Source organism: Marmota flaviventris, chromosome 14 (assembly GCF_047511675.1).
Source record: "Marmota flaviventris isolate mMarFla1 chromosome 14, mMarFla1.hap1, whole genome shotgun sequence".
NCBI lineage: Eukaryota > Metazoa > Chordata > Mammalia > Rodentia > Sciuridae > Marmota > Marmota flaviventris.
The window spans coordinates 89,594,737-89,738,915 of record NC_092511.1 but is presented as its reverse complement, the minus strand read 5'-3'; the positions used below and the strand labels follow the sequence as shown (position 1 = coordinate 89,738,915).

At 42.6% G+C, this 144,179-nt stretch overlaps 2 protein-coding genes and 2 long non-coding RNA genes across 8 annotated transcripts; 2 read left to right on the top strand and 2 right to left on the bottom strand.

Annotated features, from left to right (window-relative positions):
* The first annotated feature begins 22,711 nt into the window (after window positions 1–22,711).
* Window positions 22,712–43,079, top strand: LOC139701836 (uncharacterized). The gene is made up of 3 exons (XR_011704435.1): window positions 22,712–23,269; window positions 38,177–38,273; window positions 42,357–43,079. It is a non-coding gene; the product is annotated as an uncharacterized lncRNA (long non-coding RNA).
* A 15,212-nt stretch (window positions 43,080–58,291) lies between these two features.
* On the top strand, window positions 58,292–64,498 carry LOC139701754 (uncharacterized). The gene is made up of 3 exons (XR_011704266.1): window positions 58,292–58,361; window positions 62,432–62,569; window positions 64,125–64,498. It is a non-coding gene; the product is annotated as an uncharacterized lncRNA (long non-coding RNA).
* An 11,112-nt stretch (window positions 64,499–75,610) lies between these two features.
* LOC114083077 (uncharacterized) lies at window positions 75,611–108,062 on the bottom strand. Of its 5 annotated transcripts, XM_071601902.1 has the most exons (12): window positions 107,991–108,062; window positions 106,171–106,357; window positions 95,167–95,298; window positions 87,574–87,761; window positions 85,879–86,090; window positions 85,437–85,642; window positions 84,225–84,339; window positions 82,685–82,800; window positions 82,288–82,518; window positions 79,015–79,131; window positions 77,907–78,021; window positions 75,611–75,983 (listed from the first exon to the last, which is right to left on the bottom strand). In XM_071601902.1, exons 3-12 carry the CDS (start codon window positions 95,215–95,217, stop codon window positions 75,778–75,780), a joined length of 1,557 nt encoding a protein of 518 aa, XP_071458003.1. In that variant the 5' UTR covers window positions 95,218–95,298; window positions 106,171–106,357; window positions 107,991–108,062; the 3' UTR covers window positions 75,611–75,777. The 5 variants fall into 5 exon arrangements, with proteins under 5 accessions (XP_071458003.1, XP_071458002.1, XP_071458001.1 ...); XM_071601901.1 differs by lacking the exon at window positions 107,991–108,062 and having other exon boundaries at window positions 106,171–107,760; XM_071601900.1 differs by lacking the exons at window positions 106,171–106,357; window positions 107,991–108,062 and adding an exon at window positions 95,741–95,808.
* Window positions 108,063–112,372: 4,310 nt separating this feature from the next.
* Mrps5 (mitochondrial ribosomal protein S5) lies at window positions 112,373–134,574 on the bottom strand. Its single transcript, XM_027919803.2, has 12 exons — window positions 134,378–134,574; window positions 130,552–130,632; window positions 126,256–126,393; window positions 125,507–125,632; window positions 123,495–123,728; window positions 121,893–121,927; window positions 120,020–120,110; window positions 117,760–117,806; window positions 117,456–117,513; window positions 117,134–117,196; window positions 115,256–115,392; window positions 112,373–112,761 (listed from the first exon to the last, which is right to left on the bottom strand). Exons 1-12 carry the CDS (start codon window positions 134,433–134,435, stop codon window positions 112,537–112,539), a joined length of 1,293 nt encoding a protein of 430 aa, XP_027775604.2. The 5' UTR covers window positions 134,436–134,574; the 3' UTR covers window positions 112,373–112,536.
* Window positions 134,575–144,179: the final 9,605 nt, after the last annotated feature.

The following is a 144,179-nucleotide window of genomic DNA, read 5'->3' as shown; positions in this document are numbered from 1 at the left end:
CTCAGAACCCAGTGTTCAGGATTCCATGGGAGATCCACTATGTATGTGTGGTTGATTGAATCATTGGCCCCTGGTGATTAACTCAATCTTGAGTCCCTCACCCCTTCTCAGAGGTTCTTCATTGGGGATGAAAGTTCCAGTCATCTAATCTAATGGTTTGTCTTTCTGATTACCAGTCACACACTAAAGTATTTGGGGTCCCATCAAGACTTACCTTATTAGCACAAAATGTGCCCCTGATTCCTCTGTCACTCAGGAAGTTCCAAGTCCATCAGGAGCTCTCTGCCAGAAATTGGGGACAAAGTCCAGATACTTATTTTTTTCTTCATATATTTTATTGTTGCATTAGAGTTGTGCATTAGTGTTGGGCATAATGGTGGGATTTGCTGTTAGATATTTGTACATGCAAAATTCTCACAATATAATTTGGCCAATATCTCTCCCCAGCACTTCCCTCTCCCTTCTTTATCCCTCTCCTTGGTCCTTCATCTACTCCCTTTGATTTTCATGCGATCCCCCACCTTTATTTTTTGTTTTCATCCCTGTGTTATTGGTTCTTTTTAGTTATACATGACAGAATCCATTTTTATATAAATGTACAAGCATGGAATATATCTTATTCTAATTCAGAACTCAGTACTTCTCCTCCCCTGCCTCATCTCCTGCTCCCTTCCATCTATTGATCTTTATGCCTACCCATACTGACTTTTTAAAATTAACTTCTTGTGAACATGAATGATGGTGAGATTCACTGTGGTGTATTCACATATGTACACATAAAGAAAGTTGTGTGAGATTCATTCACTGTCTCCACTTCCTATCTTTATCCCTTCCCTTAGTTCCCCTTTGTTTAATCCACAGAACTTCTACTCCACCACCCCCCTTATTGGGGGTAGTTTGCACATATCAGAGAAAATATTTGACCTTTGGTTTTTGGGGGGAGGGGGATTGGCTTGTTTCACTTAGCATGATAGTCTCAAGATTCATCCATTTATGGCAAATATAATAAAGTCATTCTTTATAGTTAATACACCAAACTGTATATATACCACATTTACTTTTTAAATTTGTATTTTAGTTATACATGACAGTAGAATCTATTTTGGTATATTTATATGAATGTGGAGTATACTATTCTAATTAGGATATTACATGAATGTACACAATATTGAGATTCAGAGTGGTGTATTCATTTATGTACATAAGAAAGTTATATCAGATTTATTCCACTGTCTTTCCTATTACTATTCCCCCTCCCTTCCTTTCATCCCCTTTGTCTAATCTACTGAAATTCTACTTTCCCCTAACCCCACCTTGTTCTATGTTAGCATCCACATAACGGCAAAACCATTCCACCTTTGATTTTTAGGGAAAGGCTTATTTTGCTTAGCATGATACTCTTAAGATCCACCCATTTACCAGCAAATGTCATAAAGTCATTCTTCTTTATGTCTGACTAATATTCCATTGTGTATATAAACCATTTTCTTTATACATTCATCTGTTGATGGGCATCTATATCTTAGCTCTTGTGAATTATGCTGCTATAAATATTGATATATCTGCATCACTGTAGTATGATGATTTTAACTCCTTAGGATATACACTGAGGAGTGGAATAACAGGGTCAAGTGGTGGTCCATTCATAGATTTATGAGGTCTCTCCCTACCACTTTCTAAGGGGTTGTACCCTTGCAGTCCCACCAACAATGTATGACTGTACCCTTTCCCCCCACATTCTCACCAATATTTGTTGTTTCTTGTGTTCTTTATAATTGCTGGAGTGAGATGAAATCTAGGTAAAATTTTAATTTGCATTTCTCTAATTGCTAGAGATATTGAACATTTTTCATATATTTGTAATTGTTCATGTTTCTTCTTTTTTTAATATTTATTTTTAAGTTTTACGTGGACAGAATATCTTATTTTACATTTATGTGATGCTGAGGATCAAACCCAGTGCCTCGTGCATGCTAGGCGAACACTCTACCACTGAGTCAAAACCCCAGCCCTCATATTTCTTCTTTTGAGAACTGTCTGTTTAGTTTCTTTTCTAGTTTATTGATTGAGTTATTTATTGTTTTTTTATCTTAAGTTTTTTGAGTTCTTTATATAGTCTGAAAATTAACATCTGAGGAGCAAGTGGTAAAGATTGTTCTCCCATTCTGTAAACTCTCTCTCTGCATGCTCTTATTTCCTTTACTGTGGAGAAGAAGTCTTGGTAAGAAAGTCAGTTCTTGAGCTGATATGTTGGAGTGTTGGGCCTACATTTTCTTCTAATAAATTCACAGTTTCTGGTCTAATTCATAGGTCTTTGATCCACTTTGAGTTGTTTTGCAGGGGGAGAGGGTTAAATTTCATTCTAAGTTCAACTGAGATGAGCTTCTATTTGAAATTGATCTTCTCTGTCACATAGATGAAATGCAGTCATTTCCTAAACTCAAAGCAAAACATACTCTTATCTTTCTTCCAAATCTCTGATTTTCTCTCATAATCATTCAACAAGCTAGGGACAAAAACAACCTGAAATCTGGTTTAAAGCCAAAACAGTCTTTCACTGTTTACTCTATCTTGATATTTAAGATAAGCATGACATAGTTCTACTACATATGGACTTCTAGTTTTTACAGAACCATTTGCTGAATAAGCTATCTTTTCTTCAGTGTCTGTTTGGGACATCATTATCTAGTATGAGATTACTGTATTTATGTGGGTTTGTCTCTGTGCTTTCTATTCTATTGCATTTGTCTTCTTGCCTGTTTTGGTGCCAATACCATGCTCTTTTTGTTACTTTATCTCTGTAGTATAATTTAATGTCTGGCATTATGATGCATTCCTCTTTTATTTCTTTGCTAAGGATTGCTTTGGCTATTCTGGGCCTCTTATCTTTCCAAATGAATTTGTGACTGTTTTTTTCCACTTCTATAAATAATGTCATTGGAATTCTGATTGGAATTGCATTGAATCTGTATAGTACTTTTGGTTGTATGGCCATTTTGACAATATTAATTCTGCCTATATAAGAATATGGGAGGTCTTTCCATCTTCTATGTTCTTCTTCAATGTCTTTATTTAGTGTTCTGTAGTTTTCATTGTTAGTTGTTCTTCACCTCATTTGTTAGATTGGTTCCCAAGTATTTCACTTTTGGAGACTACTGTAAATGAGATAATATTCCTAATTTCTCTTTCAGTTGATTCATCACTGGGAGTATAGGAACACAATTTATTTATGAGTGTTAATTTTGTATACTCTCACTTTGCTAAATTTGATCATGAGTTCTAGAAGGTTTCTGGGTCTTCTAAATAGAGGATCATGTCATTGGCAAACAGAGGTAGTTTAAGTTCTTCTTTTTTTTCTATTTGTATCCCTTAATTTCTTTATTTTTCAGAATTTCTTTGGAGGATGTCAAGGACTGTGTTGGGTAGAAGTGGTGAAAATCAGTATTCTTATCTTGTTCCTGTTGGCCTTGGGTTTGTCATATATAGCTTTTACAATGTTGAGGTATGTTCCTTCCATTCCTAGTTTTTATAGTGTTTTAAACATGAATAAATGCTGTATTTTGTCAAATGCTTTTTGGCATCTATTGAGATATCATGTGATTCTTGTCTTTAAGTCTATTTATATGATGAATTATATTTTCAATTTCCATATATTGAACTGGCCTCACATCCCTTAGATAAAACCCACTTGATCATGAGGCACTATCTTTTGTAAATGTGTTTACATGATTTGCCAGTATTGTATTACGAATTTTTATATCTATGTTCATCAGGGACATTGGTCTAAAGTTTTATTTCCCTGATGTGTCTTTGTGTGGTTTTGATATCAGGGAGAACTGGCTTCATAGAATGATGTTGGAAGACTTTCCTCTACTTCTTTTTCACAGAATAATTTGAGGAGAATTGGTATTAGTTTTCTTTAAAGGTCTAGGAGGACTTTCTTAAAATCCATCTGGTCATGGGCTTTTCTTTGCTTGTAGGCGCTTGGTGGCTTCTTCAATTTCATTACCTAAAATTTATCTGTCATATGTCTCTAGGAATTTGTTGATGTCTTCAAGATTTTCTAGCTCATTTAACTATAAATTTTCAAAGTATTTTCTGATAATCCTCTGTATTTATGTAGTGTCTGTGTTGATATTTCCTTTTCCATCACAGAGTTTAATTACAAGTTTTTCCCTCTTTCTTTTGGTTTGTTTGGCTAAGGATTTATCAATTTTTTTTCTTTCCAAAACAACTTTTTTCTATTGATTTTTTTAATTCTTTTTAATCTCAATTTTGTTGACTTTTATTCTGCTTTTAATTATTTCCTTTTTCTACTACTTTTAGTATTAATTTGCTCTTCTTTTTCTAAGTCCTTAAAATGTAATATTAGATTATTTATTTGGTGATTTTTTATTCTTTTAATGAATGGGCTCAATGCTGAAAACTTTCCTCTGAGAAATGCCTTTATTGTATCCCAGAGATTTTGATATGTTGTATAACTATTCTCATTTACCTCTAAGTATTTTCTTATTTTTCACCCTTATTTCTTGCTCTCCATTCATCATTCAGAAGTGTGTTATTTAGTCTCCATATGTTAGAGTAGTTTCTATTTTTATCTTATCATTAATTTCTAATTTCATTTCATTTGGTCTGATAGAATCTATTTTTGTCTGCTAAGATTTGCTTTATGGCCTAAAATATCATCTATTTTAGAAAATGTTTCATATGCTGCTGAAAAAAAATTATATTTAGTCTTTGAGGGATGAAATATTCTATATATGTCTGTTAAGTCTTAATTATTAATTGCACTGTTTGTACTGTACCTTCTTTATTTGTTTTTGTTTGGATGACCTATCCAGTGATGAGAGAAGCATGTTAAAGTCACCCAGTATTATTCTTGAAATTGAGAAGATCTTGTTTGATGTACATAGATGCTCCATTTTGGGGGGTGTGCTGTTGCTGCAACTACTGGCTTGGCTCCATAGTTTTCTTTTTTTTTTTTTTTTCATTTAATGTATCCAGATTTCTAAATCTCTTGGATACTCTAACTGACAAATTTTGAGTTTCAGTGAAATTCCTAATTCATCCACCTTACAGAGAAGAGGTATTCCCACTGCTGAAATCCCAAGTCATAGAGCAATAAAAAATACAACTTTTCTCTCAATTCCCATCTTATTCTCCCCTTATTTCTTATTTCATTACAATATAAAACCCAGAGAGCAATCCCAAACCTCTGAAAGACTCTAATGAAAAACAATTCACATTCTTAATAAATTGAGATTGTGTCTCTTGCTTTTGAAAAAAAAAAAAAAAACCTCTTAAATAAAATATTGAGGACAACGTACAGAAAGTGGCTTTTACTTGAGTTTTCTATAGGATTGAAATTTTCACAACTTTAATAATGAATATTATAGAAATAATGCCTATGTCAATTAACTAAGCCTAGAAAGTCATCTTATTCATTGAGAATGGATGTCTAAAATTCAGAAGACAGCACCAATGCAATAACAGGAGAAAAAATAGGAGTCTCAAAAGGTGTTCCTGAATCTCTAGGACATTGAGAACAGTGCTAAGAGAAAAGTTTATTGCATGGAGTTCATTCATTAAAAGAAAGAAAAGTCAGGTGCAGGAGGTCAAGCCCAGCAGCCCAGATACACTCACCTCAGCCTCTGTGGGGCTCAGGTGCACAGTGAGTTGGGTCCACCCCTTTTCAGATGGGGCAGACACTCACCAGAGCCTAGCCTCTGGTGCAGGGCTATGTCCTCTGACCAGCAGACTACCATGGGATGTCAACCCCAGTGGCCCAGATCTACCCACTTCAACTTACACAGGTCCCAGATCCAGAATGCAGTAGCACCCATTGAGGGTCACCAGCAGGGTCTGAAAGCCCAACATCAAGGTGAGGTAAAAACAATCTGAGAGAGTACTACAAGAATATAGGTAAGAAACTGTAAGATCTCAGATCCACACGGCAAGACAGAAAGACACATAGATAACATGAAAACACAAGGGAGGAAAATGCCCCAAACAAACCAGAACACTGTAATAACAGAACCTATGGACAGCAAAGTTGATGAAATGTCAGAGAAGGAGTTCAGGAGTTTCATAAATAAAATGATCTGTGAATTTAAAAATGACCTAAACGAGCACATACAGGTTGCAAAAGATTACTTCAAGAGAGAAATAGAGACCCTGAAAAAAAACAGTCAGAAATCCTTGAAATGAAGGATACAATAAATCAAATAAAAAAACTTAATAGAAAGCATAACCAACAGACTAGATCACTTGGAAGAAAGAATATCGGATAATGAAGACAAAGTTTACAATCTAGAAAATAAATTTGACTACACAGAGAAGAGAGTTAGAAACCATGAACAGAACATACAAGAATTATGGGACAGCATCAAAAGACCAAATCTAAGAGTTATTGGGATAGAGGAAGGCACAGAATTTTATACCTAAGGAATGCACAATCTCCTCAATGAAATAATATCAGAAAATTTCGCAAGCATGAAGAATGAATTGGAAAACAAAATACAAGAGGCTTACAGGAAACCAAATGTACAAAATTACAACAGATCTACACCAAGGCACGTTATAATCAAAATGTGTAGAATACAGAATAAGGACAGAATCTTAAAACCTGCAAAATAGAGGAATCAGATCACATATAGAGGGAGACCAATTTGTGTCTCAGCAGATTTTTCAACCCAGACCCTCAAAGCCAGGAGATCGTGGAACAATATACCAAGCTCTGAAAAAAAAAGGATGCCAACCCAGAATCTTATATCCAGCAAAACTAAGTTTTAGACTTGATGATGAAATAAAAACCTTCCATGATAAACCAAAGTTAAAAGAATTTACATCTAGAAAGCCTGCACTACAGAACATCCTCAGCAAAGTATTCTAAGAAGAGGAAATGAAAAACAATGATGAAAATCAGCAGAGGGAGGGATTACACCTAAGGAAAATCTAAGCAGAAGAGAAACCAAGTCACATTAAATACCAATAATAAACAAAAATGGCTGGGAATACAAATCATGTCTCAATAATAACCCTGAATGTTAATGGCCTAAACTCACCAATCAAAAGACATAGACTAGCAGACTGGATCAAAAAAAATACCCAACAATATGCTGCTTCCAAGAGACTCATCTCATAGAAAAAGACATTCACAGACTGAAGATGAAGGGTTGGGTAAAATCATACCTCTCACATTGTTTGCAGAAACAAGCAGGGGTTTCCATCCTCATATCAAAGAAAGTAGAATTCAAACTAAAAGCCAATCAAAAAGGATAAAGAAGGACACTACATACTTCTCAAGGGAACCATACACCAACAAGTCTTAACAATTATAAATATATATGCCCCAAACAATGGAACAGCTATGTTCATCAAACAAACTCTTCTCAAGTTCAAGAGTCAAAATAGACCACAACACAATAATTTTGGGTGACTTTAACATTCCTCTTTCATCACTAGATACATCTTCCAAACAAAAGCTGAACAAAGAAACTATAGAACTCAATAATACAATCAATAACTTAGACTTAACTGACATCTATAAAATATTCCAGCCTTCAATGAGAGAATATACTTTCTTCTCAGCAACACATGGATTCTTCTCTAAAATAGACCATATACTATGCCACAAAGCAACTCTAAGCAATTATAAAAGTAGAGATTTTACCCTGCATTTTCTCAGACCATAATAGAATGAAATTAGAAATCAATGATAAAAGAAGAAATAAAATCCACTCCAATACATGGAGACTAAATAATATGCTACTGAATGAACAATGGGTTACAGAAAACATCAAGGAGGAGATAAAAAAAGTCTTTAGAGGTGAATGAGAACACAGATACAACATATTGAAATTTCTGGGACACTATGAAAGCAATTCTAAGAGGAAAGTTCATTGCATGGAGTTCATTCCTTAAAAGAAGAAAAAGTCAAAAAATAAGTGACTTAACACTACATCTCAAAGACCTAGAAAAACAAAAACAAATCAACACCAAAAGCAGCAGAAGACAGAAAATAATTAAAATCAGAGCTGAAATCAATGAAATTGAAACAAAAGAAACAATTGAAAAAAAAATGACAGAACAAAAAGTTGGTTCTTTGAAAAAATAAATAAAACTGACAGACCCATAGCCATGCCAACGAAGAGAAGGAGAGAAAAAAATCACTAAAATACATATAAAAAAGGAAATATCACAACAGACACTACAGAAATACAGAAGATAATTAGAAATTATGTTGAAAACCTTTACTCCACTAAAATAGAAAATATTAAAGGCATCGACAAATTTCTAGAGTCATAAAATTTGCCCAAATTGAATCAGGATAATATGCAAAATTTAAACAGATCAATTTCAAATGATGAAATAGCAGATGCCATCAAAAGTTTACCAATCAAGAAAAGGCCAGGACTGGACAGATACATTGGCGTGTTCTACAAGACCTTTAAAAAAGAACTAATACCAACTGCCACAGTCTGGCTGGGCACAAAATAACCGAGCCGCCAAGAGGCACTTGTAGGTTCAAACAGGAACTACTTTATTGCCCGAACCCTCACCCGCACTCCACCCGTGCTTCACCAGGGCTCCGGCTCCTCGGAACTCATGGGGACCCCCTGCGAGAACTCAACGGGAACTCCCAAGTAGCAGGCGCCTGAGGCAGCAGGAGCCTCCCTATTGCCAGAGCCGCCCTATTGCTGGACAGCAGGGGTCTATATACAACTCAATACACAGTCTGTTTCAATCCAGCATCATCCAGTCACAGCAATTATCTTAATGGCTGTCACCTCTCAACCACTCCTTCTGGCAATGCTGACTTGGCTGTGGCTCTCAACAACCAACACTCTCCAATTTGTTTTAGGATATACAAAAAGAGGCAGCACTTCCAAACTCATTCTATGAGGACAGTATCACTCTGATTCCAAAACCAGGCAAAGATACATCAAAAAAAGTAAAACTTTAGACCAATATGTCTAATGAATATAGATGCAAAAATTCTCAATAAAATTCTGGCAAATAAAATAAGAAAACATACCAAAAAGATCTTGCACCATGATCAAGTAGGTTTCATCCCAGGGATGCAAGGTTGGTTCAACATACAGAAATCAATAAATGTAACTCATCTCATAAATAGACTCAAAGATAAGAATCATATAATCATCTCAATAGATGCAAAAAAAAAAAAGCATTTGACAAAATACAGCAGCCCTTCATGTTCAAAACACTAGAAAAACTAGGGATAGCAGGAACATATCATCATCATAATGGCTATCTATGCTAAGCCCAAATCCAACATTCTAAATTAAAAAAAAAAAAAAGTTGAAAGCATTTCCTCTAAAAATTGGAATAAGATAGGGATGTCCTCTTTCACCCCTTGTATTTAACATAGTTCTTGAAACACTGGCCAGAGCAATTAGACAGATGAAATAGATTAAAGGGAGAAATATAGGAAAAGAATAACTAAAATTGGCACTATTTGCTGATGATATGATTCTATACCTGGAAGACCCTAAAAGTTCCACCAGAAAACTTCTAGAACTAATATATGAATTCAGAAATGTAGCAGGTTATAAAATCAACATCCATAAAAATCCTCAGAAAGGGAAATGAGGAATCAACTTAACAAAAGAGGTGAAAGACCTCTACAATAAAACTACAGAACATTAAAGAAAGAAATTGAAGAAGACCTTAGAAGATGGAAATATCTCTTTGTTCTTGGATATACAAAATTAATATTGTCAAAATGGCCATGTTACCCAAAGCACTATACAGATTCAATGTGATTCCAATTAAAATCCTAATGTCATTCCTTATAGAAAAAGAAAAAAAAAAAAACAAATGGTGCTGGAAGAACTGGAAATCCATGTGCAGCAAAATAAAATAAACCCCTCTCACCATGCACAAAACTCAAAGTGGATCAAGGATGTAGGAATTAAACCAGAGACCCTGCATCTAACAGAGGGAAAAAGTAGACCCAATTCTTCATCATGTCAGATTTAGGCCCTGACTTCCTTAACAAGATTCCTGTAGTACAAGAAATAAAATCAAGAATGAATAAATTGGATGGACTCAAACTAAAAACTTCTTCTCAGCAAAAGAAACAATCAATGATATGATCATAGAGCCTACATTTGGGGAGAAAATTTTTGCCACACACACGTCAGATAGAGCACTAATCTCCAGGATATATGAAGAACTCAAAAAAACAAACAACCCAATCAATAAATGGGCTAAGGAGCTGAATAAACACTTCTCAGAAAAAGGTATACATTTGAATATATATGAAATATATTTTAAAATGTTCAAAATCTCTAGCAACTAGAGAAATGCAAATCAAAACTACTCTAAGATTTCATCTCACACCAGTCAAAATGGCAGTTATCAAGAATACAGATTACAGTAAATGTTGGCGGGGATGTGGGAGGAAAGGTACACTCATACATTGCTGGTGGGACTACAAATTGGTGCAACCAATCTAGAAAGCAGTATGGAGATTCCTTAGAAAACTTGGAATGGTACCACCATTTCACCCAGTTATTCTACTCCTTCATCTATACTCAAAGGACTTAAAATCAGCATACTATAGTAATGCAGCCACACATCAATGTTCATAGCAGTTCAATTCACAATAGCTAACTGTGGAAGCAACCTAGATGCCCTTCAATAGACCAATGGATAAAGAAACTGTGGTATATATACACAGTGGAATATTATTCAGCATTAAAAGAGAATAAAATAATGGCATTTGCAGGCAAATGGATGAAGTTGGAGAATATTATGCTAAGTGAAGTAAGCCAGTCCCCCCAAAAAACAAAAGGCCATATGTACTCTCTGATAAAAGGACACTGATCCATTATGGGGAGGAGGGAAGCATGGGAAAAATGGAGAAACTTTGACTTGACAAAAGGGAGGGAGGGTGAATGGGGGCAGTAAAGATGGTAGAATGAGACAGATATCATTACTCTGGATAGGTGTGCATAGAAATGTAAAGTTGTAAAATGTAAATGTAAAGTTGTGTTGCAGTTGTGAACAATGAATCAAATTGCATTCTGCTGTCATATATACCTATTTATAATCAATTGATTAATTATTTTTTAAAAAAGATAAAATCAAACAAAAAATAAGGTGTTCCTAAGCTGTGCATCTGTTGTTAAGATAACTTCAAACTCATCAATGAATTCTCCCTCCTCAATGGTCAACTTTGGATGGAAAAGCCCCCTCCTCATGGAGATGTACCATGGTCCTGGATTAATGACATCATTACAAAGCACTGGGTTCCATCATTGACAAGAATGTCCATGGTGCTGCCATGTAGTACCTGTAGGAAAATGAGATGGAGTGTGATGGACAACATGGAGGTTGAGTGAGTGCCAAAGAGGGAAAACAGAAAAGAGTTTGACAAGTAACAAGGAGCTCCCTTCTTTGTTGAAGCCTTTCCCCTTTACTCAGCAATGTCTGCACACACATCCTCTTTAACTACCTCAATTGTGTATTTTAAAATACTTTTCAAGCTGCACCAAATATTGACAACTGCAAGTGACAAACCTAAAGTTTATTCATTTGTCTCTGAGTGCTCTTGCACTCGCCTGTGTGCCCTCTTGTTCTTGTTCTCTCTCTCTCTCTCTCTCTCTCTCTCTCTCTCTCTCTCTCTCTCCCTCCCTCCCTCCCTCCCTCTCTTTCTCTCTCTCTCTGTCAGACTTGGCCAAGATGCAAACATCATTATTCAGGGTTCCAACAAGTGCTATTTTATTGATAATAATCAAGTGATGTGCTCTGGTATTAAAAACCTATGTGTGACACTGAGACATCCAATACACCATCAAGCATGACATGACATCTTTGTCTGCTGCTGTTGCTATAACTGAATACTACAGACTGGGTAATTCCACTCACAGATTTGAAGGTTCACATTTGAGGGACCACATCTGGCAATGGCCTTCTCATGGATGTGGATTCTGTAGAGTCCTGAATTAATGCAGAGCATTAGATAGTGAGTTAGAATATATATGCCGGTTCAGGTCTCTCTTCTTCTTTAATAAAGCCTCTATATTGATCCTTAGTGTCCCACCTTTATGATCTCTTTTGTTCCTAATTATTTCCCAAAAGACTCACTTCCAAATACCACTAAGATATTACTTTGGTGATTACATTTCCAATATATTAAATTTGGGGCACATTCAAATTATGATTTCCCCAATTTCGGATGCTACTGCACTCCCAGATCAACAGTCTCTCCACAACTCCTGAGGGTCTGTGTTGAGACAAAAAAAAAACTTTCTAGTTTTTTTGTTACATCACAATCAACACAGAAGGTTTCTGTGACTAAATGATTCACATTTGTCCAGATTTTCTCCCACCAGCAAGTAATTCTGCAGTAGTGGACACTAGCAGGTGTTCTCTGATTTGATTCTACTTAGAGAGTGTGTCCAATCTCCTTGGTGGGTGTTCAGTCACCAAGCCTGCCCACTCAACTTTAGTACAGACCCCAGTTGCTTCTGAACAACTGGTAATAAATCAAAGTTCCTATAACCCCTTCCTGGGGTTTAGTTAATTTGCTTAAGCATCTCACATTCATAATAAAACACAGTTACTTGTTTATTATGTAAGATATTACAGAGGATCCAGGAAAAGAAATGCATAAGATGAGTCCAGTAAGAAGGGATATAGAGCTCCTATACTCTCTCCAGTGTGCTACTCTTCCCGCACATGCCCATCTATCCAGAGGCTTTCTGGAATCCTGAACTTTTCTGATTTATGCATGCGTCACTGCATATACATGACTGATTTAATCCTTGGTCATTGGTGTTAAACTTACATTTCAGCCCCTCTTCACTTCCCAGAGGCTGGGAAGTCAGGCTAAAAATCTCAACCCCCTAATTCTAATTCTACCTTGGTCATTCTGATGACCAGTCCCCATCCAGAAACTATGTAGGAGCCCCAGCCACCAGTCAACTTATTAGCATATGATAGTGCCGCAGTCCAGCTGCAGCAAAATAAACGGGGGGGGGGGGGGGGGGGGGTGGCGAGGAACTTGCATAGATTGATACAGCAGGAGTGGGAGCCGTTTATTGTAGGACAGGAGGGGTATATATACATTCCACACAGCTTATCTTAATTAACGTAAACTAGATACAGCAGTCAACCAATAAGGAATCTCCACACTTAATGGCTCGCTGGCGTTACTTCACAAACCACTCCCTCTGGCAAAATGCCAGGCACCATCTTGACTTGTTTACAGACTCTAACATGATAGGATACTATAACTTTGAAGAATTTAAGGATTTTAGAAGTACTATGCCAAGAAAGACAAACAAAGACCAAATACATATCTTACAATGCCACAATGGCCAATTGGAGATGCATCTGAAGCCTCTGATCTACACACCCAACTGCAGGTAGGGTTCACAATCTGACCACTTCCTTCTTCACAGACTAAGGATTGCTCACAGAGGCCATATCTTTCAAGAAAGTGAAGACTCACCCTCCTTATAACAACTAAAGGAAAAAGGTCAGTGGTTGTAATGGGATGGGGACAGATAGATAAGGAATGTCTTCTTAACAAGTACAGGGGGTCTCCTTTTGGAAGTGATGAAAATGTTTTATACTGAGGTAGAACTGATGGTTGTATAACAGTATTACTCTGAAAATAATAATCCTCCAATTATTTTTTCCTTCCCCATTTCTTGATAACCTGTAGTTTTTCTACTCCAGCTTCTTTATCTGAGAATGGATATTGAGAAGCTGCCCCCCTGGGCTTGGGTTGACATCCAATAAAATGGTAACTATAACATATCTCAGTCTCGCACAGCCTAGCCAAATCTGCATATGTTTATTTCTTGGCTTTTGTTCCAATAAATTATAACATTTCTGTAGCTATCTTCCCAGTTTTGGTCAAATTGTGATTAAATTTGGGTTTTCTCTCTCCATCACTTGTTCTTATTTCTAATGCAGGCACGTGACTGAATCCAGTTAGTAAAGATCCCACCAACATCTGACTTGGGCCCCATCAACATTACTGTGGATAGACTAAATGCCACTGAGTGTTTACTTTTAAATGATTAGTTTTGTGTTATGTGAATTTCAGCTCAATAAAAAATGAGTTAAAATACAAGGGAACCATTTTATTTCATTACTAGGATTGACTCTTACAAAGTGATGGCTTTTTTCACCTATGTGGGGAAATCCCTGGGGAGCAACAAGGTTTTCTTTAAGTATGAGAAGTTGCACCACAGGCCTGGTCTTTGGCTCTGTCACCTTGAAAATTGAGATTCCCCTTCACTAGGGATGACTGAATTAATTAGGGTACTTAGTGTGCTATATCTTTTCTGTTCACTTGTAGTCCCAGCTACTGGGACAGCATATAATATTAAACTTTATGCTTCAAAAAAAATTCAACCTAAAAAGGATTTCTCTTAAAATTAAAAAAAAAAAAAAAAAACTTCTTCAAATCTCCCTATTTGTAGATTCTTACTCCTTAGAGGAATCTCACAGCCAGAAGGGACTGGTATGCAAAGTAGAGGGCAGGAGGGAGGCATTGCAGGTATTTCTGTATTGGAGTGAAAGGAAATTATTATGATATGGCAAATGAATGACTCATTCCAGAAAAGCAGAGTGGGAAAAAGAGGTCTGCCACTTATCTGAGTTTCCTCAGTCTTCTGAAAGCACTCACCAGACTCCAGCAATTTTAGACTGACTTCTTTGACAATTAGTTACTAAGAAAAAGTAGGACATTTTTAAAGCATTTTATAAAAAAACATGCAATATTCTGTTGTGGGCTTATGGAGGAACTAAGAAGAACATGTCTGCCAGTGTTTCAGTTGTCACTGTGTAGTATAAATCCTAATAAATGCTACAAAATGTGTAGATGTGCTTAGTGCAAAGCCAAAATATTTCACTTTTAAGAAATTTAGGGTCAAGAGATTAAGGGCATTACCCAAGATTATACATATATCCTGATAACATTGGCCTTCCTTGCTAAATCCCATGTCACAAATTACAAAGATATCTTCAAATTTCACATTTTGGATTTATACAGAGGGGTTTCATCATTTTTCACCACACTTTCTACTTTAGACCATTTTTTCTTTGGACTTTTGGCTTTCCTTACTTGAATGCTATTGATTTTATGCAGGTTTTAACATAAATGATTAGAGTATTTGTTGATGATTTTATAAGTATGTAAGAATTAAATAAATATATTTACTGATTTATGCATGCACTATATATTATGGTACATTGTGTAGATATTTTAACATGTGTTATACCACAAACATATTTAATAGTTGGCTTTTTAAACATAAACTATATTCAGAATATCTCCACCACAGCACATACAGATTAACTTCAATTTGTATAACAAATGTATGTTCCATAGTGTACTTAACTGTTTAATTATACTGTGGAAGATATTTAAGTCCAACTGTTGCAGCACTAAATATGCAAGAGAGCCTTTACATACATTAGAGAATGTGATTGTAAATAAAATATCTAGAAGTAAAATCACTTGATCAAATTGCACACGCATTTTGAATGATAACAATTACTGCCCAAATCCTGTTACAAAACCTTCAACAGTTTATACTCAAAATAGTTAATGAGTATTGAAATATTTGCTACTCATTTGAGGGAATATTTTCAGGTCACATTAATTATTAAATGGCTTGTTAATTATGTAGACAGCTTGTAATTTTCCTTCACACTATAATTGACTTTCTCTGTAATCACCTGGCCAAAATCATCTTAGAGAGCCTCCTGGTAACCAAATCAGGAACCACCCATCCACTTTCAAGTTTCCAAGAAGTCACTGCTGCCAGTTGGGGTGGCATATGCCTGTAATCCCAACAGCTCAGGAAGCTGAGGCAGGAGGATTGTGAGTTCAAAACCAGGCTCAGCAAAAGCAAGGCAGTAAGCAACTTGGTGAGACACTGTCTCTAAATAAAATACAAAATAAGGCTGGGATGTGGCTCAGTGGTAGAGTGTCTCTGATTACAATCCCCAGTACAAAAATAAAAGTCTGGGTTAAAGATGGCGGGCCAGAGGGAGGCAGCATTCTGTGTCACTCTGTCTGTGATCCATATCTCACCTAGTCAGAACACTGCATCTCTGAGAGTGTTAGAAGACCCCTATATAGCTGCTCTCTGCAGAAATCACCAGCACTGTGACCCCACGCAGGGCTCTGGGCCTCAGAGTTTGAGCAGGACGCCAAGAATTCAAGCAGGACCCCTGCCTCCAACACCCAAAGTCCAAAGATCTAGCCACACAGGGCTTGCAAGCACCTTAGCAGAATCACCTATCATCACACCTGCAGATCTCCAAGACTTTGTTTTGCACCCATGCAGGTCACTCAGCTGCTACCAACCCACAGCACAATACCATCACCTGGCTCCCCTCACCCCACCAGACACCCCAGTGCTGAAAGCAGACTGCCTCCATCTTGGCTGAACATTCTCACCATATTAGGTGGGGGCAGCTCCCAGATCAGATCTCCAGTGGCCATGTACCAGGTTTGCAATCTCCCCCTCTCCCCAGTGGCGGTAACCCAACACAATAGCTGCCTAACACAGGTGCACAATGTGACCAGGGCACCACCCACCGGAGAGCCCCAGTGTAAGAGGACCAGATGTATACACAGCCAAGTTCTACAAGACCTTTAAAGAAAAACTAATACCAATACTCTTCAACTTATTCAGAAAATAGAAAAAGAGGGAGCACTTCAAAGCTCATTCTATGAGGTCAATATCACCCTGATTCCAAAACCAGGCAAAGACACATAAAAGAAAGAAAACTTTAGACCAATGTCTCTAATGAACATAGATGCAAAAATTTTCAATAAAATCCTGGAAAATTGAATAAAAAAATAATCAAAAAGATTGTGCACCATGATCAAGTGGGATTCATTTCAGAAATGCAAGGTTGGTTCAACATACAGAAATCAATAAATGTAATTCATCTCATAAATAGACTCAAAGATAAGAATCATATAATCATCTCAATAGATGCAAAAAAAAAGCATTTGACAAAATACAGCAGCCTTTCATGTTCAAAACACTAGAAAAACTAGGGATAACAAGAACATATCAACATCATAAAGGCTATCTATGCTAAGCCCAAGGTTAACAACATTCTAAATTTTAAAAAAGTTGAAAGCATTCCCTCTAAAAACTGGAATAAGACAGGGATGTCCTCTTTCACCACTTTTATTTAACACAGTTCTTGAAACACTGGCCAGAGCAATTAGACCAAAGACATTAAAGAGATGCATATAGGAAAAGAAGAACTTAAATTAGTACTATTTGCTGATGATATGATTCTATACTTATAAGACCCAAAAAGCTCCACCAGAACACTGCTAGAACTAGTAAATGAATTCAGCAAAGTAGAAGGATATAAAATCAACACCCATAAATCAAGGGCATTTCTGTATATCAGTGACAAATCCTCTGAAAGGGAAATGAGGGAAACTACCCCATTTACAATAGCATCCAAAAAAATAAAATACTTGGGAATCAACTTAATGAAAGAAGTAAAAGATCTATACAATAAAAATTACAGAACCCTAAATAAATAAATCAAAGAAGACCTTAGAAGATGGAAAGATCTACCTTGCTCTTGGATAGGCAGAATTAATATTATCAAAATGACCATACTACCAAAGGCACTATACAGATTTAATGCAATTCCAATCAAAATCCCAATGGCATTCCTCATAGAAATAGAAAAAGCAGTCATTAAATTCATCTGGAAAAATAAGAGACCCAGAATAGCTAAAGCAACACTTAGCAAGAAGAATGAAGCAGATGGCATCACTATACCAGACCTCAAACTATTCTACAGCACAATAGTAACAAAAATGACATGGTATTGGCACCAAAACAGACTGGTAGACCAATGGTACACAATAGAGGACACAGAGACTAACCCACAAAACCACAACTATCTGATATTAGACAAAGGTGCCAAGAACATGTATTGGAGAAAAGACAGTCAACAAATGGTGCTGGGAAAACTGGAAATCCATATGCAACAAAATGAAATTAAAACCCTATCTCTCACCATGCACAGAACTCAACTCAAAATGGATCAAGGACTTAGGAATAAAATCAGAGACCCTGTGACCAAGAGAAGAAAAAGTGGGCCCTAATCTCCATCATGTGGGATTAGGCCCCAATTTCCTTAATAAGATTCCTGTGGCACAAGAATTAAAATCAAGAATCAATAAAAGGGATGGACTCAAACTAAAAAGTTTCTTTTCAGCAAAAGAAACAAAAGAACAAATAACCCAATCAATAAATGGGCCAAGAACCTGAAGAGACACTTCACAGAAGATGATTTGCAATCAATCAACAAACACATGAAAAAATGTTCATCATCACTATCAATTAGAGAAATGCAAATCAAAACCACTCTAAGATTTTTATCTCACTCCAGTCAGAATGGCAGGTATTATGAAGACAAACAACAATAAGTATTGGTGAGGATGTGGGGAAAATAGTACACTCATACACTGCTGGTGGGACTGAATTGGTGCAGTCAATATGGAAAGCAGTATGGAGATTCCTTGGAAAATTGGGAATAGAACCACCATTTGACCCAGCTGTTCCTCTCCTTGGTCTGTGCCCAAAAGACTTAAAAACAGCATACTATAGAGACACAGTCACATCAATGTTTATAGCAGCAAAATTCACAATAGCTAAACTGTGGAACCAACCTAGATGCCCTTCAATAGATGAATGCATAAAAAAAATGTGGTATATATACACAATGGAATATGACTCAGCAATAAAAGAGAATAAAATCATGGCATTTGCAGGTAAATGGATGGAGTTAGAGAAGATAATGCTACACGGAGTTAGCCAATCCCCAAAAAACAAATTCTGAATGTTTGATGAAAGGTTGATTCATAGTGGGATACCGAGCAGGATCATGGGAGGAATCTATGAACTCTAGATATGGCAGAGGGGTTGAAGGGAAAGAGAGGGGGCATGGGGTTATTAATGATGGTGGAATGTGATGATCATTATTATCCAAAGTACAGGTATGAAGACACAAATTGGTGTGAATATAGTGTGCATACAACCAGAGATATGAAAAATTGTGCTCTATATGTTTAATAAGAATTGTAATACATCCTGCCATCATACATAAATAAAAAATAAATAAATAATTTTTAAAAAGATAAAATTAGCAGTGAACCTAGAAAAGAAAAAAAAAAGAATTTCTTGGGTTGGAACAATTCTTTGGGTTTAATGTTAGGGTAGTCAAGGAAACTGGGGACAACAACAGAATGAATAGGCATCCAGGCATGAGTGGGATCTTTCACTGAGGAAGTGCCCCCTCCCCAGCCCCCCCCCCAAAAAAAACAAACAAGTTTTAGCCTAGAATTTAAATCTTGGATGTTGAGGCCCCATTCTCCTCCCTATAGACAATCTATCTCCTGCCTTGACGGCAATGCTTCAGTGCAAAGGGCCACTTTCAGGTGAGAAAAGTGTCCCCTCCACCACTTTGTCCTTCTATAAAACATTTACAAAGACCCATTGAATAGCAGGAAATCAAGATGAAAGAATAAAACTGAAAACCGACGATGAAACACTGGCACTTGGTGTCCCTGAAAATGCAAAACTGAACACCAAAGACCAACTGTCCTGATCTGTTGAGTACACCCCTTCCTGACAAAGAGCTGGGCCTGTGCCTGAGGATGGTTCTCTACTTGGTCCTAAGAAAAGACAAATTATTGGTAAACGCCCATTTCAAAACTGGCCCTGAGAGAACCACATGGAAGTAGACATGTCTAAAAGAGAAGCAGCCTTCTTATTCATGCTGGTAGGGCACACCAAGCCTTGTTTACAATACTCAGCATGATTCTACCAACCATAGGAGGTCTGCTTCCACCTGACCTGCTGGACCTACTTCTATCACCCTATTCCCCTATAACACAACCCTTACAAACCACTAACAGACAATTATCTGTTTACCACCTCTATAGTTTTGCCTTTTTTAAGATGACTATGGTATCTTCAGACTGGCTTCTTTCACTTGAAATTCATCTATGTCTTTGGATGTCTTGAAAGTTTGTTCCTATTGAGTAGCAGTATTACATCATGTAGATGTACCCCAGATTGGTTATTCATTTCACCTATTCAAGTATGTCCTGATTGCTTAAGGAATCTGAGTGTTATGAATAGAGCTACTATACATATTACTGTGTTTTGTTTGAATACAAGTTTCAAAGCAGTCTAACTACCTAAGGTCACCATTGTTGAATTATACAGTAAGACTATGTTTATGTTTTGTTCATTTCCTTGGCTCATTTATTGATTGGGTTATTTGTGGGGTTGGTTTTTTGTTGTTGTTGTTGTTTTGGTTTGTTTTTTGGTGTTAAGTTTTTTGAAACTTACTCATTCTAACAGGTAAGTGGTGCTATCTGTATTACACAGGCTTCTCCAAAGAAATAGAACCAATAGGATATATAATACATCACTTCCTGCAAAAAGTCACATGAAAGTAATGCACAAACATGGGTAAAACTGGTATGATATTGTGTAACTATCCCCTGACTCCACCTCTGGTACAGTTCTTAGCAACCATCCCTCTGTAAATATTAACACCCCATACCATGGGATTGCTGTTACTCCCTCTGAAGATAGTTTGCATTCTCTCTTCAATGTGTATTCTTTGCTTTCCCCCAAAGCTTCTCACTCAAGATGTTTGGCATTCTCCCTTGTACTAAAGATGGCCAGCATTTTCCCTTGAATGTGTATTTCTTACTTTACTCCAAAAAAGTATCTTCCCTGAGATGGCCCACATTCTCCCTTATGTATATCTGCTTTTTGAAATAAATCTACCAGTGTCTCAAATGGCATATGCTGAAATTATTTTCATCCACACATGCCAAAGATCCCATTTATTCTTAGTCCAATTCCTCCTCTTCAAGAGTTCCTTGAACCTCCAGACACAAATTGAATAATGTGTTTATGGAGACTGAGAGTCCTACCATCTGCCATCTGCAAGCTGGAGAACCAGAAAACACCAATGGTGTAACTCAGTCCATGTGTAAAGGCTTGAGTGGAGCAGGGGAAGTGTTGGGTGAGGTGAACCAAGAACCAAGAGGGCAGAAGCAAATGGAAGTCCCAAATCTAGACAAGAAAGATAATTCACTCTATTGCCATCTTTTTGTTCCATCTGAACACTCAGAGTGGATGATAAGCATGTCCATTGGTGAGGGCTATTTTCTTTATCAGTCTTTTGATTCAAATGCTAATCTATTCCCAAAACACTCTCACAAACACACCTGGAATTAATGTTTTAACAACTCTCCCTCTCTGAATTGTCTCCTAAATTAATCACCACAGGACTCTCACTATTGTTTTAATTTACAATTCCCTAATGACATGCTGTTGAGCTTTCTTTTTTGTTGTTGTTGTTACACTTATTTGCCATTGTATATATTCTACAGTGAAGTGTCTGCAGATTGTTAATTGTTTATGTCAGACTGTTTATTCTTTTTGAGTTTTAGAAATCTTTGTGTATTTTTGATAAGTCATTGTTCAGATATGTTTTACAAATATTTCTCCCAATCTGTGGCTGCTTTTCATTCTGTTAACAGGATCTTTTACAGAGCAAACATTTTCAATTTTAATAAAATCTACAAATTGAATTATTTTTCTTTCATTAACTGCCTCTTGGTGTTGAATTCAAAACATCATCACCCTTCATAATATCGGGGAAAATTTTTGTCTGTGTTTTCATTTAGGATTTTTACAGTTTTTTATGTTAAATTTGAGGTGATGCACAAGTTTGAACTTATTTTTGTGTAAATTGTGAAGCTCATTTCTCCATTCATTTTATTCTACACAGTCATCTAGTGATTTCATCACTATTTGTGGAATCTTTAAACAGCTCTTACTCCTTGGACAAAGCCAGTTGAGTATATCTACGTTGATGTATTCAGGGGCTCTCTGTTCTGTGGAGTTTATCAATGTGCCCATTTCTTCACTAATATTACACTCTCCATTGTTGTAGATTTATAAATCTTGGAATCTAGATGTGTAAGTTCTTCAACTTTGTTTCTCTTCAGTCTTCTGTCATCTACTCTAGGTTCTAAAACACTTTGTTGATCTCCTTTCCCGGGATTTTTTTTAAGATTGTGCTGAATCTGTAGATTCATTCTGGTGGAACTACCATCTTAATATTGAGTCAACCAATCCTGAAAACCAGTATCTCTCCAATTATTCTAGTTTTTCTTTATTTCATTTAACTGTGTTTCAAGGTTTCAGCAATAATGATGTCTATTTTATTCTGTGTTTCAGGGTTTTCTGGATGCATATTTATACATCTTTTCTTAGGTTTATACCTAAAGACTTGAAGTTGGGATATTTCGTCATAATTTTTTTTTTTAATTTCAAATTCCAATTGTAAAATTAGGAAATCAATTGAATTGTATTATTGGTCTTTTACTTTGCTTCTGGTTATCTCCGTTCATTTCAGATCAAGGTAAGAGATAGGTCCATTTCAATTTGAATTTCAAAAATCGTGGCATTGTATAATTTTTACCCAACATTTCAGTGATGTGGTGGGACTCTTGTGAAGCCATGAACTCAGTGCGTGAGGCACTGAGCCCTGGGACCGGCAGGGGGCGCCAGAGCCCGCTTTTCTGACCTGTGTATTGCGCGTGCGTATTTCGCTTACGGAAGTCCCCTTGGTCAGACTCAGTCCTCGCCTCACTTGGGCCGCGTCCGCCGGGAAGGAGAGGTTCGCTTCCCTCGTGTCCTTTGCAGATGGCTGAAGGGGGGTTCTTTGCCGCACTTCTCCCGGAAGTTTTTCTGAAATAGGAAGTAGGGAAGTTCTCGTTTGCTGGCGTGTTCTCGTGAGGTTTGTTCTTTACTGTTAAGAGAACACTTTTTAAACATGTTATTAAAAGCGTCCTCTCGTTGAGGCTTTGCCTGGGGTTTTACAAGTTTGGGTTCGTTATTTCGGAGAGTTCCCCAGGCGGGGCCGACGGGGCGACGAGGGAGCGGCGGCGGGGGCGGCGCCCTCTGCCCTCCTGGGTGGCGGGTGGCGGCCCGGCTTCCCGCGGCGTCCCAAGCGCAAGACTTAGAAAAGAGCGACATTCCTTCAACTGTTACTACGAAATGTGCGACACTCCTTCAACTGTTACTACGAAACCGAAACTTAACATTTCACTTTCCTGGCTTAATGGAAGCGAATACATCAAGAATATTTGTTTTCGTTGAAGAAAGTCCCAGTTTGACGTATAACAATGAAGTAACAGGTATTTTTTTTTACAAGGATTAGCATCTTAGGTGAAATAGGTTCACCATATTAACTTTTCATATTAAACCACAAAATGAAGAGAGGTTTGGTTGTTTGGTTTTGGTTTTGTTCCTAGACTTTGGTCATTTATAATAAATTCAGAATTAACTAAAGGTCAATTAACCCTGAGTTCTTCTTCTTCTTTTTTTTTTTTTAAGTATTGCCCATCTTTATTTTTTTTATTTGTTTTAATTAGTTACGCATGACAGTACAATGATCTTGACATATCATATGTTTGAATCAGATGGGATATAATTTCTCATTTTTCTGAGTGTACAGGTTGCAGAATCACATTGGTCATGCAGTCACGAATATACCCACAGCGATAATAATGTCTATTTTATTCTGCTGTCCTTCCATTCCCCTCTTTCCCTCCCCTCCCCTCACTTCTCTCTACACAATCTAATGTGACACACTTCTTTTTTTTTTCCCCTCACATCGTCATACATGTATTCTGTATAACCATGAGAGTCTCCTTCCATCTTCCATGCAATTCCCCTTCTCCCTCCCTTTCTCTCCCACCTCTCTTCCTTATCTAGAGGTAATCATCTTCTCATGCTCTTCCTCCCTAACCCTGAGTTCTTAATGCTACTTTTTGTTTGCATTATTTATGTTTTCCTTACTTCAGGGTCCATTTTGCTGGTTTACATTTTCTAGGAAATTACATAATTTCTGTAGGTTTACAGTTTTATTGTACGTTTATTGGAAATGTTCGTCTCTCCTATATTTGTACTTTTATACAAAAATAATTTTCTTTTTCCTACTGGGATTGAACTCACTGGTGCTTTATCCCTGAGCCACATCCCCAGCCTTTTTATGTTTTATTTTGAGAATGGGTCTAGCTAAATTGATGAGGCTGGCTTTGAACTTGCCTCAGCCTCCAGAGTTGCTGGGATTACAGATGTGTGCCAGCAAACCTGGCTTTTATACAGTATTCTTAATCTTATCTATGTTTTTCTTTTCTCTCTTTTCTATTTTTAGTCAACTGTAGTGTTAAAATATGCATATTACACTGTTTCAAATGACATAATTGCTATTTGGCAATTCTTATGATCCACTCATTGATATTGTTTCTTATCAGTTACTGATGTGTGTGTGTGTGTGTGTGTGTGTGATTACTAACACAATAACAGTATTTTTATCAGTTATCATACTAGTACAATCAGTACCAATAACTGATTTTATTTTTATTTATATATAATGGAATTTCTATTATCAATAAATAAGTTCGTGTATTTATATGTAAATATACAAACTACTACACACACGTGTGTGTATGTGTGTATTACAATGTGTACATATACATATATATTATGTATATATAGTATACACACATACATATACAATATATGCAATATTGGTAGCTAGCTATATCATTTACAGGCATTGTAACCATTAACTATTATAAGCAAGAATTCATCATTTTGAGGAAGGGAATCTAAAGGCTTTCTATACCTGCCATATTTGTGCATTGTCATATCGCTAGTGAGAAGCATTATTAGGTCATTATGATGTTTCTAACTTGTTGATAATATCCCGAGCTAGACCGTGTCCATTTCTTCTTTCATTTGAATAAAGTCAATAAAGCTTCTTCTATTTTATGACAGTGTAGTTAATGTGAACATACTTTGTGATATTATACATTTGCCAACAATGGGCAATGGCTGTTGTAGAAATTTAAAGGTAAAGAAAACTGTGTTATTTCTGGTTTTGATAATTGTATTTCAGGTTTAACATGATTTCCTAGGAGCATTATAAATTTCTTTTGGATTTTATTATACAAATAAGTCACATATCCCTTTTTTATCATTAGCTATATGGCTAGCTAAATCAATATTATTCATTCAATTAAAATTAGAAGCATTCTATTGTTTGTGCCTCCAAAATAATAACTCAAAGAGGTAATATTTTCCCCACAGAATAAAACGTCTAAAACCATTCAAAATATCCTTCCATTTTTTTCTCTGATTACTTTCTGTAGAGCGTCATCAAGTAAATTATCAATCTGAGTGCCTTTGGAATGCTTCTGTTTTAGCAAACATTTCAGTGAAACATCATATCATCATGTCATGAATTCTGTTCATATTCTCCTAATCTTTGAATGTTTTTTCCCAGTGGCAAATATTTGCATTACAACAACTAACATGGAAACACAATAAAGAATGTTTTGGAATAAGTGATCCAGTCACAATGAAGCAATTCACCATTGGAGCTTTTTTTAATAAAGCCAGTATTTTGAAAATGTTCAGCCATGAAGTAATGTAGATTATCTAAAGGCTACACCTTTTCCTGGTGAAATGTCACTTACTTTTTAGAATATGAGCCCAGGACACAGCAACACATCAATAAAAAGTAACAATAATATAATGAATAATTATACACCTAAGCCATAAAATAAGTGATACCTGAAATTCTACAAAGATAGGCTATATTCTTTATTTTTCAGTGTGCTCTTTTTTAAAAAAGTACAGCCAGTTATCATTGTCAGTTATTAATAACTAACACTAAACGTACACACATTTGAAAACAAAATGTTTTAATAAATTTTTATTTCAGAACAATGTAAGATTTACACAAAATTTGAAGAGAATAGTATAGAGACTTCCCAGAGCCCCCTCTTATTAACATCTTAAATCAGTGTGGTACATTTGTCACAATTAGTGAACAAATATTAATTATTACCACCTGAAGTTCATATTTTATTTAGATTTACCAATTTCCCTGTTCCAGATTCCCAACCAGGACACCAGCTTACATTTACTAGTGATATGTTTCAGCTCTTCTGGCTATCACAGATTTTTAGGCTTTCATATTTTTGATGATCTTAATAATGTTTATACTGGTCAAGTTGGATAAAGTTCCCCATTTGAGATTTCCTTGATGTTTTCCTCATAATTTAGTTGGGCTTATTGGTTCTGGAAAAGATTAGAGGTAGGGTGCTGTTCTCACACTCGATATCATACATATGTGCTCTATAGATGGTTTTTCCCTGTTAATGTTAACTATGACCACTTGGATAAGGTTGTTTGTCAGGTTTCTCCTCCAGGAATTTGCATTTTGCCCCATCTATGCTTGATGTAGTCTTTAGGAGGAAATCCCTATGCACACCCCACATCTAAGAAGTTGGCAGTTAGCTTCATCTCGATGACTGTCTGCATTATTTGGGGAGAATTCCTCTAAATAGGAGCTTTCTATTTACTCCAACTCGTTCATCCAGTATGGACACCTGGATAGTTATCTTAAGCTTTTGGTTATAATTCAGTACTATGTTATTTATTTCTATTGTTCCTGCTTTAGCCATTGGGGAATCTTGCCAGTAGCTTTCTTTTCTTTGACAAAATCCCATCTTGGTGGGTTTTATTTTGTTGGACACTTTCTTTCTTTCTGGCACTTTAATTTTATCTAGTTCTGTATTTTGATGCCCCAGTTCTAGTGTCATCCATTTCTCTGAGGACCTCTGCCTTCTTTTATTGGAAAATGGTATTAAAAACCTAAATTTGAAACTCCTCTTAGATCCATAGAGAAGTAAGGTTATAAGGACAAACCTCAGCCCCTAAAGTTGAAGACATCCACAGTTAAATAGAGAAAAACACAACTTACTAAGCAGAAATCCACCAACAGAACCTCCATGGTAATCAGTGCTAAGAAACCCAAGCAGTAATTGATGAATTGCTAGAGGCTTAGTTTGGACAAGTATGAGAGAGAAAGTCTCCAGGAGGGAGCTTCACTTTCCATGAGTTTACCTCCCAAAGCTCTACCAGGTTCTTATAAATGAATATTAGTGAAAAATACCCTTGTGCTTCCCACAAAAGAAAAGGACCATTTTAAAATATGCCAGACTGTTCTACTCTTAACAAGATTTGTCCTCAAAAAAAACTTTTTACCATCTTTATTGAGATGTAATTGACAGATGAAAATTGTGTACATAAAGTGTACTATGTAATGATTTGATATACATAGACTTTGTGAAATGATCACTGTAATCAAGCTAGTTAGTACATCTATTACCTTTGTGTAAGGATGAGGTAAGAACACTTAATATATATTCTCTTAGTAAATTTGAGTATACAGTATGGTGTTAACTACAGTCACTATGCTATATATTAAATACCCAGAACTTGTCTTATAACTGGAAGTTTATCTCCTTATGGCCAATATCCCCCCATTTTCCCCATTCAGTCTTTCTAGGACCTCCATCAAAGGGTTGTAATCTAATCCCTATTCATGACTCATTTTCATTATTTTTCCAGGCACTGCCTCTAATTATTAGCATCATCTTATAAAGTATTTTACTGTTGGAAAATGCTTTCATGCATAAATTATCATGTTGATATGTTCCTGCTCAAGAAGGTTAGGAGATGACAGTAAATGTCACATGGGCCCAGTGGGTAAGTCTCAACACTGATGTACTTATCCAAATGTCCAGAACAGCACCACACAACACTCCACTCTCCACTCTCATCCATGATCCTTCAGAGCACTTACAGCTACTTAAAGATTTTTTTCCTTGTTTACTTATATCTAGTGTGTCACTCACTAGAATACAGTGTTCCTGATCACAATTTCATGTCTTCCTTACTACTTGAGCTTCAACAGGGAGAACACTGAGTGCTGGAGACTTGGTGACTATTTTTTGAATGAATACATTTGTGGATTAAATTTTTACTAACTGGCAATTCTGTTCTAAGCACTAGGCTAGGGTTTGAGTAGTAAAAACAGGCATTTTGTTTTTCATTTGTTTGTTTTTTGTTTTTCCCAGAATAAAAGCTTGTTTGTTCCGATTAAGCTTATGTTTATTAGATTAATTATGAGAATAAAGTACAAGATACTGTGGAAACATTTCGTATTTCACTGAGCACTCACATTTATTTTCACAAAAGAAATAATAGGAAAAAAATTACACGAATGGCATACTAAAATCACAGTCATTTTTTAAAAATTAAACAACATGGAAGAACTCACCATTATAAATGTAATAAATATGTAAAAAGCCTTCAGTCATAGTTTTAAACTTCATGAACACTAGAGAACTCACATGGAGGAGAAATTCTATATATTTTATGAGTGTGGAGATGCCTTCATTCCTAATGTATCCTTTCAACAATAGAAGTCAACTAAACTAGGGAGAAACCCTGGATCTATGGTCACCATGGACAAGTATTGTGTAAAAATCCAGCCTTGACATCCACAAATAAACTCAGAGGAGGGGCAGCCCTGAAAGAGGAAACTCTGAATCATGAAAAGAGAGCTTCCTGAATGTTATGTGGAAATAATGGGAAATGTGTTGTAATTATCTGCAATCAAAGCATATGTATAGATGAAAATCTAATAAAAATAATTACTTTCTATTAGTATGTGCTAATATTTTTAAAGAATATATCTGGTATTTGTTTCTGGTTCCTGCAGAGTTTCAAATCTTTTGGAATTTCCTGAGTGACAGGAGTATATTTATTGTACTAATGAGGTGAGTGTCATGGCCCTTACGCAGCGCCAGGAAGGGAGCTGCTCACCAAAAAGATCAACCATGTGATTACAGTGTTAATATTTTGAGCCAGCCCAACCTGGGAAGGGAATGGGAAGCAGAAGATTGAGTTAAATTATGTGGCTAATGATTTGATCAAGCATTATATACCTATATAATAAAACCTCTAAACAGTGGGGCTCAAGGGTCCTTCATGATTGCTAAATAATTTCATGTTCAGGAGGGTAACAATCCAGGACTCCACAGGGAGAGGGCTGTGGATCCCTACTTACCTCTCCTTATGTATTTCTTCACTTAGCTGTTATAAAGTTGTATATTTTATAATAAAACTCTAATCATAGTATGGCTCATACTTAAGCTGTATGAGTCTTTTTGGTGAATTATTGAATCTGATAAAATCATGGAAACTTCAAAATTTACAGCCAGTTTATCAAAGTACAAGTGGTTTGGGGTCCCCCAAAATGTGCCTGGCATATGAAGTAAGGGTAATCTTGGAGACTGAGCCTTTAAAAATGTGGAATTCTGGTGCTAACTCTGAGCAGATGGTGTCAGAATTGGATTGCAGTACACCTTTGGTGTAGTTGAAATGAAATAGGGAAATAACATAATTCATACTGGAGGAGGGATTCAATAAAATGAACATGAAAAAAGCCTCTTACGCAAAAAAAAAAAAAAAAATTTCATAGAACACACCAAGATTTATGTTATATAAAATAATTTTATTGAAACAAGTGAAAGAAAGTGTGTAGAAATCACTCATTCCCTAGTCAATGTTATAGTTCTCATAATTGAGAAACACTAATTCTAAGGTCAAAGTAGAAAAACCTTCAACTGAAATTATCATCATCAACTTCAAACCATGATGGGAAAGGAGGGGGAAGTGCTAGGGAGTGATATTACTCAAATAATATTGTGCATGTACAAATGTGTAACAACAAATCCCATCATTATGTAAAACTATAATGCACCAATTTTAAAATGTGGGGGAAAAAACCCAAACCATAAAAAAACATAATCAAGTACAGTTTAACCCACAATTCATCCTAAAATTCAGAATTTCTCCAACTGAACTATTTTTTTCAGAAGGATAAAACAGAATAATGATATGATTTGGGATGTTACATGCAGATTTTGTTATAATAAATAAGTAAATTTATTACCCTTATTAACCTTACATACCTTTCAATAGATTAGTAGAGATTCTCTTTCACATACAGTTGAATTATATCCTGATAAATACATTGTAAACTGAAATTATAAGCTTAAGATGCATTCAATACATCTAATTTAATGCATAGCATAGCTTGATGCAGTAGAGTATTGACTGCTCACCATATCTTGTAGCTAACTGGGACTCAGGGATTACTGTCACTGCCTGGTATCATAAGAGACTATAATATCACAAAACACTAGCCCAGGCAGAGATCAAAATTTAAAGTACAGTAATGTTGAAAAATCATCAGTCAAACCAGTTGGGACAATCTGTACTTATAAATGCACATGCAGTAAAAGTTAATTGTTAAATACAATATTTGGCCACTTTCTAGTTTGCTACGCAGTTCTAAATATAATTATAGAAATCTAGGACCATCAGAAAATTACTTTGAGTATGAGTCAAAAAATATAAGACAAAATTTTTGTGTCATAAACATTACATCAATATTAACATGTATATGTACATGGCAAATAATACAAATAATACAGAATTTATGACAGAAGTAGAATGTTAATATAATTGCCCTTTTACAGTGTCCAACCTGACCATATTTTTACACGTATACTGCCATGAGTCTATCTCACCTTGGGCAATAAAAAAGGAGAAGTGGGGACAGAAAGGATGCCAGAGGAGACCAGGACCAAGTTGGAGGGGTAAGAAGCAGGCAGAGGGAGACATAAGCATGACTCATGTGGAATGAGTGTCTCAGAGATGTTCTGGGGCAGGGATGATTATGGTAGAGGGAATGGAGGTGGAAGAAGGAAAACAGGAGCAGAAAGAGAAAGAGGAATGAGAGGACAAGGCATTGAATGGGGCTAATTAAGCCTGTAAAGTTTAGTATCTAGAGGATCACAACCAAAACCAGGAAGAAATGCAACGAAGATATAGGTTTGTTGTCCTAAGAAGCTCCTCAAATGCCAAAATTACAACAGACTTAGTTGTAGATCTAATTGGATTTTATTCACAATTTATAAATCAGAGAATCCTCCACTTTACAAAATAAGGTTAGAGCTTCCACTGGAAAATAGCAGAAGAGTGCATTTTGTAAGGTGGAAACGAAGAAATAGAACAATAAATAGACTGTTGGCTAACATCAGGTTAGTTCAGGTTACTTTCATATATGGGTTAAAGCAGAGGAAACTTCCTCATGATTCTAACTCAGGTCAACTGTGTGAAAGTTGTCAGAATCAAAACGGAGTCCCTCAAGACTACCCTAACAAAAAAGGAATAAGTCTTGGAGTTTATGAAGGAAGGGTAATTGTGCATATTTGACTGTCAGACCATAACCTTACAAAAAGGCCACCACAACAAGTACTTATATAACAACTACTTCTGCAAGGAAATCTACCCAGCTGCTCTCTGTTCAACCTCAAATTCCCACGATCCTTGCTATTAATCTTCATATCCAAGGATTATTGTTACAAAATATCTTGTGTAATCATCCTAAATTTGCCTTTAAAAACTTCCTCTTGCCTCAACTTCTTTGAGCATGTTGATAAATTATGAATAACATTCCCATTGCAATGCTATTCTCTTCAAATAAATATCATTTTCCATCGGATAATCTCTCTCTGGTTGTTATTAAGGTTGGCATATCTGGTCTTGTCTGAAGCAAGACCACCTTCAGAGGAAATTGTAGCCTCCTAGAACTGAGTATGGTTCTGACACTGAGCCCTTTGTGTTCTTCATCTCCATGGCTTCCCTTTTCTGCTCTGGCGAGTCCATCTTTTTTTAGTAGAAATTCCCTAGAGACTTTATTTGGGATCTGATTTGGATAAGGCCACCTTAAGAAAGGATGTTGCATCCTTTTGAAGACTAAAAAGATTTTTTTTTCTAGTGAGCCCTTTCTATATAACAATATCCTTCTGATTTGAGTACTCTGGTTTCTACAGAATTTAAGTTGCTTATGAAGATTTCATCTTCTGGTGAGTTCTCTTTGGTTCTGCACACATAGTTATGTATTTTGTTTTATCTGCATCCTAAATTTAAAATTTCTCGTGAATATATTTTGTTTTGTTTCATTTTTATTTGGCTATAAATCTTTAATGATATGGATTTATGACACTTTTTTCTCCCCATTTTGTTTCAAAAATCTTCTCAGACCAAAATTAAACATTCTAAATGGTAGAGATGGGACGACCAATTAAAATTTGCAAGTCTAGCTGCCACCATCTAACAGATTTTCATCTCTGAGAATAGTCTCCATGTGAAGATTGGCTAGTCATAGACAGGAACGATTACCACTAGGAAGGAGACTACCAGGCACATGACAATATCCGTTCGACTAGGGAAACCTTGGTCACAGGTCAGACAAACTAGGATAAAGGCTGTTCACAAAGTGAAAAAAAGAAAAAGGAAAAACAATCCTGTGCCACATACACGTGTCAAACCAAAATACTTTACCCACACTCTTAATATTCCCTGACATGGCTGATTGGATTTTCTTTGCTCTCATGCAATTAATAAGAAACAAATGGTATCCCAAAATTCTAAAGTGCAACAAAAGATGTCCCTATTCATATACTACAACCTGGAATACAATATAGTCCATTCTCAAGCATGTTCTTACCTCTCCTTCCTCTGTCTTCTTTTTCTCTTTTAATCTCTCTGTGTACCTTTTTTCCCCCTATTTTAAATCTGGCTTTTTTGCTTATATTAAGATAAAGACAAATTGAAATGAAAACAAGATAAAGCCTGATTAAAAGTTTTTCTTTGGGCATTTGAGCCAAATTTCTAAATAAGAAAAAAAAAAAGCCTTTTGCTGAGAAAAAGCTTTTTAGTTTGAAACCATCCCATTTATTGATTCTTGATATTAATTCTTGTGCTATAGAAGTCTTATTGAGGAAGATGGGGCTTAATCTCACATGATGGAGATTTGGGCCTACTTTTTCTTCTAATAGATACAGTGTCTCTGGTTTAAGTCCTAGGTTCTTGATCCACTTTGAATTGAATTTTGTGCATGGTGAGAGACAGGGATTCAATTTCATTTTGTTGCATATGGATTTCCAATATGCCCAGCACCATTTGTTGAAGAGGCTCTTTTCTCCAATGCATGTTATTGGTGCATTTGACAAATATAAGATAATTGTAACTATGTGGGTTAGTCTCTGTGTCCTCTATTCTGTACCATTGGTCTACACATCTATTTTGTTGCCAAACCATGCTGTTTTGTTACTAGTGCTCTGTAGTATAGTTTGAGGTCTGGTATAGTGATCCCACCTTCTTCACTCTTCTTGCTAAGTGTTTCTTTAGCTATTCCGGGTCTCTTATTTTTCCAGATGAATTTCATGATTGCTTTTTCTATTTCTATGAGAAATGCCATTGGGATTTTGATTGGAATTGCATTACATCTATATAGTGCTTTAGATAGTATGGTCATTTTGATAATATTAATTCTGCCTATCCAAGAACAATGTAGATCTTTCCATCTTCTAAGGTCTTCTTTAATTTCCTATTTTAGTGTTCTGTAGTTTTCATTGTATAGATTTTATTTTTACTTCTTTCATTAAGTTGATTCCCAAGTATTTTATTTTTATTTTATTTTATTTTTTTTTTTGAGGCTATTGTAAATGAGGTAGTTTTTCCCGTTTCCCTTTCAGAGGATTTGTCACTGATATACAGAAATGCCTTTGATTTGTGGATGTTGATTTTATATCCTGCTACTTTGCTGAATTCATTTACTAGTTCCAGAATTGTTCTGGTGGAGCTTTTTTGGGTCTTATAGGTATAGAATCATATCGTCAGCAAATGGTGCTAATTTGAGTTCTTCTTTTCCTATGCATATCCCTTTAATTTCTTTCATCTCTCTAATTGCTCTGGCCAGTGTTCAAGAACTATGTTAAATAGAAGTGGTGAAAGAGGGAACTCCCCCTGTCTTGTTCCAGTTTTTAGAGGGAATGCTTTCAATTTTTCTCCATTTAGAATGATGTTGGCCTGAGGCTTAGCATAGATAGCTTTTACAATGTTGAGATATGTTCCTGTTATCCCTAATTTTTCTAGTGTTTTGAACATGAAGGGATGCTGTATTTTGTCAAATGCTTTTTCTACATCTATTGAGATGATCATATGATTCTCATATTTGAGTCTATTGATGTGATGAATTACATTTATTGATTTCTGTGTGTTGAACCAACCTTGCATCCCTGGAAAGAACCCAACTTGATCATGATGTGTTATTTTTTGGATATGTTTTTGTATTCTATTTTCCAGAACTTTATTGAGAATTTTTGCATCTATGTTCATTAGAAATATTTGTCTGAAGTTTTCTTTTTTTGTGATGTGTCTTTGCCTGGTTTTGGAATCAGGGTGATATTGGCCTCATAGAATGAGTTTGGAGGTGCTCCCTCTTTTTCTTTTCTGAAATAAATTGAAGAGTATTGGTATTAGTTCTTCTTTAAGGTCTTATAGAACTCTACTGTGTATTCATCTGGTCCTGGGCTTTTCTTGGCTGGTAGGCTTCTGATGGCCTCTTCTATTTCTTCACTTGAAATTGATCTGTTTAAATTGTGTATATCATCCTGATTCAATTTGGGCAAATTATATGACTCTAGAAATTTGCCAATGCCTTCAATATTGTCTATTTTATTGGAGTACAAGTTTTCAAGATAATTTCTAATTATCTTTTGTATTTCTGTAGTGTCTGTTGCAAAATTTCCTTAAGCTTCTTGTCAGCAAAAGAAACAATCAGTGAGGTGAATAGAGAGCCTACTAATTGGAAACAAATTCTTACCACACACACGTCAGATAGAGCACTAATCTTTAGGATATATAAAGAACTCAAAAATCTTAACACCAAAAAATCAAATAACCCAATAAATAAATAGGCCAAGGACCTGAACAGACACTTCTTAGAAGAGGATATACAATCAATCAACAAATATATGAAAAAAATATTCAACATCTCTAGCAATTATAGAAATGTAAATAAAAACTACTCTAAGATTTCATCTCACTCCAGTCAGAATGGCAGCTATTAAGAACACAAACAACAATAAGTGTTGGCAAGGATGTGGGGAGAAAGGCAAATTCATACATTGCTGGTAGGATGCAGATTGGTGCAGCCAATATGGAAAGCAGTATGGAGATTCCTTGGAAAACTGGGAATGAAACCACCATTTGTTCCAGCTATCCCTCTCCTCGGTCTATACCCAAAGGACTTCAAAACGGCATACTACAGGGACCCAGCCACATCAATGTTTATAGCAACACAATTCACAATATCTTAAACTGTGGAACCAACCTAGATGCCCTTCAGTAGATGAATGGATAAAGAAAGTGTGATATATATACACAATGGAATATTATTCCACATTAAAAGAGATTGGCATTTTCAGGTAAATGGATGAAGCTGGAGAATATAATGCCAATCCCCCAAAAACCAAATGCCAGATGATTTCTCTGATCCATAATATACTGGGGGAGGGGGAGATTAAATGAAGTCTAGATAGGGCAAAGGGGAAAAGGAGAGAGAGAGAAAGGGAGGGGACATGGGGGGAGAAAGATAGTGGAATGCAATGGTCATCATTACCCTATACATGTAAGAAGACATGAAGGATAAGACTCTACTTTGTGTACAACCAGATATATGAAAAATTGTGCCCTATATGTGTAATATGAATTGTAATACATTCTGTTGTCCTATATAATAAATCAAAAATTAAAAAAAGATGTCAAGACTGCCCAAAGTAACCTACACATTCAATGTAATCTCTTTCAAAATCCCAATGATTATTTTTAGATATACAAAAAGAAAATCCTAACATTCATACAGAATCTTAAAACACCATGAATAGCCAAAACAATCTTGAAAAAGAATAAAACTAAAATAAAATAAAGAAAAGAAAAAAAAACTTTCAAATTAATGGTTTTGCAATTTGGAGCAACTCTATGGTAAACTAGACACCTAAGAATCATCCGTTTCCAATGAAAATTTGTTTGTTGGCCAACAAAAAATTAGGGTGACAAAACAGTTCTGCTTTTTTTTTTTAAACTAACCTTATACCTTCATCAACATCTTGATCCCAGAACAATAACAAGCTAGACTGGGGGTGTATCTCAGTGTTAGTGTTTGCCTAGGATGCATGAAGCCCTAGATTTGATAACTAGTATGACACAACAAACAAGCAAACAAAGGATCTCTATGTCCCACATAAAAATTGTTATGCCAGTCATGTGGAACAGAAATCAAAAATTAAAAAAGAATGCGAATAATTTTTTAAATTATTTCTAAAAATGTTTCCCAAGTGAATTAATTAATCAACCAAACCAGACTGGCAAACAAAAAAAGTTTTTCTAAATTCAAGATCGTTGGAAGGTTTGTTGTTCCAGTCAGTACTAGCTAAATTGTAAATATCTAACAAGTACTCCTAAATATAGTTATGTGGTAACTTTAAGATCAATTAACTAAAATAAAATTTCCAGAACTCAAATAAAGAAATTGATAGGTTCAAAAAACTGCTAGGGAAGATCAAAGAGAACAAGAATTTATTACATGAGAACAAAGAAACTAATAAAATGTATGGGTTTTGTGACTTTTATTTAAAACATTGTTGATTCTTTACATAACATTTTTGTTGACTAGATTTAAGGAAAAAAAACCTTTTCTTTGCGTGATCTATATTTTGCATCAATTTGGTAAGTTATATTTTTATTTTTTTTTGAGAGAGAGAAAGAGAGATTTTTTGATATTTATTTTTCAGTTTTCAGTGGACACAACATCTTTATTTTTTTATTTTATGTGGTGCTGAGGATCGAACCCAGCGCCCTGCGCATGCCAGGCAAGCTGGTTACCGCTTGAGCCACATCCCCAGCCCTAAGTTATATTTTTCTAAACAAAGGTGGAAATATTTACTTCTTTTCTTCCCTATTTGATTCTTCCCAAATTCAGAAGCTGTGTTTATTTTTTATAGAAATAAGTCAATTTTTATAAGTTCAATAAGAATCTGTTCTCTTTATAACAAAATATATATGGAAACATTGGAATGTTCAAAACTATACACAGAATGCCTGACTTCAGAGGTTCCTAAACCTATGGGTGAATAAAACTGTCACTTTCTAGTAGACTCAGGAACCTCATGAGGTTAGGTACTTCAGGTGAAATCTAAAACCTTGGTTTGGCATTCTAGACTTGAGAGGTTTCTAAATCTGAGATTAATACATAGTAGGTAAATTTCATGCTGTTTTTATATTATTGAAACCATATCTGATAAAACTAAATTTGTTTAATAAACACATTGGTTTTTCTTTGATTATCTTTGGTGAAAAATGGTATGACTACAGAAAGAAAAATATGTTTCTACAGAAAAATTATAGCACACATGTTTTATATTGTAGCTCTCTTTGGTTTGGGGTTTTTATTTTCTTTTTTTTTTTTAATCTACCTACAGATTGAACTAGATCCTAAATTCATCTAGTTTTCTCCAATCAAATTTTCTCCCATGAAATTACTAATAGAAATTGCTTTTTTCTAGATCCCTACAAACTGAAGCTGGAAATTTGAATATAAATTTCAAGAGACAAACCTCATGACTGATGTGTGGACTGCATAGAAATTTCACCAAACTTCTCAGTGCCATAACCAGAAATATTCAAACCACACACAGGCTGAGAAAATAATGTCAGAATAAGATTCTATATACTAATGAGACTCTTACCCTATTGATTGTCCCTCATTTATGCCTACCTTTCACTTGGCAGAACAATCATGTAGTTAAGATTTTACAATTAATATCTATTGTGACTAGCTATTGACAGATTCTAATCTAAGAAATCTTTTGGTACACATGGTAACTTTGTCAGAATCCCTAATTTGATCAAATTATACTAATGGTCCCTTTTTTGCAAAATTATTTAAATAATGCAATCATGGAATATCAAATTGCAGCATTACTCTAGATGGTTTATTGGTTAAATAAGAAAAAATTTCTGTTATTGCTAATACTGTTTCTGAGGTTACTGGACCCAATTGCTTGCAGTAAGAGAACAGGCTCAATTACTGCAAAATGTCTCACCCAGCTCCATTTGGTCATTTGATTATTCAGTTGCTTACTGTTGAGACTAGATTCTTGGTTCAAAATTGTTATGCAAATGAAATTTGTTATGCTCTTGTTGGCTTGCCTTTTTATTTTCCTTTTTCATTTTTATACTTGTTTCCTGCCACTTTTTTGCAGAAATATAATTCCTTAAAAAACAATGTGTACCTGGTGCTTCAAGATGATAGACATTATCTACAGAACAGATACAAATGAACTTAACAATGGACTCCAGGTAAACTTAGTCTGAGAACCACTTCTTCCAAACCACCTTGTAGCTCAAATGTGGCTAAAAGGGTTTACCACTGAATACTAGTCATTAATCATGTCTTCCAATGTGAGATGAGACCATACCAACAACCAGGACAGGTCTATCCTGCCAACAAGGGATAATCAAAATCTAACTACAGGCTGATTTATCAATAGGGTTACAGGAAAAAGATCTTGATTGAAAAGGGAAAATGCAAAAGTTGTCATAATCAAAATGGAATTGCTTGTTCAATCTTAACAAAAAATAAAAATGATAAGTTATGAAGGAACAGTTCTACACATGATTGATCACACTAAATAATAATTGTAATTATTTCTAATCTTGCACCCATTAGGGTTGTTCTTAAAAGATGGTTTTGATGATCTACTTATTATTCAACTTATCATTTTTTTGTATAAAACATTTTAATGACTTTTCAGGACAGTATAGATGTCATTTACCATCACTGGAACAAGTTCTTCACATATACTTTATAACTCTATGCCAGCCTTCTTTGTTTCAGCTAATGCTAATGACACACATTCCCAGATGATGCTACATATGCCAGCAGAGTGTCAGCTTCTCTCAGAGATTTAGTCAGTTGCTCCAAACATTACGCACTCTGCTTCCACTCTTGAAAGAAGTTCATCTTGGTGTTAATTCCAAAATTGGATTTTGATAATTTTTTATACCTTTATTTTATTTATTTTTATATGGAGCTGAGGATTGAACCTAGGGCCTCACATGTGCTAGGCGAGCGCTCTAACACTGAGCCACAACCCAAGCCATGGATTTTAATAATTTTTTGGAACAAATCATCTGAGTTTTCCCATATATAGAAGTCATAATGCAACTAATAGACCTAAGAATAAATTTAAAAGATTTCATAAATACCAAATATTGTAAAGCTATTTCAAGCAACATGTGGTTTCTTCTCCATTTGATTATATACTTTATTAAATTTTAAATTGGACTTTTAATTAGAGAATATAAGATTCAAATCAAGTTTCATTGTCTGTTGTACAGAAAATTGCAAAGACATGCAACTTGACTGCATAATCTAACATGAATTCTCCATTAACAGAATTCATCCTGTATCATTTTTACATTTCAAAAATAAAATATCATTTTACTTTCCATGGAATGATAGAATGTAACTAGTTTATTGAAATTTTATTGGTTCATATTTATTTGGCTCATAAATATTATTTTGTCTCACAAATCCTCTTAAAGAAATGTAAATGTTGAAAAGTTTAAAATTCTATTAGCACAATTTTTTTGCAATCTTTTTCAACTTAAATTTAAATGGAATTTGAGAACTTGTAGATAGAACTTTAACTAGAAACACAAAACCATAGTATTCTACCTTGATTTTGAACAAGTAGGTAAAGAATGCCAAAATAAAAATTAGCTTACCTTAAGTAGTAAATTCAGATTACTACTAAACCAAAACCTTAGTGTACAAAGATTATTAATGACCTTTAAGGTGGAATAGTGCTTGAGTATCAGAAATATTTAAGGGAATTTTTTAGATTCACTGATTTTAATCATTTTCAAAGGAAAATTAACTTTATACCTTAAAGTGAATTTAGATTACATACAGTTATATTACAATCATAAATGCCTATTTTCTAAAGTTTAGACTAATCATGTGATAAAATATTCATTTTGTATCTAGTAGATCCACTTAACTGCTGAAACTTCTAACAATTATTTTTTCAATAAATTTCCAGCAATATTATTGTGAAGATTATCATACTTTATATATTATATTTGTGTTGAAAGAAAATAAGGCTAAAAAATGTGTATAGCTGAATTATTTATGCTATGTTGCTAAGAATTTATATCTTTTGTTTTATACAATAGAAAAATAAGTATAGAAAATATTCATAGAAACATGGTGAACATAACCAAGATTTTATAAGTACTTTGTCATGTCTAGAAATTGAAATAATTCTTTATAATTTTGGATGGGCACATTTCTGAACATTTGCCAAATATAATATAGCCATCTAGAACAGTGATTTGATTTAGTATATTCTTAAATTCTTCTGCATGTCTAACTGAAAATTTGGGGGAAAATAATTTTTCATTTGTTTAAACTTTTTATTGATTTATTTTGAATTTAATAGAATATACTTAGTTGATAATGTTTAATGTAAGCGTCAGAATATGATATGCTTATTACTCAACTATTAAAGCCATGACGGTTTTTTTTCCTGTTTTATTTGTAGAAAAAAAAAGTCTCTCAATTTGTCTATTTTTTTAAATTTGTTCTTTTTAGACATACATGACAATAGAGTGTATTTTGGAATATTATACATACATGGAGTATAACTTCCCATTCTTGTGGTGGTACATGATGTTGAGTTACACTGATTGTGTATTCATATATAAACACAGTAAAGTTATGTCCAATTGAAGCTATGAATTTTTCTCAATACTCTGCCTATTTTCAGGCATTCCCTTACTTTTTTTTTAATTAATAGAATTTATTTTCAGAGCAATCTGTAGATCAAAAAGCAAGAAATACACTTTTCATATATTTTTTTTCCTCTTCTCCCCTCACCTCCCCCCTCCAATTTGTCTTATTAATTTCTAACATTAATGTAAGACACATTGTAATGATACATTTGTTGCAGTTGATTAGCCACATACTGATACATTATATTAACTAAATCCATTAACTCTAGTCCATAAATCAGAGTTCTCTATGTTTTATAGTTCTAGGGTTTTGACAAATTCATAATAACACATATTCATAATCATCATCACAACACATACAAAATAATTTTACTGTCCTACAAATCCTGTGCTCCCAAATAGCTCCTCTTTCCCTCCCAATCACTAATCATTTTATGGTATCTATAATTTTGTCTTTTCCAGAATGTCATCTAATTGGAATCATATAGTGTGTAGCCTTTTCAGACAGTCTTCCTTCACTTTGCATTATATATTTAAGATTCTTTCCTATCTTTTTATGTTTTGATAGCTCATTTGTTTTTATTGCTGAGTAATAATCTATTCTATGAATATACTAGAGTTTGTCCATTCTCCTATTTAAAAATACCTTGATTGTTTCCAGCTTTTAGAAATTATGAACAACTGCTCTAAGCATTCATGTACATATTTTTCTAGGAATATAACTTTTCAACTCTTTTGAAGTAAATACCAAGGAGCTCATCACTAAATCAGACGGTATTAATATGTTCAGTTTTGTGAAAAACTGCCAAACTGTCTTCTAAAGTGGCTCTTGAAATGAATGAGAGTTCCTATTACTCCACAACCTCACAAGAATTTGGGGTTGTCCGTGTTCTGGATTTTAGCTATTCTGATAGGAATGTAGTGGTATGTATGTGTTTTAATTTGCAATTCTCTGATGACACATAATGTCATTTAGGGATATAACCCATTTTGAGTGAATTTTTGTGAAAAGTATAAAATCTCAATCTAGATTTTTACTTGATATCCAGTTGTTCCAGTACCAATTATTTAGCATCTTTTCATATGTTTATTTGCTATCTATACATCTTTTTCAGGGAAGCATCTATTCAGATCTTTAGTCCACTTTTTAATTTAGTTGCTTATTCACTTTTAAGAATTCATTGTGTGCTGGGATTGTGGCTCAGCGGTAGAACGCTCGCCTAGCACAAGTGGGACCGGGTTCGATCCTCAGCACCACATAAAAATAAAGGCATTGTGTTGTGTCCATCTACACCTAAAAATAAATATTTTTAAAAAATAAAATAAATCTGTGTGTATATTGAATAAGAGTCTTTTTAAATCAGATATGCCGTTGCAAATATTTTCTACTAGTCTGTAGCTAGAATTTAATTTTCTATTATTCACAAACAAAAAAAAATTGATTTTTTAATTTATTTTTTAAATACACAACAACAGTGGAATGCATTACAATCCTTATTACACATATAGAGCACAATTTTTCGTATCTCTGTATATAAAGTATGTTCATGCCAATTTATGCCATTATACATGTACTCTTTTTTGCATTAAAATTCTTAATACACATATACACCACAATTTTTCATATCTCTGTTTGTATATAAGGTATGTTTTCACCAAATTCAAATCTTCAATGAAAACTACAGAACCCTACAGAGAGAAATCAAAGAAGACCTTAGAAGATGGAAAGATCTACCTTGCTCATGGATAAAAAATTAATTTTAATGATGTCAAATATCATTTTTATTTCATGGATATTGTTTTTCATAAATAAATATTGTTTTTCAACACCTAAATACTCAAAATCAAACTCAAGGTTACCAAATTTTTATTTTGTTACCTTACAGGATTTTTATAGTTTTGCATTTTACAGTTAGGCATATAATCCATTTTGAGTGAATTTTTGAGAAAAGTATAAAAACCTCAGTCTAAATTTTTTAGTTGATATCCAGTTGTTCCAGTACCAATTGTTTAAAACAATATTCTTACTCTGTTAAATTGCCTTTGCTCCTTCGCAAATGTCAGTTGACTATATTTGTTTCTATTTCTGATTCTCAATTTGATTTCATTGACCTATTTGTTTATTCTTTTGCTAATACCACACTATTCAATTATTACCTTTATAGTAAGTCTTGAAGTCAGATAGTATCAGTCCTCTGGCTTTGCCTTTAATAAATACTTGTTGGCTATTCTGGGTCTTTGCCAGTATCTATATAAACTGAACAATCAATTTGTAAATATCTGCAAAACAATTTCCTGGGATTTTAATTAGTATTATCTTGGATCTATAAATTAAGTTGGGTGAACTAACATATTAACAATATTAAATCTCCCTATTCATAAATATAAAAATCTGTATTCAAATATTTGTAGTTTTTCTCATACACATTTTGTAAATGTTTTGTTAGATTTATTTAGAAGTACTTTTGTTGCATTGTATTTTAAATTTCAAATTCCAATTGTTCATTACTGACATGTAGAAAACAACTGACTTTTATACATTAATCTTCTGTCCTACATTCTAGCTCTAATCACTTAACAATTCCAGAATTACTTTTCTTAATGCTCTGGGATTTTCTAAAAAGACAATTATGTCCTCAATGAAGATATTTGTGTTTTCTGCTGTTGTTCTGGTTCCTTCTCAATCAATAACCTATATTTTATCTTTTATTTTTTCCCCCAGGGATTGAATCCAGGGGTGCTTAACCACTGAGCCACATCCCCAGCCCTTATTTTATTTTTATTTTGAGGCAGGGTCTTGCTAATTTGCTTAGCCCTCACTAAGTTGTTGAGGTTGGCTCAAACTTACAATCCTCCTGCCTCAGCCTCCCAAGCTGCTGGGATTACAGACATGCACCACCATGCCCGGCTAGGGGTGTGTGTCTGTGTGTGTGTGGGGGGGGTGTCTGGGTGAGAATATTATGCTTTGTTATATTATATATAATATGGATATATATTATGCTTTTTATCAAGTTAAGCAAGCTCCCTTCTATTCCTAGTTTTTATCATAAAAATGCATTGGATTTTGTCAAGTACTTCCATGTTTACTGATGATGAACATGTGTTTTTTTTCTTTTTTTCATCTGGTGACATTCTGGATTACCTTAATTGATTTTCAAATTTTGATCTAGACTTGAATACCTGGGATAAATCTCACTTGGTCATCATATATACCTTTTTAATTTTCACTTTGTTGGTTCAAGTTACTAATATTTTGTTGAGGACTTTGCATCCATATCCATGAGACATATTGGTCTATGGTTTTCTTGTAATGTGTTCGTTTTCAACATTTGTGTAATTTTGCCCCCCCCCCAAATAAGTTAGGAAGTGTTTCCTCTGCTTCTATTTTCTGGAAGACATTGTGGAAAACTGGTAGAATTTCTTAAATGATTGGTTGAAGTTGCCCATGAAACAATCTGTACTTCCTGCTTTCATTTCTGGAAAGTTTCTAATTAGTGATTTGTCATTTTAAATAGAAATGGCCCTTTTCAAGTTCTCTCTTTAATCTTAGATGAGTTTTTTGTAGATTGTGTCCTTCATAAAATTGACTCATTTAATCTAGATCATCAAATTTATAAGCAACAAATTGTTCAGAATATTCCATTACTATCCTTTAGATTTCACTTAAATGTCTGGCTCCACTTCCATTTATGATATTAGTCATTTGTATCTTTATTCTTTTTCTTGGTTAGTCAGAACTAAAGATTTAACAGCTTGGGTTTGGGGTGTAACCCAGTGGCAGAGTACTTGCCTACCATGCAGGATGCTCTGAGTTCAGTACTACAAAAAAAAAAATCAATTTTATTGGGTTTTATACAGACTTTATGTACCTTGTGTGGTTTCCATTCTATTTGTTATTTTGTATTTGTTGAGACTTGTTTTATGGTATAAAATGTTATTTACTTTGATGAATATTCCATGTGAACTTGAGAAGAATATGTAATCTCCTATTGATGGATACTCTGTAGATATCAGATTCATTAGATTGATGGTGCTGTCAAGATTTATTATATCTTTACTGGTTTAATGCTGCTGAATCTTTCCATTTCTGGTGGAGGGGTGTTAAATTCTTCAACTACTATAGTAGATTCTTACTATAATAGTGATATTTCTACTGAAATGGTGATTCCAACTATTATAGTGATATCAGTTTTTGTTACATGTTTGTAAGCTTTGTTGCGATTCACATTCATTCACATTAAAGATTGTTATGTCTTTTTGGTGGGTTGACCATTTATTATATAGTAGCCCGCTTTAGCAATGATAACTTTCCTTCTTCTGAAATCTCTTTATTCAGGTGGTATCATTATCCACATTTTGCAGATGAGGAAAAAAAAAAAGCCTCAAAAAGGTGCAGGTATCTGTTCAAGGCTTATTCATCCCTGCTTATTCTCCTTTTAAAGGACTAAATGGGGTGCCAAGTGTGAGCACTTTATAAGCTCTGAGAGTCGAAGATGCCATCACTGGCTGGGTTTCTGTTCTCACGATTAAAAGGCTCAGGGGTCACTCCAGTTGAACTGGGCTAACTGGGCTGCACAAAATAACCACATAAGAGACACAAATACCTTTTTCTTTGGGGTCGCTGTGATGGCTCCTCTGACCTTAAGGGTCTGCAGAAAAAGAGAGAGCGAGAGCACTGCTGACCCCTTTTATTGAGGGAAGCTATTCAAATGAGGCAACGGGTGAGGTTTCAGGGGCTGAGTATCTTCATGATGTCCCCTGTCAGCAGGTTGACTGACTCCTGGGTAGGCCACACCCAAGGGCACAGTAAGAGAAGGGGACACACACAAAGTACTTCCATGGAAGATTCTATCCTAAACAGGGCAAGGGGTTATATTACAAAGGAACAGGTGAGCGTAGCTTCACCCATGGGGCTGTAGCAAGACACACCCATGCACGAGACACAGACCACATTTCTGTGACTGAGCGCCTCAGCACCCAGCCGGGGAGTGTGACCCAGTCATGTGTAAGGTTGGTCTCCCACAATCACTGCTGGTATTCTGCTGTAACCCATGTCTCTCTTCCTCAGCTGGTGCAAAGTAAGGCCGAGTTCTTTCACTCATCCAACAGTCAGACAGGGATCTCAGGTTTCACTAGGCCCCTTCTCAGGCTCTTTCTACAGCTCCATTTTCTCTCTTCCTGCTTCGAGATCTGAACCTCAACTGATCTGGGTCCCTCCTTCACCCTGTGTCATTCCACAGTGCATTTCTTCAGGCTGCCCGCCCTTCGTATTACGTATATGTGCCTTAAGTTTGAACATAATCCTTTCCAACTTCTCAAATCAGATCCAGGGCCAAATAGCCTGAAGTTGGGGGCTGAGGATCACTTGCTCCACAGCAGCTTGTCCTCAGGCAAGGGCCGGCTGACTGCTCTACCTTCCACCAGGCTGGGTTCCCTCAGAGTACAGAAGCCCTCCAGTCCCTGAACCCCAGAATAGGTCCTGTTTGGTCTCCCAGCATATTTGAAAGCAGGATGCCCATGTCCTTCAGAGGAGACCTGGGCCCCACCAACAGGTGTAGCCACAGGCAGGGTCCCATAGTGAGCAACACATGTCCCAAGGTCAGTTATTTCTTCTTAGCACTTCATATTTAGGAAGAAAATTTACTTTTTTTAAGGACACATTCTGGTTAAAAAGATACCTAATTCACATAGCTAAATTTACCACCTCTGTCTGTAGCAACTGCATTTACATTTATGATGACTTATGTTTCCTCCAAAAGCAGTAGATGGGTGATCTGTAATCTCTTCCCCCCTTTTTCTTGGCAAGATTAGGGATTCTCCCAAAACAAAGTCTGTGGCAAAGTGGTCAATGTCTCTATGTCCAAAATATGATCACTGCCAGCTACAGGGAAATGCCAATTCCCTACCAAAAGCAGACTGTCTCAGGTAGCTCCTCACAGGTGTCAATGAGGGAGCACACCAGATGTTGCTCAGATGTTGCCTCTGGCTACACACGACTACTTGATAGGTAGCCTTGGGGACACAGCGAACACTTCTTGTTAATGCAGAAGATGACTGTCCTAACATCAAAGCCAGAAGATGAGACCCAGGAGCAGCAGACTGCCCCCTTGGTGGCCTGTACCTAACCACACCTGTGTAGGGCTCAGTGCAGCCCCTCTCTCTGGAGTCACCTGGTACTCTCCCAAGTGCCCTCAAGGCCCATGGGTCCCTGAGACTGAAATTCCCATTCCCACATCAGGAAACAAGACTCTACAAGAGCCTTGAATAGGTTATTTTTATTTGTTGCTTTCTATATTTGTCTGTGAAACAGCTCTAAACTTCCTGCTAGGAGAAAAAATGGAAAGTGCCGAGGCCCAGTGTTGAGATCTGCTGAGCAGCAGGTTCCCTGTGGCTGGCACTCACATCATGCCATCCTGTCCCTATGGCACCAGAGCCCTAATGCGTCTGCTCTCCCCACTTCCACCAAAGGATCTAATAGCCCATTAGGGTCTGGACGATTCACTGTCCAGAGCCTTCTGATGTCTCCTGCCCTCTGTGTCAGATGCCAACTTCTGGCATTGGCTTCCAAGGTCCCTGTCCCTTTCATCTGCCCTCACAAACCCCTCGGTGTCTTGTTCCTTCCTCTCTGCCTCTGGCTACCCACATTTACTTACTTCATGGCAGATCCCTAAGTGGTCTTCTCCTTTATTTCTCATCTCCTCCCCAAGATGTTTTCCTGTGTGTGAACCTAGCAGATGGTCCATAATTAAACTGTCTGGACTCACCCCTCCCGGCTAACTACATCTCAAGACACATCCTTCAAAAACTTTATCTAATCTCAGTTTTCGCACCTATAAAATGGGGGTGATATGTAATAGTGGCGTTATGTGTCAAGTTAACAGGGTGTCAGGCCTAGAGTACATTTAATTCTTATTAATGAACTTTGGCCGCTGGTACAGCCCTGGAGCCCTATATTCCTTTCTCTATATCCATGCCCTTCCAGTCTGTAAATTTGTATAATTTCTGTTCTTAAAATGTGAGAAATGCATTTAAAGCAATGACATTTTCATGAGTCAGGTTGAGTTATTTATCCATGCACTAGTAAGAAACATTTCTGAAGCCCCACAATGGGCTACTATGTGCAGTCACAGACAGTCTGATATTGGCAGTTGTGGACAAGGCCCTGTAGGGGTCCAAATAGAGAAGTCAGTCCTGTTGGGGACCCAGATTTCATAAAAGGCTTCTTAAGATTCTTGAGCTGAATCTTTAAGGGGTTTGAATTGGCAGATAGGAGTTAGGAAATAAGAAACATGTTTGAGCCTTCCCTTGAAAGGGTCAGAGTGGATTGGAGATGTAGCTCAGGGGTAGAGTGCTTGCCTAACATGTGCAGATCCCTGGACTTGATCCTGAGGATTGAAACAAAATAGTCACGAGTTGATGGAACCCAGCCTACAAGTATGGAGGGATTAATTCATTGATTTTTATCATTGTGCCTAAAGTAGGCAATAAAATGCAGTGAACACAACAAACAACAAATTTATTACTTTTATCACAATTCCAACACAAGAAAATTAAATTAAATTGAAAATAGGTGAATGAAACAGGCATGGGCTTGTGATATCAGCAGCTCAGGAGGCTGAGAAGAGAAGGATTTCAAGTTCAAAGCTAGCCTCAGCAACTTAGCAATGCCTTGTCTTAAAATAAAATACAAAAAAATAAAAATAAAAAATAAAGTGGTGTGGATGTGGTTCAGTGGGTGAGCACCACCAGTACCAAAAAAAGAAAAAAAGTGAAAGGTGAATGAGGAAAACAAGATAAGAAAAAAGAACAAGAAAAGATACACCAGAAGTAAAACTGGTTCCCAAAATGCCTGCTGGATGTCCTATACACTCGCCAGAGCCCACAAACTGAACTGTGAGCTTTCCAGCAGCCAATTTAAAGATTAGACATCAAGCTGGGAACTCATGGTATCCATACATAAACTCAAAAGAGTGCTCAGAAAATTTGCAATTCCTGGCACTAAGAACAGTAACTTCTTCTTGAAGATACTCAGGAAGAAAAATTACAGAATGAGGTGTGTTTTGTTTAGCTGTTTATCATATAATCAAAATACCTGAGATGAACAACTTAAAGAAGAAAAGTTTATTTTCATTGTTTCAAAGGTTTTATTTCATGACTGGCTGATTCCACTACTAGGGCCTGGGGTGAGGCAGAACTTCGTGGCAGAAGGGCTTGATGGAAGAGGTCAGGGAAAAGATAAAGTACCCAAGAGCATGCCCACAGTGGGACCTACTTTCTTCAACCATGCCCCACCTGCCTACAGTTTCCACCATCTTCTAGTGGACCATTCAAATTTTAATCTATCAAATGGACCAGTCCACTGCTGAGCGTAGATCCTTCATGAGCAACACATGAGATTTGGGGAGGGGGACATTCCAGATCTAAACCATAACAAGTTGATTGAGATCCTACACTTAGTCCCTACTGAAAATATCACAGCTTTTCATAGAGTTCCAGGCGTGGCAGAAAAACTATAGAAAATACCAGCCCACAGATGGAAAAATCCTCTTATCTCCAAATGAAAGTTAATGGCACAACACTGAAGTGCAATTTAGATAAAGTAATTACTGAGGGTGGGCAGGGGACCAAACACAAATCATACCCAAGGATAGTGATTTCTTCCCTGTCTAGAACCTGCCAAGGCCAGGCACTTGTACCCTCTCTTTGTCCCTACCAACATTTTCTAGCATATAGACTCTTAAGCCTGTGGAGTAGAAGTAGAGCTCCCAGGTATCCTGCAGTGTCCTTGAACGAGAGAAGTCCCTGGGCCCAGAATATCTTTCTGAAGAATGAATGTCTTCATCAGCTTTGTGTTGCAACAACAGAATACCTAACACTGGGTAATTTATAAAGAATAGAAGTTTATTTGTCTCATAGTTCTAGAGGCTGGGAAGCCCTAAAGTATAGTGCAGAATCTGATGAAGGTCTTCTTACTGCATCATCACATGGCAAAGGGCATCAAATGTTGAAAACAAGGAAATGTGCCTGCTCATGTTTTGTTATGCCAGATTTGTGAACCCCAATAGACCTCCAGGAGCCGAATCCGATGCAAGCACACAAGAGTCTTTATTGCAAGCTCGAGCCTGGACTCACAACTTTTCCCGATGCAGCGGTCCCAGAGAATGAGTCCTGGTCCTTTGTTCAGTGAGATTTTATAGGTTTTTTTGGGGGGGTACTCTATGTGTCACAACATCACACAGCAAATCATTCCATACCACGGGAGAGTCAAACAACAACTCTTAACATTGATTAGCACATTCACTGGCGGGAACAAGTTGGGAAGGGGTGATTGGTTAGTACAAGAGGGGGATTCCTTTGAACTGATTGGTTTAAGCCACGAGGGGTGTACGTGCTGAACTACATGGTTTCCCAACATGTTATCAACCACCATAAACTACTGGGGGGTCATCTGGCATTCCAGGTATCTTCCCTGTCTCATGCTGATTGGTGGTTGCTAGGGGGGTTGCTATGGGTCCTCACCTAGCCTGACTGAGTCAGGGACACCTGGCGCCCCAGACCTCTCCTGTTATTTACAGACAAACAACTCAGCAGGGTGGGTATGTGCTGAGTGAGCCCAACCAGTTGCTTGCCACATATCTCACCGGGCATGGGAGCTGCCAGCCCCCCGGCCCTTCTCTGGCTATAACTAGGATGGGAATTTCTCTCTATGGAATCTGGAACATCCTTTATGAATGCAAAATTGCTTTGCCCAAGTTAAGTGAGGCCCCTGGCAGACACCTTCTTCAATGTGACACTAGAGAAACCCACAGCCCTCACTGAGTCCACCTGGAAATGAGCTGGGAACACAATATCAAGGAGTGAGGCCCAGTGTGACTAGGCTGCTCCACATACTTCTGTGGCCCAGCTGGAGACAGGGTGGTTTAGTCTGGCTGACAAGGTGAATCCACTTTCTAATGCAAGGCTGTGGCAGACACTTCCAGGACTCATCCCATTGGTCCTGACAATACCCTATGAGGGTGGTCCTCTAAACTCCTCAGTTTTCACACAGCAAATTGGGACTTAGAAAGTTACAGGCCATTCTCAAGTTCAGCTAGGTGGTGGTATCTTTGGGTTAGAAGGTTGGGAGCTTAGCTTGGGAGCTCCGCAGGCGCAGCACCTGCTGAGTAGTGATGAACCTTGAGTAGTTGCACACAAAGGTGGTACCGAAGTCTGGGTTCCTGCATACAAGACAGGCATGAACGGCTTCACGAGCTCTTCCTCCCTATTTGACTCAATGGTCTCTACAGATACTATCCATGTTCTGAGTGGGCTGATTTTCACACTGGGGTGGGACCAAGAATGGTGGGTTTAAAGATGGAAATAGCAGCAAACAGAAAAATGACTCCTTCCCATAAAGTGAAGTAAAACCATTGCAGAACAGTTGTCCTCAGTGTACACACACACACACACACACACACACACACACACACACACACAGGGTGGGGAGGAGAGAGTTGGAATTCTGGGCCACGAATGAGTGATCAGACATGAAGGCCTGCCTCAGCTAACCTTCCCTTTGCTACTCAGTGTTAGTCTTGGGCTTCTCTGGAAAAATCGCCAGAGGCTCTGGCAATAGGGCAAAGGCCCACCCAGTGTTCCTACACTTGAGCAATGGGGCACCCCCGAGATTTCCTGAGGCCTGAGCCTCAGCATGCTGTGGAACAGAACATCCCTCTTACTCCAGCCTCCCCAAGCAAGAGAGCTGGGACAGCTTTCTGAGGAAAGTGGGTACCTTTTTAATTTTTTAACCAGGGTTTCATGTTCTGTTTGAACCATCAACCAAGTGAAAGCACTTTCTGTAGTCCCTGTACCTGAGCCTTTTATTCACACAAGACCACTCCAGAGTCCCATGGACTGCTGACTGTCCCCCCCACCCACCCACATCAAGTACACAACTGAACAGACTTTCACTAACAACCCCCATCATCCCTTGCCCAGCTTGGCTTTGAGGATTCAAAAACTGGATTCATAACCAGTCCCCCCTCACCAGCTTTGTGATGCTAGACCTACCTTTGTGCCTCTCATGGGTGCTCCAGTGTCCCCAGCTCTTCCCTGGGAATTAACTGTCACACCACTTCCTAGGATGTCATTGGGCATATATGCCCATGAATGCCTGTATTGTCTGTGAAACCCATAGACAGGATTCACAATTACAAGAAGGAGAGAAAGAATGAAACCTAACTCATTCAGGCCTGTGTCCCACACAGGGACCTGGGCAATGCCACTTTCCCTCTTGTTGGCAGTTCCCACTCTGATCTATAGCAAGTTTGAAGCTATTGGGATTCAGAGACTGTCACCCTCTAGCATAGAACTTCCCAAGACTTCTTGTGAGATTTCACATTGGCCCAAGTGCCTCTTCTCAGTCTAGGAGATAAGTAACCCACAGAGACCATAGCTTCCTGGTTCCCAAAGGCAGTACACCCCTCACGTGGAGGTGGATCAGACTCTTCCCTCTTGTGTCTAAGGAATAGAATTGGGCAAAAGTGATGGGATGTCACCTCCAAGATTGAGTTATGGGAAGTCTGACTTCTGTCTGGCTCCCTCTCCAGCATTTTCCCCAACTCTGTCTCCCTTTCAATCTTGATCCAAGGAATGAAATGATATGCAGTCTTTGTGTACAACTTTGTGATAAAGACCAGTCCTCCCATCAGAAAAGTGTTGAGTCTCAGCCAAACTGGTTTTTTACCAGGATCACAGGCGTGAGCTCAGAGGCAGATTCTCCCAACTAAGCCTCAGTGGGGTCTGCAGTCAAAGCCTCCAGGGACATGGAGACAGAGGCATCCAGCTGAGCCACCTTGGACCCAGTTGCACATAAACTTGACCTTATAAATGCCCATGGCTTTCAGTTGTGAGTTAGGGGGTGGTGATCCACAACTCTGGACATTGAGTGCAGTCTCCAGGCTGTGTGGTGTGCCCTAACCTATCCCTATCTGCCCAGGCCCTCCAACCATATTGGTCTTTTATCCATCCTCCTCTTGTGGCCACATTGAATCAGGACTTCCAATTTCTATGTGGCCATGCCTTCCCCAACACACTGTTCCCAAAATGAGCAGGACTGGCTTCCTTTTGTCATTCTAGTTCCTGCAGCAATGCCACATCACTGAGATGGTTCTCAATCCCTACCTAGTGACTCCAGCTTTCCTTCACACTGGGCCCTATTTTGGTCTGGCTCTTGTTCTTTTCTTTCACTTGCATCTGCTTTGTGATTTTGTGCACCTCCACCTGCATATGTGCAGCTACCAGACGGTAGGGCTCATGGTGGTGATTTTCAGAGCCTGTGAAGGCCCAACATGACCCTTAGGTAGGGTGAGTGCTGGAATACAGGGATGAGTGAAGAAATGAATTCAGAAACCCCCTGCCTCTTAGTTGCTCCTACTATGCACAGGAATGCTAATGATGGGAGGTCCCATGGCATGGGACACTTTGGACATACCATGACTATGGGCCCTCTGAGCATGGACAATACTGCAATCCCTGGTGGCCAGCATCAGCACTATGCCCCAGGGAGGAAACCCCAAATCAAAACCTTGACCTGGTGTGGGTATTCCCAAGGCAATGAGGTCTCAGGATCCCTGGCACAAAGTAGTAAATCCTCTAAATTCCAGGGAAATCAGAGTCTCCCTTGTTTCTTTTTTCCCTCTGCAGGACCCAGAGTGTTGTCCTCATTCAGGCAGGGCTATGACCCTGGCCCCATACCCAAATGAGGATCATTAGATTTCAAAAGGACAGTCCTTTCATTGGACCCAGTGTTATGGGCCAGGCTATATGGGCAATGACCAAACAGATCCCATTGTACCTTGAGACTCCATATCATGTAACAAACGCTTCTCCCATGGGAAAGCCCCGCCTCTGTACATATTAATAGTTATCTAGCATAACATACTTGGCAACACAATAGCAATTCTTATACAATGTAAAATTGTTCTTTTTGGTTTCCATTTTTCTTGGGCAATGTACCTTCTCAGAGACCGATTGTCTAGACTTAGTAACTATTTTCTAACTTGTACTGAACTAGGGTCATTTTGACCCACTTCCCTTCTTGCTTGCTGCTATGCCAACCTGGAAAGTCCCATGGGAAATACCAAGGTAGCCATTGCATTGTCTTGCTAACTGCCTAATTCAGTTTCTGTACCTGCTTGCTTGCAGCTACATCACCCCAGATGTGGTTTTTTGCCTTTAAATATTCTAAAATGTTCAGGCTCGGGGCTGTTCCTTACAGAGACAGTTATGGGAGTGCGGGGAGCAGTCACTGGCTGTCTGGCTAAATAAAGACTCTTCAATTCAGACAAAACTGGGACGTGGTGTGTTTTCTGAGTGACCTGCCCCATGATACCAGGAGGAGTGGTCTAGTCTAACAACCCTCTGCACAATCCAGGTCCCTATTCCCCCAAACCCCAAGCTTCTTGCTCTTGAGAAAACCCGGGAAAGGAAGATAATTTTCCAAGGATCATGATAGGCAAGTGATTCATGGATGGTGAACTGTCACCATCAGAAACTACTGCGAGCATATATGGACCTTGCATCCCTGGCTCATGCACCTGGATTTTTTTTTCCACATTGATTTTTTAAAGGAAGTGAGGCTTTCTCATGTGGCACCCCCACACTAAGGTGTCTCATACTTACTTCTTCCATGGGAACAAGTGGTGGGCAATGGACCTCATACTATGTCTTTCAAGAGCATGCTGGGGCATCCCCAGCCCATCCTGACCCTAGGGAACCTTGGGGACATCCCACAAACAGCATAGCATTTCTCCACTTCACATGCAAAGATCCCAGGTGAGAGCCCTACATTCCACTCTGGACTCTGCCCCTGTCATGTGCCTTGAACAGTCCTACCTCTTTCCTGTCACAGTTCTTGATTGTCCTTCTATGGTTAGTTCATGGAACCCAGGGGGCTTGTGGCCCACCCTACCCTGCTGGGATCAACTGTTGAGATTCTATAGAGAAAGTTGTGACACTGTGGAATATGTCTGGGAACCTTTGTATGATGGAAAGTCCTACCCTCCAGGTTTTCATCTTCAAGGTAATGTGTAGAAAGGGAGCCAGAAAGGTTCTGCCAGATAGAGACAGGTGTGAGAACTGACTGAGCCTCAAAAGGTGCCCAGATCTCTGGGTGCAGAGTTAGTTTTATGTGGAATTGCTGGGGACCCTGAAGAAAACCTATTTACCTTTATGCAAAGAGACAGTGGACTCCCTCAGTCTGGTCATGCTGTTGTGCTTCTCAGATCCCTGGGACATCCTAGGTGTGTGGAGGTGGGGAGTCCACATAACATCCCAGGCTGCACCTGGGCACCTCTATCTGGATTTGAAGCATGTGTATATGCCTCAGGGATCATCAGAACAATGTAACCCCCTCTGAAAGTGGGCTTAAAGACAATCAGGTCTGAATTAGTCCTGCCCTCTGGACTCCCTAGTCCCTGTTCTTTAGGGACTAGGGAGTCCAGTTCTTAGCCCACAGACTGGGCCCATTCAGATCCCAGGAGAATCCAGGTAGTGTTTCTACCTCTAGCCTTCATGACCCACAAGACAGTGTATGGATGGACAAAATCAGATTCCTCTGCACCATGGGGTTGGCCCCAGCCCACTTCTTAGCATGCTCACGGTCTGTACATTGGCCTGTAGAGACCTGGAGAAGGAGGGAACCCACAGGCTGGGACCCAAGACCCTAGATCCTATGATCAGAGCAGTCCACTGACATGAACAAACAGGTCATAGCACATAGTCATCACTCCCTGTTACTGAGAATTCAATTGAGACACCTGCAGAGTTGAAATTGATCTGGTATTCTCAGTAGTGGGGGTAAACTGCAATTACAATGATGGTTTTCACAAAAACATAATTTTTTTAGAATTTCACTTACCTCACATTCCCAGTAATCAGGTTCATAAAAATATAAAGTAGAATTTCTTTTCTGGGGCCTGGGGAGGGCACTAGAATTCAGTATTGACAGCAAGATGAGAGTCCTGGGGATGGATGGTGGTGATGGCTGTGCAGCAACATGAATGTACTTAATGCCATTGAACTGTGCACGTAAAAATGGCCAAAATTACAAAATGGATGTTTCGTGTATTTTACACAATTACAAAATTAGAGAAATTGTTGATTTACTCCTTGGGGTTGTTTGTGTTGTGATGGCAGAGACTGTGAATTTATAGAAGAGATTTTATTTCTCAAAGTTCTGGAGGTTGGAAATCCAATATCAGGTGCCACATTCTGAGAACATTCTTGCTGTGACCTCCTGTGTCAGAAGGTAAAAAGGGTGGGACAAGGGCTGCTTTGAGAAGCCTCCTTTGGAAGGACCTTAATGCCATTCTCAAGGAAGGAGTCTCCATGGCCTAAAGACCTCTTAATGACCCACCTGTTAACACATCATATTCAGGAGACACACATTGAAAGTATAAAACCACTAAGCAGAGACAAACACAATGATATAGCATGGTCCTGCTGTGCCTTCCCAGGGCCCCTGTCCTCCTGTGCAGCAGTCCCCTCACCCTGACCAGCTGTTTCAGACCGGAAAGCCCAGCATCCGGGCGAGTCCACACGGTCCCACGGCCACGAGGGGGCAGCCGCAGGCCTCACACTAGGGAGTTTGTATCTAGGTGAGGATCTTGTGGCAACCTACGTCACCAGCTGAGGTGACAGGCCAGCAGGCGGAGCGCGCGGAGGGCACCGCCCCCAGCAGGCCAACCCTAAGGGGAAGCGGAGCCTATGCCAGGGCTGACTTCATGAGCCCTAAACCATGTGCCAGCAACTTTTTTAATCTGTTCACACATTTTCCCTGTCTTCCCAATCCCTACACGGAGTAGATTTTATTATTACATTCTTTGTTACCATGGTGGAGGGAGGCACACAAATTGAGCAAGGGACATAAGGTTTTTTCACCCAAAATGCCTGGCACCAAAGTCTGGCTTTTCCCCTCTTTTTACCTTGTTGTGTATAACCATTTTTCATGTTGTTTTTTCAGCCACATTGAAATACAACTCACATACCATAAAGTTCAACCATTTGAAATGCACAATTCACTGGGTTTTGAATATTTTCACAAACCTGTGCACTCACCATTGTAAACTAATTAGAACAATTTCATCACTCCAAAAAGGCAGCTTTTTAGCTATTGCCCCCAGCTGCCCAGTGACCCCCAGCTTCCCAAGTGGCACCCAGGCCCAAGTCACCACTGATCACTTTTCTACCTCTTACCTTTAGGTCATTAGAGCACTTTGAGTTAAGTTGTGCCTAGAGTGTGAGGTGGGGCTCCAACTTCATTCTCCTGTGGGTTTGAACCCTGTTGTTCCAACACCATTTATTGAATCCATTTTTCCCCCATTGAGTGGTCATGGCCCCTTTGCCAAAAGCCAGTTTCCCGAAAGTGCTGTCCCGGCCTGTTCTGGAGGACGACGCTGTGTGAAGTTTGCACAGGGCAGTGCAGTCAGAGCCTGGTGCGTGGGGGCTCCAGAGGGCAGAGGGTCAGGGAGGTTTTGTAAGAGCTGCTGTGCTGCAAACCAGGAGGACCTGGTGGAGACACAAAAGTGTATCAGAGTGAGCTCAAGACTAACTGCAGGTCTGGATGGCTGTGGGGAGGGTGGGGCAAGGGCAGCAGGAAGCTGGTGTGGAAGGCTGGGGCCACGTGGCAGTCCTGCAGGCTGTGCCCAGAATTCCTAACTGGCAGCAGGGATCCAGGAAAGGACATGTCAGGGCTGTGAAGTGACAAAGCTACCTAGTGTAGAAAGGTGGTAATTTCCAGGGGAGAGGTGAGAGACCCACTAGGAGACCCTTACCCTATGGCCCAGGGATGCAGAGGCCTGAACAAAGAAGTGGCAGCAGGATGAGAGCAGAAGTGTGGCCGCCAGGCAGAAGAATTTTTAAGGGGACAGCCAGGCATGGTGCCTGGTTGGATGGGAGGGTGAAGAGAAGGTGAAGCCTTGGGGCAGCTGCTTGGCCAGTGGCCACCGAGCCTGGAAATCACTCGTCCACATCTCTCAGGTCTTTAATTCTGTGGACAGTATAATCTGTGGGTGTTTATTGTTTTATTAATTTTAGGGGGTACTGGGGAATTGCACCCAGGGGTGCTTCACCACAGAGCCACATTCCCAGGCCTTTTATCTTTGAGACCTGAACTTGGGTTCCCCCTGCCTAAGCCTCCTGGGTATCTGGGCTTGTGGGTGTGTGCCACAATAGCTGGCTCAGGTTATTATTTCAATGTTCCTCTTCATGTGGGAATGCATCTTTAAAAATGTTGTTTTTCCTGGGGGCCTGGGGATGTAGCTCAGTGGAAGAGCACCTGCCTAGCATGCCTGAGGCTCTGAGTTCTGTCGCAGCACCAGAAAACAAAACCACTTTTGCTGAGGGCAGTAGTCCTTGCCTATAATCCCAGCAAATTGGGAGGCTGAGGCAGGAGAATTAGAAGTTGGAGACCCTAAGTGGGGGGGGGGGGAATGTGGCTCAGTGTGGAAGCACCGGGACTCCAGTTTCAAGGCCCTGGGTTCAACCCCAGCACTGGAACAAAAGAATATTTATTTATTTATTTATTTACTTTTAATTGACAGGTCGTTTCTGGTGCAGGCAGCTCTCCTGAACACCTTTCCACAGTTTCTGTTTGGGCGCTCAGCATTGGTGAGATTCATTTGGCAACTCCCTTTTCCCATAGATTTAATAATAGTTTCTGTAGATTTCAAAATGTAAATGGACAAGGCATATCCTTGATGATGGTAATACAGTCTTGAGTGTTTTTCAAGTTTCTCATGAGTTCAGATGTTGTAATTCATGGCTTTCAAACATAATGGTCTCCATGGTTGGGCAGGTGCTGGGCACTGGGCTTGAACATGTCACCTCGTTCAACCCTCACACTGGCTTTCATGAGATTATTCCCATTTAGAGATGATAAGGTGAGTCTCTGAGGGGCCAAGTGACTTGTTCAAGGTCATACAGCCAGGCCAGGCGCAGGGGTGCACACTTGTAATCCCAGCGACTCAGGAGGCTGAGTCAGGAGGATCGCAAGTTCAAGAATCGCCTCAGCAACTTAGCAAGACCCTGTCTTAAAATAAAAAATATAAAGAAGTAAGGATGTGGCTCTGTGGTTAAGCACCTCTGAATTTAATCCCCGGTACCAAAAAAAAAAAAAAAAAATCCCACAGCCAGTGATGGCAGGGCTGGTCAAGGAGCTGTCTGGCTGCTGTGATGTCCCCTCCTGTGGACACAGACTTCCCTTGACATAGTGCAGGGCCTCTCTTCTGCCACCTCTGGGGAATGGAGGCCAGGCCAGCCTTGCTGTACAGGGAAGCCTGGCCCTTTCACCTGGGCTGTGTAGGGCAGAGCTGAAGTCCTGCTGTGTCCTGAGCTTCTGGGACTCCTGAGTGCTAGGCTTCCCTGTGGGTCTCCTGCCTTTTCCTCTTGGAGACTGGCCTGTGAGATGCCTTGGAGATCCTGGGAGAAGTCCAGCTGACAGAGCTTTCTGCATAGTGGCAGATTTCCTACGACCTGTCACACCCACTATGAATCAACCAGTTTGATTTGTGGCTTGGTTGATTCACTCACTGATGTATAAACAACTCATTTGCCCCTTAACATGTGCCAGGCACTGCCCTGACCTGAGCTGGCAGGGGCCTGGGAAAGGCTTCTGGGAGGAAGACCAGCGAAGACCACTCTTGGCTGAGGGGTGGCCCAGGATGGGCTTTGGGAAGGAGCACTGATTTGGAGCGACACTTCCCACCTCTGCTTCCAGGTGCACGTTGACACCTGGGTTTCCTCCTCTGTAAATAGGGATAGCTGTCCCCACTGCAGGTTACTGTGCTATTCCTTAAAATATTAACTTCCAGGCAGAGGGTGCGGCTCAGAGGTTGAGCCTTGCTTAGGGTGCCCAAGGCCCGCAGTTCAATCCCCAGCACCCACACCAGAAGTTTAAAAAAAAAAAAATGAGCTTCCATAAAGTAGTGAAAGACTCAGAGCTTTCACTCCTAGTCCTTTCCTGCTCCTTCCCATCATCTAGGGACACTTTCAATTCTTTCACCTTCCTCTGGTTATATTTCTAAATCCGTTGTGTCTGCTGTTCTTTAATCAACATTGTTATGCTACTTGGAGATGTAACAGTCTATCCTTACCCTTACTTTCTTCCAATATCGGTAGAAGCACAGTTTGGACTGTATCTCTGGGCATTGTTTGTTATTAAATTATGTGCACATTCAGAGCTGAGCTAGGGTAGTATTCTACTGTTACAGTTTCTTTTTCCTGGAATTAATAATTGCCTGACTTTTAAGAAGTCGATTGCTTTCCTTAGTACCTGTCACTGTATTTTTCTAAATGCTGCAACAGATCAGTTAGAAACATAGTAATCTAAAATCTCTCACCAACCAGTTTGGTTTCATAGAAGAGACCCAAGTGAGAAGGAAGGAGTTCTTGGTGTGGAAAGTGATGTGTGCTGAGGTAGAACCCTGGGGGCCCTCGTGTCCCCACCTGAGGGGCTTCCGACTTGGGGATGCAAGGTGTTGCTTCTTGAGTCTCGGGTCTCATGGCCTGAAATGAATAAGAACTCAAAGAATCAGAGCAGAGTCGATAAGTGAGATGATGGTAACCTGTCACTGAGCTTCAGAACGTGACTCAGGGTGACCTTTGGGGATTTCTTCTTTAAAATCTTATGATACAGGGCAGGAGCTGGGGATCAGCGGTAGGGCGCTCACCTAGCATGTGTGAGGCCCTGGGTTCAATCTTCAGCACTACATAAAATAAATAAATAAAATAAAGGTATTGTGTCCAACTACAATTGAAAAATAAATATTTAAAAAAATATTATGATACAATGTTAGCACAGTCAGTTGTAGACTGCTGTTTTTGGTGGTATTGAGGATTGAATCCAGGGGCACCCTATCAATGAGGCCGTTCACTGGCCCTTCTTATGTTTTATTTTGAAACAGGGTCTCTCTCTAACTGCTTCAAACTTGTGATCCCCCTGCCTCAGCCTCTTGAGTCACTGGGATTACAGCCTTGCGCCATCGCACCCAGCAAACATGACTGTTTCTAATGTACACAAGGCCCTGGGTTCAATTCCCAGTTCTTCCCTTCCCCCCATTAAAAAATAGTGGCTATTTCTAAATTCTGAAGTTGATTTCTTTCTATGTTTGACAGTTGAACTCTTTTAGGCTGGATACATTATTAGCTATGAATGATATTTCTGTCTTTCAAAAATAATCTGGGGAAGGGAGGGGGCATGGGGTAATTAATGATAGTGGAATGTGATGATCATTACTATCCAAAGTACATGTACAAAGACACGAATTGGTGTGAATATACTATGTATACAACCAGAGATATGGAAAATTGTGCTCTGTATGTGTAATAAGAATCGTAATGCATTCTGCCATCATATAAATTTAAAAAATTTACGTAAAAAATAAACTCAGACACATTCTCAGTGTGAAAAAAAATCTGATAGTGATTTTTACTCTTCTTGAAATATATCAGAGGTCATAATGGTGCACAGGGCAAGATGAAATGTTATTATTAATTAAGATATCGTGTTGAAGATGAAGGGGTTCACAAGAATGGCTAAAATGTGTACAGCAGAATGAGATTTGGGATGACAAAGTTCTGAAGTCTCATAGGCCTACATTTCTTATCTTATGAAACAAAAAGGTTGTTATTATATTCTCTCTGGTGATTAAAGATGATCCCTGTGTTTCATTGTCTGTATTCAGAGGAGATATTGTGACGGCTTCCTACCACCCTTAGATGTTGCTCTCCCTGTCCTTACCTGCCTTCTTTCTCTGGCCCTGTGAGCCATGGTTGGTGCTGCTGATGAAGCTGCAGTTACTGTCCTCTGCATGGCTTCACTCAGACTTGAAAACAGCTGTTGTCAGGTTTTTGTTTTCTGTTTATCAATCCAATGCCCTTAAGGCCACTTTCCCTCCAGGGCTGTTTTAATCCTGTCACTTCTCTAGTGAAGCACAGAGCTCTAGAATCTGTGCATACACTGATCCTGCCAGCACTGTCCCACTCCTTCATAGCCACCTGTTCCTGTCACCTCTGCCTTCTTCCTCACCTGACACCGCCATCCCTGGGACTGGTCAGATGGCTTCCTCTCAGACATGGCTGTTCTAAAACCATTTCTCAAGTAATAGATGCATGTGGTTAAAAAAAAAAAAAAAATCCCTCAAAATACGAAAACGCAGGTCTTTCACATCCAGCCTTAAATGCCCCTGTTTTCTTCCACAGAGGCAGCCGCTCTTCAGTTTTTTGCATGATCTTCTGGTGTTGTCTACAACATGCATTCCCTGCCTCCCTGTGTTTTGAACATAAAGGGCAGGGTACCCTCTACACATTGCATCTTGTTCTTCTGAACAGTTTCACTTGAAGGTCTTTCCTCATCTGCCCACTGCCCAGCTGCATACAGCAGAGGGCGCCATTTGCCCAGAGCAGCCCAGGAGCTCAGACTGGATAATGCAGGGCAGAAACCCTGGCTGCACAGAGCTTTCTTGAGACTGTGACATCCACTGAGTGAAGCAACTGTAACCTCTCTTAATGAGGATGGGCATTTAGCTGGCTATCAGCCAAAAATTTGGTTTAAAGAACAATTGTCCTCAAATATGATTCTCAAAAGATTAGAATTTTTAGTGACTTTAGTGACAGTTATTTGGTGCTGACAACGCCACAGCCAGGGATGTCTAACTTGGTTTTGTTTCATCTCTCTGTAGGCCCTTTGTCACTGTGGGGAGCCAGAGACAGCCGACACTTCACGAGCTTGAGCCATGCGCTGCAGACACAGTGCTGTATCTCTCCTCCCATCAGCTGGTCAGGCCAGCAGTACAGACCCTACAGCTTCTTCACTAAATGTACGTAGACTGGCACACACTTCCACCTCCTGCAACAGGAAAGTAGGGGTGCTTTCCTTTATTGATTTTTAAAGAATTAACATTTTAGTGATTATTAAACTAAAAATGCATGTTCTTGTTCAAGTAGCTCCTAGAATTATCTCATGTGCCACAGCTGTATTTGGAGAGCGCTAGTTTACTTGGAGCCCCTTATTTGGGGCACCTGAGGCTTAAAGGTATTGAATTGTGCCCCAGATACCCTGCTGATTTAGAGTCACACCAAGAAGGCACACACTGTTTTTAGCTGGGCCTTAGCTGAGGAGATAGGACATCGCATCTTGAAAAGTTCAAGACACATCACTACTCACGCTTCCTATTTGTGATAGTGTTTGAAAGTGTGATCTGGACTAAATTAGCTTGTCAGGCAATCATTGAAGATGGAGTTCACAGTTTAGCAGTAGGTTAAATTTTGGATAACCAAGGCATTTCATGATCATTCTAGAATGTCCAGCAGATATAGAAAAATCAGAAGGGATTAGCTGGCCAGTGATCTGCTGCTCCAACAATGGACTGCCGCTCTTTTCACACAGCACCATGTCGTGTGCTTCCCCGGGTTGTGTGGTGACCGTGGAATTTTCCACTGTGAAGATGCGGATCATTTTAGTGTGGAAGTCTCGTGGTACCTGGATTAGTGGTGTAGTGACACAGAAACGAGGGTCAGGTCATGGGGCTGGAGTACCACAGGCTTGGTTGTACCTGTGGATTTAGGTTCAAGGAGAAGAGAGGTGGCTAGAGCTGGGCCCACTGGTCTCTCCCCCTCATGCCCACAGCCTCATTTTTTTCTGAGTTGACTCTTACCCTTAGAGGAGTATTTTAGACCCAGAGGCCTTGGGAATTTTATTTCTGATCATCTTTTCCCTGCTTGAAAAAGGCTCTTCTCCAACTCTTCTTGTTCGAGCGTGCCCCTCATCCTCACACACCTGCACTGTTGGCCCACATTTGCCTCTGACTCTCCAACAGCCCTCCTTGTCCTCAGTTATGTGGACTTATGAGGTCACTGCTCCTGAGTCCTGCTGAGCTGGGCTGCAGTGGGAGACCTCTGTGGAAGCCAGCATGCTTTGCTATTTCAGGAGTGTGAGGATGGCCTTAGGCCTGAGCCTAAGCGACTCCATTTTAAAAACTTCAGTTTGAAACCTGCAGTCTCACCTGGCATGCCTAAGGGAGCCCTCAGACACAAACAAGTCACTTCTCCCCATCCTGAAAAACAGAGTGAAGCCTCTGTCAGGCTGTTCTCCCCTGAAAAGAGGGAAAGGCGAGAAAATAAGGGAGGGACCACCAGACCAGATGTTTTAACCCCAGGGTGAATGTTGTCACTAAGAAATCTGGTGGTAACTGATAAGGATTGAAAGGGGGGTCAAAAGCCCCAAAATTTAGTATAAATAATAGAGTAAAGGAACAGACATTCAGCCAGCCAAAACAAGGATGCACCCAAGCTGGAGAGTCTGATGAGGATCTGGACTGACATCTCATCACTTGTCATCTTGTGCCTGATCCTTACCGCTCTCCAACTCTACAGCCACATCTTGACCCTGGTGAGAGCCGCAACTTCTTCCTGTTTCACCCTCTTCTCAGCCGGCCGTCAGCTCCATTCCAAGAGAAGCCTGCCTTGGTTCCTGACCTGATCACCACTGTCTGAGTGAGTGTGTATCTGCTGGACATAAAGCCTAAGGCTTCAGACTTTTGAACTTAGCATGCAGAGGGAATGTCTGTCATTAGCCTGTCATGATTAAGTGTGTTTTCAGTGCTTAGAATTAATCTAGAATCGTTTGCTGTGAATTGATTATGTATTGCAGTGCCTAGCATGAACGATTATCGTCTTCTTGATTAAGAACCTATAGAGTGAAATTTTATTGAGTGATTCTAGTGAATAAAGCATTGAAAAGGGCAGAAGTGCAGGGACATTCTTTATTTCTCCCCCTCGACTGCATATGTTGCAACTTTGCCCCTCGAGACAAGGAGGAAATGGCTTTTGAAATTCTAGATCTCCAAGACACAAAAACTCATGGGTTTTCCAAACTTACTGAAGAGGATGTAACCTTGTACTTTTTGAAACTGTCCCCTGTTGTAGAGTCCTCACTTAAATTCCATGGGTCCCATTTAGTAAGTGGTGTTACTTGCATGATTAAGAAAGAACTTGGGTTGGGGCTATGGCTTAGTGGTAGAGCATTGGTCCAGCTTGCACAAGGCCTTGAGTTCAATCCCCAGCACTGCAAAAAGTAAAAAGAGATCAGTCTATCAACGTTGATGCTACAATGGATTGTGCATGCGGTGTGTGTGCACATGCACACATGTGTTTCAAACATGAACTTCACTCACATAAGTGTAAGTTAACAGGTGTATAAGTTAACCTCATTGTCCCTCCAGAAAGTGTCAGAAAGAGTTGAAATAATAGTAAATCTAAATAGCCTTTGAAGTTCAACAGTCTTATACTTGATATTAAAATAGTAAAATTCATGTTAATAAAGAACTTAATTCAACGGGTGGGCATTAAAAAAATCATAGTTGTGAATAATATTTATGAATGTGGGAAAATATTCACAGTGTAACAGTCAAATAAAATTGTGCCTATGCAGGACCTATATAAAGGAAACAAAAGCAATACAATAAAAAAATTTCTGATAAACATAAAAATTAAAATAACAAAAATATTACCACTTAAATTGATAAATTGAATAATAATAAAATGAATAATAATACAAAATTTTAGTTTTATCTAGTGAATCATAAGTTTCATAGAATTTATTTTTTTGTTTTTTTTTTATTTTTATTTTTTATTAGTTGCTCGAGACAATACAATGATCTTGACATATCATACATTTGATTCAAATGGGGTATTCTCATTTTTCCACGTGTACAGATTGCAGGATCACATTGGTTATACAGCCACGTATATACATACAATAATACTAGTGTCTGTTGTATTTTGCTGCCCTCCCTATCCCCCCTCCCTTCCCCTCCCCCATATCACCTCTCTCTACTCAATCTACTTTGACACATTTCTCTCTCTCACTCTTTTTTCTTTCCACCTCACACCAACATATATGTATTTTGTATAACGATAAGGGTCTCCTTCCATCTTCTGTGCAGGGTAATTGCACAGGAGTTCTATAGAATTTCAATGCCACTTTTTAATTTAAATGAATGATTAAAACTGTTACCTTGTGGGGTGCAGTGGCACACGCCTGTAATCCCAGCGGGTCGGGACCTGAGTCAGGAGGATTTTGAGTTCAAAGCCAGCCTCAGCAAAAGTGAGGCTCTAAGCAACTCAGTGAGGCTCTAAGCAACTCAGTGCTGTCAGATAGGCTGCTGACCTAACGTGAGACAGCAACTAACTAGCCTCCTCACCTGTCCCCAATTTCCTAGATGTGAGGCCTGTGGCTGCCTCTCTAGGCGTGGGACCCAGTGGACACGGCCCTGGATGCTGGGCTTTCCAATGGGAAATGGCTCCTCAGCCAGGGGGATGGGACTGCTGCCCAGAAGGACAGAGCCCCTGAAAAGGTGCCTGCCACTCCCCTTGCTTGCAAGGGGACACTGTGACATAGGCCAGGCAGGGAGAGTGGTGGCCCAGAGCAAGGCCCAGACAGAGCGCTGGATGGGCATTGCTTGTAAAATGACTGCTGTGGGTCAGGACACCAACAACCAATTGCCATCTGCCTTAATAGTCATTAGGAAAATATCGCTCACAACCATTTTTCTACCTCTATTATGTGACTGTATTCCATTCCCCATGCTTAAGGTCACAGGCATGTGTCGTTCTGTCTTGCTTCTGTCTCTTATCCCAGAGGCCCCTGGTACTCTTTGGGCTCCAGGACTGGAAGCTCTCTTACCATAGGGGTTTTCTGTAAATTGATTTTTTAAATTCAGTATATGTGACAGCAGAATGCATTTTGATTCATTGTACACTACTGCAAGAAAACTTTTCATTTCCCTAATTGGACACCATGGAGCATTGCACCCTATGTTACTCATCCATGTACCTGGGGGAATAATGTCCATCTCATTCCACCATCTATCCTGCCCCATACGTCCTCCCCTCCCCTCCCTCCCATTTGGTCAAAATTTCTCCATTTCTCACATTCCTCCCATTTGGGATCAGCATCCAGTTCTTAGAGAGAACATTCAGCCTCTGGGTTTATGGGATTGGCTTACTTCACTTAGCATGATAGTCTCCAACTCCATCCATTTACCTGCAAATGCTATCATTATATTTTCTTTGAATGCTGAGTATTAGTCCATTTTGTTTATATAGGACAATTTTTTTGTATCCACAGTAGAACATCTAGATTGCTTCCACAGTTTAGCTATTGTGAATTGAGTCGCTATAAACATTGGGGTGGCTGCATTGCTACAGTATGCTGTTATTAAGTCCTTTGGGTATAGACCCAGGAGTGGAGTAGCTGGGCCCAATGGTGGTTCCATTCCAAGTTTTCTAAGGAACAATAGAGTTTTGAACTGGCTGTTGGTCACCTGATGGTACTCCATGGGTTCCTCCAAGCCTGGCTTGCATCTGCCTCCCCTCATCCTCTGGGATGACCCAGAGGCTCAGTTGTGTCATCTGCAGTAAAGATGGCTTTCCTATGTCCTGTCCCTCATCAGCTTGCAGTGCTGGGTCTTCCCCCAAGATGGAACTGAGCAGTGGATGCACAGGCATTGCTCCAATGTCCTGCTACCTCCTGACATGGAAGGAACATCTCTGAGGTTTGTTGTATATCCAACCCCACCCCTGCTTTTTTTTAAATAACTTTATTTATTTATTTATGTGGTCTGAGGATCCAACCCAGGGCCTTGCACATGTGAGGCGAGTGCTCTAACTCTGAGCCATAACCCCAGCCCCCCCACCCCTGCTTTTGCTGTCTCTCCTTGAAGTCTTAAGTGACCTCATTCCACTTATTCTAACAAGACTTTAGACATTCCGCTTCTTCAAAACAATGGCTTTTCTCCTCTGATGGATACCCCTCATTCAACACCTACATTTGCAAGTTGCTGAAAAGATAAAAAAATTAGGTGCTATACTAAAATTCTCAGAACCGATGCTCTAGCATTGAAAATGCTGCAGACACACTTGGCTCCACCACGAACAAGCTCTGCCATTGACTTCAGGTCCTTCCCTGCTAGGAAAGGAGGCCAAGTGCTATCCAGATGCAGCTAATAGAATTATCTCTGTTCTCTGGCTTTGATTCTTCAGAATCAAACACACACACACACACACACACACACACACACACACACTCTCTCTCTCTCTCTCTCTCTTTCTCTCTCTCTCTCTCTCTCTCTCTCTCTCTCTCAAAGAAATAAAATTTGGACATCGGCACACATATCAATATGGTAAATACTAATTATTTACAGAAGAAGGTTCTAGACCACGTGTTTGCTTGACGTTACTGTTTTTATTATTTTCTCAAGAGGCTAGGAGCAAAGAGGATCCTGTGGCTGTCCTCCTTAAAGTCTTCCATGGCTCTTCCTTTCTGGCAAGTCTCATGGGTTGTACAGCCAGGAAGGGGAATGAATTTGGAGGCCAGAGCTAAGGACAGCCCAGCCTGTGAAATTAGATTTGGTGTTTTCTGGCACAGTTTGGAACACTGACCATCTGAGCCCAAAGATCTGTCCAGAGAGTCAATTTTGAAAACACTTGTCTTTACACATGAAAGGCACATCTTCAGGAAAAGATTAAAGGAAGGAAATGTAACTTATAATTACTGCTAAGCATGTGTGAGCAGTTGTGTATACTAACATGGCCCATTAAGAAGGCCAAATTTATGCCCTGTTTCCAAACCACACACACACACAAATTCTAACAATTAAAACATCCATGACACCTATCAAATAATTGCCCAAAAGGGGTAAAATTATATGTATAGCAAAGGAATTTCAGAATACGCTGCTGAATTTGTAAAATGAATCAATTTTTAAAACCCGTCAATATGATGTCTGTGGGTAAGGTACATCAAATATATGTTTATTCAGTGCAAAGTGTTTGTTTCTTTCAAGAAAATGTTTCATGACACAAATAGGCCAGGAGCCAAAACCTGGAGGCTTTCTCAGTTGAGAGAAGCCAGGAACTTTGTGTTTCATTGGAGAATTTCTGCCTAAATCTCAAAAGCAGTACCTCAATGACATGACCAGATAGAGGGTTTATTGGAGAATGTCCCCCATTCCTAAAATGATAGTATGGACCATAGCCCGCTAGGCCAAAGGTAGCTTTGGCTTCTGACTTCTATTTGATGCCATTTTCCCCTCTCTGCTTCCCCCTCCCCACCAGCTCACTCTTTTTTTTTTTTTTTTTTTTGGTGGTTTAACTTTTTTATTCATTGTATAAAATACATATAACACAATTTACCAATTTTACCATTTTAAAACCTTTAGCGGCATTTACTATATCCACAATGTTGTTGGAACCATTCCCTCTATCTAGTTCCAGAACATTTTTATTACCCCAAAAAGAAAATCCCGCACTCATTAACAGTCACTCCATTCCTCCCAGCCCAGCCCCTGGCAGCCACTAACCTACTTTCTGTCTCTATGGATGAGCTTATTCTGGTTATTTCATAGGAATGGAATCATGTCCTCTGTGGCCTTTTGGTGACTGGCTTCTCTCAGGCCAGCATTTTCAAGCTCCATCCATAATACAGTATGTGTCAGTACTTCAGCCTTCTCACACAGTTTCATCTTATGGATGTACCACATTTTGTGTGTCCATCATGGGGTAACATAAAGATCCCTTACCCTGTGCCAACATAGTCCTCAAACTTAACTATAGACGACAAAGCTCTCAACATTAAAAAAAAAAATGGAGTTTTTGTTTTTCACAAGGAAAAAGATGTGTTCAAAATTCTATCTCACAAGATCCTATGACTGCAGCCTTCTGTCTTCCAGAACATAATAGGAGCCTGTGTGCAGGTCAGATAACTCATGTTGAATTCTGCTTCTGCCACCAGGCAAATCAAGGGGCCTCTTGTTGTTTTTTGTTGTTGTTGTTGTTTGTTTTTTGTTTTGGTACTAGGAATGAAACACAGGCTCTGCCACTGAACTACACCCCTATACACCCCAAGCCCCAGGGAACTTCTTTGAGGCTCAGTTAGCTCATCTGCAAAATGAAGGAGATAATAATACCTGCTCTTTTTTCTACAGTGGGGTAGTGTTCAGATTATGGAAGATTGAATTATTTAATAATGTAAGGTATTGGGTCTTTTTTTTTTTTTTAAACCTCAATATTCTATCTCTATATTATTTCTTTTTTTTCTTGAAAGGCATTCTGTTCTGCCAGCCATAGTGACATCTGCTGGCTGACATGGGAAGTCACCAATCTGTGGGGACCCTCTCAACCAAACCTTGTTAATTCTGCCATTTATCACAGGGGCAGGGGTGCGGGCTCTGGAGGGCTGGGCGTCATGTCATTTCTCCCATATCCTCTCCCAAGAGAGCAACCGTGTCTCAAGCAGCCAGTTCCCACCTTCCATTCGCAGAACTGAAAGGCAGGCAGATGCAAACCCCAATGTTAGCGTGGGCCCTGGAAAAGAAGCCACCATTCCAGGTGACAATAGACTTGACTGGATGCTTGGGGACTGAAGTAAGGTAGTTCTCACCCACCTCTGCACCCTCCTCATTTTCAGCAGGCCTCTGCCTGCGGCTAGGAGAGGAGTGGAGCTTTGTCCCCCACCTGGTCCCGCTGTCTCAGCGCTGCTTTAAGGGCAAACTTGCAACTAGATGAGTCCAAAGAGGATTATTCAAACTCAGAGTTTCTTTTCTTCTGAACTAATGCAGGAGATGTCCACTTTGCGTTTCTGAGAAGTTCATGGTGTCCTAAGAACTCCACGTCACTTTGGCTACTCCAAGTGTGGTCGATTGGTCAGCAGCACCAGCATCCCTGCTCAGAGCTTGTTAGAAACGCTGCCACTCACAGGTGCTGGAGTTTTGCACTGACAGAAGCCACCTTTGAAACAAGCCCCGAGGCCATACCTGCACACACCCAAGTTCATGTGCTTGTACTCCACACTGGGTTCCTCACCTTGGCGCCCTTGGCCCATCAGGCCAGATCCTTCTTAGTCTGCAGAGGTCTTCCCCGTGCAGTGTAGACATTCAGCAGCACCCATGGCCTCTACCTGAGTTTTGCACCAGCACCCTTTACTTGTGATAACACAAAAGATCTCCAGGCATTGTCAAATGACCCCAGGGGAGGGGGAAAGTCACCTGTGTTGAGACCCAGCACCTTCAGGGTCACCTGGGACCTTGTTACAAACACACATTCTCAGACCCCACCCCAGATTGGCAAAACCAGGAACTCTAGTGTGGCCTGGGAAACTGGTTAACTCTCTGCGAGACACAGGCACTCTGAGGTAGAAGAGGACTTGGGAAAGGCCCTGCAGTGAACCACTATTTGGTGACGGCCAGCGCATTCCACGGGTATTGATGAAGGTCTGCTGTGCGCCTGGCACTATGCTGAGAAGTAGACGCTACATTGAGCACAGTCTCTGACCTTGCCCTGCTAAAGATCCCAGGGATTCAAAGCTGGATGACATTGTCCAGCACTATGCCATTTCTTCACATCCCAGCTGACCTCCAGCCCCCAGCACCATGGCCCATTTGCCTACAGTGCAGGCCAGCAGCAGCTTCCTGCCATGGCTGGAAGGAGTGGGTGGAGAACACCCCAGCTCTCTCACCCTGTAAGAGGACTTCTATTAGTAGCATGATCTACATGGACCTCCAGCATTCCTTATCAGGACTGTGCTTAGTCACTCAGTGACAACAACTGGCTGGTACACCCTGTCTTCCAGTTCCTAATCACTTCCTGTTCCCACCTGGAGTTTTCTAGCATCGCCTCCCAAGAACACTACTTGCTAACAAATCTGGATCGCAGGGTCCCCACACTTTACCTCAGGGAAGCCAGAGCATGCAAGAAGGTTCTAGAAAGGTGTACAGTGACCCCAGTCTATCTGGCCATTTTATGCCTGAATTGATAGTACTCCTTGGCTGCTCTGACTGCCCTGATAGGTTTAGGAGAAAAGACAAGCCATATTTTGGCATGTAAAATGCATTCAGGCCGAGTCTCTTTCACACAAGCTACCAAGTAGGGGCAGAATCTCATGAAATTTTAAGTACAACAGAATGCCAAATGACTACTCATTCCATGAAGACATGCTGCAAATAAGACTTAGAAGACGTGCTGCAAACAAGACTTCGAAAAGTGTCCTCAGAGAAGATTCTATCATTCTGCATTTGCTTCTGAAAGTTGAAGCACACAGTTCTGATGAGCCCAGGAAGACAAGGTTGATACCCAGTTGAGTTGGCATATGATGTGCCAGAGCTCAGGACTTTAAGGCAGCTGTCAGGTGGTTCCCGGGCTCTTCTGGTCCTCAATTTCACTCAATGTCTTTTTGTTGGTGATGTAGTTCAGCAATGGATTACTGGGCCAGAGACTTGTTCAGTATTGCTCAGCAGTAGCAAAACACTGTCACCAGTTGTAGGTAGCCAACTCCAGGTGAGAAACATGATAGATGTTAACTCTCACGGCTTCACACCCGCAACCTGCCCCTCAGTGATCATGCTCTCTAAAATATACACCATGCTTAATTGTGTGGAAGAATTCTACATCTAGCCAAACCACACGAGCTTTCAAAAGCCAGCCCAATAACATTTAGAGGATTCGCTCTCCAAAGCAAGCTTGCCAATGCCCGAGTGCCCCCACACTCTATTGGCGCCAACCTCACCTCCTTTTAGAATGCACACATCCACCAAGATATCACTGCCTGTGGTGGTTGAGCGGCCTTTCCGATGGACGAGGTGGATGTGAATGTAACACGTGAATGAATTAGCATTTACCAACAACTGGAAGAAAAAAATTCACTCTCTATGATATGATGACGGAGCTGCTCTGTGATCTAGACCATCCCCCTCTCCTACATCCGCTGTGTTTTCCTCTGCCTGGATGGACCTCCATCTCAGCCCAGAAGGATGTGTCATTTCTAGTCAGAAGCCCTGTCATTGCTTCCAATTCCAGGCCCTGATTCCTGGTTAACGCAGCCAGATCTCGCTTTCAAGGTAGTCTCTTCAGATCCCTTCCCTACCCTAACCACAGTGTGGGCTCTGGCCCCACCCTTACTCTCTACACCACTATTCCACATTATGGTCTTCCTGTCCCTCTCTGTGACCCAGGACTGCCCATGACCGACCCCACCCAACAACAAGCTGTTGAACCAGGTGCCATCAGAGGGTAGAAATGACCAGAGATTGCTAACTTGAAGATTTCACAGATAGTTAATGAGACAAGGAATATCCTGAACCAGTCAAATGACATAAGAGGAAGTCAATGAGTTCTAACCTCAAGGGGAAAATCCTACGGTACACTGGCTCTCAAATTCAGCTGCACACTGGAACCACCTGGGAACTGTACATAATACTGACCCCTGGACCACCCACTGGCCCTGGGCTGATGGAATATCTCTGGGCTAAGATGGGACACTGGGGTTTGTAAATTACCAGTTGAGTATAATATAAAGCAAACTTTGGAAACATTCCTTTTTTTCCCCCACATGAAGAACTGTGTGCATACAGATACAGAAGTACACAACTCTGCAGCATAAGGCTCCTTGAGGTCCATAGATTAAATGCACTGCAGTGACCAGCACCCTGGCTAGGAACACCACCAGCCCCCTGGAAGCCTCCTATTTCCACCTTCCAGGTGATCACAGCCCTGCCATCCAAGCATGGAGGAGTCCTCCCTGCTGAGAGACATCCATGTGGAGAATGGAGAGCCCCTCTCTCCTCGGAGTCCCTGCTTTGACAACAAGTGCACTGGAGAAGTTTAAATCAAGTGGGAGGCACATGGGCAGGCTTCCTGGATGAGGCCCTGTTGAAAGGAGGATGGGATCTGAGGAATGGACCAGAGAGAGGAAAGATGGGAAGTACAGCAAGTACATTCAGAGCCGAGGTCACGCCCAAAATACAATATTGGCTGACAAGAGAGTCCTTGCACCAGGATCACCAATTTTGAGAAGGCAGTGAGGACTGCTGAAAAGATCAATTCCACAAAATTCCATGGAAACCACTCATCAGACCTTTCTGAAAACACTGGAAATGCAGGTTTCATGCAAGGAACTCTGGGTGACAGATGGCAAAGTTTGCCAAATGCAAACATGCCTACCAGCTCTGAGAAGCCATTCTCATTCACACTGCTTCAACCCGGGAAAAATCCCCATGTGCTCACTGAGAACAAGTTAGCTTGTGCCACTTGAAGCTGCTTCCACAAACAGCTTCACTTCTGCACTTCTAAGCTGTTCTCCTCAAGAACTTTCAGAGCACAGTTCAGGCATGAAACACGAAGGGTGCCAGAAAGAGATCTCTTGAATCTAGCATCACCAACTTGCAGGGGAAAAGAGGACCAGCTGAGAAGATCAGTTCTCCAAAGTCTCATTGAGAGCCATTTGTCACACTTGTTTACAACATTCACTTGAAGTACAGGTGCCACATGAGTGAACTGTTTTTGATCAATGGCACAGAGGCTTCAATGTGAAAGCATGCCTGTCACCTGTAAGAAGCAGTTTTGATTTCTTCTAGGTCACACAGAAAAAAATAGCATGTGCCCACTTACAACAAAGTTAATCAACAAAGCAAATTGAAACTGCTTGCAGCAAACAGCTTCCATTCTCCCACTCCCCAGCTATTTTCAGCAATCACATCCAGAGTCCAATTCCAGCCCAATATAAAATGTGTGCTCCCAAGGAAGCCTTATAATTGACATCACCCAACTTGGGGAGGCAAGGGGAATGCTGAGAAGATCAGTTCTCCAAAACTCCTACTTTTTCAGAAAACTCATTGAATGGCAGGGCCCCACTTGCAGCCATCAGTGGTTGACAGATGGCACAGAGGCTTCAATGTGAAACCATGAATGCCAATCATTACAAGTGCTTCTGACACACTCTAGTTCAACCAGGGACAACCCAAAGTGCTCAAGGAGAACACACTTTGTTCCTGCAAGTGGAAGCAGCTTGCACGAACTGCTTCAGTTAGAAAATTCCAAGCTCTTCTCAGCAAGCACATTCAGAGCACAGTTCTGGCCCAATAGAAAAAGGGTCCTAGCAAGAGTGTCCCACACCTACGATCACCTTCATAAGGTAGCTTCCCATCTTCTGTGTGGAAATGGGTTTCTCCTTGGCCCTTATGCTGTGGAGGAGACCACTAGGAGCTCAGCTTCATGTAGGACCATCTGACCATTTTGCAAGCCCTATAAAGCCCTCACACATGCTCAAATGCTACAGGACTTTGCAGACCAGTCCAGGCAACAGTAGACATGCATTCATTGTCTAGAGTCTACAGATTCCTAGATGCATGGCATTCATTATCATCAAATGCACAATTTTGATCAAAAACCATATATCAATCATTGCGATCTGAATCAAGAAAATCAGAAATATCCCCAAATCCAAAGAGTGGATCCCCATTGTGATGCTACCAGTGGAAAATTCTACAGCTGACCTCATGGGATGGTTCACAGTCAAAACACAGCTGCAAGAAAAATATTACATGACATGACCTTCTGGTTATGTGAAAAGTGGCATGTGAAGTACACATGCATGTCTTCTTCAGACATGGGATTCATTTGCAGGACACCTTATGCAATTGAAAATACTCTAAAATGGGAGAAATCAGAACCACGTCTCCAAAGTATTTCAGGAGAGACCAACTCCATCTGTCTATCTATCTCTCAGTGAGTGTGTGTGCTCTAGTGTGTGTGTGTGTGTGTGTGTGCTCTAGTGTGTGTGTGTATGCTCTAGTGTGTGTGTGTGTGTGTGTGTGCTCTAGTGTGTGTTTGTGTGTCTTTGTTTGTTTTTGTATCATGATAGCCAATACTTCATTGCCCCCATTGGAAAACTGACTCAGATAATGCCATCTGCCATACTCCTAAAAACTAAAGTTCTTGCTGATAGAATGAAACATTCCTTCCTGTTGGTTTGGATGTGTCCTTTAGGAATCACTGCTACATTAATATACTCAAATCATCAGAGTAGATCAGGTAACAAAAAATATATATATTTTAAAATAATAATATATTAATGGAAACAGCAAATACAGGATAGAGTAACAACTGTCTTACTAAACAAGGTCAAGGACAATGGCAAACTATAGGTTCAAACTTTGAAGCAAATAGTAATCAATGTAAATATTCCTGGGCTGCCTCAGCCCCGCCCAGGCACACAGCAGTAGAATGGTTTTGCAAGCATCCTCAGGAGGGCTGGAGCCTTCTTTGCAGGACGAGAGGGAGGTTGAGGCTGGATCCATTCATCATTCTTTTGGGAGAGGCTCCTTTTCCTCAGCACAAAGTTGGGTTTTGTGTGAGGGTTCTTTGCATAAAATACATTGGCCTGCGCTGGAATCCTCAGCTCTGGGGAGAGAGGGGTGTACAAAAAGAAGGTGGCACTCAGGAGGTGCTCCCTAGGACACCCCAACCTCTGAGAGCCTGTGCCAGAAATGGCCTGAGCCACACACTTGAGAGCTCTCCAATTCAGCACCAATACCAACAAAGACAGCCTCCACAGTCCTCCCTGAGGAAAAACTAGGCAGAGCACTTCAACAGACCTAATGTCTGTTCCTACCAAAGGCTTTGGACTCCAGAACATCCCAGGTCCTCTTGCATCTGCCAAAGCACACCACTAGGGTTTGCATCTGAAATCTCCCACAAAAGGCTCCTGTGCCAAAGATTCAGACCCCACATGGGCCATCTTCATAGGTGGCTTTGGAGGGAAGCATTCGATGGTGAGTGCTCTGATGTCATCATGAAATTCTCATTCAAGATGAACATACTACTGGGAGGTAGGAGGGACTGGAAGAAAGGTTGGGTAAGGTTGGAGGAAGACCTCAACAGGGTTGCGCCCTGGGCAATAGTACCTTGGCCCTGTTGGCTCCACTGAATCCTCATCCTCCAAGTAGAGGTCCTCCTTCTCCTCTCTGTCTTTCCCTCTTCTCCCTCTCTCCCAGCCTCATTCTCTCTCCCATTCTATGCCTGTTTGGCAAGGGCTGAGGAGCTCTCCACTGCCACACACTAGAGCGTTATGGAGACCCTCAGGGCACAACCGAAGAGAAAGCTATGAAACCCGGAGAAACGGCCTTGGATTCCTCCTCTGAGTTATTTTCCTCAAGTATGGCCACAGTGAGGACAGGCTGACCAGCACAGATACCACATTAGAGCCATGCTTCTGTGTTGGTGGAGCCCGCCTCCATGTGGACCAGCCTCCGAGAATGGAGGCCACATCCCAAATGCTGCCCTACTAAGAACAATGGTTCCAAAGACCAGCAAAGGGAATGCTTCCCTCCAACATGGTGTATGGTCCAGTGGTGCCATGACCCCGAGTGGGGGAATACAACAGCCAGCTTCTCCTTCCTCTGACACCTGTTTCGTGCCACCCTCCTCTAACCTACAGCCTGTTCTCCATCCCTTCTGGGTTGGATGCGGGGATCTCTGCTATGAATTTCTTAGGCTACCAAGGCCTCAGACAGACTTCCTCTTCCAAAGGCTCTACTGACCTAACAGTACGTTAAGATAGGAGAAAATTGATCCTAGAACTCATAGGGATGGTGGTCTTCAGCGTACATAGGCTGGGATCATGGCTGCTGTGGTGTTTGGCTCACAAAAACCAACCAACCAACCAACCAAAAAGCTCTGGCATTATTATCAGATGAGCTTTGTGGCCGACGTGCTCAGGAAGCCCTCATGTGACTTTAGTTAGGGTTCTTAACCTGGTATGGTGATCACTCCTTGGCAAGTGGAGTCAGGTGCAGAAGACCATGGAATTTATCCAAAAACAGATGATTCAGGCTGTCTCCCAGCCTGTATTTTCTTTCCAATTTCATCCAGTTACTGCTTGCTAGAATCCTGGCACTACTCTGCCCAGGCAGTGGTTTTCTGGTCACAAAGAAGGCTTTCAATAGTACTGCTTCAGTCCACAAAAGTGCCAGTTCCATCTTTAGCCCATGCATTCCCATGTCCCCCTGAAACCACTCCTATCCCAGACCACGGAGCCATACGGCTCCTGGGAAGAGGCTTTCCTCCTCACTCCTCAATGATGTCAGCTTTGGATGCCTGTTCATGTCCAGGGGAGGGCACCTGGTGGGGGGCCGCAATAGCCACTGGGGTATACCATAGAACCTCGAGACCTTACACCAGCAGAAGTGCAGTTGGCTTTGTGCACGAGCCCCGACACACCGTGTTGGAGTGTTCTTGGGGGTCAGAGACTACTCTTTGGTGCAAAGAGTTGACCTGAGTCCACATCCTGACCCTTGCTCCCTGCCATCTGATTGTCCCACTTACTCTGACGGCGAGAGATGATTTGGCCCAGCTCATATTCCTCCGGCTTCTCCTGAGTAAGCAAGTGTAGCTCGAGGGCCCTGCGGATGACGACAGGAGCCCTATCCTGGCAGGTCACCTGGAGCAGCAAGGGAGACAGGCCTTCAGGAAATGGGCCTTGAAGTGACTACTCAAGAACAGTGGGCAGAGGCATTATGGAGGCACCTCAACTCTAAATACAAAGGCAACATCCATGACCCTACTACCTGAGGCTGGCCTCCTGCTCATCGCGTGGGCTCTTCCCATAAGCTACTGGCCAATCCTTGTACATAGGACTGCCTGGACCTGCCATTGCTCTTTGTGGAGCCACACTCCACTCGAGGTGAAAGGACCCCACTACCTGTATACACATGGAATCTCATCCCACAAGTTGGGAGGAATGGGACAGTGGCCTCCAAGATCCCAGGTCTGCCTGAGGATGCAGGCGGCATTTGGGGTAGCCCCGGCACAAAACCTAGAGGCTTTGGTCTGGATTGCCAGGGCCCAAAATAGACCCAGGAACATGACCACACACAGGAGTGCTGAAAGATAGCCACGAGAGCTCCTGGCCTCCAGAGGCTCAGTGCTGGCTGGGGTGTAGGAGGACACCTCATCCGGCAAGGGTGGTCATTGGAAATGGCTCCTGTCCTGCAGGTTACCTGGACATTTAGTGTGCTTGCTCCACATCCATATCGACTCTGCAGACAGACCCTCTCAGCTCCTTGTTCAAGGAACATGCAGAACCTCATACTGCTGTCCTCCTCCATGGACGCCAGCATCCCATACAGGGGAACCTGCAACCTAGGTCCTGTCCTATTCTCATCTGTCACCCATACCTGCCCCTGCCCTTCCAGACTGCATGCTTCCACCAGACACACAGACTCCCTCAGACATGGCGGTGGACAAGCTGCTGCTCTCCCTCATCTCAGCTCCGGCCCTTCACACTGACCTCTCCCTTCTTGATTCCCATCTATCCTCCTGATCATCCAGAAGCTCCAAATTCAAGAGGGCATGAGTAGTCCATGGTCTTGGGCCAGTGTCTGTTCCCCACCCAGGTGTAAGCACCAGGGGACACCCCTGCTCCCAGGCTTACCAGGACCGTCTTGGCCATCTTTGGACTTTGTGTTTCTAAGTGGACACGAATTAAGCAGGTGTCTCCCACCAGCTTGTGGGAAAGCGGCCTGGAGGACTTGCAGGTTGATTCTGAGAACTGTGGGGGATGGAACATCAGCTAAGCCCAGAAACAGAAAGCCACCCAGCCCGTCAGTTGGCTCTATGGGCTTCTTGCACATATGTCTAGGTGATGAAGCTTCTTATTTCCCCAGGTGGAAGTGGAATGGCAGCACAAGTACAGCTTGAATAAGGTAGGAGTTTACCTCCTTTCCCTTGACCTGGGGGCGTTTCCTCACCATGAAATGATATTTTATTCATGGATTCATGGACAAATACATGAGTGAGTGGTCAGGGACCTTGATTTCTGCAGAGAGAAGTGGAGAGAATTGTTAGGTGGCACTCAAGGATTATACCACAAAACACCACCAACCCCTGAGAGTCTCCACCAGGGTGGGCCTGCACCAGAATTGAGAGCCCTCCAATCCAGCTACAGTGCCACCAAAGACTCCCTCAATGATTCTTCCCTGGAGAAGATGATGTACAGGATTCTAAACCAAAAGAGCACCTGACAATGGAAACAGCACCTTGGGCCCCGGAACTTTTCAGTGCAGGTCAGATCTGCCAAAGAGACACTGCTAGGCTTTGCATCGGGATTGGCAAAGGCTCCTGTGCTTAAGCCTTTCTCCACAGTGCAGCCATGCTCAGACATGGGCATTCAGGGAATCCTTGGATGAATCCACTTATGGATGAATACGCGGAGGGGAGGTGGTATCCATCAGAGGTGTGTTGGGCATGGACATGGGAGGACTTCAGCAGGGTGATCCCTGGAGAACTCTATAGTTTTCTAGGTTCGCTCTCCTTCCCATTGTTTCTCATCATGAGCTGTCTGCTCGGTGCTTGTATTCTGGTTCTTGTTCTACTTCTGGCTCTTCTTTCTGTCCTGCATCTTCTTGTAGTTCTTTCTGGGTCTTTTTCTTGTTCTTACATGATTCCTTCTTGTTCTTTTTCTTGTGTATCTCCCTCCACCCTTCCTTCTGTTTCACCTCCTTCCTTTTTTTCTTCTTCCTCCTGCTCTTCAATGTGTGATCTTCTCCCCATTCAGGAATGTCCTCTTTCTCCTCCTCCTCCTCCTCCTCCTCCTCCTCCTCCTCCTCCTCCTTCTTCTTTCTCTGGCAATGGTTGGGCGTCCTCTGAGGAGTTCAAATCTATCACATTCTTCTGCCCAGATGCAGCCTCGGTTCAGAACCCCAAGATGAAATCAGTTCTCAATCAATGGTCGGGAGTGAAACCAAGACCAAAGAAAAGTGACTTCCTTTCTTTGTCATTGTCACAGTCAGGAAAGACTGAATAACAGACACCGCATTCTGGATAGGCTTCTACCTGTGGTAGTCAACACCTCATCTGGACCAGGATTGCTAAAATAGATTCCCCCTCCAAAAAGCTTCCCCAATGAAAACAAGGTTTTCAAGATCTAGGAGAGGGCCAGCATCACTGCCACCCTCCTGCCATAAGGCATAGATGCCATCACACCTAGTGGGTTCCAGGCCCCCGGTAGTCCTCACTTTTGATGTCTGTTACACACAAACCTCCCCTGGTCTGGAGCTGCTCTCAACTGATGCTTGGGTTGAAAGTGTGTTTCTGAAATCACCTTCGTAGAATCTCAGTTTGGTAATTCCTTATTGACTGGCTTATTTTTGTACCAGGGATAAAACCAGAGGCACTTAAGCACTGAGACCATTCCCAGGCCTTTTGACTTGGGTACAGGGTCTCCCTAAGTTTCTGAGGCTGTTAGGAAATCCCCATCCTCCTGTGCAGCCTCCCAAGTCCCTGAGATTCACAGACACTGCCCCCTTGCTAGCTCCTTGCACCTCAGTCTTCCTCATGTGTAAGACAGAGCCAACCCAAATGAGGTGGTGTTTGAAAATGGGAAAACTCACTTACATGCCTGACAGATGGTGGGTTCTATTGTGGACAGGCTGGGATGGTGGAGGCTAGGGGTGTCTGGCTCACAAGAAAGGAAAGAGCACTGCATTGTGGACAGCTCAGCATTGTGGCCTATGTTTTTCAGATGCCCTTCTTAGTTGCTGGAAGGAATAATAACCTGGCCATTCTGATATCTTCAGGAGATGGTAACCCAGGCACAGAGGACTTGGAATTGTTCCAAAAAGAACCCAAACAGGTGTCCCCTGGCCTTGACTTCCTCTTCACTGAGTTCTGTTCCCAGTTGCTGCAATCCTGACATTCTTGTGAGTAGGCAGGACTTCTCATATCCTGGCTATGGATTGGGACCTGTGCTGCTTCCGTCCATCCAATGCGATCCAATCAGGACCCATGTTCTCCTCCTCTTCATTTGAAGGCATCCTTATCAGTGAGCCATAAACCAAACTGATGATCAATTGAGCCTCTCTCTTCCTTGCCCCTCATCGATATTAGCTTTGCATTGCCAGACCAGGTCCAGGGGAGAACACATTTAGGGAGGTCCAGCAGCCCCCTGGGGCCTCATTGAGCACCTCCACATTGGACACGCCCATCATTGCAGTTGGTTTCCTGCACCAGGCCCACCACACTCTGGCTATTTTGGGGCCAAGGCCCACTTTCTCTTGGCTGTGAGTTATCCTGAGCCCACTGTGGATCATTTCTCCCCACTGTCTGATTGTCCTACTTATTCTCATGCAGAGACATCATTCTCAGCAGCTCAAAGTTGTCCACATCCTCATGCTGCAACAAATTTTGGTCCAAGGCCCTGCGGATGAGGCTCGTCACCCTCTCCTGACAGGTCACCTGGATCAGGGTGGGACGAATGTCATCAGAGAATGGGTTTTAGAGGAGCTACCCATAAGATTCTGGTCAAACATTCAGGAGAAATCTCAGCTATATATACAAGGGCACAATCTTGTTATCCTGCTACCTGAGTGTGGCCTCCATATACCCCCTGGGTTCTTGCAACATGCTACTAGAACAATCTTGGTACAAATGTCCGCCTGTACCTGCCATCTCCCCTCCCCCTGGGGAGTCACATTCCACTCAGGTCAAAGGACCAAACTGCCTATGCACAGACACACTCTCATCTCACTGAGATGAGAGCAATGGGCCAGGGACCTGCGTGCCAAGTGTGCTCTGGGATGCAGGCTGCCTTTGTGGGTGCAAGAGGGAGATACACTGAAAATTTTGGTCCTGACTGCCCCGGGGTTGGCTGTGTCTCCTGCCTTCCACTGTGTGGACACCCAGGAGGCAGCTCTGCTGTCGGGCTTACCAGGATGCGCTTTGTCTCCCTCGGGCTCTGTCCCTCTTGGAGGACGTGAACCAAGCGGCTGTCTTCCACCTGCTCGCTGGAGTGAAGCAGTGAGGAGCTGCTACTGGTGACTTTTCTCATGCAGCGCTCATTGCTTTGGGTGGCCTGGGGCAATGGTCCTGCAGCCACTGCAGAGCTGCTGCTCACAGCTGCTGGGATCCTGGATGCCACTGCCATAGAAGGCTCCAAGAACTGTGGGGGATGACAACATCAGCAAAGCCCAGCACCTGCACCCCACCCAGCCTGGCAGTTGGCTCTATGGGCGTTCTACAACATCCATCCAGAACCTGAGGTTCTTGTCACCTTGGAGGATGTGGAGTGGCACCAGGAGTAAAGACTGAAGAAGGTGGCTGTTTACCTCCTTTGGCTTGACCTTGATCCACTTGCTGGCAGCTGTTTCCCGAAGAAGAAAGTTATAATCCACTCTGCCATCCAGGGCGTAATATACGTTCCCATCAGCAGGGATCCTCAGCTCTGGAGAGGCAGGGGCAGAGGCATGGTAGGTGACACTCAAGGAAGACACTATCCAACATCCCCCACAACTGAGAGCCTCTGCCAGCTCAGGTCTCACACACAGACCTGAGAGCCCGCAAATCCAGCTACTGTTCCACCAAAGACTCCCCACTGATTCCTCCCTGAGGACCCTCTGTGCACAGGAGGTCCACTACAGGAACACCTTTCAAGGAAATAGCCCCTTGCACCCCAGAACCTCTCAGTTCACATTAACCTGCCAAAGAGAAACAGCTAGACTTTGCATCTGGATTGGCCCCCAAAGACTCATGTGTTGAAGGTTTTCTCCCCACTGCAGCAATGATCACAGGTGGGTTTGGGGAAAAGCACTTGAGGGTGGGTGCCTCCACCTTGCCAGTGGATTCATCCACTCATACAGGGCTATGCTAATTTGAGGGGTATGGATTGGAGGTGTGTTAGGCGTGGGTGGAGGATGTCCACAGCAGGGCTGTGCCATACAGAGAAATATGTTTCTCTTGAGTTCCCCACTTCTGCATTTCCTCATCAGTATAATTCTTATTCACAGTTTTAATCAATTTATTGTTATATTAGTTGTTTGGCTTGTGTTTCTCCTTCTTGTTCTTGTCCTTCTTCATTTTCTCCTCATGCTTCTTCTTATAGTCATCTTGACCTTCTTGTTCATTGTCTCCTCCTTCAACTCATTTTCATTTCATTTTTCTATTCCTCCTTCTCCTCCTCCTCTTCCTCCTCCTCCTCCTCTGCCATCTTCTTCTTCTTCTCCTTCTCCTCCTCCTCTTAGTCCTCCTCCTCCTCCTCCTCCTCCTCCTCCTCCTCCTCCTCCTCCTCCTTCTTCTTCTTCTTCTTCTTCTTCTCCTTTCTCTCTCTCTCTCTCTCTCTCTCTCTCTCTCTCTCTCTCTCTCTCTCTCTCTCTCTCTCTCTCTTTCCAAGAAGAGTTTACAAGCTGTGAAGGGTTCTATTCTACCACACACTTCTCTCTAGAAATGGCCTCTGGTCCTAAGTGGACTCAGTTTGCAATGAATAGAAAGATTGGAAGCCAGAAATGATTCTTCATTGAACTCCTTTTCTCATGTACTCATCTCAGTCAGGAAAGGCTGCCAAAGTAGGCACCCTGTGGTTGTCTGTCTTCTTTGACACAAGACAAAGGAGCCTCTCTTCTTGGCCCCTCATGGATAATAGCTTTGCAATGCCTCCTCAGACCAAGGAAAGAACACATGGTAGGCAGGTCCACAGCCCCTGGGGAACATGAAGAACCTGCAGATTTATGCCCCATCATTACACTTTGTTTCGCGCACAAGTCCCACCATACTCTTCCTGGGCATTGGGCCAACGCACACTGTGTTTTGGCTCCCAGTTATCCTGAGCCCACTGTGACTCACTGCTCCCTACCCTCTGATTGTTCCACTTACTCTGATGGTTCGAGACAATTTGCAGAAGCTCAAAGTTTTCTGGATCCTCCTGCTGGAGCAAGTGTGCATCTAGGGCCCTGCGGATAATGACTGGAACACTGTCCTGGCAGGTCACCTGAGCAGGGTTGGAGAAAGATCATCAGAGAGGGAATTGGGGAGTAGCTACCCAGAGGACAGTGCTCAAGGACAATCAGAGACAACTGGGCTCTCAACACAAGGGCACCATCTTGTTACCCTGCTACCTGAGGCCTTCATGTGATCATGTGGGGTCTTCCTATGTGCTTCTAGCCCAATCTTGGTACAAGAGTTTGCTTGAACCTGCTATGCCCTACAGGGAGAAGGGAACAACGACCAAACAGGCTTTGCACAGACACACTCTAGTCCCATCAAGATGGGAGGTATGGTCCAGTGAGCTTCCATATCCCTGCTCTGGTCTGGGATGCGGCAGCATTTGTGTGCAGATCAGGAACAATCCCTAGGTGCTTTGGTCCTGACAGCCAGGGCACAACACACACTCGGGACTCTTTAATGATAGGCATGGAAGCTGCTGGCCTCAAGAGTGTCAATGCTTGCTGGGGTGTCAGGAGGTATGGACCCAGCAGGTGAGGTGGTTCAACATGGCTCCCCTGCAGCTGGACACCAGAGTCTCATGATGGATACTCCACACCCAGGAAAATTCTGCAGAGAGAGCCGCTAACTCTCTATTCACATACATGCAAACTAGGACACTAATGGACCCCTCCAAGGCCCCCAGTTGTCTGTGACCCACACCTACCCACCCTAATCATCCCACAATGGCTCCCTTCCCTTCAACCAGCAACATATCCCCTCCCACACACAAGAAAATGACTGCCAACTCCTCTGCTTCAACCTCCACTGTTCAATATACTCCTCCTCAATACCAAGGTCAGTAGAGGACGGCCTGTACCCTCGATAGTTCTCTGACCTCTGAACCCAGCACTCGCTCCTGCACTTCTGGCCTGCACACCCCAAAACACGCAGGCCCACTCCCACCCAGACCTGGCATGCTGCTGCTCCCCGCCTCTCAGGTCAAGCTCTTAACACCGAACTCTCTCTTCCTCATTTTCTGCTCTCCTTCCTGACCTTTCAGAAGCTCCAATTCAAGAAGACAGGCCTAGTCCAAGGTGTTTGCTGTGGACTCGGTCTTCCCCAGTGTGGGCTCCCAGGAGACTCCCCTGCTCGAAGACTCACCAGGATGCTCTTATACTTTGTTGTCCTTTCGTTTTCCAGGTAGACGTGAATGAGGCAGCTGCCACCCACCCGCTTGTTGTACTGGGGCTGTGAGGAGTTCCTAGTGGAGACCCCTGATGTCCTGGACTCTGGCTCTGCCCCTTCCCAGGGAGAAGGCTCTGGCTCTGGGGTTGGCTTAGGAGCCGTGACAGGAACTGAGCTTGTAGCTAGAGGAGAAAAGATGCCAACATGACTGCCTTGCCCTGACCTTCGCACAGACAGACAATACCCCTGCTGCCAGGAAGAACTCAGGCCCTTAGCCCACACAGGACCTCTTTGCAGACTGGGGTCACTTCCTGAGTGGACAAAGGCTTATCCTAATTTCCATCCCAACACCAGGCATACAGACTCCCCGCAGTGGGACAACAGTCGGACCTTTCCTCATAAACCCTTAGGTGCTCACCCCAGTCCGCCTGGCTCTCAGGCTCTGCCTGGCTTGATTTGCCATCGTCAGTCTGGGCCGGCAGGTGGTGGGCTTGGTGCTCCAGGTTCAAGCCACCCAGAAGGAGCCACATGGATAGCAGCAGCAGCAGCTGCAGACTCAGAGAGCCCGGAGGCTGATGGGAAGCCTCGGTGTAGAAGTCCACCCAGGTCCCCGGGAAGGAAGGTGAGGCACTGTGGGGAGGCAGGAGTGGAGTCAGCAAAACCCTGGCCTTGCCTTCGCCACGGCCTCCAGAGCAAACCTCTGACGCTATACTCCTGAACCTTCCCTGGCTCTGCACACACCAGTCCACCTCAGACAAGTCACAGTGGCTGTACAGGCAGGGACAGGACAGGTCGCGAGGCAAAGAACCTTCAATGAAGGAGCATTAGATCCATGGTATGACCAGCTCTCCCCTCCTCTGGGCAGGCCTGACACTCTTCTTCCTCTTGGCTACGTGCTCTCCAACCTGGATCGCACCTTCCAGGAGTGTCTGTCCTCCTGCCCACTCTTCTCAGGGCTCCAGAGACACCTCCCCCCTGGCATGGGCTGCAATGCTACCTCATTCTCTGTGAGCTCTCACTGAGTCCCCCTGAGCAGCAACGGACCTCTCTTTTCCCATGAGTGCAGAGCACATCTCTGTGGCCCTGGGGGAGGACTGGGAGGTGTAGTGTGGGGGGATCCATTGTCCCAGGGCCTTCCCCAGAGGACCATGACTACCTACAACTCCCTGCCTTACCCCTCCTACTGTTGAAGCCCCGGAGCTTACACTGCATGCAGGAAACAGAATTGGGGAGAACAGTCTTTCCTCAGCCTTCCCAAGTCAAATCACCTTGCAAGTCCCTATTCTGGAAACAGGGGCCCACCCTCTTGACCCCAAGCCCATTCCATGTTGAAGTTGGTCCAGGGTCCACCATGTTCACCGAAGAGGACAACGTGCAGTTATGCCTCATGGAGTCAGGGATGCTGTCACATGTAGGATATGTACTCATGGCACCTGCGGTTTCAGGCTGACCCCCATGAAAAGGGACACAATGGCAGTCATTTGCACCCCATCTTTCACTGAATTATGAAACGTGACTGGAAACGTGTCTTCACACAGTGGGTGCTTTCTCCTTGTTCATCAGTGAATGAGCCCAAATTGCTGATTCCCACATATCTCTCTGGTTGTGGGAGCTGCCATCTCCAAAGCCCCCATGCAGCTATGTCCCAGCTAGGAAGCTCTGGCCCACTATGGAAACTAACATGTCTTTATTAACCCAAAAGTGCTTTGCCCAAGGCCCGAGTTTTGAGACGCCTCTGGCACAGATCTACTTTCTTCACGAAGCCAACATCACACCAGAAAGACCACCTGGCCTCACTGAGTCCACCTGGGAATGAGCTCAGTGCATACCTTTGAGCTGTGGTGCCCAGTGTGTGGGGACTGCTCCACGGACGTCTGTGGATCAGCTGGAGTCAGGATGGTTTCTCTGCCTGAGAGGGGGGAGTTCACTCCCCTTTCAAGGCTGTGGCAGGCACCTCCAGGACTCGTCCCACTCGGGGCTGACATTCCACTATGAGCGTGGTCCTCTATCTCACTAGGTATCACAAACCTTTGGGTCCCTGAGAGGTACATGGCAGCCCCAAGACCCAGGCATGAGGCGGCTACACACTTGGGCTTCGTGGTCTGGTGCTTACCTTGGGAACAAGAGATCCAGCACCTGCTGGGTGGGGATGAAATCCCAGGAGATTAACCCCATGTTGCTGCTGAAATGTAGGTTCCTCCCACACATGTCAGGCAGGAGCTCATTCCTAAGCTGGTCCTGCCTGTAAGGTACAAGGCTCTGTACCCTGAAGGGCTCCTCCGTGTTCTGATCATTTTCACCCTGGGTTGGGACCAAGAATGGTGGGTTCAAAATGGAAATGGTGACAAACAGAAAAATGCCTTGTGCCAATACACTAGAGTCAAAGCACAATGGGACAGTTCCCATCAGTACAAACACACACACACACACACACACACACACGCAGTCAGAATAGGAGTCCTGGGCCATTCATCAGGGATCAGACTAGAGGGCCTGCTGGGCTCCCCTGCCCTGTGCTACTCACTGTTACTCCTGAGCTCCTCTGCGACAATTGCCAGAGGCTCTGGCGTCTAAGATGAAGCCTCACCCAGTGTATCCACAAAAGGGCTAGTGGGCCCCCCTGAGATTCCTGGGAGCCTGAGGCTCGGCATTGTTTGCAACCACAGGAGAACATCCTTCTCACTCCCGTGTCTCCAACCAAATGAGCTCGGATGGCTTGGTCAGTGAAGTGGGTGCCTGGATACCAGGGTTCCATGTTCTGTTTGATCCATTGTCAAGGCGATGATGTCATTTCCTGTGCCCATACCTGAGCCTCTTTTCACATAAGACCACTTTCAAAAGCCCTATGGGCTGCTGATTTCTCCTCCATGCCTACCCATATAAGGTGCGCATGTGTTCACCAACAACTACCCAAATACCCCCACCAGCGTCTGCCCTGCTTGGTGCCAGTAGAGTTCCAGCTTGGAGCCTTCAAAAATGCATTCACAACCAGTCCTTCCCTCTCAGCAGCTTTTGGACCCTGGTCCCATCATTGTGCAACTCATGGTGTGCCCAGTCTTTTCTGGAAAGTAGGGTAGCATCTAATCTCTAGGGTTATTGTGTCTATTGGCCCATAACACCCTCTATTCTCTCTGAAACCAGAGATGGGACTCACAGGTGGCTAAAGCACAAATGTAGAGATGGGACAATCACAAGAAGGGGAGAGACAAAGAATGCACCCCAACTCAATCAGGCCTGTGTCCCACACAGGGACGTGGCCAATGTCCGTCCCATCCTGGCTGCAGTTCCCACTCTGCACCATGGCAAGTTGGAGGCGACTGAGATGCAGAGGCTGCTCCCCTCTGCCTTACAACTTCCCAAGGCTTCTCCTAAGAATTCCAAAGGGCCCAAGTGCATCGAGTGTTGGGGTCTCACAGAGACTCCGAGGTACCACAGCATCCTGCTGCCCAGAACCAGTTCACCCCTCACCTCAAGGGGGCTCAGCCTCTGGATTCATGGGAATTGAAGTGGGTATAGGTGATGGGATATCATCTCCAAGACTGAGTTATGCCAAGTCCATGACCCCTGTCTGCATCCCTGTCTCCAGCACCACTTCCCTCTCTCTCTTTCCTCCTCAGAGCAAACAAATCCATTTAGCAAGTGTGTCCTGTGATAAAGACATGACAGTCACCCATCCTCTCATTACAAAAACACTGAGGCTCAGCCAACATGGATCCTACCAGGAACAACAGGCATGAACTCAGACTCTGATCCTCCCAGCCGAGCCTCAGTGGAGGCTGGACTCCCAGCCTCCTGAGTCAAGGAAACAGAGGTGCCTAGCCGAGCCACCTTGGATGCAGCCGCACACAAACTGAACTTATCAATGCCTCTTGCTCTCAGTTGTGAGTAAGAGGGGAGGTGGTGTCTCACAACCCTGGACATCAAGTGCAGTCTCCAGGCTTTGGGGTGTGCCCTGGCCTCTCTCTATCTGCCCAGGCCCTCCAACCCACACTGGCCTTTTACCCAACCTCCTCCTAGGGCCAAACTCAATCCTGCCTCTCAATTTCTGCTGCCTTCCCCAACACACTGCTCCCCAAAATGAGCGGGGCTGGCTCTCTGTTATCATGCTGGTGCCAGCAGCAATGCCACCCCACTGACATAATTCTGAGTCCCAACCTAGGCACTCCAGCTGTCCTTGCCACACCTGGCCTGTTTGGGCTCTGGCTCTTGCTCTTTTCATTCATGTGCATGTGTTTTGAGGTTTTGTTTCTCCCACTGCAGAACTGCAGCTGGAGCAGGGTAGAGCTCATGAGGGTGACATTCTGAGCCACATCCAATCCCATCAGGACTGTTAACTGGGGTGACTGCTGGAACACGGTGATGAGTGAACACATGGGAGGTGGTTGGGCCCACCTTGCCTCTGAGGGGCTTCCTTTCAGGACAGGAGTGCTAGGGATGGGAGCCCCTGGCGTGGGACGCTTTGGACAAGGCGTGACCATGGGCTCTCCTCCCTGGCAAAAATGGCTCCACTGAGCATGGAGAGCACTGTCATTCCTGGTGGCTAACAACAGCCCTGGACCCCAGTAAGGACCCCACACTCAAGACCTACTCCTGAGTGTGCGTGTCCTCAAGGAAATGAGGTCTCCTGATCCCAGGTGCAAAGGGGTAAGTCCTCTAACTCCAGGGGCCATGAAGGGACTTCTGAGTTTCCCTTGTCCTTCTTTCCCTCTGCTGAACCCACGGTTTCCTCACACTGACCACAGTTAGGACCCTGGCCTCATTCCCCAATGAGGATCATTAGGCTCCATAGAGGACAGTCTCTAAGATGCTCAGTGGACCAACACCCTCTGCACAATGCATAACCCTATTCACTCAAGATGCAAGAGGATTTCTATTCAGGAAAACCAGGAAAGGGAGAGCCTTTCTCAAGGACACAAGGACATTAGTGAGTGAGGGAGTGATTAATGGAGAACTATTTCCACCACCAACTTCCAGGAGCATATATGGCCCTTTGGGCACAGGTCCATACCCTTTTTTTCCAATCAAGTTTTTCAGAGAAGTGAGACTGCCTTCTAGATGGCACCTCCACACTAAGGGGGTCTCCTACTTCTTCCACAGGTACGTAGTGGGCAATGGGCCTCCCACTATGTGCATCCGAGAACACTCTGTGGGCATCTGTAGCCTTTCAAGACCCTGGAAACCATGCGGGCAGCCCAGCACCAGCAGAGCATTTGTGCACATCACAACAATCACCACGGGTGAGAACTCTCCATTCCACTCTGTACTATGCCCTGCCATCTGTACACATCAGTCCAACCCCTCTCCTTCCTGTTTCTTGATTATACTACCATGGTTCCCACACATGGATGCCAGGGTGCTTGTGGCCCACTCCAGCCAGGAAGAAATGACACAGTGGAATGTGTTTGGGAACTTCTGGATGATGGGAAGTCCCACCCTCCAGGTTTTCATCTTCAATGTAATGAGTGCAGAGGGAGCCAGGAGGGCTCTGTCAGGTAGAGAGAGGTGGGAGCTGATGGAGCCTCAACTAAGTGCCCAGGACTCTGGGTTCAGAGCTGGTGTTATGTGGAATTGTTGAGAGACGTGAAGAAAACCCAGCTCACTGTATGCAGAGACAGCAGATGCCCTCACGTGGTCAGGCTGCTGTGCTTCTCAGAGCCCCGAGATGTTCCACGGGTGTGGAGGTGGGGAACCCACGTGCCAGCCCAGGCTGCTCCTGAGCACCTCTACCTGGATTCGAAGCACGTGACTCTGCATCAGGGTCATCACATCAATGTATCCCGGCCCCCCACCCCAAAAGTTCTCTCAGAGACACTGAGGTTCCACTGGCTCTGGACTTGCCCTTTCCTCTGGGATTCTGGGGGCCCATTAATTAGGAGGTCACAACAATTCTCAGCACGCAGGCTGAGCCCACTGAGATCCCAGGAGCATCCAGGCATTGCTTCTATTTATAGTCCAGCATGACCCAGGACACTGTGGACACGTATTGCACTCACCTAAGGAAACCACCAGGCCCAGGGCCTTCGCGCCACTGGCCTGCAGAGACCTGGAGGAGGAGGCAACCTATAGGCTGCGGGGAACCCAAGACCCTAGATCCTGGGATCTGAGCTGGACAGACAGCTCATGTGCACACAGTCACCACTGTCACTGAGAGTGCATTTGAAACACCCACAGAGTTGGCAGAGGACCTGGTATGCCCACGAGTGGGGGCGAACTGCATCCCTTGAAAATGATCGTGTCCAGAGAAAGGCAAATTTTGTAGGATTTCACTTATCTCAGATTCTCAATTATCAGGTTCATAAAAAGATAAAGTACAATGTTCTTTTCCTGGGCCTCAAGGGCACTAGAATTCAGCACTGATGGCAAGAGTATGTCCACGTGAGTTCTGGAGATGCAGGGTGGCGACACCTATACACCAACATGAACATGCTTAATGCCACTCAACTGTGTACTCCAAAATGGTTTAATTACAAAAAGGATGTTTGGTGTCAATTACCACAATGTAAACACTTGGGAGACTGCTGATTGACTCATCTTAGCATAGTTTGTGTTGTGATGGCAGAATACAAGACACTGGGTAATTCATAGCACAGATTTTGTTTCTCAAATTTGGGAGGCTGGAAGACCTAGATGTTTGAAAACCTCTCATTTGCTGATAAATATTACTGCCTATGTCAGGCATGGCGAAGTGAAAAGTGGGACTTTGGATACTCAAAGAACACAATGTGTGGGATTGGTGTCCCTGATCCATACATAGCCTATGCTTTCTATGAAAGCCAGTGAGGGAGCAGGAGTAAGGAAGCTGAACAGATGACCTGAGGGGATACTGGCAGATAGGCCAAACTGGAGAACATGTTCCAGCTAACATTGGTATTTGGGCTCCTGAGCCCAGACTGGTTGTTAAAAAAAGTGCAGACAGGCAGTGTTCATGTACAAACTGTCTACATTTAAAGGTGGGTAATTTAAATGGCATCTAGTTACACATCTGAAAAAATGGTCTGCCAACATATGAATTTCATTTTAACAACAACAACAAAAAAAACAACAGACAATTGTGGGAGGCCATCCTCACACGTGATTTGACTTACCTCCCTGGCTGGGTGAGAGGTGCTCAAACACAGTTGTGTCAGAGCCATTCCCCACCCTTTCCCAGGTCCGAGGGCTTGTCCGTGCAGAGGCGTGCCTGGCCACTGACCTGAAGACCCGATCGTTATCCTTGACCTTGGGATGCTGCCCCCCTTAACCTTCACTGGATGGGATTTTCCCTTGAATTTTTTATTCCCCAATAAAAGCTCACTCCCTGGCGTGCTCTCCCTCTCTCCCTAGTCTCTTGTGTAAACCTCGCCACCACATTAGGTGGCTGGAAGCGGGAGCTAGGAGAAGCCATCTCGGAGCTGTGTGAAAGGTAATGAGAGTCTTGTCTCTCTAACTGAAAACTCACTAGCAATTTCTTATGAACTGAACCTTCTTTCATGAAGCTCGCGCTGGTCGCAAGGCAGAGACAATGAGACATATAAAGATAAAACCTTGTCTTCACTAGGACACCTAGAAATAGGTTTTATTTGGCTCATGCAAATATCTTTCAATAGAACTTCTGATTTCTGAATGAACCCATTCAATTTTATAATGCACAGATCACAAGGTTTTCTTTACAGAATATTCTCTTCTTCTTCTTAAAGCCTCACATAGAAAATGTCTCACATGACATAGGAGGGGAATGACCCAAAGGATGAGAGAATGGCTGGAACCGTTCTCAAATGTGCCCATATAGCCTAAAGTTTGAAGGCATCTAATTGTACTCTAAAACAATTATGAACCTATTTGATCCATTATTAATAAATATCACCCCTTTACCACTTGATCCAAATCATAGAAAATTGGAAACAGATGATCATTGGCTTTGATACCTATACTTCCATTTCATTACCCAGAGACGATCAAATCTATACTTCAAGTGATGCAGATTTATTACAGAATGCTAAGATCCTAAGGATATATTTTGGCTCAGCCCATGGTATTGCTTCATTATTTTATTATTTTGTAAGTAATAAAATGTAACTTCATGTTGGATGATATATTCAAGCCATGAAAATATCATCCAACATCGTGCTTCCCAAAACCTTAGCCCAATTTCTGCGCATGCTCACTTACTGTTTAGGGATTTTACTAATTGTTTAAAGGTTCTAGAAGACCTGTTAGACTCGTAATGGACAAACAATGCCATAAGAAGAAAATAAGGTCAGCCTAGAGCAATGGGCAGCTGCCTGCCCTCGGCTGGGAGGAGCACTGGCCATGGCACGAGGGCTGCTGGGCACCAGAAGCCTCCACAGCCCTGCAGGGAGCCTGGAGCACTGCATAACCATGCTCAGCCCTGGACAGATGCACATGAGTTCCCATCACAGGCTAGAGTGTGACAGTCCCAGGTGCATGCCTGTCATGCCAGCCACCAGGGAGGCTGAGGCAAGAGGAACGTGTGAGGTCAGCCTTGGCAATTAGACCTTGTGACCAAGGGGGAAAAAATTACAAGGGTCTCTGAGGGTGTAGCTCAGGTAGGTCACTTGCCTAACAGGCTCAAGGCCCTGGGTTCAATCCCCAGAACCAACATACACACAAAAAGTGAACTTGGAATATCGTTTAAAATGATGGGTCAGGTACACAGAAGGACTTCAATATGACCTCCCAGAGGAGCTCAACTTGAGATCAAAAGGCAACAAAAGACCACCCAGACTATTGACTCCGTGTCTGAAACCCTCTGTGTGCATGGGAAGCACTGCTGGCAAGTCACCAGAGGGCCAGAGCACTTGTGCCCCCTGCAGGGGTGTCTCTTGGCTAACACTGAAGACTGTTCCCCTCTGGGGCAGCTGAGAGCAAGCTGGGCCTTGGAGCAAGGACTAGTGCTTTAGATATAGACTATGCAGGCAAGGGACAATGTCTTTAATAAAACTAAAATTAAAAAGTCACATCGAAAAAAATTTAAAAAAGAAGAAGAAAATAAGGTCAAGTAGAGGAACGGGTAGAGGCATCCAGAGGAAGCCCATTTTCACAGGAGAAAATCCCCCAGTGAAAAGCATCAGAATAGATACCAAGAAAAATACCAACAAAAACAGTGTGCTCCCACTATGTATCTACTCCACATGCAAAAGTTAGAAAGCTAGATAATACAATCCTGGCCACAGGTAGAGCTATTCAGAAGAGCCACCTGGCAGTGCTTAGTCAAAGAAGGAAACATGCACACTTTGACCTAGAAATTCCACCTGTGTGTACATTACCCACGTAGTGCCTAAGCAGTTTCACAAGGGGACATGCACAGGGAAATTTATCCTCAGGTTCCTTATAGAGTTGTCTGTGCTTACAGGAGGTTGAGGGCTGTCAGGGTGCCCACAGCTGGGAAAGTCAAAAGCTAAAAAGGTAATGGATGCCAACCTGCATATATTAATAGAAATCAATGAAAAACAATAGATTGACATGACAGTAAAATCCCTGAATTCAAGTTCTTGCTAGCCTACCTACCAACAATCATGCTTGGTCAAGACACAGACATACTTCAAGGCAAAAAAAGGGAGAACATATAATGTCATTATTAGTTTTCTTAAATGCAAAAAAGGAAATGGTAATATTTACCCAGCCATGACCTGTTATGCATAATATGTGAGATTATTGTGGACATGTTGGTAAATGATTATCTACTCAGACATGTTCTGTGACTCACCAAATGCAAAGGTCCATGAAGAATTACCGTCTCCATACATGAATTCATCATCAAAAGACTTGAGTCAACAGGGGATTCACAAAATGGCTTCTTGGCCAACTTGATGAGTGCGTCCTCGGACAATGCTTCCACCTGAAAGATGTCACCAACTTGTTCTCATTCACATTTCTACAGTGCCACAAAAAAGAAACAAAGTCTGATACTCTATCGAGTGAATCCTCAAGTGGACCAAACACCATACTTCCTTCCATATTTTAAAATTAACAAATGCAACTTCAACTCAATAACTTGTATTAGGCAACATGCAACCGTAACCTCTTACATGTACTCTTTTACAGACTCACATGTCCTAGGTGATGATCTACCTGTCCATTGAGCAGAAAGAACACGTGCTACTTCACATTCCTTACAGGCGACCAACCCATTCTGTGCCAAGCTGAATACAAATCCCTGGTCATAGGAGAATGGAAGCATATCTCCCACAACAACATGCATCAGGAAACATTGGGGTTTTCAAGAAAAAAATCCGGTGGCACCCTTTTGAAAATCACTGAACCCCTGAAAAGGCGCCTACCATTCTCCTTGCTGTGGGGGTCGGCGTATTTGAGTCGATTTTTAAACACCTTTTCACAGTTGAGAACATCACTGCACACACACAAAATAACAACAATAATAATTATTATTTTAATATTATTATTATTATTAAAAAATCACTGCAGAAGGGCGTGGAGTAGGGAAGCAGCTCATGACAGGACACCTGGGAAGCTGAGAGAGTGCTCCCCTCACCAGGACAGAGTAGCAACCCCAGGGGCCATCCCTAGAGACCCACCACCTCCAGCCACACCCTACTGCCTACAGTTACCACCCAGTTAGTCCCCACCAGGGGTTCGATGCACTAAGTAGGTTAAGGCTCTCCTAACTTGCACTGTATCACACCGGAACTTTTGAGGGACAATAACAAACCATCACATCTGTGAGCTGCAAACATCTGTACCCTCACCCTTTCTCATAGGACCTTTTCCCCAGCCGTCAGCCCTCAGGCCTTCTGTAGTTTCATGGATTGGAAATCTCACTTTTAAATGGTGCATCCAACTGAACACACTGCTCTACAGGGAGTCAGGTATTTCTGGTCCTATATACACTGGACAGAGAGATGTTGAGGTCCTACTAGGTGTCAGGTACTGTTCAATATTCCGGGATACAGCACAGACCTGGCCTTGGCCTCCCAGAGTCTGTCATTTAGCTACTTGTTTATGTGTAGCCTGAGAATAAGGAAGCTTTGAGTGGGGAAGGTAGGGGTGTGTGTGTGTGTGTGTGTGTGTGTGTGTGTGTGTGTGTGTGAAGATTGTCACCATTCACAGATTACATTTAACTAATTAGTGTTGGGAGCATCAAAGGCAAATGAAACAAAATCTCTTCCCCAGGGCAAAAGAGGGGAGATAGGGTGCACACTCAAATTTTAGTAATTTTATAGGTTACTTCCGATACACTGTTATAATTTTCCTCGGGTCTCTATGGTTCTACCCCTCATAAAAGAAGTCTGTATTTGTTGTAGAGGGATTTTTAAATAATATATTATGGAAAACATCAAAACATAATGCCTTGCTTAAGAAAACAGCAGGCATACTTAATGACTATTATGAAACATTGGGGATTTTTAAGGTCAGCATCCTGTTTTATACACAGCCTACTGCTAAGAATTATGCTTCACACCTGGTGTGGTGGTGCAAAAAATATGTGGTTGGCCATTATTTTTCACATCCAATGGACTGTCTGTTTACTGTATTGATGTTATCTTTTTATGAACAAAACTTCAGTTTTCATGAAGTCCAATATATCTATTTTTTTTTCTAGTTGCCTGTGCTTCTTATAAAAAAAATTACTGTCAACTCCAGTGTCCAGAATCTGTTGCCCTATGTTTTCTTTTGTAGGTGTGTATTAGGTAAGAGTTCAACTTCATTCTTTTGCATGTGTATGTCCAGTTTTCCCCAATATGATTTGCTGAAAAGACTGTTCTTTTCCTCACTGAAAGGTCTTGTGTCCCTTATCCAGAGTCATTTGATCAAATACACAAGGGCTTACTTCTGGGCATTCTATTCTGTCCCATTGATCTCTGTTTGGCATTCTGTCAACACCACACTGTTTTGATTGTGGTAGCTCTGTAGTAGGTTTTTGAAATCAGGGAGTTTGAGTCCTTCTAATTGTTTCTCGTTTTCATAATTGGATTGGCTACTTGGATTCCCTTGATATTCCATAAGAATTTTAGGATGGGTTTTTTTTTTTCTGCAAAAATTGTCATTGGGTGCTGGGGTTGTAGCTCAGTGGTAGAGTGATTACCTAGCATGTGTGAGGCACTGGGTTGTTTTTTTGGGTTTTTTTCCTCAGCATCACATATAAATAAATAAATGTCCATTGACAACTTAAAAAATATTTTTAAAAATTGTCATTGGTGGGCTGGGGTTGTGGCTCAGTGGTAGAACACTTGCCTAGCATGTGTGAGGCACTGGGTTCAGCACCACATATAAATAAATGAATAAAATAAAGTTCCATCAACATCTAAAAAATTTTTTTAAACTGTCATTGGTATATTTTTAGGGATCGCATTGTAGATTTGGGGTGGTATTGACATCATAATATTAAGTCTTCCAATTCATGAAAATGGGATGCTTCCACAAATTTATATCTTCTTTAATTTCTTTCAACAATGCTTTATCATTATCATTACACTATCATCTTCCACTTCCTTGGTTAATTTGAAAGTGCTATTTTATTCTTTGTTGATGTTATTGCAAATGGTATTATTTTTATAGTTTTCTTTTCAGATTAATTATTAGTACATAGAAATGCAGTGAATTTATTATGGTTTGGATACGTGGCATCCCCCAAAAGCTCACATGTGAGATAATGTAGGGGTAAGGTGATTAGATTATGAGAGTTGTAACCTAATCAGTGGATTAATACACTGAAGTGGATTAACTGGGTGGTAACTGAAGGCAGGTGTGGTGTGGCTGGAGGAAGTAGGACTTGGGGTCATGACTTTCAGCTTTATGTTTTGTCCCTGGTTATCGTAGTTCTCTTTGCTTATTGTTGGCCATGCCTCAGCTGCTCTCCACCTCCACACCCTTCTGCCATGATGTTCTGCCTCGCCCCCAACCCAGAGCTATGCAGTCGGCCAACCTGGACTGAACCTCTGAAATCCTCAGCCAAAATAAACTTTTCCTCCTCTAAATCGGTCTTGTCAGGTATTTTGGTCACAGTAAGGAAAAGCTAACTAAAACAATTTTGGTGTGTTCACTTGGAATCCTACGACTTTGCCAACTTCCTTTATTAGTTCTCATAAAACCAACCATGTGTTTGTGTGTAGTCTTTAGAGTTTTAGATGACATGTGATCCTATCATCTTAAAAACCATTTGATTTGTTCTATCCAATTTATGTGCTTTTGGTTTTTTAAATTTTTTTTTAGTTCTTGATAGACCTTTATTTGATTTATTTATTTTTATATGGTACTGAGAATCCAACACAGTGCCTCACGCATGCCAGGCAAGTGCGCTACTGCTGAGCCCCAGCCCCAGCACCGTGCCTTTGACTTTTCCCCTTGCCTAATGACTCCATCAGGGACTCCCAGGGCTCTGGGGATAACAAGTGGCCATCCTCATCCTACTCCTCATCTCAGAGGAAAAGCTGTCTGTCTTCAGGGGTGGCTCACACCAAGGCCTCTCCCCTTGGCTCATCAATGGCCGCCTTCCTGCCACCTGTTCACAGGGTCACACACTCTGCTCACACACTCCTGGTGTCTCTTATGTGACCAAATTCCTTCTTCTTATAAAGACTCTAGGCATCGTGGACGAGGGTGGCTCCCCAGTGACCCCACTTTGATGTAGAAGCTTTATGTCCAGATAGCTCCCATTCTGAGGCTCTGGGCTCAGGACTTCAACCTGTGAATCTGGGAGAACAGAACTCAGCCCGTGAGAGCAGATGCAGGAAAGGGGTGGGGTGAGGGCTTGCCCAAAGTTCCAAGGGGAAACATTATGGCAGAAACCAGATTTTCTCCTGGAAAAAAATCCAACCACCACAAACTCAAGTCAAATTCCTCTTCTCCCATCACCCCCTGGCCCAGACTCTCCCCAGAGGTGGCTCTGGTCATCTGTTTGTTAGGGAGTCACCCGTGGTCCCCTATCTCTCAGAAAAGAGGATCACCTCAGCTACTGTCCCTAAAGCCAAGTGATGGCTGCGGTTTCCACACTGTGTGGATCTGGAGAGACACACAGTGCCGCTGGACCAGCCTATGTTCAGGGCTGTGTCTGTGTCCCACAAGCTGAAACATGTGGTCCAGGGTCTTCTTTCCACCCACAGGTCCTAAGAACTTGCAGTCAGCACGTGCCTCCTTATTCACTGTGGCCACAGACTTCCTGCCAATGGCCATTTCATTGTACATGTCTTATAATTTAACACAACATTGAAACAAATTTCCTTCTGGGAGCTTCCCAGGGCACGTACCAAGACCTAAATTTCTGAGTTGTAGGCAGCATAGCATTCGAGCATTTTTTAAGTTTCCTGGATAATGTTAAATGTGCCTCCAAAGTGTATGAAAAAAGCTTATCTTCCTATCCCCTTCCCAGCACATATTATCAACATCCTTAGTTTTTGTAAAATAAATAAATAAAATACATCATTTGAGCCTGAGTTCATCTGCTTGCCAGCTGTGTTCCAGTGACCTCCTCCCGTGCATAGTCCTCATCTGTGTTTCTCCTTGTGCCTCCTGTTCTACTGGGTTGCCATTTCCTCCCAATCGATTTCTGTGTTTTGACAATGTTTGGGGCATATTTCATTGGAGAGTAGTTTCTAATGTGGATGGTCAAATGAAGCATCTTGACAGCTTTGGGTTTTGAGGATTAAAGCCAACCCTCCCCATTTCTAGGCCACAGCCTCTTCACCTAGATTTCTACCAGTATTCCAGTAAATATTTCATGTGTATTTGATTTGGTTGGTCTCTGTGTCTGGGTTCAAGCCTTAGGTCCTGCACTTGCTAGCAGGGACATTGTGCTTTCTGGTTTGTTGTGCTGGCTTCTTGGGGACACTGTGAGGATCAGGTAGGCAAGGCAGGTAGAGTGGCTGGCCCAGAATATGGCCCAGAGGGAGCGTCTGATCGACATTATTTGTAAAGTGACAGCTGTCAATTATCACACCCAGCATGAATCATCATTATTAAAATATTGGTCACAATCATTTTTTCTACTTCTATGGTGAAACTGTATTATATTCCCCATGAGTGAGGTCACAGGCCATGTGTCTTTGTGTGCCTGCTTCTGTCACTTAGCCTGGAGGCCCCTGGCATAGTTTGCGCTTCAGGACTGGAAGCTCTTTTACGATACAGTTTTGAACTGGCCATTGGTCGCCTGATGGTACTCCATGGGGTCATCTGAGCCTGGCTTGCATCTGGATCCTGTTGCTCCTGCAACCAACATCCTGTTTTGCTAGAAACTCCATCGACAGAGGCTTGGAACTCCTGCTCTCTTGTTCATGCTCTGAAGTTCTGCCATTTCTTCTCAGATGGCTCCATCTCCAAACCTTTCAACTCCCTCCCCTGCTCCAGGGCTTTGAAGCGGTTTCTTTGGAAGCTTCTGCACAGGGCTAAGGACAAGCCATTCCTCACCTGCTCCTTCAACAGGAGGAAGGGAGGGACCAGAGGGTCCACAGGGAGCAACCTTCTTCTCTGTTCCAGGCAGCCACTTCCAGGCTGGGGCTGCAGCCTGGGGCTGTCAGGACGGCTCTGGCTAGGGGGGAAGCCCTACCCAAGCCTGGGTCACAGCCTCCCGTGCCCCAGGGCAGCTGGTGAGCCCTGGTGGAGGGTGGAGGGGAAGGCTTGCCCCCCAGGAGTCGGGTCTGGACAGCATTCAGGGGGGAAGAGACCACTGGTCACCAAGGGGATGTGAAGCAGGGGTGACCCAGGGCAGCCATGAGATCTCCTCTAAAGGCCACTGTGGTCCCAGCAGTACAAAGGGACTGAGTGACATTATTACTCTTCCCTGTTTTAAGGACAGAGGTGTGGAAGGGATTCCTGAGAGTCACAGAAAACATGGCTCACAGGTTTCAGTTTGCCATCAAGGAGTGACCTTAGCCGCACTGGTGGCAATTCCCCGGACCCTTGATGAGTCCCCAGGCATCTTCCCAAGTGAGTCCTCCCAGGCCCAGTCTCAGGGGACAGACAGCTGCTCTGACTGCTCTCCCTGGACCTGAGGATGACATGGGGTTTTGAAATTCTTTTTGTTGCCGCACTGGGCATTGAACCCAGGGCCTTGCACGTGCTAGGCAAGTGCTCTACCACTGAGCTCACCCAGCCCTTAGGGTGACAAGTTTTGAGAGCATGTGCTAACTGAGTCTTGGTGGGGTGAATCCCCATAGTCCTACAGTCAGCACGTTTCTCTACCAGCTGCGTTTGCAGGGTTAAGATCTTAGCCTGAGTTTTCCCTTATTTCTGTACTATTCTCTCTCTCTCTCTCTCTCTCTCTCTCTCTCTCTATATATATATATATATATATATATATATATATATATTTTTTTTTTTTTTTTTTTTTTTTTTTTTTGGTACCAGGGGTTGAACCAAGGGGTGCTTTATCACTGAGCCACATCCCCAGCCCTTTTTAAAATACTTCATTAGAGACAGAGTCTCACTGAGTTGCTCAGAGCCTCACTAAATTGCTAAGGTTGGCTTCAAACATGCCATCCTCCAGCCTCAGCCTCCAGAGTTGCTGGGATTACAGGCATGCACCACTGCTCCCCAGCTCTGCACTATTCTTAATCAGAGAACCTGTGGGGCTGTGTTTACTAGGTATGAATTGAGTCGCTCTCCAGAGAAAAGAAAAAGTGACACAGCCCTGCTGTGTGAGCAAATCAGGGAAGTCCGCCAGGGCAAGGGACAGCTTTCTCTCCAAGGAAACCCCACTGTCAAAAATGAGCCTCTTGGCCAACGCAGTGGTACACTCCTGTAATCCCTGCACCTCGGGAGGCAGAGGCAAGAGGATCAAAAGTTCAAAACCAGCCTCAGCAATGGCAAGGCACTAAGCAACTGAGTGAGACTCTGACTCTAAATAAAATACAAAATTGGGCTGCGGATGTGGCTCAGTGGTCAAGCACCCATGAGATCAAACACTGGTACCTCCCCCCCCCACCCCAGCAAAAAAAAAGCCTCTGCTAAGGACTTCCATGTTGGTTGGGGCAGCTGCCTGCAGTGGGTGTCCTGCAGATGGCAGTCAATCTTCCCAGGTCTGGGGTGTGGGAAGGGATTGGCCCAGTGACCAGGGGTTAGCCCCCAGTTAATGATCACTTGGCATTGTGGTTTGGATGTCAAATGTCCCCATTGCCCATGTGCTAAAGGCTTGGTCACCAGCCTGTGGCCCTTGGGACATAATGGAACCTTTAGGAGGTGGGGCCTAATGGAGGGAATGAGGTCATTAGGGGTGTGCCCTTGAGGGGATATTGGGACCCAGCCCAGTCCTACCCCCACCCCCACCCCACTTCCCAGAGGTGAGTAGCCTCCTCTGTCACATGCTCCAGCTGCCAGAATGTCCTTCTGTGCTGCCACAGGCCCAAAGCAACAGGGCTAAGGTCCCATGGACTGAGACCTATGCAGCCATGAGCCAAAAGAAACCCTGTTTCCTTTTAAGGGGATTCCTTCAGATGCTTTGTCACAGCAACAGAAAGCAGACAGCACCCTTGGTCTGTGCCCTTGCTTTATAGATGGGGATGCTGAGGGCCCACAGGAAGCCGAGCAGCCCCAGGTCACATGGTCCTGTAGAAACAACTATTATCCATTCATTCACTGACTACATGGCAGGAGCTGGACTCCAGATCTCAGTGTTTGAAAAAGTTGTGTTTCCTTCCTGTCCCTTAATCCCTCGCTCTCTCTTTGTGTATGTATCCAAGAAGGACCTTCAGGAGATTGCAATGCCACCCAGTCATCCTAGCCAACTTTGTACTTGAACATGAAGTTCATGGGATTTTTCTGCTTCACATTGAGTTGGTCACTAGTCATCAGAGAGCTCTGTGCCTTCACCTACAGAGTGCCACCCCCTTCCTTGCTGCAAGGGCTCTTCCTGCCAGGTCACCTGCTGGCTGGAGGGCACTGCCCAGTGCCCTAGATCTCTCCTGAATGTTCCATGACTAACCCACTGCAGGCCAGGCAGCACATCCACAGAGCAAACAGCGAGAGGGTCTGGTGCACCCTTCAGAAAGCACCCCCGTCCAGGTACTGTTATATAGATGCCCACAGAACATTCCCCAAACCTGCAGCAGCTTGGACTGCATCCAAATGCAACCACAGTCTGAGCACAGTGGCACCCACCTGTGATAGAGTGACTCAGGAGGCTGAGGCAGGAGGATTGTGGGTTTGAGGCCAGGCTCAGCAACTTAGTGAGGCACTGTCTCAAGATAAAGAATTAAAAGGCTGAGGATGTAGCTCAGTGGCAGAGCCCCTGGTCCAATCCCCAGTACCAAGAGGAGGTGGAGATAACAGCGATGGGAACTTCTGAGTTGAGTCAACGGTAACTCCAAGTCCAATGAGACTGAATGCACAGGGGAAGCTTTAACCCGGAAAAGAAAAGGAGGCAGGGAGCTTCAGCTCCAGGTGAAGGACCAGGAATTGAACCTGGGTGCCTTACCACTGAGCACACCCCAACCCTTTTTATTTCTTGTTTTGAGACAGGGTCTTGCTAGGTGGCTGAGGGTCTCACTAAATCACCAAGGTTGACTTCAAATGTGATCTTCCTGCCTCAGCCTCCTGAGAATCTCTGGGATCACAGGCATGCACCACCACGCCCAGCAGGAAAGGAACTTTTATCAGTGTAGCCACACGGGGAAGGCAGGGGGACTCACATCTTAGCCTGTCTTCAGGGGGTGACAATGACTTGGAGCTTTTATAGAAAGGGGAATGAGGGCAAGGGCTTGGGCTTTGCACAGCTGCCAAAGCAGGTGGTCCTGACCAGGTGAGGTCTGTCCATCATCTCAGGATTGGCCAGGTGGGGCCTTGTCAGGAGAGCTGTGTCACCTGCTTTGGCTCTCACAAGATGCGCATCAGATCAGACCTTGCTCCTGGGACATGAAACACACTGCATGGGGGCAGGGGGGTCTCAATTCTGAATTAAGAGCAACTTCCTTCTGCTGCAACCCCCACGCCCACCTCAGGAGCCAGGAAAGCTAAGATGGGTCCCGCCCTTCCTCAGGCCTGGGCAGCAGGCCATCTGCTAGGCATTTTCTGTGTTTTGTCCCGTTTTTGCTTCTTCTTCAGGCCAAGGAAATTCACGTATGTAGATCACTTGGGTTTTGTTTCTATAAACTGTAACCACTTCTGTGGGACAGGGGCTACCTCCAAGCCTTCTAGCTGCTTCTCCCCAGTTTGATCAAACAGATAAAGTTCATTTTTTTCCTTTTTTCCTTTCCTTTCCTTCCTTCCTTCCTCCCTTCCTTCCTTCCTTTTTCTTTCTTTCTTTCTTTTTTTTTGCCTGTTCCTTTTGCTGGTGGGCACTGATGCAGCCAGCAGGGTCCAGGCAGGGTCCCTGGGCTGGGCTCCCAGTAACAAATCCAAGGTGACTCAGGCAAAGGGGATGGATGGGCAATATATTGAGGCAGAGATGCTGCCCTTCTAATTCTGCCTTTAGCCATCCATTGGATGTCTGCGGGTAGAGGTGGAGGGCTGGAGTCCTCCTTACAAACTCCCCACGACTCAAGTCAACAAACACTGAAAGCCCTGTCGCCCTCAGGGCCAGGGCCCCAGACAGTTCCTCGGTAGCCCCTAAGAACTGCGAAGGGAGAAGTCACTTGGGGCCCGACTCCAGGAGGATCATCAAGGGGCGGGACAGGGGGACTTCAGGTAAAAATCCGTAGCCAGCTCGCCCAAGGACACCAGCACGCCTGGCCCCGCCACCTTCCTGGACAGAAAGGTTTCCTCCAGCATCCTCACTGGGTGTCCCTGCAGCAGGGCCTCAAGATTGCCCTGGAAAGGGGTCTGGCTGATGGGATCTACCGATTCCCCTGATGCATGCTGCTCAGCCCCAGTATCCCCTTCCCTGGGCTCGGCAGAGTCCCCCGCACCTGCAATGTGCCCCGGATGTTCCTGGCCTGCAGCCCTGGCTCTGAACCAGCCTCCTGGGACACTGTGGGTGAGCAGTGGAGGCCTGCGTGGAGCTCCCTCCTCCCAGTGCGCACCTCCTACTCATCCCTTGGCACGTCCCCAACCCTCTTTGCTCCCCGGGACCCCTCGACCTTCTTTCCAAAGGCTTTGGAACCCCAGGCAGGGCTTCTCCCCTCTATCCCCAAAGGATTGATGCATGAGGGAAGGGACCTGCATCTGGGGGCAGAGAGACCTCGCTTTGGCATCATGTTGCCTATGTGGTACTTACACCCCTGAAGATCCCGCACAGCATTTGAAGCAGGATTGATTTAGCCACGCAGCAGGTAAGCACTGCTAAGCTCAAAACATTTCAAGGACAGGAAAGAGATTTCTTCTGAAATCAATTTCTACATCATAGTCTTCAGTAAAGGAAGAGACCACTTGGGGGCTTCTCTGCTCCCTGGTGGTTGTAGCTAATTTCAAAAAACAGTTTCAATGAAGGGCAGCAACCTGCACATTTCAAGGACTCTCTGGTGAGTTCCAATACTATGCATCAGCTGTGAGGGCACCACAATCAATATAACCAACATGTCTATCACCCCAAAAGTTTCCTCCTGCCTCTTTGCAATCCCTTCATACCTCCACCATCCCCTCATGTCTCTGAGCATCCTCTGATCTGCTTTTTGTTACTATATACTTTCTAGAAGTTTCAGTAAATGGAATCATACAGCATGTTGTATTTTTTTTTTTTTTTAAATCTGGCTTCTTTCAACATAATCATTTTGAGCATCATCGATGTGCCAATAGCTCAGCCTTTCCTATTTTTGAGAGATCAACTGTATGGCCCTACCCCCACTCTGTCTCCTAAGGTGGGCCTGGGGAGTCTGCATCCACTCACCTGCTGATAGACATCTGCACTGTTTCCAGTTCTTGTCTATAAACAAAGCTGCTATGAAAATGTGTAACTGGTCTTGGCAAAGGCAGGCTGTGATTGATGGGTTTCTGGAGGCTCAGAAGGCAAGTTGAATATCAAAAACTCCAGGGAGGGAACCCAGTGGGCAGAGCTTGTTCTGCAGAGTGAAGTCCTGAGTTTAACCCCCAGCACCAAAAAAGAAAAGAAAAGAAAAAGAACTCAGGACCACCGCCAAATCACAGGGGCCCTCCACCTTTGTGGGTTTTACCTGCAGGAGTTCAATGTTCCCACTGAGACTGTCTCCAGGTTCCTCCTGTTTCTGGACCTTTCTGACATACGCCAGAGCATTCTGTTCCTAACAAGGCTGCCCTCTAGAGAAACTGCTTTATCAGAGTCTGAACAACTGGGATTCACCAGAGCCTGTGTCACCTGGGGGAAGGCAGGCACCCAGATCCAGCACCCTGAGTCCTGCTGTTCCACCTAAGAGGGCAACAGCGAGAAGCACTGGGGACATTCCCAGCCCAGGATGCAGGCTCACGGGACCCGCTGGAGGGGCCTCAGAAAACTTGCCTCCCACTCCTGGACACTCCCCAAGGCCTATTTCCAGGAGCTCCCTTCCCCAGTGCTCAAGTTACAAGGCAGACTAAAAGGCAAAGGCTGAGCAGAGACAAGCAAGCATGGACACCAGACTCCCACCAGGAGGGATGCTGGGACCCTCAGACCAGGAATCCCCCAAACAACCATGACTAACCTGCCAAGGGCTCTCATGGAAAGACAGAGAACAGGCAGCAGCAGAAGGGACAAGTCAGCAAGAGATGGAAACACAAAATGCTGGGACACAAATGAGGAACAGCTTTGATGAGCTCATTAACATACTGGACTCCACTGAGCAAAGAATGTCTGAGCTTCCAAAACAGGAAAGCAAAGCAAGATAGGGAGACAGTGAGGGAGAGGGAGAGGGAGATGAGGGAGAGGGAGATGAGGGAGACAGGGAGAGGGAGAGGGAGAGGGAGAGAGGGAGAGAAGGAGGGGGCAACAAGGGAGAGGGAGATAGGGAGAGGGAAAGGGAGACATGGAGAGGAGTGGGGGAGGAGAAGGGAGAGGGAGAGGGGGAGAAGGGGAGATGGAGCGGGAAAGGAGGAGAGGGAGAGGGAGAGAGAGAGAGGGAGAGGGGGAGGGAGACAGGTAGAGAAAGAACCAACATCTAAGAACTGTGGGAAGATAAGAGGTGTCATGTAGACAAGATGGGAATCCAAGGAAGAGAAGAGGAGAACCTCCCAAACTAGTACCAAATCAAAGTGGCTCAGAGAACTTCACGCAGAAGGAACAACAAAAGAACTCCACCTGGCCTCGGCCTCCAGGAATCCAAACTGCAGCACCAAGAGAAAGCCAAGCCAACACCAAAACAGAACTACCACCAAACACACACACCTTAAAGGGGCCAGAGGAAGAAGCCTGACTCTGGGAACGAGACACATTATATTCAACTGCTCAGAAACTATTCAAGGAAGAGCGCGGAGCAAAACACTTAGAAGTGTTGAGGTGAAAGCCCCCCAACCTACAGCCATGTCCTGAAAACTCAGCCTTCAAAGTGAAGAGAAATAGAAACTCTCAGACACACCATGGAGGGACTGTGTCACCAGGAAGCTGCCTGGCAAGAAATGCTAAAAGAAGTCCTTTAAAGACAAGGACGATGATCCCGGCCGGAAAGAGACTTACATAAAAAAGAAAAACAACTTAATTTTTCTTGGATGTTTGTTCAAAACAAAATTAACAAGTGTCCCCGATGAGAATTGTATACGTACATGTGAGATGACAGCATGATGCGGTGGCAGGAGCACCAGGAAAGCTTTGTTGCTGTGAGGTACTGACACCAGTCTCGACCCGGCAGTGTCATCTGAAAGTGGACCTGGGTTAGTTGTAAATGTACATTGCAACCACTAAAGAAAGAAGTATAACAGGTGTGCTGAGAAATGAGAGTAGATGGAATCAAAAGGCAGGAAAGAAGTGACAGACAAAAAAAGGGCACAAAGAACCAGGGCGATTACAGAGATTGGTACCAAGCACAGCAGATATTAATTCAACTGGATCAATCATCACATTATACATCAAGGACCTAAATGTACCAATTAACAGGTTATCAGTGGGTTCAGAAAACAAGATCCAACCGTTTGGTGTCTAGAAGTCCACTTGAAATATACAGTAGTGCCCCCCACCCAGGGATACATCCCGAGACCCCCAGTGGATGCCTGAGCTGCAGATGGCACTGAACCCTATATACCCTGGGTTTTTCCCCTATGTCTTCATACTTACAGTTAATTTATGAATTAAGAGAATGACAATGATTACTAATAGTTAAATAGAATAACCATAATATACTACAATAAATATGCCACCATCACTCCTCTTATGCTTTGGGACTATTAAGTAAAATCAAGGGTATGTGAATGTAAGCACTGAGGTACTGCAACAGTCCCATCTGATAACCAAGATGGCTACCAAGAGTGAATAATGGGCAGGTAGTATATACATTGTTGATACTCTGGACAAAGGGTATTCATACCTCAGGAGGGACAGCACAAGACTTCACAGCATTATACAGAATGATATATAATTTTAAGCTTAGGAAATTTTTTATTTCTGGAATTTTCCACTTGATATTTTTGGACTGCATTTGACCATAAGTAAATGAAACTGTGGAAAGCTAAACCATGGTTAAGAGGGGACTGCCGGAGATTAAAAGTAAAGTATTGAAGAGAGAAATGCCATGCTAACTCTAGTGAAAAGAAAGCCGTAGTCACTGTATCAATGTCAGACTATATTAACTAAGTGTAAGGAAAACTGCCAATTACAAAGAAGGGTATTACAGCACTGTAATATCATGAACACAGAGTGTGCAGGGAAACTAATGTTTGGAGATTTGTTACTGTTGCTGACTGAAGTGTAGATAACACACATTATGACTTGTGGTCCATCAGATCAGTGTAGAGTTAATGGTCACCCAAACTCCCTGCACAGGCTCAGGTCTGGTCACATATTCTGCCTGGATAGACATTTCAGTCTCTTTTATATATAAAAGACACACACACATGTATGTCATGTCATACATACATGTAAAATAGGCTGCAAGGACACACACAAAATAAACAAGCATTACATTCCTCAGATAATTTTATTAGCTTTATATACATACACTTTTTTTGCATTTTGCTTTTTTTTATATATACTGGGGATTGAACCCAGGGGTGCTTAACCGCTGAGCCACATCTCCAGACTTTTTGGTAGTTGCAGATGGACAGCATGCCTTTATTTTATTTGTTTATTTTTATGTGGTGCTGAGGATTGAACCTACTGCCTCACATGTGCAAGGCAAGCACTCTGCCACTGAGCCCTAGCCCGTACATTTTGCTTTTTTGTACTAAATTTCTATATTACGTAGTAACTTGTAAAAACACAATGTTTTTCATTTGATACAAAATGTCTCTAAAGACTTGTTATGTTTGGACTTTAATCAAAGCAATATGTATGACCAACAAATCAAGAGCATCTTATGTCTGCCCAGCCCTTTCTGAGACAGGGTCCTGCTAAGTTGCTGAGCTGGCCTTGAACTTGCGAACTTCCTGCACAGCCTCCAGAGCAGCTAGGATTACAGGTGTGTGCCACTGCACCCAGCACAAAGAGCTATTTTTAAGATTGCACCTCATTCTCTTTGTTGGCTTAATAGCTACAGCTTTGTGTCACTCTAGTGACTCCTTTACAATAGGGTTTTAGTGCACATCTTTACCTTAACCAGTGCACCTTCAAATGATCCTGTTACTTCACGTGCAAGAATCATGTGACCCACTTATTTCCACATCTCCTACCTGGTCTCTGTGTTGTTATAAACATTGCACATCTACATGTGTTAAAAAAATGTTGGCATTATTTTTGCTTTAACCACTCTTAATTATGGTAAAACCATGGGGAAACAGGTACATGCAATCCTTCTAGCATGCAGGTGCACCTGCCTCGTTACCACCTCAAGTTCTTCTTTCCTTTGTGCAAATCAAGGTTTCTACCTGTAACCATCTTTCTTCTGCTTGAAGAATTTCCCTTACTGACTCCTATGGTAGAGGTCTGCTGATTCTTTCCGATTTTATGATTTCTGGGAAATCCTTCATTTTGCCTTTGTTTTTGAATAATGTCACCAGTCGAAGAATTGTAGGGTGGCTGGTGCGGTGGTGCATGCCTGTAATCCCAGCAGCTCGGGAGGCTGAGGCAGGAGGATCCCAAGTTCAAGGACAGCCTCAGCAGTTTAGCAAGGCCCTAGGCAACTCAGCAAGACCCTCTGAATAAAAAATAAAAGGGGCTAGGGATGTGGCTCAGTGATTAAGCACCCCTGGGTTCAATCCCTGATACCAACAAAGAAAAGAGAAAAAAAAGAATTGAGGGTGGCATTGTTTTCTTTCAGTATCTTTATATATATATATATATTTATTTTAGTTCTCGTCGGACACAACATCTTTGTTTGTATGTGGTGCTGAGGATCGAACCCGGGCCGCACGCGTGCCAGGCGAGCGCGCTACCGCTTGAGCCACATCCCAGCCCCTTCTTTCAGTATCTTAAACATGTTGGTCCACCGTCTCCTAGTCTCCATTTTTTTGGATAGGAAATCTGCTGCGCTCTGTATCCTCACTTCTTTGTACTCAATCTTTTATTTTATTTCCTGCTCATTTTTTTGCTGGTCAAAGAAACCTGATCAACTCTGGTTACCTTTGACAGCCCTCAGTTACCAGACCCATGTCCTCAACTCAGGGAAGGCACCTGGTCGTGAGGGAGTGACCCCTCCTGCAGCCCCATTTTCTAGTAGTACACAGGATCGCTTCATTCCCCACATCTAAAATATCTTTTCATTAGATACTGGAGGGAGGGTGACCCAACAAGACAGAAACTTTCAATCAATAACTGCCTCCATCCAGTCAAATATTGCAAGAAAAACAAACGCGGCCTTGCCCACACCCCATGAAGCCACAGAAGAACTCAGCAGCGCCAGGCCAGGGTGGCTCTCTCCCGGTCCTGCAGGTGCAGTCAGAGGCCTGGGGGAAACCGCAGCAGGGCCTGCACATCCTCTGCAGCTGGTGGTCATGGTCACGTTCCCAAGGTGACCATTCCACTACCAGGGTGGCAGAGGAGGCTACTGGGAAAGCCACATCAACCCCAGGGTTTCAGAACACAGTAATGAAAATGTGTGAGATACCACTACTGATTATGCCAAAACCCAGAAAGTGCACCTCTACCCAGGGGACAACGGAAACCAACACTGAGGTGACACAGATGTTGGAGCTACATGACAAGGATTCAGAACAGCCATCGTGGAAATGCTTCAGCGCAAATCACAAACAACACCAAACAGCAAAAAACTGGAAAGTCTCAGCAAAGAAATAGAAGATATCAGGAAGAATCAAATGGAAATTTAGAACTGGAACATACAACAGCCAAAATAAAAATACTGCGTGGATGGTCTGAGAGCAGAAGAGAGAGGAAAGAGGAACTAATCCTGGACAGTAATGGGAACCACCCAATCTGAATCAGAGAAAGCGCCGGGCTGGGGGACTGTGACAAGGGCCTACCTGTGTCGGCAGTGGATGGGAGGAGGACGGGGACAGAGAAAGTATTCAAAGAAACAGGAAATGATGATCCACCCCACGGAGGAGGAACATGATGGGTCACACCCCTTACAGGGGCCTGTGTCCACAATACTAAAGTGTTGTTACAACTCAATGATAAAAACACAAAGAACCCAATTTTTCAAATGGGCAAAAAGAGGTGAAGAGACATTTCTCCAGACACCACACAAGTGGTGTCAAGCATGTGACAAGAGGTTCCCGCTGCTGGCACTTGATGTGCAAGTCGGAACAACGAGGCACTTCCTGCCACCAGGGCAGCCTGGGCCCTGCTTGAGGTGGGTGCAGCTGTGGGGGACAGGGCGGGAGGTCACCTCCCAGAGATGGACCAGCACGAGTGGGCGTCGGGCACAGCCACCGCAGCCCTTCACGTCCCTGTGCACATTACCTCTGGGTGGGTCTTTTCCTGTCTCCCTGCTCCATTTACTTTTGTTGGTTTTAGCAAGTATTTAAAGTAGTCTTGAACAAGGTCTGTGTGTAACGTCCCTGTCACACTGCCTAGCACAGATCATGTGATCAATAAATCAAAACTAGAATTATTTATTTGTAAATAAAGAATGTTGAAATTTCCTCAAAAAAAAAGAGGTGACATGGCAAGATGTGAGGGGGGAGTCCCCAGGTGCCTAGGGCAGCAGGCACGGTGTTGCAGTGGGGGGGCCAGGTGGCAGGAAGGTCAGTGGCGAGAAGATTAGGTGGCGGCCCTCTTGAGACCTGACCAAATAGAGCGCTTCATTCCCTGTGCAGCCTTCACCTCTTCCCAGTCCAGCCTGATGTCAGGAACCTCCTCTTCTGGCTCAGGATCCTTCCTCAAGGCCCCCCGGGGGGAGGCGACCACAATGGGCAGGGGGCCACATTCCTCCCGGAATTCCACCACATGGAGACCCTTCTTGTCGGCCAGCTGTTGGTGGGTTTCCTGGGCAAGACCAAAGTGAGAACAGCAATTAGGTCTCCGAGGGTCCCTATGGCTATAGGAGTGAGAGGCACCACCACAGGGGTGGGATGGGGGTGGGGGTGGGGGTGCAGTAGCCACCAGAGCACTTGGGGGAAAGAGCAGTGCCAGCTGATTCTGGATGGTTAAACCACAGTGGCTGTCACAGGGGGACGCCTCAGCCCACCTTCCCACCCCAAACTGGGGTACGCCAGGCCTCGCCTTCCAAACTCCCTAAGCACGTGCCTGCTGGGCCAAGCACCAAGCCTGAACCTCTCGGAGCCCTGAGATCTAACAACCAACTCACAGGAGGTCCAGGGGGGGGAAGGACATCAAGGACCCCACGGGTGCTCAACCCTGGAAACACTATGGGACAAACCACCTGACTTCCTCAACACAACAGCAGCAAGGGGGGAAGAGAGAGGGACAGACCAAGAGAGACTTAAAAGACACAGGAGAAACTTCAGAAGTGCTGACATCTTCTCAACTGAATTGAATCAAATCAACGGGATTGAATCACACTGTGTAAAAAAATATTTTTAAATTGGACAAATGGATAGATTTGAATGAACAGATTCAATACTTGATAATACTGAGTCATGATATTTAGGAATGGTAAGGGTACCATGACATTTTTTTTTTTTTTTTCCAGTGCTGGGGATCAAACCTGGGCCTTAAGTATTCCTAGCAAGCACTCTACCATAGAAGTAAATGGATCCTTTAGAGATTACACTGAAATATTTATGAATGAAATAAAATGGCACCTGAGATTTGGTTCAAAACAACTCGGTGAGGTGATGCTGAGAAACAAGACTAGCTCTGGTTGGGCAGCAGAGCCCTGGGGTCACTGCAGCAGGTGCCACAGAAGTCTGGAAACAGGCAAATACATCCAGTGGATGGTTTATTCATAGTTCCTGAAAAATCTGATATGTGTAACTTCATGTTTCCAGACTATGGCTGCTTGTACTACCCTAATTCTCTAAGTGTACAAAATTGGAAAAAAGAAGCTGTTTCATCAGGCACAGTGGCACATGCCTGTAAACACAGCCTCTTGGGAGGCTGAGGCAGGAGGGTCCTAAGTTCCAGACCAGCTTTAACAATTATCAAAGGCCCTAAAACTTAGTGAGAACCTGTTTCAAAATTTTAAAAAAGGGGGGGGCTAGGGATGGGCTGGGGTTGTAGCTCAGTGGTACAGCATTTGCCTTGCAAACATGAGGCCCTAAGTTTGAGCCTCAGCACCACATAAATAATAAATAATAAAGATATTGTGTCCATCTACAACTAAAATATATATATATATTTTTAAAAAGGGGCTACGGATGTAGCTCAGTGGTTAAGTGCCACTGGGATCAATTCCTGGGATCAAAAAAAAAAAAAAAAGATAGGCTGTTTCATAAATAAAATAAAATAATTTAAATTGGTATCTTATAATCAAAGGCATCTCACCTAAATTAGTGGTATTTTTGCCTTTTTGAGTGGCACATTAAAAAATGCAACTCGTCCTGATGACATTTTAGAAGAGATGATAAATAGTGACCACAAGAGAAGTTTCAAAATGCCAAGAGAAAACAACGACAGCACATGGAAGAAACATGAAAGGTAAACGCAACCAACAGCTTCATCACACCAAACAATTAAATAATTAACCCTCCCGAGCCTGAATTTAGAAATGCTTTGAAGGATGTTAGCTAAAAACCAACAGCACAAAAGCTGTTCCAAAAAGATCTTTTATTCAAAGCCTTTTTAAAAAAAATCTATATATACATATATAAATAATATATACATATACATACAGGTATAAAAATGATATGTATATACACATAAATTATACATACATAGTATATAAATGTATACACATATATTTTTCTTTTTTTTTTTTTGAAACAGGGTCTTGCTAAGTTGCTGAGGCTGACCTCAAAATTGGGTTCCTTCTGCCCTAGTCTCCCAAATCACTGGGATTACAGGCGTGTGCCACCATGCCCAGCTTAATTTTCACATTTTAAACAGAGGTACGTAAAACGATTGTGTGTATCATCTTATTCAAAAACCACCCAGGCGGGCTGGGGTTGTGGCTCAGTGGTAGAACGCTTGCCTAGTATGTGTGAGATACTGGATTTGATTCTCAGCACCACGTACAAATAAATAAAATAAAGGCCCATCAACAACTAAAAATATTTAACAAAAAATAACTTCAAAAACTCCATCTGTTGGTTAATTACCATGAACTCTCCTTTTTAAAAATTTTTTCTTTCCACGTTTTTTACTGGTGCATTACTGCAGCTCTAGATGACGGGATTTGCTGCTGCATATCCACACGTGCACATGACCATTGCAAGCTCTCAGTGGGTCTGACTAAGGGGATACGCCACACACAGCAAAGAATGCCCACATCCTCAGGTGGCCGTGAGAGCCCCTAGGAGACCCTCAGCACCTTGGTCTGCAGCACAGCCAGACCTGCTCAAACCCCAGGGAAGGTTACCTGGCGGGAGAGCCCATGGAAGAGGCCCCGGGTGAGGTTGAGCATGTTGACGGACCCAGAGACCTTGGCATACATGTCCTTGATGCCAATGAGCCGGCAGATGGTAATGATGGCCCTGTGGCAGCGGAGGCCGTATCCTAGGAGACAGGAAATGGACTGAGCACCTGCCAGCATGCTGTCTTTCATGTGGCTCTGGGTTTAGGGAATGACATTTTGGCTTCACCACACTCAGCTGGTGTGACTTCCAGGACGACATTTATTCAATGGTATGTACAAAAATTAAACAGAACATCTACCTTAAATGTAGTGGGGGGGGGGGGGGGAACCAGGCTATTACTTAGATTAAGACTTAAGTGCCTGAAAACTCTTTTGCTCTCTACCCATGCCAGCTCCCGTGTCCATGCTTGGTTACCATCAAGGGAGACGCCTGTCCTCACCTTCCTAGAGCACTCAGCTGCCCTGGCAGCGACACCACTTCCCTCTCCTGGGAACACCTTCTGGCCTAAGTGGCAGCGTCTCCTGAATTGGTGGCTCCTGGAGTGCTTTCTCACCTCCCTGATGGCCTTTAGTGCTGAGGTGGTCTCCTCCCCTCTAGCCATGTGCTCTGCTCTTGGCCACCAGCAATCCCTCCTCCAGAAGAGCTTCAAAAACACAAGCCAGGGCTGGGGCTATAGCTCAGAGGCAGAGCGCTTGCCTGGCATGTGTGAGGCACTGGGTTTGATCCTCAGCAACACAAGGCTCCCGGGCACAGCCTCTCACTTGCCATTGCTCTCTGAATTAAACAAAGACGTCTGCACGATCTTCCCCCACAATATCATTATCTCTCTCTCTCTCTCTCTCTCTCTCACACACACACACACACACACACACACGTGCCTGACCCCACCTACTGCACTGTCCTCACATGGCCTGTGCACGAGGGCACACTGCACCTGGGGCATGCCCCAGCCTGGAACGTTCTCCCAGGCCTGCCCCCTATGCTCCTCTTCCTTCAGGATCTCACTCACACTGCCCCTGCTCAGAGGCCACCTCTGGCCACTCTGATGAAGGTGGCCCTCCTCTTCCTCCTGACAGCATTGAGAAAGGCACAAGGCAGTAGCTCAGTTGCTTAGGGCCTCACTAAGTTGCTGAGGCTGGCCTGGAACTTGCAATCCTCCTGTCTCAACCTTCTGAGTGTCACTGGGATTACAGATGTGTACCACTGCACCCAGCTCCTGACCTGAACTCCTGAGATTTAAAAAACTACAGTCAAATGAAACAGGTTCTTATTACAGAACTGCAAGCAAAATGCAAATCCAAATGTTTAAGAATTCTGCACCAAGAGTGCACTGGGCGTGACTGTCCCCATAGCCAACACTGCCTGTGGCCTGTCCACAAGACAGAAAAGGCCATTTCTGCTCACCCAGTGCCTCAATGAATAGAGATCATAGAAATTCAACAGCACTCAACAGTGAGGGGCTGGGGGGAACTCCGTGACAGCGCGTGCTTCACAGGTGCGGGTCTCTGGTTTAATCCCCAGCACCAAATAACAAGCCTAACACCACGACACTTGTAGAGGAGCAGCACGTGACTGGCAGGAAGGAACACCGTCCAGCTGGGTGAAGGCTCCAGGAGGAACCATGTGCCCACTCATCCAACCTGACCACCACCACCTGCTCCGCCCGCCTCAGCCACTCTGGGAACAGGCCTGGGCCTGTGCAGCCCGACCTTGGCTTCTTCCCCAGGAGCCTCGCCTTCCTCAGCCTAATTCAGGCCTTCCCATCTGTCACTCTCAGGATGAGTTCAAGGAGAGGCGAACAACGCCAGGGGGGAGGATGGGACTGTTGTGGTTTCTCTGCTTTATGTTCAACAGAGAGTCAGTCAGAGCTTTCCAGTTACCTCTGGGCTGTTTCTTCATCTTGATGTGCGTCCTCTTATATCTCAACGAGATGTCATGGAATACTGGGAGGTAAAGCAGATACAGGAGGGTCAGGCGTGTGGCTTTAATGTCTGCAAAAGCCACAGAGCACCCGGTGCTGCCCTAAGCAGTCAGCCCACAGGACACACAGACGCTGACCCCACTCATTCTCCTGCCACCCCCCCAGGCCAGGCTGTTTCCTCATTTTGCACATTTGTAAGAATGCAGTCAGAGCAACACAAAGACAGACAGGGCATGACACAGTGGCATTCTGCAAATCTTCAAGAAAAGACCCACACTCACTTGTATGGTCTTCATACCGCTCTATGTAATGCAAATAGCGGATGGCTTTGTTCTTTGCCTGAAGAAAAGAAGGAACACATTCTCCTAAATCTCTCGCTGGGTTTCAAAACTATTTTATAAAGTATTTTATTATAAAAAATTCCCCCTATGCACCTTAAAAGATAAGGACTTAGCCACAAGATCATTATCACACATACACTGACGATTCCTTCGTGATACGTGACTGTGTGCCTGCAGTGCCCCCATGTGAACACAGAGCTTTTCATCTTCTACTAAATGTTAACAAAGAAAAACATGCACGTACTTTCCTGAAAGCGTCCACCCGCTCAGTGGCCTTCCCAATGGCAAAACCTTCAAAAGAAAAAGCAAAACTTATGAAAAGGAAAGCTACTCTGACCCAGCCTGTGCCTCTCCCCAGCTCCCAGTTTGGGCTCTACAACATTTCACGCCCTTCTTTCAACTGCCCACAGAACACCTGCTATGCACAACCAGCCATGAAGAAAGCCAGAGATGCGCTCATCTGTTCTGAGCATTCTACAGACTTTACATTTAGATACATAACATTACCTTTTATAAATCTCTAATAAAATGAAATACACTCAATTTTTAAAACTAAGTATGCTCTATATTTATAAAAGGCAATGTTTTTGGACACTTGTGTAAAGAGATTAAAATGACCAGAAGGGATGGGGGAAAATACATTGTTATAGAGTAAAACTATGATTTCAGTAGAATTTAGATTTTAATTAACCAGAAAAATAAACCCAATAGTTTCCAATTTGTAAATGCTTTACCCTAAGAAATGAGGTTTATCACAAGTTGCAGAAATGCTTCCATTATTTGCTGCCACCATTTATTATTTAATTTGAAAAAAGTACTGTGTTTTTAAGTTATACACAGGAAAATAAAATACGCAAGACATCTAAGGCCTGGGATGAAAGGGGCTTGAATTCCAGTTCCTAGTTTAAACAGAACAAAGTAAACCATGGAAGTCCTAGAGGGACATATGAGTGGACTTACTTATAATCTTCAAATGGAGGCTTTCTAAGCAAAACACAAACCAGAAGTGACCTAGGACTGATAAATTTGCTATGTTAAGGGTTAATACTTCTGTGGATTTTAAAGCTTCGATGTGGAAAAAAAATTCAAAACTAAGTCAAAATATCTGCTAGACAAAAAGGGCTCATGTCCTTAACTTACAAGAAGCTAATCCCAATCAATAAGGACAAGAAAACCACCCAATTAAAAAAATATGCAAAGCACCCGAACTGACAGATGTCCAAAGTGAAAGTGCAATGGCCAATGAACACGCAAAATGGCGGCGGCGCTCTCCTAACTTAGAAAGTACAGATGTAAACTAGGAGAGACATTTCAGGGACCATACTGACAATCAGTAAAGTCTGATACTACTCAGGGCAAGGACGGGTGGTACAGAGGGACATAAACTGATGCAACCTTTGAGGAGGAGATCTGGCAATACTTGACATTTAAACCTAGTGCGGCAGCAATTACAAGATATTTCTCCTATTTCTATACTTCCAAAAGTTCAACAAACTCCATGTACAAAAAGGTCAATGTTGTTGTTGTTTTTAATAAATGATACAAATTTGGAAACAATAGGGATTGGGTCAAAAATCATGTCTATGCACACACTGGAACACTATGAAACCAATACCAAAAATCTGCTTATGCTAACAGAAGACCTCTGAGGGCAAAACCAAGCAAGAAGAGCAAGGTGCAAATTCATGGATATAATAAGATCTCTGCTAAGCTTTTTATAAAAAGGTAAAGGGAGGTAACATGGACACAAAATTTCAGAAAAGATATTTTTGAAAAGAGACAACAGTAACTGCTATCCATGGTCTCTTACAGCAACGCACTATCATGTATTTTGCTTTTGCTTCGAAATTTTCAAAAGGAAGCAACTAACAGTTTTTTAGTTCTATGTGAACACATTTCAAAAACAAGATGTTCAGTAGGGAAACTTTAAAAGTCTAAAGAAGAAAATTTAAATGATTGACAAACCTGCTAACCCAAGTGAACACTTATCAGTGTATAGTCTTCTAGTTTTTTTCTTTGCATATAAATGACTTTAAAAAAATCATGATTACATGACAAATTTTTAACAAAAATTACTTATTGTGTAAGTAATTTTTCACAATTCTTTAATGGCTATAGAATATTACTTTGGAGGCCTGGGGTTGTGGCTCAGAGGGAGAGCACTCGCCTGGCATGTGTGAGGCACTGGGTTTGATCCTTAGCACCACATAAAAAATAAAGATATTGTGTCCACCTATAACTAAAAAATAAATATTTTAAAAAAAGAATATTACATTGGATAGCTATCCTGTAACTAGGCCCGACTGGACTTGTTCTAATTTTTCACTATTATGCACAATACAATGGTGTCTTAAGCCCTTTAAAATACCCAGTCCTCAGATGTAGGCCTTAAGAGCTCTTGGTTTACCACCAGGTTTGTGAGCCCAGACCTCTAGACGACTCTATTAGTAGAAAAAGTGAGACCGGCAGCCAGGCCTCTTTGTGTTCAGCGTCACCCCACTCACCTGCAGCTCCCTGCCCATTCCCCACAGCCACCAGGACACGGACTGATCTCTTCCTCCCCTCTTTGGCTGTCATATTAAAAACATTTCTTACCTAAAAGACAAAATGCTTCATCAATAGGACAGCTGAAGAAAACTCTGAGGTAGAGGACGAGGACCTGCTGGCTCAGCCACACAGGCTTGGTGAGGGGCCCAGTACCTCCAGTCTGTAGGCACAGAAGCAAACTTCCCAAACAAACCCTCCCTCTGAAGCATTTCCTCAGGAACAGAACGGAAATAAGACTTTCTCTTCCTATTTCATAGGGTTCTTAGGAGAGATAACCTTTAAAGGAATTTACAACTACACAACTCAATATACCCTATCTTAATAAATGTACACAGGAAAGAAAACACTGTGGATTAAACTTTGAAATAGTTTAACACTGATTATAAGACAAGTTCCAGTATCAAAGGTACTAAAATATCTTAGAAATGATGAAATGCAACGTAAAGAAAAAACTTCGTAGGACTGGATTGCTATGTTAAGGATCAGGCTTAAACAAGAATACAGAATTTGGAAACACCTATTTATTATAAACTTCAGGAAAATCTCCAATTTTTTCAGCCTATTTTAAAGGCCAGGAATTATGAAACTATTAACTAAACTGCTTAAATGACAGTTGTCCCCTTTCCTTCCTAGGAAGGAGTTTAAGGAAAAGGGAGGCTGAGTCCACACTTTTGAATGATCTTATAGGAAACAACCTACATATGAAAGACTCTTTCAGTGGGATTAACTTTCAAAAGCTATGAACTGGGGTGTATGTAGGGGCACACGCCTGTAATCCATGTGACTCAGGAGACTGAAGCAGGAAGAAGGCAAGGGCAAGGCCAGCCTGGGCAACTTAGTGAGACCCTTCTCAAAATAAAAAGTAAAAAGGGCTGGGGATGTAGCTTGGTGGCAGAGTGCTTGCCTAGCATGCACAAAGCCCTGGGTTCAATCTCTAGAATTGAGGTGGGGGGAATAACACACAATGGGATACCAACATAAAATACTTGTAAACATATTTTTAATTCCATAATGTAATGTAACTGATATTGAAGAAAAAATATACATATTCAGAGAGGCTTTGTCACAAATTTGATATATCAATTATTCCACATTTTGGGGAGGTACCGGGAATTGAACTCAGGGGCACTTGACCACTGAGCCACATCCCCATCCCTTTTTTGTATTTTATTTAGAGACAGGGTCTCACTGAGTTGCTTAGGGCCTTGCTTTTGCTGAGGCTGTTAAACTCACAATCCTCCTGCCTCAGCCTCCCAAACCACTGGGATCACAGTTGTGCACCACCGCGCCCGGCTCTGTTCCACATTATTAAACACTGATTAAATGCACATACCAGCTCAAAGGAACACTGCCATTAGAGAGTGCCCTGGAAGGGTGGTTCAAGTACACCTGACACAGGATCTGCGAGCAGCCCAGAGACCACTGCCCTATCCAAACTGGACACTGGCCATAACCTGAGGCTTTCTGCCCCTGCTCCTCCCAACCTGTTCTCTGATTGTGTCCTAGACACAACTGGTGTACAGCTCCACAAGAGGCCACCAGATAGCACACTCTAGCTCCAGGAAGAAGGAACTTAATATAATCTCCAAATTCTGCTCCTGAATTTGCCCCTCGCAAACCTCAATTTCATAGTCCCCTAAAAACCAAGGCAGCAGTGGGGACCACCAACATCAAGGAACTGAACTTCAAATTGTGTTAATTCCTCCCTGAACTTGAGTCTGTGTCCGAGAGATCACTGTAACCACAGTTTTGCTCAGCTCCTCCTGCCCACCCCACCCCACCCTGGCAACCTCTCCAGAGGACCCTGAGAGTTGAGCTCGGCAGGCCTACCTCGAGTATCCTGGTATCAAAGTCCTCATAGGTCTCTACAAGGAGAGAAGAAAAAGCACACAGATAAGAGCATCCAAGCTGCTCACGTGTGACAGCCTTTCCCAGGTACCTTCAGACTTCCAATCAGAAGAACCTGAGCTCTCTGGTGCCGCTCTCCAGGCTGTGTCCCAGTTCCCATCATCCACGGGGACTGCCTGGCCTGACTTCATGAGCTCAGCCACGGCTCTCTGACTGCAGCCTCCCCCTCTCCAGCTCCCTGCTGCCGGCTCCTGAGGCACGGGTTCCTGGAGCCCCGACACCTCCAGAGCCTCCAGATCGCTTTCGCATCTGGTCCACTGGGGTCTTCACAGCCTCTCTCACGATGAGACACCAAAGTCCCTCATTCCTCAAAGATCTCACCAACGTCCTCAACCCCTACACCTTTGTCTCTACCGCCCTCTTCAGGCCAGAACCCAGGCAGCTGTCTGGTCACAAGTGGCCTGTGGGTGCTGTCGGGAGAGATCAGAGCCTGGCCCACGCTCACCACTCTCAACTGTGGGTCTGACTCGCTTGGGAACTCCCTGCTCCTCGGCTTTCAGTTCTCATCCTCTGCTCACCACGGGAGCTATTTCAAACACTCCCCAATTCTCTTGCTTTTACTTATTCCAGAAAATCTCAATTACATAATAAAATAGGAGAGCAGAATAAAAGCTTCTGTACCCAGCAGTTGGCTTTGACAGAGGTCAGCTCAGAGTCAATCTTCTTTCCGGGACACTGCCTGGGTCCCACCCACTGGGTGATAGTGAAGCCACTGCCAAGTGCCACCTTTTCATCAAGAAATATTCTGGTGGCCATGTTCACCAATGCCACTATCTGACTTGATGATCCTGACCGAAGCCATCACATACCAGGTGACCTCCCCACCTTTCCACCCCCATTGCACGGGCTCACCCAAACCTGCACTCTGCCCCTGCTGGCTAACAGCAGCCCGTCTGTCTGAACTCTGGATCTGGTCACTGGGGACTTGGCTCGTGGGCAGGTCCTCTCCCTCCCAGACCTCCACCCTCCTGCATGCTCGCCCCATCCTCTCCAGCCCAACCGTTCCTTCACTTTGAGCCAAACTCCTGTTTGCTTCCTCCTCTCCCACTTACTGGCAAGAGCAAGATTTTCAGGTGAATTTGCCTTCTTTGGGGAGGGGGAGACTTTGTTTTCTAATTCAGCCTAAGTGTCATCAATTTTTGTTTCATGTTTGCTTTTACAAAGGCTTAGTGATAGCTCTCTGGTCTCTCAACTCTGCTGTTAAACAGCACTCCAAGCCTGAGGCCACGCTTGGGAAACACTGCGCCCTACAGATCTATTACGTATACCACCACGTCTAAGGCACCTGCTAAGGCACTAGGACCCAGCACTTTCCATTCTGTTGGAGGAACACTTCCTGGTTACGGGCCTCTAGTGTCCCACAAATGCAACTGGGAAAACAATGTGGAAAGTTAGTCAAAGAGGTCAAATACTTTTTTCAAAAAGGGTAATCTAAACAGACAAGTAAACAATAAAATTATTTTCAGAAACTCTGTAGGACGAAATGTCCTCTACCCAAAGGCAAGCGAACCAGGCCTCCAATACCTCCATTGGGACCAGGGTCCGGGGGGCCGAGACTGAGGCCACCCCACGTGTTCCCGCTCCAGCCTCGCTCCCGCTTCACTTTCATCTTCCGCTTCCGGTCCCACTCTTCCCTCTGCTGGAGCATGTCAGCCACCACCTGCTCCTGCTCCTCCTTGCTCCTCTGGGCAATAGTCTGCACGGCTCCATTTCTCATGAGAGGGGCATTCAGACCCGGCCACAGGAAGCCGTAGCGCCCTGGAGGGTTAAGATTATAGGTAACTGACAACTTCCAAAAGTTGCTCACTCTTCACGTGTTAATGCCAGGGAACGCGTGTACAGTCACCTGCACAGTGTGGTGGAGTTGAAGCTGATGTGGTCACACGGCAGGTGACCTTGCACTGTCACAATTTTATGCATATCTACCCTACAGGCATGTGACCGCACTTTCACTTTTACCAAGAGAAACACCAGTGAGGCCTGTGAGCGCTAAGATGTCTGCTGAAACACGACCTGGAACGCACGTAAGCCGAGTCGGCAACAGTGGAACGGCTGAACGCACAGCCAACAGGTGCCATATCCTGCACAAAATCAAAAACCATTGCTCTCCAGGTTCTGATGTGGAATGATTTCTAAGACATGTTATTATTATTACTTTTGCTTCTGGAAATTGAACCCAGTGGCATTCTACCACTGAGCCACATCCCCAACCCTTTTTATTTATTTTGAGATAGGGTCTCGCTAAGTTCTTGAACTTGTCATCTTCCTGCCTCAGCTTCCCCAGTCGCTGGGGTTAAGGGGTGTGCCACCATGTCCAGCCCTGAGACCTCTTATTGGGTTAAAAAATTGCATGTACCATATGGTAAAATTATCTTTTACTTTTCTTTTTTAAGACAGTATCTATTTCTTTTAGGGAATTTATACAAAAGCGCGCACGCGCACACACAAAAACAACTGAAGGAAATACCAATATGAGACCAGTGGCCCCTCAGGGGAGACAATGGGAATGTGGATGGCAGAAGGACATCAGGGGCTTTTAGTTTTCTCTACAATCTGCGTTTTTACTGAGAAGGTATGCATACGATTTTTATAATTTGAAAAAATAAATTATAGCCAGATATAGTGGTGCATGTCAGCAGTCCCAGGTAGGTGGGAGGCTGAGACAGGAGGTTTTAACCTGCAAGTTCAAGACCAGCCTGGCAAGACCAGATGGCAAGACTTGTCTCAAAAATAATAATAATAATAATCATTATTATTATTAATATTATTAAAAATAAATAACAAATGCTTTAAAACTAAAACAAGCACCCAAGCAGATGTGAAATCTTAGAAGTGCAGCACAAGGTGCTTCCTTTATTTCTGAAAGGTTGTTAGTATCAAAAGCGATGAGTCTGCACAACAGTAAAAATAAGCCAGTTCAAGTTCACCCATCCTATTTTTGCTTTCAAAAGCACAAGTATAAACAATCACATCAGCACGTGAAGGACCAAGGCCAAGTGTGGCCCACCAGCTGATTTGTAAATAAAGTTTTACTGGAACACAGCTGGGCCTGTCCAACCATGCGCTGTCCAGGGCAGTTTCTGTGTGACAGCAGCCCAGTTAAGTAGCTGCAACAGGCCCTGTGACTACAGGTCTGCTCTTGGTCACTGTCTTCTCTGGGCAGGGGAAGCCTGCCAGCTCTCTGCGAGCTCCACCTGCCTGCACTGGGCTGTATGCAGCACAGGACCCATCACAGCTGTGCCCCACAGGGGTACCTGACACTCTGGGGCAGCTGGTAAGCCCCCTGGTTGGACTCTAAACCATGGATCCTTGTGCACTTAATGAGAATGTTTCCTGTTTGCCAAATATCCATAAAATCTGGGGAAAATACTTTAAAAGCACATTGACTCTTTTTAGAACTAAGTTTGCCGTTGGGCCCCTCAAGCCTCCCTCAGACCCAGCTTGCTTCCCATTTCTCCCCTTCCCAAGATCATCAGTTTCCCACCCCAAGTTCAGGACCAAATCTGAAAACTGTCAAAACAACCAAACACATTTACCTTCACCAATGACCTGACCCCTGTTCAGATCCTTCCTTCTCTTTTTTTTGCTTCTTTTGCCTCTTCCTTTTCTTGCCCCAGCACCAGTCTCTGCTAAAGCACCTTTCCAGAGCTCATCTGCTGTCACTGTAAGGAAACGGGGTTTTTAAAAATTCTGTAGTTGTAAAGCAAAGATCTACACTCTCCTAAGAATAAGAAAGGCCAGCAAAGCCCAGCTTCACCCATGTCACTGAGGTAATGAAAATAAAATAAAATCATACAGTGAACATAAAACATGATTACATTTGGAAAACACAAGAGGAGACAATTCTACTTTTTTTCCACAAAAGATAGCTAACATTAAATCCCAGTAAGTCCCTGACCAGTAGACTTGCTTCCCTGATGTCTGCCAATCACAACTCAGGTCTCAGTAGTGACGTCTCTTAAACTTCTCCAAATGATATGTCCTAGCAAAGGACCAGCTAAAAACAGTGAGGGCCTTCTTGGTGTGACTCTAAATCAGCAGGGTATCTGGGGCACAATTCAATACTTTTAGGCCGTAGGTGCCCCAAATGAGGGGCTCAGAGTAAACTAGCGCTCTCCAAATATAGCTATAGCACATGAGATAATTCTAGTTGCTACACTAACATGCATTTTTAGTTTAATAATCACTAAAATGTTAATTCATTTATGACAGAAGAAAAATCAAGACAGGAAAGCACCCCTACTTTCCTGTTGCAGGAGGTGGAAGTGTGTGCCAGTCTACATACATTTAGTGAAGAAGCTGTAGGGTCTGTACTGCTGGCCTGACCAGCTGCTGGGAGGAGAGATACAGCACTGTGTCTGTAGCGCATGGCTCAAGCTGGTGAAGTGTCGGCTGTCTCTGGTTCCCCGCAGTGACAAAGGGCCTACAGAGAGATGAAACAAAACCAAGTTAGATGCTCCCTGGCTGTGGAGCTGCCAACACCAAATAACTGTGACTGATAAAAATAAGTCACTAAAAATTCTAATCTTTTAAGAATCATATTTTGAGGACAACTGTTCTTTAAAAAATAAAACCAAACTTTTGAATGAAAGCCACCTAAATGCCCATCCTAGAGAGGTCATGGTTCATTTGCACAGTGGATTTCACAGTTTCAAGAAAGCTCTGTGCAGCCAGGGTTTCTGCCCTGCATGATCCAGCCTGAGCTCCTGGGCTGCTCTGGGCAAATGGCGCCCTCTGCTGTATGCAGCTGGGCAGTGGGCAGATGAGGAAAGACCTTCAAGTGAAACTGTTCAGAAGAACAAGATGCAATGTGTAGAGGGTACCCTGCCCTTTATGTTCAAAACCCAGGGAGGCAGGGAATGCATGTTGTAGACAACTCTAGAAGATCATGCAAGAAACTGAAGAGCGGCCACCTCTGTGGAAGAAAACAGGGGCATTTAAGGCTGAATGTGAAAGACCTGCGCTTTTGTATTTTGGGGGAAATTTTTTTTTTTTAACCACATGCATCAATTACTTGAAAAAAGATTTTAGAACAGCCATGTCTGAGAGGAAGCCATCTGACCAGTCCCAGGAATGGCGGTGTCATGTGAGGAAGAAGGCAGAGGTGACAGGAACAGGTGGCTATGAAGGAGTGGGACAGTGCTGGCAGGATCAGTGTATGCACAGATTCTAGAGCTCTGTGCTTCACTAGAGAAGTGACAGGATTAAAACAGCCCTGGAGGGAAAGTGGCCTTAAGGGTATTGGCTTGATAAATAGAAAGCCAAAAAAAAAAAAAGGAAGAAAAAAATGACAACAGCTGTTTTCAACTCTGAGTGAAGCCATGTAGAGGACAGTAACCGCAGATTCATCAGCAGCACCAACCATGACTCACACAGCCAGAGAAAGAAAGCGGGTAAGGACGGGGAGAGTGACATCTAAGGGTGGTAGGAAGTCATCGAAATAGTTCCACTGAATACAGAGACCCAAACACAAAGGGATAATCTTTGATTACTGGACAGCACTTAATACAACCATTTTGTTTCAAATGTAGGCCTATGAGATAGATTTGCCAATGTCACAAGGTACTGGATGACTGGATGAGATTTCAACACTAATTTCAATTCCAGATGATTTGCTCACCTGTGGGAAGGGAGATCACACCTAGCACACAGATGTCCTCTAGAACTGTAGACCACCTGATGAACTACCAAATAAAATGTAGCTAGAAAATACTGGGTCTTCATTTTTTTTTTTTAAGTTGTTGATGGATCTTTATTTATTTATATGTGGTGCTGAGGATCAAACCTAGTGCCTCACATGCTAGGCAAGCACTCTGCTACTGAGCTACAACCCCAGCCCTGGGTCTTCATTGTTTAACAAACCAGAACTTTATCATTCCAAATCTCATTCTGCTACACACAGCCTTTCTTGTAAACACCTTCATCTTCAACACATATCTTAATATTAAGAAATTTCATCTTGCCCTGTTCAGCATTATAATCTTTGATATAGTTCAAGAAGTGTAAAAATTATTAACAGATTTTTTTTGAAAGACTGAAATATCACTCATAGCTAATAATGTACCCAGCCTAAAAGAAGCCAAATGTCAAAAATAAAAAGAAATCAACTTTAGAATTTAGAAATAGTCACTTGTTTTTTGTTTGTTTGTTTTAATGGGAGGCAGGGAAGAACTGGGGATTGAACCCAGGGCTTTGCATACATTAGAAATAGTCACTTTTTCTGGGTGCATTGGCACATGGCTGTAATCCCAGTGACTCAGGAGACTGAGGCAAAGGATTTCAAGTTCGAGGCCAGCCTTAGCAACTTAGCAAGAACCTGTTTCAAAATAAAACATAGGTCTGGGGATATAGCTCAGCTGGTAAAGTGCTTGTCTTGCATACACAAGGCCCTGGATTCAATCCCCAGCACCACAAAAACAAATAAACAAAGAAAAAATATATAAAAAGGGCTGGTGATGTGGCTTAGTGATAGGGTTCCCCTCAGTTCAATCCTCAGTACCACCAAAACAACAGTCAATTTTCATGCACACTTGTGTAAATGGTTTTGCTTACACTGTGTTATGATTTTTTTTAAATATTTTATTTACATTTTAGTTTTCGGCAGACATAAAATCTTTGTTTGTATGTGGTGCTGAGGATCGAACCCAGGCCGCTCCCATGCCAGGGGAGCGTGCTACCGCTTGAGCCACATCCCCAGCCCCGTGTTATGATTTTTTAAAGAAGAAAGTTCAGTAGTTTAGGCTGAGTCGCGTTCTGAAGCTTAGTTACAGATCACAATCCACCTCACTTATCAACTCTGTTCTGATCCTTTGAGTTCTTACTCTGTTCTGATCCTTTGAGTTCTTATTAAGTTTAGGTCATGAGACCCCAGACTCAGGAAGCAACAACCCTGCAGCCTGAAGTGGGATAGGCCAGAACCCCTCAGGTGGGGATGGAGGGGCCCCCAGGGTTCTACCTCAGCACACATCACTTTCCACACTAAGAACTCCTTCCTTCTCACTTGGGTCTCTTCTATGAAAACTGGTTGGTGAGAGATTTTAGAAAAATTATTACTATGTTTCTGACCGATTTGTTGCAGCATTTAGAAAAATATAGTGATAAGGAAAGCAATCAACTTCTTAAAAGTCAGGCAATTATTAATTCCAGGAAAAATTGTAACAGTAGAATACTACCTAGCTCAGCTCTGAATGTGAACATAATTTAATAACAAAAACAATGCCCAGAGATTCAGTCCAAACTGTGCTTCTACCTATACTGGAAGAAAGTAAGGGTAAGGATAGACTGGTACATCTCCAAGTAGCATAACAATGTTGTTTAAAGAACGGCAGACACAACATATTTAGAAATATAACCAGAGGAAGGTGAAAGAATTGAAAGTGTCCCTAGATGACGGGAAGGAGCAGGAAAGGACTAGGAATAAAAGCTCTGAGTCTTTCACGACCTTTTGGAAACTCAATTTTTTTTTTTTTTACTTCCGGTGTGGTGCTGGGGATTCAACTGCAGGCCTTGGGCACCCTAGGCAAGGCTCAACCTCTGAGCCGCACCCCCAGCCTGGAAGTTAATATTTTAAGGAATAGCACAGCAACCTGCAGTGGGGACAGCTATCCCTATCAGGCCCGACACCAGCTCAGGTCAGGGCAGTGCCTGGCACATGTTAAGGGGTAAATAAACTGTCTATAAATCAGTGAGTGAATCAACCAAGCAACAAATCAAACTGGTTGATTCCCAGTGGGTGTGACAGGTCGTAGGAAATCTGCTACTAGGGAGAAAGCCCTGTCAGCTGGACTTCTCCCAGGATCTCCAAGGCATCTCACAGGCGGGTCTCCAAGAGGAAAAGGCAGGAGACCCACAGGGAAGCCCAGCACTCAGGAGTCCCAGAAGCTCAAGGACACAGCCCCAACCCACACAGCCCAGGTGAAAGGGCCAGGCTTCCTTGCACAGCAAGGTTGGCCTGGACTTCCCAGAAGGCAGCTGAAGAGAGGCCCTGCCCTGTGTCAGGGAAGTCTGTGTCCACAGGAGGGGACATCACAGCATCCAGAAAGCTCTGAGACCAGCCCTGCTTCACTGGCTGTGGGATTTCTTTCATTCTTTTTTGGGGGAAGGTACTGGGGATTGAATTCAGAGGTATTTAACCACTGAGCCCCATCCCTAGTCCTTTTTATTTTTTATTTTAAGACAGAGCTGGCCTTGAACTTGCAACCTCCTGCCTCAGCCTCCGAAGTCACTGGGATTACAGGTGTGCACTACTGTGCCTGGCCTGGCTGTATGATCTTGAACAAGTCACTTGGCCTCCCAGAGATTCACCTTATCATCTCTAAAATGTGAATAAGCTCATGAAAGCCAGTGTGAGGGCTGAACAAGGTGACATGTTTCAAGCCTAGTGCACAATACCTACTCAAAAATGGCAACCATTATTTTTTAAAGCCTTGAACTACAACAACTGCAGTCATAAAAAATTTGAAAAATACTCAAGACTGTACAATACCATCATCAAGGACATGCCTCGGCCATTGACATTTTAAAATCTACAGAAATTCTTCTTAAATCTTATGAGAACAGATAGTTCTCAAATGAATCTCACCATTGCTGAGAGTGGTCTTCAGCGCCAAAACAGAAGCTGTTGGAAAGGTGTTCAGGGAAAGCTGCCTGCACCATAAACGACCTGTCAATTAAAAATAAGTAAATAAATATTTTTTGGTTCCAGTGCTGGGGTTGAACCCAGGGTCTGGAGCCTGCAGGCACGTGCTTCATCACTGAGCCACATCCCCTCTTTGTTTTTTGAGATAGGGTCTCTCTAAGTTGCCCAGACTGGTTTCCAACTTGCAATTCTCCTGTCTCAGGCTCCCAAGTTGCTGGGATTACAGGTAAAGGCCACTGCACTCAGCAAAAAGTGGAGTTGTTTTGTGGTGTGGGCAATAGAACCCAGAGCCTCACATATGCTGGGCAAGTGCTTTACCACTGAGCTATATCCCCAGGCCTCCAACAAGAATAAATAAATTTTAAAGATACATTCCTACATGAAGAAGGACATTTAAAATAATAACGTGAGCCAGCTACTGTGGCACAAACCCGCAATCCTAGATACCAAGGAGGCTAAGGCAGGGGAAGTGCAAATTCAGGTCTCGAGATATAAAGGGCTGAGGATGTGGCTCTGTGAAGCACAATTGGGTGCAATGCCCAGTACCCCCAAAATAAATAAAACAGTGACATTCATAGAATAATACCATCCACAGAATTAAAGAACTAAGAGAAGTGGACGAGTGATTTCCGGGCTCAGTGACCACTGGCCAAGTAGCTGCCATCATCCTGCACCTTCTCTTCACCCTCCCATCAACCAGGCATCATGCTTGGCAGTCACTTTAAAAATCCCTCTGCCGTGGGCCACACCCCTGCTGTGGTCCTGCTGCCACTTCTTTGTTCAGGTCTTAGCATCACTCAGCCACAGGTTAAAGGTTTCTTAATGGGTCTCCCGCCTCTCCCCTTGTATTTACCACCTTTCTACAGTAAGAAGCTTCATCAATTAACAGCCCTGACATGTCCTTCCCTGGCTCCCTGCTGCCAAGTTACAAATTCTGGGCCTGCAGGACTGCGACCCGGCCCCAGGCTTCCACACCAGCCTCCCGCTGCCCCTGCCCCACCCTCCCCATAGCCATCCAGACACACAGTTAGTCTTGAACTCGCTCTCATACACTTTTGTATATGAGTTCCTGGATCCACCAGATCCTGGAGGCTCAGCAGCTCTTGTGAAACCTCCACCCTCTGAAGCCCCCACAGCACCAGGCTCTGACTGTACCTCCCTGTGCAACCCTTCATACAGTGTGGTTCTCCAGAACAGGCTTGGACAGCATTTATGGGCAACTGATTTTTGGCAGAGGGACCATGACCATTCAATAGGGAAAGAGGAATGTGTTCAATAAATGGTGTTGGAATAACAGGGTGTCAACCCATAGAAGAATGAAGTTGGAGCCCTACCTCACACCCTATGTACAACTTAACTCAAAATGGACTAAAGATCTAAAGGTAAGAGCTAAAACTATAAAACTCCTAGAAGAAAAACAGAGGTAAATTATCATGACCTCAGGTCTACCAATGGTTTCTTAAACATAACTCGAAAAGTTCAAGTGATAAAAAGAAAAAGAAAAAAAAAAGATAAATCAGACTTCACCAAAATTTAAAACCTGTGTTTCGGGGAGGGGGATAAAGCTCAATGGTAGAAGAACCAGCATGCCTGGGTTCAGTCTCTAGCACTACAAAAACAAATAAACAAAAACCTTGTATGTCTCAAAAAACACTATCAAGCCAGGCATGTGGTGCACGCCTATATTCCCAGCAGCTCTAGGGGCTGAGGCAGGAGGACTGTTGAGTTCAAAGCTAGCCTTAGCAAAGCCCTAAGCAACTCAGTGAGACCCTGTCTCTAAAAATATATATAAAAAAGGGCTGGGGATGTGTCTCAGTGATTAGGCACCCCTGGGTTCAATCCCCAGTACAAAAAAAAAAAAAAACCCACAAACTATCAAGAAAGTTAAAAAACAACATATGGAATAAAATTCTGCAAATCATACATCTGATTAGACACCTATAGAACTCCTTACAATTCAATAATAAAACGAAAACCCAATTTTAAAAGAGCCAAAACACTTGAACAGAAATTTCTCCAAAAAAATATGTAAAAATGGCTAATAAGCACATGAAAATACATTCATATCCAGCAGGGAAATGCAAATCAAAATTTCAAATTAATACCACTTCAAACTCACTAGGATGGCTATAATCAAATGACAGATAATAAGAAATGTTGACAAAGAAAAATCAAAACCCTCACTGTACCCTCAGGTACTGTGAAAACATTCTGGCCATCCCTCAAAGTTAAGTGTGGAATTACCATTTTAACCAGCAACTCCATTCCCAGGCACATACTCAAGAGAAAAGAAAATAGACACACATGCAAAAACATGGCATGCTAATGTTTACAGCAACATTAGGCATAATAGCCAAAAGCTGGAAAACAACCCAAGTGTCCCTCAACTGATGAGTAGATAAAGTGTGGTGATGGACACATTACAATTCAGCCCTAAGAAACTCAGAATGATACATGTTACAATGTGGATGAATCTTAATGACCTTGCACCAAATAAGCCTGCCATATATGTGGTTCTATTTATATGAGCTAAGAAGAGTGGAAAATAGATCAGTGGTGGCTACAGCTAAAAAGCTTTCTTCTTGGAGTGATAAAAATGTTCTAATTAGATTATAACGATAATTGCACGGGTTTGTGAAAGTATTTGTGCACTTCAAATAGATGTACTGTATGGTATGTGAGTTATAGTTCAATAAAGCTGAAAAAAACAAAAAAACAAAATAATTATACACAAGAAGACAAAAAAAAAAAAAAAAATAGAAAAAAAAAACACACTTTGGTGTCAGAAATTTTGGGTGCAAAAACCTATGTCCCTTGCTCAATCTGTGTGGCTCCCTCCACCACCTGTATAAAGAGTGTAATAACAGAATCTACTCCATAAAGGGATTGGGAAGACAGTGAGGGAAAACGCATGAACAGAGGAAGACAGTGGCTGGCACACAGTTGAGACTCATGAAGGAAGACAGCTATGAAAGGGGCCTTGAAATAGTAGGAGATGGGGGAAGAAACATAAAAGGAAGAGACAATCACAAGGACAAAAGAAAATAATATTAAGGTCAGATTTTCTGCCAAGATTGCTGGTCAAATTTTTTGCTGCAAAATGAGTTACAAAAAAAAAAAAAAAAAAAAAAGGAACTTTGAGGGTTTTAGGGGGCTTTGAGTTTCAGAATTAGAAATGCTGAACTGTGGACTTAACAACAAAATAGGGCAGAGAAGGCAGGTGGCGGCCACGCAGCGGCCCTGGAACCAACCTTACGCGGCACTGCAACAGGGCGCCTTCCTAGGTGCACACAACCCACCAGGGGGCCCGGGGGGGGCGGGGGACAGGAACGGCGACACTGCGGGCTGACGTCCGAGTCATCCGTCTCTGCACTGAGGCCACCGGCCAGCTGGAATTCAGCTGACCGAGGCCAGTGCTCTCCGACTCCACCTGGAGAACCAACATCACCTTCAGAGCCCCGCGGGCGCCTCTCAGCCTCGAACCCGGTGGGCATCACCATGTGACCCCGGGGGTCGCGCCTGCCCGCCGGGAAAGCGAGGCTCGCCAGTTCCCTCCTCTTCACCGAAACGAACCGTGAAGAACCGAGTACACTTCACGGTCATTTTACAGCCAAGCAACCCGACGCCCAGAGAGGCAAGGAACGCGCGCAAGGTCACCCAGGGGTCCCGGGCTGGATGGGAGAGCCGCGGGAGGCTGCTCGCTTCCCTACGCGCGGACTCCCGCAAGCCCTGGCGACCCCCGGCTCCCGCGCCCCCTCCCCGCGCTCACCCGTCGACACGCCGCACAGCGCAGGCAGGCGGCCCGCAGCTCGCACCGCCGCCGCCATGCTGGAGCGCGAGCCGCGCCGCCTCCCTCCGGGGCAGCCGTCCCTTCGCCTGCCGCGAGGCTCCTCGTCAAACGGCGGGCCCCAGCCCTCGGCTGGAGGTGCGAGACCCGAGGACCACGCCGTAGCCCATATCGGGTTGGAAGGATTATCCGGATGGGCCACTGGGTAGGTTGGGTCAGGCGTAGCCGCGGACAGCTCCGCGGGGTCCTCGCGCTATGGCCCGGGGCTGGGGCGGGGCCATCCCGGGGCGCGGGGCGCGAGTTGGAGGTGGCTGCGTGTGAGGGCCCGGGAGGTCGGGCTGGTCCAGCGAACTGTCCGAGGTACCCAGGGCCGGGACAGACTAAGTGTAGGGAGGATCCACCGGGTGGATAAGACAGAGGAAGTGTGGAGAAATTGAAACCCGCTCCAGGAAAGCCCTGGAGTTTGGGAGATGAAGTACTTTGCACGGGTTTCACAGGCATTTCTGCATTTATTCTGATTCCAATATGTGGTCGTCACACACGCATATCCCATGGTTTTTCCGTTCATCTCAGGCTCCGCTTTATGCAGTCTGTTCTTGCGCAAATGATGCACAAACCTGCCACAAAGGACGGCAGGAATGTGTTGTAGGAAACGGACTCCTGCTGAGATAGTCTTTAACGATCGATCGGATCAGGATTAGAATGTTCAGACATACAGAAAAGTAAAAATCGTGGCAAACTAGAGGCAGAGCCTACCAAGACTGACATAGTTGGGCTGGGGTTGTGGCTCAGCGGTAGAGCACATGCAAGGCCCTGGGTTCGATCCTCAGCACCACATAAAAATGAATAAATAAAACAAAGGTATTGTGCCCAACTACAACTAAAAAATAAATATTAAAAAAAAAAGTGACACAGTTGTTGTGCACTGCTGACCTTTGTGGCTAAGTGAGACAAAAGCCAGTTCAATATGGACAGCCCAGGTCAGATCGGTGGCAACTTTCTGGTCTGTGTTGTCAAGCCTTCAAATGCTGTAAAGTCAATAGCAAGTTTGTTTTTTATTTTGGTTGGCATGTTGTTTATACCTAAATAATTATACATTTGAAATAATTATACATTCACAGGAAGTTACAAAATTAGTACAAAAAGATCCCATGCACCATTCACCCAGTTTCCTGAAATGGTAATATTTTACAGAACTATAATGTGAAAAACCAGGAAGTTGGCATTGATGTAACCCACTGAGTTTGTTCAGATTAATCAGTTTTGCATGGACTCATCTGTGAAAGTGTGTGTGTGGAATTCTATACAATTGTAGCATAGTAGACTTATGTAACCACCACCACAATCAATGTACAAAACTTCTGTCTCCACAAAGATCCCTCCTTTCACCTGTAGAGACACTCATCCACCCTCCCACCATCTGGAAGATGGCAACCTCCAGTCTATTCTTCATATCTATAATTTTGTAAACTTGAGAACATTAATAAATGGAGTCACATAGTGTATGATGTTTTGAGTTGGCTTTTAGACTGTTGATGTCTATTCAAGTTGTTTTATAGTTTCTCACTTTTATTACTAAGTACTTATTATTACTGCCATTTGTTTAACCATTTGCCCTTTCTAGCATATTTGGCTTGTTCCCAGTTTAGGGCTATTCCAACCAAAGCTATCATAAACACTCATGTACATATTTTAGACATTTAAACTTTAAAAATTGTAGCAAATACATGTAAACTTTACCATCTTAACCATTTTAAGTGTGCAGAACAGTGGCATTAAATAAATTCATATTGTTGTGCTATCATAATCACCTTCTGTTCATAGAATTCATTTCATCTGTGCTGGGTGTGGTGGCGCACACCTGTAATCCCAGCTGCTTAGGAGGCTAAGGCAGGAGCATCACAAATTCAAGGCCAGCCTTAGCAACTTAGTGAGACCCCATCTTGAAATAAAAACAATAAAAAGAGCTAGTGATACAGGTCAGTGGTAGATCACCCCTGGATTCAATCCCTAGCACTGGGGGAAAAATTCTTTACATTTTGAAAAATTGAAACTGTACCTACCAAATGCTAACTCCCCCTTCCTGTCTCTCAGCCCTACCTTTCCCCTTTATGTCTCAAGAAGTATGCCTACTCTGAGTACTTCATACAAGTAGAGTCACACAGTATTTCTCCTTTTTCTGGTTGATTTCACTTTAGTAGCATTTGGCAGAATCGTCCTTTAGAGATCAATAATATTTGCATGCACATGCGTGTACACACACATATAACTCCATATATATGTCATGTATACAGCTGTTGCATATATATAACTCCATCCCTGTGGTGTTTATACAGTCACCTGTCAAGGGACAATTGGGTTATTTCTACTTTTTGTCTATTGTGAATAATGCTTCCATGAACATGGGTGTATGAGTATGTCTTTGAGTCCCTGCTTTCAATTCTCTGAAGTGTATACCAACCCCATACCTGTTTCTGCATAGGCATAAGATTTCATTTCTCTGGAATAAATGCCAAGTACTAATAGTCCTAGATGTATGGTCAGTATATGCTTGGTTTTTAAAGAAACTGCCAGCTGGGTGCCGTGACACATGCCTGTAATCCCGGTGGCTTGGGAGGCTGAGGCAGGACGATTATGAGTTGAAAGCCAGCTCAGCAACTTAGCAAGGCCCTAAGCAACTCGGTGAGATCCTGTCTCTAAATAAAATATAAAAAAGGGCTGGGGATGTGGCACAGTTGTTAAACACCCATGGGTTCAATCCCTGGTACCAAAAAACAAACAAAAAAACTGCCAAACTGTTTTTCAAAGTGGTCTTAGCATTTTATATTCCTACCAGCAACATGTAAGAGATAGATGTTCTCTGCATGCTCACTAGCATGTAGTATTATCACCATTTTAAAAGCTGTTCTAATGGTATATAGTGAGATCTCCTTATGGCTTTAATTTATATTTCCCTAATAGTTAATAACACTGAACTCCTTTCATGTGTGTGTTTGTTTTTCTTAACCATCTTTCTGCATATCCTTTTTGGTGAAATGTCTGTTTGTGTGTTTGCTCATTTTCCAGTTGGATTATTTGGTTTCTTTTCTTTTCTTTTTTCCCCCAAGTACTGGGGATTGAACTCAGGACCACACACATGCTAGGCAAGAGCTTAACCACTGAGCTACAGCCCCAGCCCTGATGATTTCTTTTACTGTTCAGTTGGAAGATTTCTTTATTCTAGGTGAGTCCATTTTCAAATAGATAATTTGCGAATATTTTCTCACAATCCACAGCTTGCCCTTTAATTGTTTTAACAAGGCCACTTGGCCATTCACCAAGCAACAGGTTTTTATTTTGGTAATCCAGTTTATTAATTTCCTTCATGCATTGTACTTTTGGTGTCGTGTCTAAGAACCATCTCCCTAATTCATGGTCTAAAGCTTGTCTCCTGTTATTTTCTAAAAGTTTTGTAGTTTGGGGCTTTACATTTAAGTCTTTACTCCATTTTATTTTATTTTGTTTTATTTTTGTAAGATGTGTGAGGTTTAAGTCGGCTTGCAGAAGTGTTCAGACAAGCCAGTCACTTCCTCCCCCAGGAGCCAGGGGTCCCCTTATCCTCATTTCTACAAAACTGCCTCCCACAGCCACTGCTAGTCCACTCTGCACCCACATGCATCCCCATGTTGCCCAGTGGGACATCTGTGTCTTCCTTTTATAAACTACTGTTGAGCTCATCTGTCATTGTGTGGTCAGCCATCCACATGGCCCTGGATCCATTTTTAGTGTATTACAGAGCTGTGCAACATCATCACTGTCAATTTTAGATCAGTTTCATCACCCCAAAGAGAAACCCCCATACCCTCTGCCACTCCCCTGATCCCCATCTGCTACCCCAGCCTGAAGCAATAGCTAGTCTACTTTCTATCTCTATATATTTGCCTCTTCTAGAAAATTCCTATCAATGCAGTCACACAGGGTCCATTGTGGCTGGCTTCTTTCACTTAGTATAACATTGTTGCAGTTTATCCATATTGTCCCAGGTATCTGTACTTCCTTACATTTTATGGCTGAGTAACATTCTGTTTGCCTGGATATACAACATCTTATCCATTTGTCAGTTGACGTACATTTGGGTTACTTCTGCATTTTGTCTATTATAAATAATGCTGCCATAAACATGCATGTACAACTTTTGTGTAAACATGCTTTTGTTTCTTTTAGATATGTACCTAAGAGCAGAATTGCTAGGTCACATGGTAACTCTGCCAGACTGTTTTTCAAAGTGGCTGCAATATTACAGTCCTACCAGCAGTGCTTAGGATTCTGATTTCTCACCAATAGTTTTGGAGGTTCAAGCGCTGCTGTTTTAATCTGGTTGTCTCTTATTATCTAGTTTAATTGGTTCTTTGAATCTTATGGATACAAGCCCCTTATGGGTATATGATTTGTAATTATTTTCTTCCATTCTGTAGATTAAGTACTTTGCCTCGGATTTCACATCCTTTCTTAATAAGTATCCTTTGAAGCACGAAAGACTTGAGTTTCAATTGTGTTTTTCTATTTTATTGCCATTGCTTATGTATTTGGTGTCATGTCTAAGAATTCACTATCAAATCTGAGATTATGAAGATTTGACTCCGGGGCTGGGGATGTGGCTCAAGCGGTAGCGCGCTCGCCTGGCATGCGTGCGGCCCGAGTTTGATCCTCAGCACCACATACAAACAAAGATGTTGTGTCCGCCGAAAACTAAAAAATAAATATTAAAAAAATTAAAAAAAAAAAAAGATTTGACTCCATGTTTTCTTCTAAGAATTCTTACATTTAAGTCTTTAATCCATTTTGTGTTCGTATTGGTGAGATGTGGTCCAACTTTACTCTTGTGCATATGGCCCTCCAAGTGTTACATCATCATTGGTTAAGGGGAGGGAAAAAAGAAAGAAAAAGATAAGGAGAAGACAGGAAAGACTATTTTTTCCCTATTGAATGGTCTTGTCACACTTGTTGAAAATTAGCCGTCCATAGACATGTAGGTTTACTTCTGAGCTCTCGATTCTATTCCATTGATCTACAACATCTGTACCACACTATCTTAACTGCTGTTGCTTTGTAGTAGATTTCAAAGTTGTGAAGTGTGAGTTTTTCCTGTTGTGTTCTTTTTAAAAATTATTTTGGCTATTCTAGATATCTAGCAATTCCATGTAAATATTAGAATCCACTTGTCAATTTCCACAAATAATACAGCTGGGATTCTGATAGAGAGTGCTTTACTGTATAGATCAGTCATCTTTTTTTTTATTGGTTGTTCAAAACATTACAAAGCTCATGACATATCATCTTTCATACATTTGACTCAAGTAGGTTATGAACTCCCATTTTTACCCCAAATACAAATTGCAGAATCACATCGGTTACACACTCACATTTTTACATAATGGCATATTAGTGACTGTTGTATTCTGCTACCTTTCCTATCCCCTACTATCCCCCCTCCCCTCCCCTCCCATTTTCCTTCTCTACCTCATCTGCTGTTGTTCAATTCTCTCCCTTGTTCCCCCCCCTTTCCCCTCACAACCTCTTATATGTAATTTTGTGTAACATTGAGGGTCTCCTACCATTTCCATATGATTTCCCTTCTCTCTCCCTTTCTCTCCCCCCACTCGTCTCTGTTTAATGTTAATCTTTTCCTCATGATCTTCCTCCCTGTTCTGTTCTTAGTTGCTCTCTTTATATCAAAGAAGACATTTGGCATTTGTTTTTTAAGGATTGGCTAGCTTCGCTTAGCATAATCTGCTCTAATGCCATCCATTTCCCTGTAAATTCCATGATTTTGTCATTTTTTATTGCTGCGTAATACTCCATTGTGTATAAATGCCACATTTTTTTTTTATCCATTCGTCTATTGAAGGGCATCTAGGTTGGTTCCACAGTCTAACTATTGTGAATTGTGCCGCTATGATCATTGATGTGGCAGTGTCCCTATAGTATGCTCTCTTAAGATCCTCAGGGAATAGTCCGAGAAGGGCGATAGCTGGGTCAAATGGTGGATCCATTACCAGCTTTCCCAGGAATCTCCATACTGCTTTCCAAATTGGCCGCACCAATTTGCAGTCCCACCAGCAATGTACAAGTGTACCCTTTTCCCCACATCCTCGCCAACACTTATTGTTGTTTGACTTCATAATGGCTGCCAATCTTACTGGAGTGAGATGGTATCTTAGGGTGGTTTTGATTTGCATTTCTCTGACTGCTAGAGATGGTGAGCATTTTTTCATGTACTTGTTGATTGATTGTATGTCCTCCTCTGAGAAGTGTCTGTTCAGGTCCTTGGCCCATTTGTTGATTGGGTTATTTGTTATCTTATTGTTTAATTTTTTGAGTTCTTTGTATATTCTGGATATTAGGGCTCTATCTGAAGTGTGAGGGGTAAAAATTTGTTCCCAGGATGTAGGCTCTCTATTTACCTCTCTTATTGTTTCTCTTGCTGTGAAAAAAACTTTTTAGTTTAAGTAGGTCCCATTTGTTTATTCTTGTTATTAACTCTTGGGCTATGGGCGTCCTATTAAGGAATTTGGAGCCCAACCCCACAGTATGTAGATCGTAGCCAACTTTTTCTTCTATCATACGCAGTGTCTCTGATTTGATATCTAGCTCCTTGATCCATTTTGAGTTAACTTTTGTGCATGGCGAGAGAAAGGGGTTCAGTTTCATTTTGTTGCATATGGATTTCCAATTTTCCCAGCACCATTTGTTGAAGATGCTATCCTTCCTCCATTGCATGCTTTTAGCCCCTTTATCAAATATAAGAAAGTTGTAATTTTGTGGATTGGTCTCTGTGTCCTCTATTCTGTACCATTGGTCCACCTGCCTGTTTTGGTACCAGTACCATGCTGTTTTTGTTACTATTGCTCTGTAGTACAGTTTGAGATCTGGTATCGCTATACCTCCAGATTCACACTTCCTGCTTAGAATTGCTTTTGCTATTCTGGGTCTTTTGTTTTTCCATATGAATTTCATGATTGCTTTATCTATTTCTACAAGATATGCCGTTGGAATTTTGATTGGCATCACATTAAACCTGTAGAGAACTTTGGGTAATATCGCCATTTTGATGATGTTAGTTCTGCCTATCCATGAACAGGGTACATTTTTCCATCTTCTAAGATCTTCTTATATCTCTCTCTTTAGGGTTCTGTAGTTTTCATTGTATAAATATTTCACCTCTTTTGTTAGGTTGATTCCCAAGTATCTTATTTTTTTTGAGGATATTGTGAATGGAGTGATTTTCCTCATTTCCATTTCAGAAGTTTTGTTGCTGATATACAGGAATGCCTTTGATTTATGCGTGTTGATTTTATATCCTGCCACTTTGCTGAATTCATTTATTAACTCTAGCAGTTTCTTTGTAGACCCTTTTGGGTCTGTTAAATATATTATCATGTCATCCGCAAATAGCGATAATTTAAGTTCTTCTTTTCCTATTTTTATGCCTTTAATTTCTTTTGTCTGTCTAATTGCTCTGGCTAGTATTTCAAGAACCAAATTGAATAGAAGTGGTGATAGAGGGCATCCCTGTCTTGTTCCAGATTTTAGAGGGAATGCCTTCAGTTTTTCTCCATTTAGGATGATGCTAGCCTGAGGTTTAGCATATATAGCTTTTACAATGTTGAGGTAAGTTCCTGTTATCCCTAGTTTTTCTAGTGTTTTGAACATAAAGGGATGCTGTACTTTGTCGAATGCTTTTTCTGCATCCATCGAGATGATCATATGGTTCTTTTCTTTAAGTCTATTGATGTGGTGAATAGCATTTATTGATTTCCGTATATTGAACCAGCCTTGCATCCCAGGGATGAATCCTACTTGATCATGGTGCACAATTTTTTTGATATGCTTTTGTATTCGATTCGCCAGGATTTTATTGAGAATTTTTGCATCCAAGTTCATTAGAGATATTGGTCTGTACTTTTCTTTCTTTGAAGTGTCTTTGTCTGGTTTCGGGATCAGGGTGATGTTGGCCTCATAGAATGAATTTGGAAGAGCTCCTTCTTTTTCTATTTCTTGAAATAGCTTGAAAAGTATTGGTATTAATTCTTCTTTGAAGGTTTTGTAAAACTCTGCTGTATACCCATCCGGTCCAGGGCTTTCTTGGTTGGTAGTCTTTTGATGGCTTCTTCTATTTCTTCCTTTGTTATTGGTCTGTTTAAATTGTGTGTGTCTTCCTGACTCAATCTGGGCAGATCGTATGACTTAAGAAATTTATCAATATCTTCACTATCTTCTATTTTATTGGAATATAGCATTTCAAAATACTTTCTAATTATCTTCTGTATTTCTGTAGTGTCTGTTGTGATATTGCCTTTTTCATCCCGTATGTTAGTAATTTGAGTTCTCTCTCTTCTTCTCTTCGTTAGCATGGCTAAGGGCCTGTCGATCTTATTTATTTTTTCAAAGAACCAACTTTTAGTTTTATCAATTTTTTCAATGGTTTTTTTTTTGTTTCGATTTCGTTGATTTCTGCTCTGATTTTAATTATTTCTTGTCTTCTACTACATTTGCTGTTGTTTTGCTCTTCCTTTTCTAGGTTTTTGAGGTGTAGTGTGAGTTCATTTATTTGTTGGTTTTTTCTTTTTTTGAGGAAAGAACTCCAGGAAATGAATTTCCCTCTTAAAACTGCTTTCATTGTGTCCCATAGATTCCAGTATGTTGTGTCTGTATTGTCATTTGTCTCTAATAAGAATTTTTTTATCTCCTCCTTTATGTCTTCTGTAACCCATTGATCATTTAGTAACATATTGTTCATTTTCCATGTGATGTAGGATTTTTCCTTCCTTCTTTTATCATTGATTTCCAGTTTCATTCCATTATGATCAGATATGGTGCATGGTATTATCTCCACACCTTTATATTTACTAAGAGTTGCCCTGTGGCATAATATATGGTTTATCTTTGAGTAAGATCCATGTGCTGCTGAGAAGAACGTGCATCCACTTGATGATGGTTGATATATTCTATATATGTCGGCTAAGTCTAGGTTATTGATTGTGCTATTGAGTTCTATAGTTTCTTTATTCAGCTTTTGTCTAGAGGATCTGTCTAATGGAGAAAGCGGTGTGTTGAAGTCACCCATAATTATTGTTTTGTAGTCTATTTGACTCTTGAACTTGAGGAGAGTTTGTTTTATGAACGTTGCAGCACCATTGTTTGGTGCATACAAATTGATAATTGTTATGTCTTGTTGGTGGATGGTTCCTTTTAACAGTATATAGTGTCCTTCTTTATCCCTTTTGATTAACTTAGGTTTGAAGTTGATTTTATTCGATATGAGTATGGCCACTCCTGCTTGCTTCCGAGGGCCATGTGAGTGGTATGATTTTTCCCAACCTTTTACCTTCAGCCTGTGTATGTCTTTTCCTATCATATGAGTCTCCTGAAGGCAGCATATTGTTGGATTTGTTTTTTTGATCCAGGTTACTAGCCTATGTCTCTTGATTGGTGAATTTAGGCCATTAACGTTTAAGGTTACAGTTGAAATATGGTTTGTACTTCCAGTCATGTTTATTTATTTATTTATTTATTTTGGCTAGTTTTTACTTTTTGGTTATTTTCCTCCCCCTTTACTGAGATACCTCCTGCTGTTAGTTTTGGGCACTATTTTCCAATTCCTCTTCTTGTAGTACTTTGCTCAAAATGCTTTGCAGTGCTGGTTTTCTGGCTGCGAATTCTTTTAGCTTTTGTTTATCGTGAAAGATTTTAATTTAATTGTCAAATATGAAGCTTAATTTTGCTGGATACAGTATTCTTGGTT

Coding starts and splice junctions, on each gene's coding strand:
- LOC114083077 (XM_071601899.1), bottom strand. CDS start 87,929: ATGGCCCAGGACTCCTATTCTGACTGCGTGTGTGTGTGTGTGTGTGTG. Junction 82,519..82,684: donor TCAAGGTCAAGCCAAAGGAG/GTAAACAGCCAC, acceptor CATCCCCCACAG/TTCTTGGAGCCTTCTATGGC. Junction 78,022..79,014: donor AGATGGCCAAGACGGTCCTG/GTAAGCCTGGGA, acceptor TTGCTGCTCCAG/GTGACCTGCCAGGATAGGGC.
- Mrps5 (XM_027919803.2), bottom strand. CDS start 134,435: ATGGCGGCGGCGGTGCGAGCTGCGGGCCGCCTGCCTGCGCTGTGCGGC. Junction 126,394..130,551: donor GAAGACCACTCTCAGCAATG/GTGAGATTCATT, acceptor ATCTCTCTGTAG/GCCCTTTGTCACTGCGGGGA. Junction 123,729..125,506: donor GGGTCAGGTCATTGGTGAAG/GTAAATGTGTTT, acceptor TTAACCCTCCAG/GGCGCTACGGCTTCCTGTGG.